Source organism: Ranitomeya imitator, chromosome 2 (genome assembly GCF_032444005.1).
Source record: "Ranitomeya imitator isolate aRanImi1 chromosome 2, aRanImi1.pri, whole genome shotgun sequence".
Classification (NCBI taxonomy): domain Eukaryota; kingdom Metazoa; phylum Chordata; class Amphibia; order Anura; family Dendrobatidae; genus Ranitomeya; species Ranitomeya imitator.
In genome coordinates, this window is record NC_091283.1 from 555751692 (window position 1) to 555895870 (window position 144179).

At 44.8% G+C, this 144179-nt stretch overlaps 1 protein-coding gene across 2 annotated transcripts; it reads right to left on the bottom strand.

Moving 5' to 3' along the window:
• Nucleotides 1-844: 844 nt before the first annotated feature.
• On the bottom strand, nucleotides 845-91409 carry CPNE1 (copine 1). 2 transcript variants are annotated; one of them, XM_069751991.1, is made up of 16 exons: nucleotides 91286-91409; nucleotides 52728-52856; nucleotides 50904-51083; nucleotides 45624-45698; nucleotides 36866-36937; nucleotides 36124-36207; nucleotides 35092-35181; nucleotides 33374-33472; nucleotides 33045-33131; nucleotides 30397-30456; nucleotides 29531-29664; nucleotides 28019-28073; nucleotides 26718-26769; nucleotides 26142-26275; nucleotides 8970-9206; nucleotides 845-3120 (listed from the first exon to the last, which is right to left on the bottom strand). In XM_069751991.1, the coding sequence occupies exons 2-16, from the start codon at nucleotides 52854-52856 to the stop codon at nucleotides 3004-3006; spliced, it is 1605 nt and encodes a 534-aa protein (XP_069608092.1). In that variant the 5' UTR covers nucleotides 91286-91409; the 3' UTR covers nucleotides 845-3003. The 2 variants fall into 2 exon arrangements, with proteins under 2 accessions (XP_069608092.1, XP_069608093.1); XM_069751992.1 differs by lacking the exon at nucleotides 33374-33472 and adding an exon at nucleotides 33517-33612.
• Nucleotides 91410-144179: the final 52770 nt, after the last annotated feature.

Below are 144179 nucleotides of genomic sequence, written 5' to 3' on the forward strand. Positions count from 1 at the left end.
GCGGGCACCCCTTAGAGCCTCAGCAGCTGCTGGAAGCCGCAGTTGTAACTGTGCGCGGCTATAATAGAAATTAATATTCATTGCCAGTGCAGTGAATATTAATTTCTCTTTAGCAGCAGGCACAGGCTTTAGCCGGCTCCTGCTTCTTGGGACCCGCTGCTCCGCCACTCCCGCGCCATAAACTGGGACAATAACTCGTGCATAAGCAGAGGAGTCATTTTCAGCACACAAAAAAAAAGCGCTGAAAAACTGTGTATACACGAGTACATATGGTAAATCCATTTTTTGGAAAACAAGCTGTCTACTTGCGCAGCGTCCAATCCACAACGGTCAGATGTTACAGCGTAGTGGATCCATACAAAGTATTTTTGTGGATATTGTCCACACTGTTGAACAAATGGAAATCCGGATGTATTGATGAAAAAGGAAAGGTTGGTTTTATTCAACACGTTCCGAAGTCTATATTCGACTTCTTCCTCAGGAAATACCACACACATTAGCTGGATTGCATTTTAGAGACTGATGGATGCTTCCTCCCTCTTTATAGTTTCACATTCAAGCCAGAAGATTCATTGCCCTGTGCATGAGCGAGCGACAATGCTTATTGCAACAACAAAAAGTCACGTTTACACAGCTTGGAGTTGGAAAAATTTGCATAAAAATTATATTGTCACTTGCCTAATAACTATGCACAGTGTCATGTTCTCAATGCATTCATTTGCTTGTCAACAGTTGTTTTCTTACATTTATTCTGTATAAGTTGAAGAATCCTTTTGAAGAGCACAAACTTTACATTAGTTTTATTCTTATGACATGGTCTTAAATAAAAAAAACAGACGGTTGATCACATTTAGATATTTTATTAAGCATTTCTATGAAAAATAGAAAAACAAAATAGGATACAACAAAATAAAAACACACCACTTGATTATTCTAGCAGTCTACTTTATAGGTTCAGTGCCCGATCAGAGTATAAAGTGAACTTGCATAATACAAATGCTAAATACAGCTGCACATTACAATAAATGGATATATGAACAAACGGAAAAGGGCAAGAACCATACGGATAGATTTCTAATGACTGCAAGGAATAGTAAGTGCGATTATATTTATTTCTAATGTTAATTTAATAGCAAAAAAAGGCACAAAGCAATTCCAAGGAGAGAGAGAGAGAGAGAGAGAGAGAGAGTGCAGAAAATATGGCATATGCAGAAAATATTCGCCTCATTACCTTGGAGCTCAATAAAAAGGCACATCTTACAAGCCAATGCATACAATAAAGTGTAATCTAACCCTCAGAGCATAGGATTAAGAAAAAGGCACCAGCTAACTACCATATTCAGGTAGGATACAAGTAATTCTATGTTGCTCAGTCCAATAAATTGAGATTTACCAATATCAGTCCAGTTGCTAGATTTTGTGTACCTCTGCATGAAAGTGTTAAACGAAGAAGCTTTTGTGAGCACGTCTCGGATGGGCCAGTCATAGACCAGTCATCTTAGTTTTCAGCCATTTTTTGAGGATATAGTTTCAGTTCACAACCCTGTGGTTCAAGCATGCAGATTTGATTTGGTTTCGGTAGAGTAGTGATGAGCGAATAGCATTGTTGCTCGGGTCTTCCCAAGCACGCTCGGGTGATCTCCGAGTATTTGTTAGTGCTCGGAGATTTAGTTTTCCTCGCCTCAGCTGCATGATTTACGGCTGCTAGCCAGGCTGAATACATGTGGGTGTTGCCTGTTTGTTAGGGAATTCCCACATGTATTCAGGCTGTCCAGCAGCCATAAATCATGTAGCTGAGGCGACAAAAACTAAATATCCGAGCACTACAAAATACTCGGAGATCACCCGAGCATACTCAGGGAGAACAGAGCAACAATGCTATTCGCTCATCACTAGTAAAGAGACAATTTGTAGAGATGTCATGCATGTTTTAGGATAGACTCATAACTAGAAAGTCAATATGTGATCATCAGCCATTACAAAATCTAAAAATGTATGGAATGAAATATGTAAATGGGGTTTTGGTCAATTAAATTGGTGTCATAGATTGTTGGAATACCCCTCCCCATAGATGGAAAACTCTTACTTTCATTTCTGAGTGCATCTGCACAACTACCCCTCTGCCACCACAAATGATGCCCCCTGGATCATATCGGAGGATGAACTTCAATAGATGAGGTTTTTGGTCTTCTGCAGCCAAGGAATGTCGACATGTCTGACCTCTATTATGTAGGAGTAGCTGGAGCATGAGATGCATTTACTAAAACAGCTCTCACAGCACTGTGATGGGCAAAATCCCTCACTGGTTATGTCATATTGTACCATAATTGTTACTTCTAACTAGTGATGGACGAATGTGCTCAGATAACATCTTAGATGAGCATGCTCGGCTAAGATGTTAGCAGAAGATCCTTGGTGTGCCAGTATATTATGGTCGCATCCCTGAAGCTGCATGATTCACAGCTGTTAGACAGCCTCAACACGCGTGGGGATTCTTTAACAAACAGGCAATCCCAGAATGTGTTGGGTCTAACAGCTGTGAATCATGCAGCTCCAGGGACGCGAACATAATATACGCGCACACCCAGATGCTCGGATAACACGTTATCTGGGCATGTTCGCTCATCACTAGTCCTAACCCATGGTGTAGAGTAGGAACGCTGAGAAAAGGTTTTAACCTGTCCAGGATATTTTTCATTGTAGCCATTACTTGATATAAACCATGACATAGCCTCAACTTCCTCTGCGTGGAAATTAACCCAAAGCCACCCAAATGATAACCTTTACCAAAAGAAAAGCAAAATAGGAAGCACCCCGCAGCTTCAGTGTTATTGGAAGTAGGAAAGTCCATTAAATGAAGATTGTCCTGCCACTACAGAACTTGAGTGACAAAATAACAGGCAATACCCTGAAAAAAGTCTTAATACGGATGATGAATGTAAGGAAATTCTATAAACTTCTCCTGGTTGTAGCAGCACATTTCATGTGGGGTCATCCATATTCTTATGCAGTTTTCTGCTGTGGAGGATTCACGGGGGGCATTCCCAAAAACTTGAAATAAGAGACCAGTTGTTTAGGGATCTCGGCAAGTACCGCTTGAGTTAGGGCTTCACGTGGGGCCTGTAAAGCAGGGAAAAAAAGTGACAGGTAGGTATATGAAAGTATCAAAGTAAAAATTAATCCACTGCCCTATAGAGTCTGCATCTCATATCAGAGATGAGATGACTGTGTCCAAGTGCCGGCCACAGAAAGTGGGCTTATAAAAAATGCCATTTCCATTTGGCCACAGGTCACACGTTCAGTATTTTGCATCAGTATTTGTAAGCCAAAACCAGCTACCAGCCAGAGCTCAAATACTGAGGACTACGTAACAGGAACGCATCAAATAGAGGACTATAGCGGAGCTACAGTAAACGCACATAAAACATGTTCAAAACTACAGCAAAAAGCCAGGTAAGAGACACAGGGCTGGAATCCGGGATCTCTATTTTATGCTGCCCTCATATTGTGAAGCATAAACCTGTTAACAGATTGTCTTCAAATTGTGGACGTCACACTTAGAAAACATATTTATAAAATTTATATGCAACGACTTACCGGTATTTAACCTCTCAGTGACCGGGCCACATTTTTTAAAATCTGTCCAATGTCCGTTTGTGGTAACAACTCTGGAATGCTTCAACAAATCCCAGCGATTTCGAGGGTGTTTTTGTGTGTCACATTATAAATTTATGATAATGGTAAATTTAGGTCGACATAGTTTGTGTCGATTTATAAAAAAATATCAGAAATTTGACAAATGTAAAAAAAAATTAAAAAAATAGCAATTTTCATACTCACAGCCCCTACGAGGAAGCCCACGCGAAACGTGCGTTGGGGCTGCGGGCACGGAACCCGGCATAGAGACTATGGCTAAGACCCTGGGCTAATGGCAGCAGCCATACATACTACCTACTATTACCACTTTTCCCTCCTGAGACTCTTCGTATGAGCTTCTGAATTATTATTACTAAGCTGGGACGGTGTGACATTCATTTATCTGTCTCGGGAGGCTCCAAACTAATTGAGATACTGTGAGGGTATAGGAGGAGTTGATAGAAATTGTATGTAGCACTGGCACTTTATTGTTAATGCTGCTATTTCCATGTGGTCCCCATCCACCTTATAACTTATGGATTCGTGTATTTTCTGCACCTTTGTTCCACAATGCACATCTAGTAATTCCTATTGTACTTGTGTTTATGTACTTCTGTTATAAATTATGTGTTTAATAAAATTGGTACTTTTTACTTTGGACTTCCCCTCTCTTTGTTTTTCCTCGCTGTTATACAATTTTCAAACTCTGAATGATTATTCCTTTAATCCAGATAGATGAATGAATGGGTTAATGTGGATATAATCTGCGCTGCTGAACGTATTCGTGTATTATTTCCGGATGAAGAAGTCGCTTAGACTTTGAAACGCGTTGAATAAACCACCACGTGATATACGTCTGGACCTACAATTACTCAGCAACACAGATTATCTCCACATTAACCCGTTCATTCATCTGCAGCAAACTTTATATGCTTTATCAAAAGCTCCATCCGGTGAGTAGAATTTGATTATTTCAATTCGCTTTACGTTAGATAAGACTCCATTTGCCCTGATCTCTCTAAACAGCATTCCTTTACTCCAGATAGTCATACAAGAGAAAAAAAATTAATAACTAACATTTCCCTCATGTCGGCCTTACATCAGCACCATCTGTAAAAATTTAATATATTTTGTTAGCCTTTTAGGAGTTAAATGTAGCAGTAATTTTTCATTTTTTTTCAAGGAAATTTACAAAACTAATTTTTTTTTTGAGGGACCTATCCAGGTTTGAAGTGACTTTGGGAGTCCTATACATTGGAAAAACCCCAAAAGTGATACCATTTTAAAAACAGTGCTTCCCGCGAAATATTGAAAACTGCTGTCAGGTAGTTTATTAACCCTTCAGGTGATTTTCATGAATTAATGCAAAGTGACATGACAGGAATGAAAGTGTATTTTTACCACCTAAATGTCGCTAACTTCTGAGCAGGTCACTATACCCGGCAGACTCTAAGGTCACTATTTGGCTGTGAATTGCCATGGCAAACATCAGGACCACACAATCATGATCTCAGGGTGCTGATGAGGATAAAGAGAGAGCCCCCACACTGTTAACCATTTATTTGAAGTAGTCACTATTGACAGCAACATCTAAGCGGTTAAACGACCAGAGTCGGTGCCAACACTGATCGTGGCTGATGGATCAAGTTGTCCGCCATAGTGTACAGCCGACAGCTACAGGATTGTCATCTGTATGGGGAGGCTATTCTCTAATATCTCAGGTCAGTAAAAAGAAAAGGTGGTCAATAAGGGGTTTTAAAGATTATGTAAATAAATCTTTGCACAATATTTAAAAAAATCCAATAACGCCAGTCCAGGAGACCAGGCATATACTACATTAGGCTATGTGCACACGTCCGGAATTGTCACGGAAATTTCCGCCGCAATTACGCAACTGTGCCGCAGGTAAAACGCATGTGGAATTGGCATGCGTATTCCCGCTAAACACTAGCGTTTTACAAGCGTAATTAGCTTGCAGAATGCTAGAGTTTTCCAAGCGATCTGTAGCATCGCTTGGTAAACTGATTGACAGGTTGGTCACACTTGTCAAACAGTGTTTGACAAGTGTGACCAACTTTTTACTATTGATGCTGCCTATGCCGCATCAATAGTAAAAAGATTTAATGTTAAAAATAATTTTAAAAAAACAAATCGTGATCTCACCTTTCGGCGTCCCTTGCAGCGTTCCCACTCCTCGCGATGCTCCGGTCCCAATAATGCCTAGCGGCAATGACCTCAGATGACATAGCGGTCTCGCGAGACCCACGTCATCACAGGTCATTGCCGCAAAGCATCATTGGAAACGGAAGCATCGCGAGGAGTAGGAACGCTGCGAGGGACGCCGGAAGGTGAGAATATCACGATTTATTATTTTAACTTATTTTTTTTTTGTAACAATTATATGGTTTCCAGGGCCTGGAGGAGAGTCTCCTCTCCTCCACCCTGGGTACCAACCGCACATGATCTGCTTACTTCCCGCATGGTGGGCATAGCCACATGCGGAGAGTAAGCGGATCAATGCATTCCTGTGCGTGCGGAATCGCCCCGATTCTGCACAAAGACTGAACATGCTGCATTTTTCCGGAATGCGATTCCGCCGGGGGAAAAAAACGCAACATGTGCACAAAAATTGCGGATTGCATTCTAACAATGGGATGCTTAATGTATGCGTTTTTATCGCGTTTGTATAGCGAAAAGCCGCCAAAAAAACCCACAAAAAATCCTGAAAGTGTGCCCATAGCCTTACTCTGTAAATCCTATGTGTATTTTGTTTATTCTGATGATAAATATTGAGGATTTTATTTTACAGTTACTCTGTCTTCCTGGTCCCACAATAGAGTATGTGGAGATACTGACCTCTGGTGGTTTTTTCTGCACTTTATTGTTGCTCCATTAGTATTCTATTTTATTATTAATGCAATGCTTGCACATGCACTTTACATATAAATTTTTGATTGGATTTTTGTATTTTGAGCATCATTCTGTAACACGATATTTTTAACACGTGTATGAAGTTTGGGCACCACATGTATTAAAATTGTGTTTATGGATTTCTATTCACATATAATTTTGAATCTGAGGGTATCCCACAAATATATTCATCTGTCTGTTACGGAAATCCTGCATCGCTGATTGGTCGCGCCAGCCACCCATGACCAATCAGCGTCATGCGCAGTCTGGCCGCGAATTGGCGCGGGATTTCAACCACACATTGCTGATTGGTAGCGCCCGGCGCGGGAATTAAATAAACTACATACATATTCTAGAATATCCGATGTGTTAGAATCGGGCCACCATCGCGTGTGTGTATTATATATCTAAAAAAGTAGCAACAAAAGAAAGCAAAGAGTGCAAACAATCGTTCCAGGTATGTACCAAACCTCATGCTATTATTCAGAAAAATGAAGGCAGCACTCCAATAGAAAAAATAACTGTGGTCCATTGGCCCATGCGCGACATTTCAGTCCAGGATGTGGCTTGAGAAAGGTCCACATCCTGGAAAATATATATATATATATATATATATATATATATATATATATATATATATATATATATATATATATATATATATATATATATATATATATATATATATATATATATATATATATATATATATAATTGTTTTTCTAATTTGTTATTTTCATTATAGATATATTTTTGATTGAAATTATTTTTTGAACTTTCTGGTCGGTCTTTTTTCTTCTTTTGGGGTATTGGATTTGGTATTTCGATTGTCCTATTTATTAGATCCAGTTCCCAGTAATACATATGCTTCACAATAGGCGATATAATTTGTGTCTGACTTGTGATTTATATTACTACTAGATGGTGGCCCGATTCTAACGCATCGGGTATTCTAGAATATGCATGTCCACATAGTATATTGCCCAGTCACGTAGTATATTGCCCAGTCACATAGTATATTGCCCAGACACGTAGTATATTGCCCAGACACGTAGTATATTGCCCAGACACGTAGTATATTGCCCAGACACGTAGTATATTGTCCAGCCACGTAGTATACAGCACAGAACATATTGCCCAGCCACGTAGTATATTGCCCAGTGACGTAGTATACGGCACAGAGCCACGTAGTATATCGCACAGCGACGTAGTATACAGCACAGAGCCACGTAGTATATTGCCCAGCTACGTAGTATATTGCCCAGCCACGTAGTATATTGCCCAGTGACGTAGTATACGGCACAGAGCCACGTAGTATATTGCCCAGCTACATAGTATATTGCCCAGCCACGTATGTCACAGGTTAAAAAATAAACACTCACCTTCTGATCTGAGGGCCCCTTGTAATTCTGTCGGCAGCTCCCGGTCCCAGGGTGTGATGACGTCGCGGTCACATGACCGTGATGTCATGGCAGGTCCTTCTCCTATACCATCGTTGGCATCGGAACTTGCCGCTTGCATGGAGCGGTTACCGGAGCGTGGCGAGTAGCGGGAAAGGCGGCGGAAGGTGAGTATATAATGATTTATTTTTTTTTTAACATTAGATCCTTTTACTATTGACGCTGCATAGGCAGCATCAATAGTAAAAACTTGGTCACACAGGGTTAATAGCAGCGGTAATGGAGTGAGTTACCCACGGCATAACGCAGTCCGTTACCGCCGGCATTAACCCTGTGTGAGCGGTGACCGGAGGGGAGTATGCGGGCGCCGATTGCGGGGAGTAAGGAGTGGCCATTTTCTTCTGGACTGTGCCCGTCGCTGATTGGTCTCGGCAAAACAGCCACGACCAATCAGCGATTTAGATTTCAAGGACAGACAGAAGGACAGACAGAAGGACAGACAGAAGGACAGACAGAAGGACAGACAGAAGGACAGACAGAAGGACAGACAGAAGGACAGACAGAAGGACAGACAGAAGGACAGACAGAAGGACAGACAGAAGGACAGACAGAAGGACAGACAGAAGGACAGACAGAAGGACAGACAGAAGGACAGACAGAAGGACAGACAGAAGGACAGACAGAAGGACAGACAGAAGGAAGTGACCCTTAAACAATTATATAGTAGATAGTGATCTCTGGGTTAGTGTCCCTGATTCGTGTTAATTAATGTTTTGAAACAGACAACACAAACTCATGTGCCCAGTTCAAAAAGGGAAAAAAAATACATCCTGTCATATTTTAGTCTGTAATTGCAGATGAGACCATTTAGGACTATGACGGTGATAAAATAACACACATGGAAGATCTCCACTGTGGATACATATGATCATGTGAATGGAGCCAGAGCACTACCACATCCTGAAAATAATAACAGCGAATTCATTCCAAACACTGGAGCTAAGGTAGAAAATCTCAACTTACATTTTGGAATTGTCGGAATGGCACAAACTGGACAATGTCTCTAGCAGCAGGCTCCCCACTGGAAGATTTCAGGACCCCGTTGTCTCCATCAAGAAATTCCATGGCTTTAAAATCTGCACTTCCTACACCAATGATGATGATCGACAAAGGAAGCTTAGAAGCTTGCACGATGGCATTTCTGGTGTCATTAAGATCAGTGATCTCTCCATCAGTGATGATTAAGAGTACAAAGTATTGCTGGAAAGGATAAAATAAAAGCAAATCATAAATTTAATGGGACAATATTAAAAAAATTATATTAAAAAGGGAAAGAAAAAAAAAAAAAAGTATTTTGTACTAATTGACTACATACAGCAGAAGCGGTAAAGATATTGTTTATGTAGAATTTGTCTCCTGCCCCCAGTGATTGTTCATCAGAGTCTGGGGTCTTAATTTAATTTGGAGGTCTGAGTATTGTGTCGAAATTAAGCTTAACCCCTTCATGATCCAGCCTATTTTGACCTTAATGACCTGGCCGTTTTTTGCAATTCTGACCAGTGTCCCTTTATGAGGTAATAACTCAGGAACGCTTCAACGGATCCTAGCGGTTCGGAGACTGTTTTTTCGTGACATATTGGGCTTCATGTTAGTGGTAAATTTAGGTCAATAAATTCTGCGTTTATTTGTGATAAAAACGGAAATTTGGCGAAAATTTCACAATTTTCACATTTTGAATTTTTATTCTGTTAAACCAGAGAGTTATGTGACACAAAATAGTTAATAAAAAACATTTCCCACATGTCTACTTTACATCAGCACAATTTTGGAAACAACATTTTTTTTTGCTAGGAAGTTATAAGGGTTAAAATTTGACCAGCGATTTCTCATTTTTACAACGAAATTTACAAAACCATTTTTTTTTTTTTTTAGGGACCACCTCACATTTGAAGTCAGTTTGAGGGGTCTATATGGCTAAAAATACCCAAAAGTGACACCATTCTAAAAACCTCAAGGTGCACAAAACCACATTCAAGAAGTTTATTAACCCTTCAGGTGCTTCACAGCAGCAGAAGCAACATGGAAGGAAAAAATGAACGTTTAACTTTAGTCACAAAAATGATCTTTTAGCAACAATTTTTTTATTTTCCCAAGGGTAAAAGGAGAAACTGAACCACGAAAGTTGTTGTCCAATTTGTCCTGAGTACACTGATACCTCATATGTGGGGGTAAACCACTGTTTGGGCGCACAGCAGGGATTGGAAGGGAAAGAGCGCCATTTGACTTTTTGAATGAAAAATTGGCTGCACTCTTTAGCGGACACCATGTCACGTTTGGAGAGCCCCCGTGTGCCTAAAAATTAAAGCTCCCCCACAAGTGACCCCATTTTAGAAACTAGATGCCCCAAGGAGCTTACCTAGATGCACAGTGAGCACTTTGAACCCCCAGGTGCTTCACAAATTGATCCGTAAAAATGAAAAAGTCTTTTTTTTTCACAAAAATATTCTTTTCGCCTTAATTTTTTCATTTTCACATGAGCAACAGGATAAAATGGATCCTAAAATTTGTTGGGCAATTTCTCCCGAGTACGCCGATAGCTCATATGTGGGGGTAAACCACTGTTTGGGCACACGGCAGGGCTCGGAAAGGAAGGCGCACCATTTGACTTTTTGAATGGAAAATTAGCTCCAATTGTTAGTGGACACCATGTCGCGTTTGGAGAGCCCCTGTGTGCCTAAACATTGGAGATCCCCCACAAGTGACCCCATTTTGGAAGCTAGACCCCCCAAGGAACTTATCTAGATGCATATTGAGCACTTTAAACCCCCAGGTGCTTCACAGAAGTTTATAACGCAGAGCCATGAAAATTTAAAAAAAAATTATTTTCTCAAAAATGATCTTTTAGCCTGGAATTTCCTATTTTGCCAAGGGTAATAGGAGAAATTGGACCCCAAATGTTGTTGTCCAGTTTGTCCTGAGTACGCTGATACCCCATATGTGGGGGTAAACCACTGTTTGGGCGCACGGCAGGGCTCGGAAGGGAAGGCACGCCATTTGGCTTTTTAAATGGGAAATTAGCTCCAATCATTAGCGGACACCATGTCACGTTTGGAGAGCCCCTGTGTGCCTAAACATTGGAGATCCCCCACAAATAACCCCATTTTGGAAACTAGACCCCCAAAGGAACTAATCTAGTTGTGTGGTGAGGACTTTGAACCCCCAAGTGCTTCACAGAAATTTATAACGCAGAGCCATGAAAATTTAAAAAAAAATTATTTTCTCAAAAATGATCTTTTAGCCTGCAATTTTTTATTTTCCCAAGGGTAACAGGAGAAATTTGACCCCAAAAGTTGTTGTCCAGTTTCTCCTGAGTACGCCGATACCCCATATGTGAGGATAAACCACTGTTTGGGCACATGCCGGGGCTCGGAAGTGAAGTAGTGACGTTTTGAAATGCAGAATAAGATGGAATGCTCTGCGGGCGTCACGTTGCATTTGCAGAGCCCCTAATATACCTAATCAGTAGAAACCCCCCACAAGTGACCCCATTTTGGAAACTAGACCCCGAAAGGAACTTATCTAGATGTGTTGTGAGCACTTTGAACCCCCAAGTGCTTCACAGAAGTTTATAACGCAGAGCCGTGAAAATAATAAATACGTTTTCTTTCCTCAAAAATAATTATTTAGCCCAGAATTTTTTAATTTTCCCAAGGGTAACAGGAGAAATTTGACCCCAAAAGTTGTTGTCCAGTTTCTCCTGAGTACGCTGATACCCCATGTGTGGGGGTAAACCACTGTTTGGGCACATGCCGGGGCTCGGAAGTGAAGTAGTGACGTTTTGAAATGCAGACTGATGGAATGGTCTGCGGGCGTCACGTTGCGTTTGCAGAGCCCCTGGTGTGCCTAAACAGTAGAAACCCCCCACAAGTGACCCCATATTAGAAACTAGACCCCCCCAAGGAACTTATCTAGATATGTGGTGAGCACTTTGAACCCCCAAGTGCTTCACAGACGTTTACAACGCAGAGCCGTGAAAATAAAAAATCATTTTTCTTTCCTCAAAAATGATGTTTTAGCAAGGAATTTTTTATTTTCACAAGGGTAACAGGAGAAATTGGACCCCAGTAATTGTTGCGCAGTTTGTCCTGAGTATGCTGGTACCCCATATGTGGGGGTAAACCACTGTTTGGGCGCACGTCGGGGCTCGGAAGTGAGGGAGCACCATTTGACTTTTTGAATACAAGATTGGCTGGAATCAATGGTGGCGCCATGTTGCGTTTGGAGACCCCTGATGTGCCTAAACAGTGGAAACCCCTCAATTCTACCTCCAACACTAACCCCAACACACCCCTAACCCTAATCCCAACTGTAGCCATAACCCTAACCACAACCCTAATTCCAACCCTAACCCTAAGGCTATGTGCCCACATTGCGGATTCGTGTGAGATTTTTCAGCACCATTTTTGAAAAATCCGCGGGTAAAAGGCACTGCGTTTTACCTGTGGATTTACCGCGAATTTCCAGTGTTTTTTGTGCGGATTTCACCTGTGGATTCCTATTGAGGAACAGGTGTAAAACGCTGCAGAATCCGCACAAAATTGACATGCTGCGGAAAATACAACGCAGCGTTTCCGCACGGTATTTTCCGCACCATGGGCACAGCGGATTTGGTTTTCCATAGGTTTACATGGTACTGTAAACCTGATGGAACACTGCGGCGAATCCGCAGCGGCCAATCCACTGCGGATCCGCAGCCAAATCCGCACCATGTGCACATAGCCTAATTCTAAAGGTATGTGCACACACTGCGGAAAATGCTGCGGATCCGCAGCAGTTTCCCATGAGTTTACAGTTCAATGTAAACCTATGGGAAACAAAAATCGCTGTACACATGCTGCAGAAAAACTGCACGGAAATGCAGCGGTTTACATTCCGCAGCATGTCACTTCTTTCTGCGGATTCCGCAGCGGTTTTACAACTGCTCCAATAGAAAATCGCAGTTGTAAAACTGCAGTGAAATGCGCAGAAAAACCACGGTAAATCCACCATAAATCCGCAGCGGTTTAGCACTGCGGATTTATCAAATCCGCAGCGGAAAAATCTGCAGAGGACCAGAATACATGTGCACATACCAAAACCCTAACCCTAACCCTATTCTAAACTCAGTGAAAAAAAAAAAAAAAATTCTTTATTTTATTATTGTCCATATCTATGGGGGTGACAAAGGGGGGGGGGGGGTTCATTTACTATTTTTTTTTTTTATTTTGATCACTGTGATATAACCTATCACAGTGATCAAAATGCACTTTGGAACGAATCTGCCGGTAGGCAGATTCGGCAGGCGCACTGCACATGCGCCCGCCATTTTGGAAGATGGCGGCGCCTATGGAGAAGACGGACGGGGGGAGCGGAGCACAGGACGGAGCGGTGCATAGGACTGATCGGAGGACTGGGGGGGCGATCGGTGGGGTGGGGGCACATCATTGTTTCAAACCATGGGCGATGATATTGCAGCATCGGCCATGGCTGGATTGTAATATTTCACATTTTTAATAGGTGAAATATTACAAATCGCTCTGATTGGCAGTTTCACTTTCAACAGCCAATCAGAGCGATCATAGCCACGGGGGGGTGAAGCCACCCCCCCTGGGCTGTACTACCACTCCCCCTGTCCCTGCAGATCGGGTGAAATTGGAGTTAACCCTTTCACCCGATCTGCAGGGACGCGATCTTTCCATGACGCCACATAGGCGTCATGGGTCGGATTGGCACCGACTTTCATGACGCCTACGTGGCGTCAAAGGTCGGGAAGGGGTTAAAGGGAACCTGTCATCAGACATAACTTTATTAAACTTTAGATATGGGGTTAATATGCAGGTTAACAGCGCTATGCTGTCAGTGCCCTCATGCAGCCGAATGCAGTGGGGAGAAAATAGGGATTTTTGTGTGTACTCACCGTAAAATCCTTTTCTCCGAGCCATTCATTGGGGGACACAGGACCATGGGTTATGCTGCTGTCACTAGGAGGCTGACACTAAGCTGAGAGAAAAAAAGGTTAGCTCCTCCCCTGCAGTATACACCCTCATGCTGGCTTCCAGAGACCCAGTTCAGTGCAAAAGCAGTAGGATAATATATCAAGTAACATTAGAATATAACATGTCAAACAAACAGTTAAAGACCAAAAAAAGGTAACGAGCCGTAAGGCTACCAGGGTGGGTGCTGTGTCCCCCAATGAATGGCTCTGAGAAAAGGATTTTACGGTGAGTACACACAAAAATCCCTATTTCTCCTTCGCCTCATTGGGGGACACAGGACCATGGCACGTCCCAAAGCAGTCCCTGGGAGGGAAACAATACAACCAAATAACTCCGTGTACCATCTGACTACAAATGCGCAACGGCCGCTTGCAGGATACGCCTGCCAAGGGCCGTGTCCGCAGAGGAGTGAATGTGGACATTGTAATGCTTTGTGAAAGTATGCAGGCTGGACCACGTTGCGGCCTTGCAAACCTGCTCCGCTGTTGACTGGTGCCGGATGGCCCAGGAAGCACCCATCGACCGAGTAGAGTGAGCTCTAATCCCCGCCGGGATAGGACTGCCCCTGACCCGATAGGATTCCTGGATAGCAGATCGGATCCATCTGGCTATCATGGATTTAGACGCAGCCAAACCCTTTCTGTGACCCTCCGAGAGCACAAAAAGGGCGTCCGATTTTCTGAAATGAGCCGTTCTGGAAATGTACCTCCTGAGGGCCCGTACCACGTCCAGAGTATGGAGAGCCTTCTCGACCCTATGTTTGGGCTGCGGGCAAAAGGAGGGAAGAATGATGTCCTCGTTAAGATGAAAAGATGAGACCACCTTCGGAAGAAACGCCGGGGAAGGGCGTAGGACTACTTTGTCCTGATGAAAGGCAAGGAAAGGTGCCCGGCAGGATAAAGCGGCGAGCTCTGAAACCCTTCTGATGGACGTCACCGCTACCAGGAAGGCAACCTTCCATGAGAGGACAGAGAGCGGAACGTCTTGAAGGGGTTCGAACGGAGGTTCCTGAAGAACCCCCAGGACCAAGTTGAGACCCCAGGTCTCTAACGGCATCCTGTAGGGGGGAACCACATGGGAGACTCCCTGAATGAAGGTCTTGACCTGAAAGTTGGCGGCGATCCTACGCTGGAACAGCACGGATAACGCTAAGATCTGGCCTTTGAGGGAACTCAGTGCCAAGCCGGAGTCCAGACCGGACTGAAGGAAACTCAAGATGCAAGGGATGGAGAAAGCGAGCGGAGGGTGCCCTCGGAGCCTGCACCATGAGAAGAATGTTTTCCAGACGTGGTGGTAAATGGAGGCGGAAGACGCCTTGCGAGCACTTAACATGGTGGGATTGACCTGCTGAGAGAAACCGGCACGAGTTAGAATCCAGGTTTCAACAGCCACGCCGTTAAACGTAGGGCCCCTGACCTCTGGTGGTAGATCGGACCTTGGCGAAGCAGGTCTGGGCGGTCTGGCAACCGCCAGGGAACGTCGGCTACGAGCTGAACGAGTTCCGCGTACCAAGCGCGGCGTGGCCAGTCTGGGGCGACCAGAATGACCGGAACTCCCTCCATCTTGATCTTTCGGATCACCTTCGGCAGTAAGGGAAGGGGAGGAAACACGTATGGGAGTTGAAACTGATGCCACGGAGAAATCAGCGCGTCTACTCCTATAGCCTGGGGATCCCGAGAACGTGCAATGAAGTTGTGGACCTTGGCGTTCAATCTGGACGCCATCAGATCCACAACCGGGGTCCCCCAGCGAAGACAGATCTGTCGAAATACCTCTGGGTGGAGTTCCCACTCCCCCGAGGCAAGGCCCTGGCGGCTCAGGAAGTCCGCCGCCCAGTTCTCGACTCCCGGAATGTGCACCGCAGAGATGGTGGAATGGTTGGTTTCGGCCCAACGAAGGATGTGAGAGACTTCCTGCATCGCCGCCCTGCTGCGGGTACCCCCCTGGTGGTTGATGTAAGCCACCGCCGTGACGTTGTCCGATTGGACTCGTATTGGGTGACCCGCGAGCAGGGCGTGAAAGCGACTCAGGGCAAGTCTGATAGCACGAATCTCCAGGATGTTGATGGGGAGTCTGGATTCCCGAACTGTCCAACGGCCCTGGGCAGAGTGGTGAAGAAACACCGCCCCCCAGCCGAGGAGACTGGCGTCGGTAGTTACCACTAACAAGCAGATCGGGAGGAAGGACTTCCCCTGGAGAAGCGATGGGCCCAGGGTCCACCATACGAGAGATTGTCTGACCCGCGGGGACAGGGGGCAAGGGCGGTCGAGAGATGGGAGACTCCTGTCCCAGTTGTCCAGCAAAGCTTGTTGTAAGGGGCGGAGATGGAGTTGAGCGAAAGGGACCGCTTCGATTGCTGCAACCATCTTTCCCAGGATCTTCATGGCGAACCGAATGGTTCGCGGGCGAGGATGACAGAGCGTTCGGGCTCCCTGCTGAAGCGCTTGGGCCTTGGACCGAGGAAGCAAGACCAGCCCCCTTGAAGTGTCCAGGATCATTCCCAGAAAGGAGATCCGACGGGCAGGAACTGGAGAGGACTTGTCCAAGTTGATCAACCAGCCCAGGCGCGAAAGAGAATCCAGGGTAATGTGGACGCTTGACTCGCAGGCCTGAAAAGACGGGCCCTTTATGAGGAGATCGTCTAAGTAAGGTAACACGACGACTCCTCGAGAATGAAGGATGGCCATGACAGCCGCCATGACCTTCGTGAATACCCTGGGCGCCGTGGCAAGACCAAAGGGTAAGGCCGTGAACTGGAAATGGTCCTCCAGAATGGCAAAGCGGAGTAACCTCTGATGAGGCGGGAATATCGGAATGTGAAGATAGGCATCCTTGATGTCTATCGATGCCAAGAATTCCCCTCTTTCCATCGAAGAGATGACCGACCTGAGCGATTCCATCCTGAAGTGCCGTACTCTTACGCACTTGTTCAGGAGCTTCAGATCCAAAATGGGGTACACTTTTCCGTCCTTCTTTGGCACGACGAAGAGGTTTGAGTAGAAACCTTTGAACCTCTCGTGTTCCGGGACCGGAACAATGACCCCGCTCTGGCGGAGGGAGTGAATGGCGCAAAGGAGGGCGCAAGACTGAGCTCCCGAACTGGGGAGACGAGAGGGGAAAAACCGAGTTGGAGGAGGAGCGGAGAACTCTATTTTGTAGCCACACGATACCAGATCCCTGACCCATTCGTCGTGAATGACGGAGAGCCAGGCTTGCTGAAAAAGGAGTAGACGTCCGCCTACTCTGGTGGTATCGACTGGCGCCGTTCCCGAGTCATTGAGACGGGAATCTGGGGGGTCTGGAACCTCTGGTTCTGGGCTGCCTCGGCTTTCCGCGCCAGGAAGGATTCGGCCTGAAGGAGGGACGAGGGTCTCTGTCTGTGCAAGCGGATCGGTCCGATCTGGAAAGACCGGTAGGATTGGACCAGGCTGGGCTGGTACGAAAGGGCCGAAAGCGAAAGTAAGGCTGGCGCTGGAAGGCCGCCTTGGGCATCTGTTGGGGAAGGAACTTGCTCTTTCCCCCTGTGGCGTCGGAAATAAGCTGGTCAAGCTTTTCACCGAAAAGGCGCCCGCTCTGAAAAGGGAGAGAGATCAGAGATTTTTTAGAGGAGGAATCTGCGCGCCACTCTCTGAGCCAAAGTGCCCTTCTGATAGAGATGGCGTTAGAAGTCGCCGATGCTGCGCAATTCGCTGCATCGAGGGATGCGTACATCACGTAATCACTAGCCATGGCTATCTGTTTAGCCAGGTCCGCCATCGCAGATGGGAGATCCTGTTCATGAATGGATTTCGCTAGAGCATCCGCCCAGGAAACCATTGCCTTGGCCACCCAAGCCGTGGCGAAGGAGGGGGATAGGGAAGAGCCTGAGCCTTCGTACACTGAGCGAGCTAGAGAGTCTAGCTGGCGTTCAGTGGGACTCTTAATTGAAGCGCCGTCCGGGACTGAAAGAAGCGTTTTAGAGGCCAGGCGCGAGACCGGAGGATCTACTATAGTGGGATCCGTCCAGTCTTTCACGAGATCTGCTGAAAAGGGATACTTCGATACCAGGTCCTTCTTACCCGTGAAACGCTTATCTGGACGCTCCCTGTGTCGCCTGACTATATCCAGAAAGTCTGGGTGAGGCAAAAGTCTTGTGGGAACGCTTAGTTCTGGTACAAGAAACAGCGTGTTCCGGAGCGGAATTAGTCATCATCCACCTTAAGTGCGTGATTGACTGCTACAATGAGGAAGTCAACCGTAGCTCGTAGCTCTGAACTTCGGAGCCTCCGGGTCCAATGATACTTCGGACTCATGTTCAGAGTCGTGAACGCTGCGAGCCCCCAAAGAGGGTGAGCGAGAGGTGGAGCTGCCAGAGTCTGAGTGGCGAGGTGAGCGCTCAGGAGAGGTAGTGCGGATCCGTTTTCTGGATGACCGTGCCTCTTTATGGAGAGAGCGGCCCCTGCTGGCCGACGATTCCCCTGTTACGGAGGGATCTCTTAGGACCTGTAACGGATTGCCCCGTTCCCCGGGAGGATTTTGAATGGATTTGATGGCGTTGGCTAAAAAATCCACGGACTGCGAAAGTGAAGCGACCCACGGGGGGGGGGACTAGGTACGCCGAAGTCGGTGGCGGGCTCCTGGGCACATGCAGCATCGCAGGCAGAGCAGAGGGGAGAACTTTGAGGCCTAGGAAGTGGGGCCTGGCAGGTGGTACATGCAGAAAAAAAGGTCGTATGCACCTTAGAGGATTTTTTAGACCTTGACTGGGACATTATTCTAATGCAGGGAAGCAGAGGGCGACGCTGCAGAGGAGAGGCTGACGAGGTCTCCTTACCCAGGTCCTGTGTCCCGCTGTCCTGAGGAGACGAACTGTATCGCCTGTGGTTGGAGAAATGGCTGCACGTGGGCGCTGTCACCTAGGAGCTGCGGCAGAGCTGGAGCTGCGGCGTGTAGTGAGGGACCAAGATGGCCGCCGAGATCAGGAGAGAGATCTCGGAGGCTGCGAGAAGCGCCAGGACCGGGGGGCGGCGCCGCCGATGACGCGCAGGGGTGGGCGGGGCCTATCGGCAGCATCCAGCGGCTAGGCCGAAGCCGGGGACTAAATTTGCGGCTTCGGTCCGGCGCGCGGCCGCAAAGTGCCGAAAATTAGGGGAAATTTGCGGCTTCCCAGCCACCGATGTGCCGTTACTTAGAAGGAGCCCTCCGTACCGCAAAACCGGCGACCCCCCCATCCCCCACGAGACACTTACCCCGAGGAGGTGAGAGGTGCCTTGGAATGGCAGGGACGGTGCAGGGGTTGGGAAGCCTCCATCCACCAGCCCCAGACAGGGGGGTGGAGAGGAACCGTCCACCACCTGAATCACGCATAGACAGTGGTGATGCAGTGTGGTCTGCACGGACGCCACGGGAATAGAGCCTCTGTACAGCCGAGGGTGAAACCTGGATGGACAGGGCAGATGTCCGGCAATAAAAAGCCTGGCTGCAGAGGAGGATACTGGAGGTAAAACACCAGTGCTCGTCTGTACAAAGTGGGGAGATCGGCGCCCTTTTAGGGAAAAGACCGTCGCCCAAAAAAAGTCAGCTCAGGCAGTGGCTCCCACGTCGCAGGAGAGGATACGGTGAGGTGAAACTCCCGTGCTCGCCTGTTGCTGGTTCGGGGGAGATCGGACCTTGAAAGAATCCGTCGCCCCCTTCGTCCGGAATAGGAAAGTTAAAAAATCAGTGAGACTAAAAATCAGTGTGCCTCCTACGGACACTAAGCTTGAACTGGGTCTCTGGAAGCCAGCATGAGGGTGTATACTGCAGGGGAGGAGCTAACCTTTTTTTTGTCTCAGCTTAGTGTCAGCCTCCTAGTGACAGCAGCATAACCCATGGTCCTGTGTCCCCCAATGAGGCGAAGGAGAAATGATCTTTATTCTCCCCGCCAGCATTCGGGTTTCAGTCATGGAGGCGGGGTGAAGGCGGTTCAGTGACTGCTCAGAGTACACAGAACGGCCGCTGTAACGGCCCCCCGGCCCTAACTGACACCGGCTGTACATTGGGGCTCAGCTGTCAGTGAGGGCCGGGGGCGCAGTTACAGGGGGCGTTATGTGCACTCAGAGCGGTCACTGAATCGGCGCAGCTCCGCCCCTATGACTGAAACCCGAATGCTGCATGGGAGAATAAAAATCATTTTCTCCCCACTGAATTCGGCTCCATGAAGGCACCGGACAGCATCATAACACTGTTAACCTGTAGACATGGGCTTAATCTGCATGCTATTAGGGTTATTTCTGGAGACAGGTACCATTTAAGGGTTTGGACTCATTTTGAATTACTTCTGTTAGTGTCTGTGTTAAGTCCTTTCACCTTTGCTAAGATGTGAAATATGTCTAATTGTTGCTCCTGAAAGACAACAAACCATCCACTCCCCGTTCATAAAGGAACAGGTGCATTATATTCAGCAATAGGACAACCCACAGCTTTTTCGGAGGACTTGAGTCCATCATATCTCCCACATAAATTCGAATACGTAAAGTTGCATGCAAAGTCAAAACTGCTTTCTTTCTCCTGAAACAGCAGCAATCTTGCCTGGTACAGCAGGTCACCCTTGTTCATGTGCTGTATCTGACATCACCTCTCATCTGAACATTAGTGTTTCAGCTATTGAAAACGATGGGTTCGATTCATTAAGACTGGCGTGGTTCTTCTTAACCCCTTCATGACCCAGCCTATTTTGACCTTAAAGACCTTGCCGTTTTTTGCAATTCTGACCAGTGTCCCTTTATGAGGTAATAACTCAGGAACGCTTCAACGGATCCTAGCGGTTCTGAGATTGTTTTTTCGTGACATATTGGGCTTCATGTTAGTGGTAAATTTAGGCCAATAAATTCTGCGTTTATTTGTGATAAAAACGGAAATTTGGCGAAAATTTTGAAAATTTCGCAATTTTCACATTTTGAATTTTTATTCTGTTAAACCAGAGAGATATGTGACACAAAATAGTTAATAAATAACATTTCCCACATGTTTACTTTACATCAGCACAATTTTGGAAACAAAATTATTTTTTGTTAGGAAGTTATAAGGGTTAAAATTTGACCAGCGATTTGTCATTTTTACAACGAAATTTACAAAACCATTTTTTTTAGGGACCACCTCACATTTGAAGTCAGTTTGAGGGGTCTATATGGCTGAAAATACCCAAAAGTGACACCATTCTAAAAACTGCACCCCTCAAGGTACTCAAAACCACATTCAAGAAGTTTATTAACCCTTCAGGTGCTTCACAGCAGCAGAAGCAACATGGAAGGAAAAAATGAACATTTAACTTTTTAGTCACAAAAATTATCTTTTAGCAACAATTTTTTTATTTTCCCAATGGTAAAAGGAGAAACTGAACCACGAAAGTTGTTGTCCAATTTGTCCTAAGTACGCTGATATCTCATATGTGTGGGTAAACCACTGTTTGGGCGCACGGCAGGGCTTGGAAGGGAAGGAGCGCCATTTGACTTTTTGAATCAAAAATTGGCTCCACTCTTTAGCGGACACCATGTCACGTTTGGAGAGCCCCCGTGTGCCTAAAAATTGGAGCTCCCCCACAAGTGACCCCATTTTGGAAACTAGACGCCCCAAGGAACTTATCTAGATGCATAGTGAGCACTTTGAACCCCCAGGTGCTTCACAAATTAATCCGTAAAAATGAAAAAGTACTTTTTTTTCACAAAAAAATTCTTTTAGCCTCAATTTTTTCATTTTCACATGGGCAACAGGATAAAATGGATCCTAAAATGTGTTGGGCAATTTCTCCTGAGTACACCAATACCTCACATGTGGGGGTAAACCACTGTTTGGGCACATGGTAAGGCTCGGAAGGGAAGGAGTGCCATTTGACTTTTTGAATGAAAAATTATTTCCATCGTTAGCGGACACCATGTCGCGTTTGGAGAGCTCCTGTGTGCCTAAACATTGGCGCTCCCCCACAAGTGACCCCATTTTGGAAACTAGACCCCCCAAGGAACTTATTTAAATGCCTAGTGAGCACTTTCAACCCTCAGGTGCTTCACAAATTGATCTGTAAAAATGAAAAAGTACTTTTTTTTCACAAAAAAATTCTTTTCGCCTCAATTTTTTCATTTTCACATGGGCAGTAGGGTAAAATGGATCATAAAATTTGTTGGGCAATTTCTCCCGAGTACGTCGATACCTCATATGTGGGGGTAAACCACTGTTTGGGCACTCGGCAGGGCTCGGAAGGGAAGGCGCGCCATTTGACTTTTTGAATGGAAAATTAGCTCCAATTGTTAGCGGACACCATGTCGCGTTTGGAGAGCCCCTGTGTGCCTAAACATTGGAGCTCCCCCACAAGTGACCCCATTTTGGAAACTAGACCCCCCAAGGAACTTATCTAGATGCATATTGAGCACTTTAAACCCCCAGGTGCTTCACAGAAGTTTATAACGCAGAGCCATGAAAATAAAAAATAATTTTTCTTTCCTCAAAAATGATTTTTTAGCCTGGAATTTCCTATTTTGCCAAGGATAATAGGAGAAATTGGACCCAAAATATTGTTGTCCTGTTTGTCCTGAGTACGCAGATACCCCATATGTGGGGGTAAACCACTGTTTGGGCGCACGGCAGGGCTCGGAAGGGATGGCACGCCATTTGGCTTTTTAAATGGAAAATTAGCTCCAATCATTAGCGGACACCATGTCACGTTTGGAGAGCCCCTGTGTGCCTAAACATTGGAGACCCCCAGAAATGACACCATTTTGGAAACTAGACCCCCAAAGGAGCTAATCTAGATGTGTGGTGAGGACTTTGAACCCCCAAGTGCTTCACAGAAGTTTATAACGCAGAGCCATGAAAAAAAAAAAAAAAATTATTTTCTCAAAAATGATCTTTTAGCCTGCAATTTTTTATTTTCCCAAGGGTAACAGGAGAAATTTGACCCCAAAAGTTGTTGTCCAGTTTCTCCTGAGTACGATGATACCCCATATGTGGGGGTAAATCACTGTTTGGGCACATGCCGGGGCTCGGAAGTGAAGTAGTGACGTTTTGAAATGCAGACTTTGATGGAATGCTCTGTGGGCGTCACGTTGCGTTTGCAGAGCCCCTGATGTGGCTTAACAGTAGAAACCCCCCACAAGTGACCCCATTTTGGAAACTAGACCCCCAAAGGAACTTATCTAGATGTGTGGTGAGCACTTTGAACCCCCAAGTGCTTCATAGAAGTTTATAATGCAGAGCCGTGAAAATAATAAATACGTTTTCTTTCCTCAAAAATAATTATTTAGCCCAGAATTTTTTATTTTCCCAAGGGTTACAGGAGAAATTGGACTCCAAAAGTTGTTGTCCAGTTTCTCCTGAGTACGCTGATACCCCATGAGTGGGGGTAAACCACTGTTTGGGCACACGTCGGGGCTCAGAAGGGAAGTAGTGACTTTTGAAATGCAGACTTTGATGGAATGGTCTGCGGGTGTCACGTTGCATTTGCAGAGCCCCTGGTGTGCCTAAACAGTAGAAACCCCCACAAGTGACCCCATTTTAGAAATTAGACCCCCCAAGGAACTTATCTAGATATGTGGTGAGCACTTTGAACCCCCAAGTGCTTCACAGACGTTTACAACGCAGAGCCGTGAAAATAAAAAATCATTTTTCTTTCCTCAAAAATTATGTTTTAGCAAGCATTTTTTTTGATTCACAAGGGTAACAGGAGAAATTGGACCCCAGTAATTGTTGCGCAGTTTGTCCTGAGTATGCTGGTACCCCATATGTAGGGGTAAACCACTGTTTGGGCACACGTCAGGGCTCGGAAGTGAGGGAGCACCATTTGACTTTTTGAATTCGAGATTGGCTGGAATCAATGGTGGCGCCATGTTGCGTTTGGAGACCCCTGATGTGCCTAAACAGTGGTAACCCCTCAATTCTACCTCCAACACTAACCCCAACACACCCCTAACCCTAATCCCAACTGTAGCCATAACCCTAATCACAACCCTAACCGCAACACACCCCTAACCACAACCCTAACCCCAACACACCCCTAACCATAACCACAACCCTAATTCCAACCCTAACCCTAAGGCTATGTGCCCACGTTGCGGATTCGTGTGAGATATTTTCGCACCATTTTTGAAAAATCCGCGGGTAAAAGGCACTGCGTTTTACCTGCGGATTTTCCGCGGATTTCCAGTGTTTTTTGTGCGGATTTCACCTGCGGATTCCTATTGAGGAACAGGTGTAAAACGCTGCGGAATCCGCACAAAGAATTGACATGCTGCGGAAAATACAATGCAGCGTTTCCGCGCGGTATTTTCCGCACCATGGGCACAGCGGATTTGGTTTTTCATAGGTTTACATGGTACTGTAAACCTGATTGAACACTGCTGCGGATCCGCAGCCAAATCCGCACCGTGTGCACATAGCCTAATTCTAAAGGTATGTGCACACGCTGCGGAAAACGCTGCGGATCCGCAGCAGTTTCCCATGAGTTTACAGTTCAATGTAAACCTACGGGAAACAAAAATCGCTGTGCCCATGCTGCGGAAAAACTGCACGGAAACGCAGCGGTTTACATTCCGCAGCATGTCACTTCTTTGTGCGGATTCCGCAGCGGTTTTACAACTGCTCAAATAGAAAATCGCTGTTGTAAAACCGCAGTGAAATGCGCAGAAAAACCGCGGTAAATCCGCCATAAATCCGCAGCGGTTTAGCACTGCGGATTTATCAAAACCGCATCGGAAAAATCCGCAGAGGACCAGAATACGTGTGCACATACCGAAACCCTAACCCTAGCCCTAACCCTACCCCTACCCCTAACCCTAGCCCTAACCCTAACCCTACCCCTATTCTAACATTAGTGGAAAAAAAAAAATTTCTTTATTTTTTTATTGTCCCTACCTATGGGGGTGACAAAGGGGGGGGGTCATTTATTATTTTTTTTATTTTGATCACTGAGATATAATCTATCTCAGTGATCAAAATGCACTTTGGAACGAATCTGCCGGCCGGCAGATTCGGCGGGCGCACTGCGCATGCGCCCGCCATTTTGGAAGATGGCGGCGCCCAGGGAGAAGACGGACGGGACCCCGGCTGGATCGTAAGTATGATGGGGTGGGGGGGGACCACGGGGGGGGGGATCGGAGCACGGGGGGGGGAATCGGAGTGCGGGAGGGGTGGAACGGAGCACGGGGGGGCTGGAACGGAGCACGGGGGGGTGGAACGGAGCACCGGGGGGTGGAACGGAGCACCGGGGGGGGTGGATCGGAGTGCAGGGGGGGTGATTGGAGCACGGGGGGGTGATTGGAGCACGGGGGGGTGATTGGAGCACGGGGGGAGCGGACAAGAGGACGGGGGGGAGCGGAGCACTGGACGGAGGGGAGCCGGAGCAGTGTACCGGCCAGATCGGAGGGCTGGGGGGGCGATCGGTGGGGTGGGGTGGGGGCACACTAGTATTTCCAGCCATGGCCGATGATATTTCAGCATCGGCCATGGCTGGATTGTAATATTTCACCCGTTATAATAGGTGAAATATTACAAATCGCTCTGATTGGCAGTTTCACTTTCAACAGCCAATCAGAGCGATCGTAGCCACGAGGGGGTGAAGCCACCCCCCCTGGGCTAAACTACCACTCCCCCTGTCCCTGCAGATCGGGTGAAATGGGAGTTAACCCTTTCACCCGATCTGCAGGGACGCGATCTTTCCATGACGCCGCATAGGCGTCATGGGTCGGAATGGCACCGACTTTCATGACGCCTACGTGGAGTCATGGGTCGGGAAGGGGTTAATGTGGGGCCATTCATGAAGAGGCGATTCATGAAGAGGCGTACGCCAACTCATGAATCAGGAGCAGAGGACAAGTGGAATATACCTCTGTGCGGACCTTTCCACAAGTCCTACTCCAGTCCTTGCCAAAAGAAGATTTGTGGTGTAGTGATCGTGGCCATTCGTCATGAATTTGACGAGTACCGGTCGCCACTGCTCCATCCTGCCCCAGCTCCATGCACTTCGGCAGAGCTGGGAGAAACTGCCAACAGTCACAAAATTTAAGAGTGGTTTCTAAATTTGAGACTTTTCAAAGCTTTTATCCCAGAATTCTGGACCGAAAAGGCTTTGAAGAATCGGGTCCTTTGGGTTTTCTCAGATAATCTATTTAAAAGCACAACAAACATTTTTCTAGCAATGTTATCGTATACTCACAGATGCAGTTTTCTGCTGTGCCCCAGCAGCCGCAAACCTGGTCACATGGTTAATAATTGGAGAGAAGTTTGTTGGGCCGTACAGACGGACCTGCGGCAAAGCTTGGCGGTATGCATCCACAATGCCTTGTATACCTGATGACAAACGCAGTATAAAGCAATGTCCTCAGTGGAAAATATTTCTACACCTTTCACCCGCAAATGTGCAGTTGGAAGAGGTTTATGCTCCTACAGGTGTCTGAAAGTAAAAATACTAAACCTATACTGAACTATTAGCATATTTTTTCATAGTAGCATAGCTGGAAGCCTTTGAGCCCCAGAGGAAGCTTTTTCCAGTCTCCATTTCCCCCAAATGATCAGCCAATTTGACCCCAAGCACAACGCTGGGCGGATATTGCGAATGCAAGCAAGATAAAGCTGCTATTGGCGATGCAGTCATACTCCACGCGACACCCCTGGTCACATAATAGACCATGTCCTTCCTCAGACATTTTTTGTCCTTTAGACAATCAGTAAATTTGCATTTCTAGCCTCAAGTATATATTCAAATAATTGTGGCATAACACTGGCATCTTACCTGCACAATAAGGATTGCTGGGGTTGAAGTTTAGGGCGAACTCATGAGATACCTGAAAGTTAAAACAGTTGTTAGTCAATGTAATAACTCAAAGGACAAAACGAGTATTATTGGTGGGACTTTGTATTACTGCGCACGGAATCCTCTGTAAGGCTAGGTTCACATTGCGTTATTGGGTTAACGCTAGCGGACTCCGTTACATGGCGAAATTGTCGCAATTAACGCCATGCAACGGATCCGTTAGCGCACCCATTGACGGCAATGTGCTAACGGATCTCTAGCGCATCGCTAGTGGATGCCATTTTAGTCATGCGCTAGTGATGTCCCGTTAGTTTCAGACGGACCGCGGACACTGCTCGCCCATTTGGGACATTGTGTTAGTGCAGTCCGTAGCGCTATACGCTAAACGGACTGCCCTAACGCAATGTGAACCTAGCCTAAAAAAAAAAAATAAAAAAAAAACTCAAACGGGGGAGATTTCTCGATTTCATCTTAAATTGTCTAACAATTCTGGCGAGCCCTAAAATATTGCAGTTTTTTTTTGTCCTTGGCTTATGGCTGCTGTACTTTAAACAAACACAAAAAGAAGATATGCAAATTGCCTCTTCTGAGAAAAAGAGGACCTAAACTCTATAGCGCCACCTGTTGGAAGTAGCGATCCTACAAGTCACAATCAACTCTAACGAGTTGTGCAATATGACTTATGATAAAAGACTTTATCCTAAGTCATATTGCACGACTCATTAAAGAGTTGATTGTGACTTGTAGGATCGCTACTTCCAACAGGTGGCGCTATAGAGTTTAGGTCCTCTTTTTATCGGAAGAGGCAATTTGCATATTATATTTCCCAGAGGAGCATTGCACGGCAAATAAGCCTCCTTACATTGACAAGCCAGAGATGGTATGTCACTCTCCATAAGGAGAAACGATACCCCTTAGACCCCAAAAAGAAGATACGCACTAGTAATAAATATGCCACTTTCCATTTTTTTGGTGCAAGATGTTGTAACAACCATTAACATTTAGGACTCATTTGTATACAACACAAGAATAATTATCGGCAGCACCAGAGAATGGGCCAAGGATGTACCGCTCCCGCTATTTAAGCCCATGGGCTTTATGGAAAAATAAAAATACAAGCGCGCCATTATGCTTTCCTTCATCTACAATGTGCATAGACTGTATTAAAGAGCATCGCTCGTTACTCGTCCTACTGTCCCCTTCATCCCGCAGTGAGCTGACTTGCCTCTAATAGCAGGGAATACCGGAAAAATAAAGCAAAATTACTACAACCCTCTTACCTGCCAGTTTGGTGGGACCTGGGCTCCAAATCCAAAAGCTGGAAACTGTTTGTCTCTGTAAGCAGGAATTAATACCGAATGTCTTAATATCACAGATAAGTAGTTGAAGTGCAAAAAAAAAGGGTCAATATATGGAAGAATATAATCCCACGTGGACCCTTCTGTTCTGCAGATGCACAATTACAAAGCTGGGCTTTACATGGTAATCAGTACCTTGGTAATCACAACCAGTTCACTGTTAAATGGCAGTCAGACATAAAAAAAATCTCATTCTTCGGATAATATCACAGCTAGTGGAGAGCCATGTCATAATATTAACCCCTTCACGCCATGGCCATTTTTTTTTTTTTTTTTTTTAGTTTTTTTTGTTTTATTCCTCCTTTCCTTCTATCAATATAGCCATATTAGGGCTTGCCTGTTCTGGGACAAGTTGTACTTTTGAACGACAATTTATTATACCATATAGTGTACTAAAAAAGGGGAAAAAATTCCAAGTACAATGAAATTGCAAAAAATGTGCAATTTCACAATCTTATTTATTTTATTTACCAGGTTTACCATTTGGTAAAATTGAGGTGGCTATATTTTTTCCCAAGTCAGTATGAGTACGCAGATACCAAACAAAGAGTTCATTTTTTATTTAAGTGGTGAAAAAAAAATCCAAAATTTGTATGAAAAAAAAAAAAAAAAGTTTGCTTACTGCCATTTTCCGAGACTCGTAGAGTTTCCGTTCTTCGGACTCTGGGGCTGGGTAACGGCTCATTTTTTTGCGACCTGAGATGACATTTTTATCGATGCCATTTTGAGGTAAATACGATGTTTTGATTGACCCCAAAAAAGTAGCGTTTAATTTTTTTTTTCCGTTACGCTGTTTACAGATGGGATCAATTTATTTTATAGTATGATAGATCAGACATTTCTGAATGTAGCGATACTAAACTTTATTTAATAGCCCCTTTAGGAGACTTGAAGCGGAGATCAATCACTTGCGCTATACATAGCAGTGCTCCAGCCCTGCTATGTTTAGCAGAAATCACAATCTCCTGTGAACGCTGCCTGCAAACCGGCATTCACAGGAGTATCGTAAAGCCAGGCGCAGGGGTCTTCTGCAAACCTCCCCAGCTGTCATGACAACACATCTTTGCCCCATGGTCACACAACAGGGTGGGATTTATGACGCAGTTTGTGCTGTGTTAAAATCAGGCTGTCAGAGATTGACAAAGGGATTTAACTTGTTCACAGCTGCGGGTGGCACTCCAATCCACCCGCAGCTGTTAAAAGCACATGACAACTGATTAAATCAGCTGTCATGTGTGGGGGAAAAAAAAAAATGGGGGCTTGACACGTGAGCCCACATTAAAGGCAGGGACACGACATGACGTAAATATATGCCATGTGTCGTGAAAGGGTTAATATTTTCATTTTCTTCGACATACAAGAGATACATTTTTAGCGAAAATTGCTTTCTTGTGTGGACCTAGAAGAATCATAGGGAATAGGAAAGACTCTTACGTGTCATAGTCCTGGACCACGTTACCCACGCACCATATTGCGGTAAGATATTCATTGACACCATTTGGGCTGATGTAGTGTAAGGAGTCGGGCGATTTGGGATCTCCATTGGAGCCAGTGAAATCAATTCCTACCTGAAAACATTAAAAAAAAAAACATGTAAATGCTGAGAAAATGTTTAAATATCGAAGTTAAAGTTATACAAAGAAAACTATATACCAGGTTGGTATGATTATTCCCATGGACAAGGGTAGGGATGATTCTGGGGCAAATAAAAACTCAGACCCTCTAACCTTGTCCAACTCGTTTCTAGGCCTCATACACACACAAGTGTTTTGTGCAGCATCCGTACTTAATAGGTAAAACCAGGGGTGGATGATACAAAAATAAACCACACAACAGGGATATCTTTCCACTCAACGTGCTATCAGTACGTTTCATTCCTAGTTTTGGCTTTTTTTTTCCCCTTTGTCACTCAAAAATGTTGCCACCACAAGTTAAAGTCTATAGTAAATATACTGTAACTTCACCTACATATAGTAGTTTTGCTGCTGTTTTTTCCCAAAAAAATACTGCTCATGTGGTACAAATACTTAAAAATGCCCTTTGTCAATATCAGGATGAGGGGACAATCAATTCTAAATGTATTTCTTTGTGATAGATTTCCCCAGTTATCTGACAAGTCTGTTTATAATGGCATCTATGATGCAGTGTCCGTTCCTTTGGGCTTCATCCAGCAGTAGGTCGCTTGTTACTTCTGATACGGATATGACCGCAGCCTTAGAGGCAGCCTCCGCCATTAGTTTAATGGAAGTGGTCGCTGCAGCTGAGCTTTCATGCCAATTATAATGTGTGAAATTACTTACTGTAAAGTTGATCTGGCAGCCACCCATCACATAATCCAGGAAGGAATACTCTACATCAATCTAGAAGACAAAATAATAAGAGGCGAAAACAGAATGACACAATAAAACTTTGTACAAGACATCACACTACATCTGTACAACAAGTAACATTATAGCCGATGAATTATTGCTTGCTAACCATGCAATAATTTTTAAAAAGGGAGTCTGTCAGCCCTGGCCGTGTAACCCAAGCACATATATATTTGTGGGGGATATTTAGACCCCCACCCCACCAAGAAAAAGAGAAAACTCACATTAAGTGGTCTGATCGCTGCATTCATCTTGTAGAGACTGAAGTGAAATCAAATATGGAATGGACTCTTCTCTGCACACAGTACTCGCTTCAGGTAAGCCAACATTGCCAATCACCAGTGCGAGAGGCAGTGGCAAGCAAAGATCAGTGGGCTAAACAGGGCGCAGAGTTTCTTGGCCACACCCAGGGTGCATCCAGCACTCTAATTTGCATATGTGATTAACCCCTTAACATCCAATGACGTGTAGTGTCCGTCATTGGATGCCTCCCCCCGTTTGGTGCAAGCCTCTGCGATGAGCACACACCTTTTCCGGCAATGGACAGCTGATCTGATCAGCTGTCAAGTGCCCCTAACTGCCGAAGGTGGAATCGCGATCCACCCGTGGCTGTTAACATGTTAAATGCCGCTGTCAAACTGACAGCAGCATTTGACATGCATGTGGAGGAAGCGCGTCATTAACCTCGCCCATCGGCACCAGTGTCACATGACCACAGGTCGTAGATGGGTTGGCATGACAACCCGGGGTCTGCAGGAGACCCCTGTGGTTGTCATAGCCGGATAGCTATAAGCGCCGCCCAGCTGTCGGCGCTCATAGCAACTGAGCATTTCTGCTACGTAGAGCAGGGCTGCAGCTCTGCTCTATGTAGCACAAGCAATCGGATGATCGCAGGTTCTAGTCTCCCATGGAGGCTATTGAATCAAGTAAAAAATATATATAAGTTTTTAAAAATATTTAAAAAATGTAAAATATAAAATGTTAAAATCACCCCCTCTTTCGCCCCATTCAAAATAAAACAATAAAAAAAAAAACAAATATATACATATTTTGTATTGCAGCGTTCAGAATCGCCCGATCAATCAATATATGAAAAGAATTAATCCGATCGGTAAACAGCATAGCGAGAAAAAAAAAAATGAAAACGTCAAAATGACATTTTTTTGGTCACTGCAACATTCGCAAAAATGCAGGTGGCAGGTCAATTTTAGCATTTAGTGAACATAGTAAAAAAAAATCAAAAAAACAATTGTGGAAATTCACTTTTTTTTGCAGTTTCACTGCACTTGGATTTTTGTTCCCGTTTTCCAGTACACGATATGGTAAAACCAATGGTGCCACGCAAAGTACAACTCATCCCGCAGAAAACAAGCCCTCACATGGCCATATTGGAGGAAAAAAAAAAAAAGTTATGGCTGTGGGAAGAAGGGGAACGAAAAACATGGAAACGCAAAAATGGAATCACCCCTGGTCCTTAAAGGGTTAAAGAACTGCAGTTTCTGCATAATGGAGTCAATGAGTGAATAAGGCTAAGTTCACATTTGCGTTGTGCGGTGCTGCGTCGGCGACGCAACATGCATGCAAAACACAGCTTTTTGTGATGCATGCGTTCATTTTTGCATGATTTTTGGCGCAGAAAAAAAAATGCATAATGCAGCGTCCTCTGCGCCCTGACGCTTGCGCCACAGTGACGCATGCGTCACAAAACGCAAGAGCAATGCATGTCCATGCGCCCCCCCCCCCATGTTAAATATAGGGGCGCATGACGCATGTGTCGCCGCAGCTGCGCCCGACGTAACGCTAATGTGAACGTAGCCTTAAAGGTATGTTCACATGAGGCTTCTTTTGGATGGGTTTGCAGTGGACCGCTCTGAAAGCCACCTGAAAAAGATCTAACAAGACACTCAAAAGAATGAACAAATTCATTTTTATGTAACTACTACTTGACTTCTACTTATATTGTTCATATGTTCAGATCATTTGAGCGTTTTAGCTGCTTCAGGTTTCCGACAAGTGGATGAATGAAGGGAGCGAACCCTTCTACAGGCATTTTCTGCTCTGATGACACTCGATGCTTACTATGCAAGTCAGAGGGAAGGACTTCAGCAATTATGGTGCAAAAAAGGACTAGCAGTGTCTGCATTGTTCTATGGAGCGTAAAGAGCAGAAAAGGGCAAACACACGCCGGCTGTGAAAAACATGTACTCAGAAAGTGACCAAAACATGCATCAGGTTTGCAATACGTCACCAAAAAAGCGATTCTTGAAGCATTTTCCACTTTAAAAATTTATGGTTTTTTTGGCGACAAAAAAATAAAATGAACAAAAAAGGGGCACCTAAAAGGTATGATATTTAGAAGTGACATGTCTCTTATTCTATGTGTTGGCCTACACTGTCCGTTTGGATTGACAAACTCCATACAATTTAATAGACTAGAGTATTGCATTACATTAAAAGTGAGAGGATCTTGTCAAATTTGTTAAAATCAACTTCAGTGTGTGGGGTATCAGATGTTACTCTGCCATCTTTAAGCCCCACCAACTATCCCCTTAGTTTATCAGGCATCAAAAGTAACTTACTTTGCAAGTCTTGACCCGAACAATCCCAGAGTTTTTATAACCCTTCTTCTTCTGCTTCTTCTGGGGATTAATACATTCAAACTCCACCTACACATAAAAAGGACGTTAATGATTAAAAAGACACTGACAACTAGAAGAAGCTCCATAAAGGTAAATTACAACATGCAAAAACAGAAGAGCAGCACCACTATGGAGAACTCATATCTGCATGATTTAGTCAAAGTCTTCGATTAAGAGAAATAGTTTGCTCAGTGGCCCCATAGCAAAAAAATAATAAATAAAGTGAAGTTGTCAGGAAGTTATGAGTAAAAACATTGAAGAGAGCTCACCGGAGAACCTCCTCCTGCTTTCTGCAGCTGAGACATGTTAGTCTCAAATATCCCTATTAAGTCATGAGAGCCATCGCTATCATAATCAGTACAGTGCACCTAGAGGAAGAGAGGTATGCAGTGAGAAAGGTTATCGGGCTCACCGCTTGCTCCTGAGCTCCCAGCAGCTTGGATGTCACGCACTCGAATTCTCCTATGAGATCAGAGCTGGAGCTGTCATCATGATCGCTAACTGAGACCTGACATTAAAACACAGCAGTGAGCCAAGCTACACATTTCATTGTCATTTTGTTTTACCTTCAGAATGTTTTACTTCTGTAGCATAGTATTCAATCTATGAAAATGCTAATTTTTTTTTTAGGGTTCATGCAGAAGGCCATTTTAATGCTTTGCTTTGTATGAAGATAAAGTAAGGCTTCCAAAAATGCTTTTAATTTACTATAGCGCTAAGATTTCTAACAGAAGCATATGGATGTCTTATCTGTTGGATCCCATATGAATCTGGCAAAAATCATTACACCCCGAATATACATAGGTACGGTCCCCGAAAAAATAGAATCTCTCTATTACAGTTGAGCAAATTTTTTAAAATTCGGTTTGGATTACGAACGGCAGCGAATATTGAATTTGCAATATTCACCGAACACAGCCGAACGTCATTGGAGTCAGTGGGAGTTAAAATGACCCAATATGTTTGGACCCGATCTTCAAACAAATTCGGCACAAAAATGGCAAATTCAGATTCGGTGATCATTTCCGAACAAATTCGCTCACCTCAACTGTCACACAAAGCCTGTATGGCAATGCACGGAGAGTGGCTCCATACTAAATGATCATAAGCCCCAACTAGAAATGAACACTGAATAACATATGCAAGTTTCTTCTTTGAGCAGAGCTGTACATTTTCATTAAACCCCCCCAAAAGAAAAATAAAAAAAAGTAACAATACAGCAAAGAAAATTATTCCTCAATGAAAATTTAAACAAAACATTGGCACCAATAAATTTGATCAGCATTTGATAACAGTATTTTAGTACTAAATAAAAGACAAAACTTAAGAAAAAACAAAAAAAAATAAAAATCTATGATTCAGATCATCAAAATGTTTACCCCAGCCTGGCATAAAACACTTTGAAAAGTCACAAAAATGTTTGAGCAGCAATTTTGAAACACATTGCATATTCTCTCTAGTTTTAGGCAGCCCCATCAGAATGGGTGGAGATGGCATGGGGAGTGGCTATTCCTATGCATCAAGTTTTTCAAAAGTAGTGATGCTTCTTACCCCAGAAGTATTACTCCAGTCCCTGACAAGAGGGGCATTTCATGGCAAGGCATAGGGCACGCCGCTGATAAGATGCACCAAATTCATTAAGAATCACATGCCACTTAATACATTCAGCACAACCTTTTCCTGCACGCCCATTATTAAAACTGGCATGTATAAGTCTCAATAAATCACGGCCTATGTTTTTAGTACATTCAAATGAATAAAATCTGAATTCTGATTATTACAGAAAATCAGGTTCATCTGAGAGTTTTGAGGTTGAACATGTTTTCCCAATTAATCCTCATTGCTTGAGAGCTATGGGTCACATTTTTGGATGAATTGTCATTCTGAAACGCTTATGTGACACCCCCTCCTATCAGAATGTTCAGTTCTGAGAATTAATTAATTTTGGTGAAATGCCCAAACACTACTGAGTATTCAGAGTTCTTACTTTGATGGGCTTGTTCAAGTCCCCGCCACATAAGCTCTGCAGGGGGACGCTGAACTTCTTCCAGCAGGGATTGAGGTTGTTCTTGATAACCTGTTGCAAATTGGAGATAAATTATACATGGAACACAATTTTAGCAAGGATAAGATTAGTAAATTTCCCTGCACGAAAGGCAACGTGTGAGGATTTATTTTCTGATCATTGGCATCTCTAGCTGCCATGGGGAAGAGATTATCACTGCAGGAAGGACACCTGGCATCCTCAGAAAACAGAAGAATTTAAAAATGGAAAATCATGGTCAGACAGGCTTTTTCCCCAGACGATGTTTCCTATTTAGTGATGAGCGAGTATACTCGTTACTTGAGTTTCTCCGAGCACGCTCGTATTTGTTAGTGCTCGGAGATTTAGTTTGTGTCCCCGCAGCTGCATTATTTGCAGCTGCTAGGCAGCTTGAATACATGTGGGGGTTGCCTGGTTGCTATTCATAAACAATCTCCGATGCCGAAATACTCGGAGATCACCTGAGCATGATCGGAGAAACTCGAGTAACGAGCATACACGCACATGACTCTTCCTATTGTATGGTGGCCATTCAGATGATTTAAAGTGAATAAGTCACTAGGATAAACCCTCCTAAGTTGTCTATATGAGCATGTAGGTCAGACTCTCTGGGAAATCAGTGTCCGGCCCATAGATCTTAACAGCTCATTTACATATTACAAAAAATGTGGATTTCTCAGGAATAAGATATCAGATCGCAAATATCAAGGTATAATTTTGTTCAAGTTTTTATGACCTGCTTGTCCATATAGATAAATTGGGAAAGTTGATCCGTCTAACAGACTGCCTTAAAATATATGAGAAGGTCAAACACTTGAAACTATGGCTTAAAAAAAGGGGGTATCAGATAGGAGATCTTACCCTCTATGACACCCATATGTCATCTTAATAAGGCCATACCAACCAGGTAACTATCTATTGATATCTGCAAGCAGTAATAACATTGGACGCAAGTAGGCAGACATGTTACTGTACCTCAGATCGGTAAGACAACTGCCAGGAGCCATCATCTCCTTGCCTAAATAATTCCAGAAATGGATCAGATTTGCCAAGAAAATCCTAAAGTGGGTCAAGGTTAAAAAAATAAAAAAATTCAAATATTAAATAAATTAAAAAAAATGGTAGCAAATAATTTCCAAACTATGAATGTATAAAATACACCACACCACCGTGGTGGCAATGTTATTGTAATATGATGAAATAGAAGGAAAGAAGCTGTCCAGGACTAACATACAGACAGCAGATAGCATAGGTCATCAATACGAGATTGCTGGGTCTTACACCTGACACCCCACCCAATCAGCTAATATCTGCTGCGGCAGAAGGCTTTATATAAGCAATGTAGAAGAATGGAATATCACAGCTCCGTACAATATTTAGGACCCGCTACCAAGTACTGCAGTTTACAATGTTCCACTCTGTACATAAATAGACCCGATTGCCCCCAGCACAGATATCAGCTGAGCAATGGTGGTGCCAGTGATCTAATATGGATGACTTATTCTATGGATAGACCATTAACATATTCGTATGGAAGAACGGGGATGGAGATTGAGGGAAAACAAGCAAGTAGGAAGGTATGTATATAAATGATTGGCCCCTCCGTGACGCACCGGGGACCCGTACTTGGTTTCAACAGTCATTCTGGGCTGACAGTCAATTAATAACAATGACTTTACTACTTCCCAGCTTATTATTCTTCATCTCAGATGGATACCTTTTTATCTAGATTTCTAGCTTCCACTTCAAGATTTACAACTCGAGTGTCCTTAATTTCTTCAGCATTGATCTAGTAGAAAAAAGGGAAAAGCTAGAATTTTAGCCCATATGAAAAAAAAAAAAATAAAGACAAGAGAGTGCATACACACAACTAACATACACTGCTCAAAAAAATAAGGGGAACACAAACAGTTATATTACTCCAAGTAAATCAAATTTCTGTGAAATTAAACTGTCCACTTAGGAAGCAACACTGTTTGCCAATCAATTTCACATGCTGTTGTGCAAATGGAATAGACAACAGATGGAAATTATTGGCAATTATCAAGACACGGTTCTGCAAGTGGGGACCACAGTGGTTCTGCAGGTAGGGACCACAGACCACATCTCAGTACCAATGCTTTGTGGCTGATGTTTTGGTCACTTGAATGTTGGTTGTGCTTTCACACTCGTGGTAGCATGAGACGGACTCTACAACCCACACAAGTGGCTCAGGTAGTGCAGCTCATCCAGGATGGCACATCAATGCGAGCTGTGGTGAGGTTTCCTGTGACTGTCAGACTAGTGTCCAGAGGATGGAGGCGCTACCAGGAGACAGGCTAGTACACCAGGAGATGTGGAGGAGGGCAACAACTCAGCAGCTGGACCGCTACCTCAGCCTTTGTGCAAGGAGGAACAGGAGAACTGCCAGAGCCCTGCAAAATGATCTCCAGCAGGCCACAAATGTGCATGTGTCTGCACAAATGGTTAGAAACAGACTCCATAAGGATGGTCTGAGTGCCCGATGTCCACAGTTTGGGGTTGTGCTCACAGCCTAACACCGTGCAGGACACTTGGCATTTGCCACAGAACCCCAGGATTAGCAAATTCACCACTGGTGCCCTAGGCTCTTCACAGATGAAAACAGGTTCACACTGAGCACGTAACAGAGTCTGGAGACGCTGTTGAAAGTGATCTGCTGCCTGCAACTTCCTTCAGCATGACTGATTTGGCAGTGGGTCAGTAATGGTGTGGGGTGGCATTTCTTTGGAGGGCAGTACAGCCCTCCATGTGCTCGCCAAAGGTAGCCTGACTACCATTAGGTAACGAGAGAAGATCCTCAGACCCCTTGTGAGACGATATGCTGGCGCGGTTGGCCCTGGGTTCCTCCTAATGCAGGACAGTGCCAGACCTCATGTGGCTGGAGTGAGTCAGCAGTTCCTGCAAGATGAAAGCATTGAAGCTATGGACTGGCCCGCCCGTGCGCCCCAGACCTGAATCCGATTGAACACATCTGAGACATGTCTCGCCCCATCCACCAATGCTACAGATGGATCTGGATAAGTTGGAAACTTGGGCTGAAAGGTGGCAGATAAGGTTTAACAATGATAAATGTAAGGTTAAACACATAAGAAGAAGGAATCAATATCACCATTATACAGTGAACGGGAAACCACTGGGTAAATCTGACAGGGAGAAGGACTTGGGGATCCTAGTTAATGACAAACTTACCTGGAGCAGCCAGTGCCAGGCAGCAGCTGCCAAGGCAAACAGGATCATGGGGTGCATTAAGAGAGGTCTGGATACACATGATGAGAGCATTATACTGCCTCTGTACAAATCCCTAGTTAGACCGCACATGGAGTACTGTGTCCAGTTTTGGGCACCGGTGCTCAAGAAGGATATAATGGAACTATAGAGTGTACAAAGGAGGGAAACAAAATTAATAAAGGGGATGGGAGAACTACAATACCCAGATAGATTAGCAAAATTAGGATTATTTAGTCTAGAAAAAAGACGACAGAGGCGATCTAATAACCATGTATAAGTATATAAGGGGACAATACAAATATATCGCTGAGGATCTGTTTATACCAAGGAAGGTGACGGGCACAAGTGTTATGACCTGGTGGTCAGGACAATAATGGACCTGGTGGATAAGAGCACACGGAATGACCTGATAGTTACTGATAATATAGGACGAGCTCTGGCACGTGGGAACTCTGCTGACTGCAATCCCTAATCCTATCAACCACACTAGAAATAGCCGTGGATTGCGCCTAACGCTCCCTATGCAACTCGGCACAGCCTAAGAAACTAGCTAGCCCTGAAGATAGAAAAATAAAGCCTACCTTGCCTCAGAGAAATTCCCCAAAGGAAAAGGCAGCCCCCCACATATAATGACTGTGAGTAAAGATGAAAATACAAACACAGAGATGAAATAGATTTAGCAAAGTGAGGCCCGACTTACTGAACAGACCGAGGATAGGAAAGGTTACTTTGCGGTCAGCACAAAAACCTACAAAAAGACCACGCAGAGGGCGCAAAAAGACCCTCCGCACCGACTCACGGTGCGGAGGCGCTCCCTGTGCGTCCCAGAGCTTCCAGCAAGCAAGAACAATCGAAATAGCAAGCTGGACAGAAAAATAGCAAACCAGAGAAAAACAAGCAGTCACTTAGCTTCTGCTGGGAAGACAGGTCACAAGAACGATCCAGGAGTGAACTAGACCAATACTGGAACATTGACAGGTGGCCTGGAGCAAAGATCTAAGTGGAGTTAAATAGAGCAGCCAGCTAACGAATTAACCTCGTCACCTGAGGAAGGAAACTCAGAAACACCCACAGCCACCAGAGAAAGTCCATGGACAGAACCAGCCGAAGTACCATTCATGACCACAGGAGGGAGCCCGACAACAGAGCTCACAACAGTACCCCCCCCTTGAGGAGGGGTCACCGAACCCTCAGAGCCCCCAGGCCGACCAGGACGAGCCAAATGAAAGGCACGAACCAGATCGGCAGCATGAACATCAGAGGCAAAAACCCAAGAATTATCTTCCTGACCATAACCCTTCCACTTGACCAGGTACTGGAGTTTCCGTCTCGAAACACGAGAATCTAAAATCTTCTCCACCACATACTCCAACTCCCCCTCAACCAACACCGGGGCAGGAGGATCAACGGATGGAACCACAGGCGCCACGTATCTCCGCAACAATGACCTATGGAACACATTATGGATGGCAAAAGAAGCAGGAAGGGCCAAACGAAATGACACAGGATTGATAACCTCAGAAATCTTATACGGACCAATGAAACAAGGCTTAAACTTAGGAGAGGAAACCTTCATAGGAACATAACGAGACGACAACCAAACCAAATCCCCAACACGAAGTCGGGGACCCACACAACGCCGGCGGTTAGCGAAACGTTGAGCCTTCTCCTGGGACAATGTCAAATTGTCCACCACATGAGTCCAAATCTGCTGCAACCTATCCACCACAGTATCTACACCAGGACAGTCCGAAGACTCAACCTGCCCTGAAGAGAAACGCGGATGGAAACCAGAATTGCAGAAAAACGGCGAAACCAAAGTAGCCGAGCTGGCCCGATTATTAAGGGCGAACTCAGCCAACGGCAAAAAGGACACCCAATCATCCTGATCAGCAGAAACAAAGCATCTCAGATATGTTTCCAAAGTCTGATTAGTTCGTTCGGTTTGGCCATTTGTCTGAGGATGGAAAGCCGAGGAAAAAGACAAATCAATGCCCATCCTAGCACAAAAAGATCGCCAAAACCTCGAAAAACAAACTGGGAACCTCTGTCAGAAACGATGTTCTCCGGGATACCATGTAAACGAACCACATGCTGGAAAAATAGTGGCACCAAATCAGAGGAGGAAGGCAATTTAGACAAGGGTACCAAATGGACCATCTTAGAAAAGCGATCACAAACCACCCAAATGACCGACATCTTTTGAGAGACGGGGAGATCCAAAATAAAATCCATAGAAATATGCGTCCAGGGCCTCTTCGGGACCGGCAAGGGCAAAAGCAACCCACTGGCACGAGAACAGCAGGGCTTAGCCCGAGCACAAGTCCCACAGGACTGCACAAAAGAACGCACATCCCGTGACAAAGAAGGCCACCAAAAGGATCTAGCCACCAAATCTCTGGCACCAAAGATTCCAGGATGCCCAGCCAACACTGAACAATGAATCTCAGAGATAACTCTACTAGTCCATTTATCAGGGACAAACAGTTTCTCCGCTGGGCAACGGTCAGGTCTATCAGCCTGAAATTTTTGCAGCACCCGCCGCAAATCAGGGGAGATGGCAGACAAAATTACCCCCTCTTTGAGAATACCCGCCGGCTCAGGAACACCCGGAGAGTCAGGCACAAAACTCCTTGACAGGGCATCAGCCTTCACATTCCTAGAGCCCGGAAGGTACGAAACCACAAAATCAAAACGGGAGAAAAATAATGACCATCGAGCCTGTCTCGGATTCAACAGTTTGGCAGACTCAAGATAAGTCAAATTCTTGTGATCTGTCACGATGCTTGGCTCCTTCAAGCCAATGACGCCACTCCTCGAATGCCCACTTCATGGCCAACAACTCTCGATTACCAACATCATAATTGCGCTCAGCAGGCGAAAACTTTCTAGAAAAGAAGGCACATGGTTTCATCACCGAGCCATCAGAACTTCTTTGCGACAAAACAGCCCCAATCTCAGAAGCATCAACCTCAACCTGAAACGGGAGCGAAACATCTGGCTGGCACAGCACAGGGGCAGAAGAAAAACGACGCTTCAACTCCTGAAAAGCCTCTACAGCTGCAGAAGACCAATTGACCACATCAGCACCCTTCTTGGTCAAATCAGTCAACGGTTTAGCAAGACTAGAAAAATTAGCAATGAAGCGCCGATAAAAATTAGCAAAGCCCAGGAACTTTTGCAGGCTCTTCACAGATGTCGGCTGAGTCCAATCATAAATGGCCTGAACTTTAACAGGGTCCATCTCGATAGTAGAAGGGTAAAAAATGAACCCCAAAAATGAAACCTTCTGAACTCCCAAGAGACATTTTGACCCCTTCACAAACAAGGAATTCGCACGAAGGACCTGGAACACCATTCTGACCTGCTTCACATGAGACTCCCAATCATCCGAAAAGACCAAAATGTCATCCAAATATACAATCAGGAATTTATCCAGGTACTCTCGGAAGATGTCATGCATAAAGGACTGAAATACTGATGGAGCATTGGAAAGCCCGAATGGCATAACCAGGTACTCAAAATGGCCCTCGGGCGTATTAAATGCTGTTTTCCATTCATCGCCTTGTTTAATACGCACAAGATTATACGCCCCTCGAAGATCTATCTTGGTGAACCAACTAGCCCCTTTAATACGAGCAAACAAATCAGACAGCAACGGCAAAGGATACTGAAATTTGACTGTAATTTTATTGAGAAGGCGGTAATCAATACAAGGTCTCAAAGAACCATCCTTCTTGGCCACAAAAAAGAACCCTGCTCCCAATGGTGACGACGACAGGCGAATATGACCCTTCTCCAAGGATTCCTTTATATAACTCCACATAGCGGCGTGTTCTGGCACAGATAAATTGAACAATCGGCCCTTAGGAAACTTACTACCAGGAATCAAATTAATTGCACAATCGCAATCCCTATGAGGAGGTAGGGCACTGGCTTTGGGCTCATCAAATACATCCCGATAATCCGACAAAAACTCTGGAACTTCAGAAGGAGTGGAAGACGAAATAGACAAAAATGGAACATCACCATGTACCCCCTGGCAACCCCAGCTGGACACAGACATAGATTTCCAGTCCAATACTGGATTATGAACCTGTAGCCATGGCAACCCCAAAACGACCACATCATGCAGATTATGCAACACCAGAAAGCGGATATCCTCCTGATGTGCAGGAGCCATGCACATGGTCAATTGGGTCCAGTACTGAGGCTTATTCTTGGCCAAAGGCGTAGCATCAATTCCTCTCAATGGAATAGGATACTGCAAGGGCTCCAAGAAAAAACCACAGCGCCTGGCAAACTCCAAGTCCATCAAATTCAGGGCAGCGCCTGAATCCACAAATGCCATAACAGAATAGGATGACAAAGAACAAATCAGAGTAACGGACAATAGAAATTTAGACTGTACAGTACCAATGGTGTCAGACCTAGCGAACCGCTTAGTGCGCTTAGGACAATTGGAGATAGCATGAGTGGCATTACCACAGTAAAAACATAGCCCATTCCGACGTCTGTGTTCTTGCCGTTCAGCTCTGGTCAAAGTCCTATCACATTGCATAGGCTCAGGTCCATGCTCCGATAGTACCGCCAAATGGTGCACAGCTTTACGCTCACGCAAGCGATCGATCGATCTGAATGGCCAAAGACATAGACTCATTCAGACCAGCAGGCATGGGAAATCCCACCATGACATCCTTAAGGGCTTCAGAGAGACCCTTTCTGAAGATTGCTGCCAGGGCACATTCATTCCACTGAGTGAGCACAGACCACTTTCTAAACTTCTGACAATATATCTCCGCTTCATCCTGACCCTGACACAGAGCCAGCAAGATTTTCTCTGCCTGATCCACTGAATTAGGTTCGTCATAAAGCAATCCAAGCGCCAGGAAAAACGCATCAACATCACGCAATGCCGGATCTCCTGGCGCAAGGGAAAATGCCCAGTCTTGAGGATCACCACGTAACAAAGAAATAATGATCTTTACTTGTTGAACAGGGTCACCTGAGGAGCGAGGTTTCAAGGCAAGAAACAATTTACAATTATTTTTGAAATTCAAGAACTTAGATCTATCACCAAAAAAACAAATCAGGAATTGGAATCCTAGGCTCTGACATCGGATTCTGAACCACAAAATCTTGAATGTTTTGTACCCTTGTAGTGAGATTATCCATCAAAGAGGACAGACCTTGAATGTCCATGTCTACACCTGTGTTCTAAACCACCCAGATGTAAAGGGGAAAAGAGAGACAAAACACACTACAAAAAAAAAAAAAAATGGTCTCAGAACTTCTCTTATCCCTCTATTGAGATGCATTAGTACTTTGGGCCACCTGTACTGTTATGACCTGGTGGTCAGGACAATAATGGACCTGGTGGTTAAGAGCACACGGAATGACCTGATAGTTACTGATAATAAAGGACGAGCTCTGGGACGTGGGAACTCTGCTGACCGCAATCCCTAATCGTATCAAACACACTAGAAATAGCCGTGGATTGCGCCTACCGCTCCCTATGCAACTCGGCACAGCCTAAGGAACTAGCTAGCCCTGAAGAAAGAAAAATAAAGCCTACCTTGCCTCAGAGAAATTCCCCAAAGGAAAAGGCAGCCCCCCACATATAATGACTGTGAGTAAAGATGAAAATACAAACACAGAGATGAAATAGATTTAGCAAAGTGAGGCCCGACTTACTGAACAGACCGAGGATAGGAAAGGTTACTTTGCGGTCAGCACAAAAACCTACAAAAAGACCACGCAGAGGGCGCAAAAAGACCCTCCGCACCGACTCACGGTGCGGAGGCGCTCCCTGTGCGTCCCAGAGCTTCCAGCAAGCAAGAACAATCGAAATAGCAAGCTGGACAGAAAAATAGCAAACCAGAGAAAAACAAGCAGTCACTTAGCTTCTGCTGGGAAGACAGGTCACAAGAACGATCCAGGAGTGAACTAGACCAGTACTGGAACATTGACAGGTGGCCTGGAGCAAAGATCTAAGTGGAGTTAAATAGAGCAGCCAGCTAACGAATTAACCTCGTCACCTGAGGAAGGAAACTCAGAAACACCCACAGCCACCAGAGAAAGTCCATGGACAGAACCAGCCGAAGTACCATTCATGACCACAGGAGGGAGCCCGACAACAGAACTCACAACACACAAGGGGGCATTCTTTGCGTCTGGAGGATAGGTTTTTCCACCAACATAGAAGAGGATTCTTTACTGTTAGGGCGGTGAGAATCTGGAATTGCTTGCCTGAGGAGGTGGTGATGGCGAACTCAGTCGAGGGGTTCAAGAAAGGCCTGGATGTCTTCCTGGAGCAGAACAATATTGTATCATACAATGATTAGGTTCTGTAGAAGGACGCAGATCTGGGGATTTATTATGATGAAATATAGGCTGAACTGGATGGACAAATGTCTTTTTTCGGCCTTACTATGTTACTATGTTAACGTCACGTTGCACCACAGACTGTCCAGGAGTTAGCGGATGCTTTAGGCCAGGTCTGGGATGAGATCGCTCAGGAGACCATCCGCCGCCTCATCCGGAGCATGCCCAGGCGGGAGGTCATACAGGCACTTGGTGGCCACACACACTACTGAGCATCATTTCCTTGTCTTGAGGCATTTACACTGAAGTTGATCAGCCTGCAATTTGATTTTCCACTTTGATTTTGAGAATCATTCCAAATTCAGACCTCCATGGGATATTAATTTTGATTTACATTGATCATTTTAGTGTTTTATTCTTCTCAACGCATTCCACTATGTAACGAATAAAAGATTTGCAACTGGACTATTTAATTCAGTGAAATCTAGGATGTGGGATTTTATAGTGCTCCCTTTATTTTTTTGAGCAGTGTATATTACTGGAGGATTTACACATTTTATGCTTTTCCCGCCATTTTGCTCTTATGCGTTAGTCCCACAGCACATTTGCTGAAAGCGGTTTCTCTAACACAAACAAGGACTATATGAAAAATCACTGGTGATGTAAGCCAACTTGCAATTTTCACTTAAAATAGGCCTTTGAGGAAAGTATTTTATTCCCATTTAGTTTTTAACCTCAAAGTTCCTTAAATTATTAAGATGCACTCCAGTGAGAGAACATGAGGAAATTACTGGGACATCAGCCAAAAATAAGGGCTGCAATGAAAGCACATAAAAGACTCAGCCATTATCTGTGGCTACTTAGATTAAAACAGGCTTGAAAGTACATATGTCTAAACTTACAGTTATTGTTCCCTTCCCGGCAGGCTTTCCCTTCTTCAGCTCCAGTGGCCCCTTAAGTTTACGATTGGAAACAATCTAAAAGTACATTACAAAAACAGGCTTCAGGTATGCCTAATAATCACTAGTTTTCACCAAAATTATATTTCTTTATAAAGGGTGATTATATTATGAATTAAGGTATCTAGATTGAAAAGAGTGATTAAATGTGTACATATATGGTAACCTACAGTACTGTGCAAAAGTTTTAAACAGGTGTGTAAAAAATGCTGCAAAGTAAGAATGCTTTTAAAAAAATAGACCTGCTAATAGTTTATTTTTATAAATTAGCAAAATGCTAAATAAATAAAACCACCCAAGTGAAAATAATTGGTGTGACCACCCTTTGTCTTCAAAACAGCATCAATTCTTCTAGTTTCGCTTGTAGACAGTTTAATTAAAATCGGCATGCAGATTGTTTCAAACATCTTGGGATCTTCTGTGGATGTCAGCTTGGGCCACTCTGTCTCAATGTAATACTAGATCGGTGATATTGAGATCAGCGTTCTATGTGACATATTTCCAGGACTCCTTGTTTTGTTTTGCTGAAGATAGTTTTGGACCGTTGTCTAGCTGCTGAATAAACCTGAAGACAATCAGAAACCTTCCTGATGGAGAATAAGCATCTGCCTCTATTTCTCAGCATTGAACATAGAATTATTTTTGACCAAATACCCAATTCCATTTACTAAAATACAGCACCAAACTTACAAAGAACCTTCACCATCCTTCAATGATGACTGTAGGCATTCATTATTGTACCACACTCTGGCCCTTTAGTGAGCAAATTGCCTTCTGTTGTACCATGGCTTTTTTTCCTCCATGAATACCACACCTGGGCAGAATTTTCAGAACAATAGCAGGGTATGGCTGGGTCCCACTTGTTGCTGCCAGTACTAAGTTAATGGCACTGCTTGACATCTTCTAATTTTGAATGGAAGCAAGCATGAAGTGTCTTTCATTAGCTGCATCAAGTTTCCCTTGCCGACTACTGCATCTACGGTCTATAAAGTTGACAATTTCTTGGAGTTTCTTGAAAAGAGCTTGAACATCACATCTTGAAACCTCAGTCTGTTTGGAAATCTTAGCCCAGGAAAGACCAATATGATTCAGCATTGTGCATGACTTATAAAATCAAAATGTCTCATCACAACCTTAACTTTGTATCTGTTCCTCAACCAGTTCAACATACATATGAAAATGATGATCACCATCATCTGCTTACGGTAGTATTAGGCCGGGATCTCACATACGCAAGATACGACCGAGTCTCGCAGGTGAAAACCCAGTTCTGGCGCCGGCACTCCGGAGCGGAGCGTGCAGCTCCATGTATTGCTGTGCGGCTGCATGCTCCGCTCTGGAGTGCCGGCGCCAGAGCTGGGTTTTCACCTGCGAGACTCGGACGCATCTCGCGTATGTGTGATCCCGGCCTAATTGGTTACTCCTACACCTGACTGTAACCCTATACGACTGTACCTTAGGAAATTGATACAGTTTTGAAGAAAAAAAAAAAAGAAAAAAAAAAAAAAAGGTGGTCAAGCCAAATATAGATTTCATATCAATTTCTCTTTTGCTCACTTTTATACTTTGTTAATTGATAAAAATAAATTAACACTGCAATATCTCTAAAGGCATTCTTACGTTGCAGCATTTTTTCTACGCCTGCCTAAAATCTTTGCAGAGTACTATAGCAAATCCATTTCTTGTGTACATCTTGTACACAGATTAAAGTCTTATGTTTGTTCATCATCTTGGACAGGGTCGCCAGCTTGAATTTTATTTTATTCTTGACATCTTAAAAAAACTCACTGTAAAATAATTACAATCAATCTGTACGAACTTCACCTGTGTCACAAATATAATGACTAGTGATGAACGAATATACTCGTTACTAGAGATTTCTCCAGCATGCTCAGGGGTCCTCCGAGTATTTTTTAGTGCTCGGAGATTTAGTTTTTATTGCCGCAGCTGAATGATTTACATCTGTTAGCCAGCATAAGTACATGTGGGGATTCCCTAGCAACCAGGCAACCCCCACATGTACTTATGCTGGCTATCAGATGTAAATCATTCAGCTGCGGCAAGAAAAACAAACTCCGAGCACTAAAAATACTCGGAGGACCCCAAGAGTGCTCGAGAAATCTCGAGTAACGAGTATATTCGCTCATCACTAATAGACATCGATTTATTTATTTATTTATTTATATATAGTAAAGGGAAAAAAAAGTCCTTTATTTTTATGGACATCCAGGACTTTCTGGGACGTTTCTCAACCCCGATATTGGGGCATATAAAAACACAAGCAATTAAAGAGAATCTGTCACTAGATTCTTGCTCCCTGAATCACTAGCAACATGAGATAACCAGGCTGTGCGAGTGTGCACATGTAGGAGTGACTGGTCAGAGACCTAGAGCGGGGCAGCGAGAAGCAGGCAAAGGAGTTCTGCCGCTCTAATCAGGTTGCACACGGTGTTCCCCAGCCGGCTTTTCAAACTAGGTTTTCTCGGAAATTGAAGATCATGGAAATGGAATATAATTTCAGAGAGACAAACCTGTCTGTAATTGCGCCCCATGATTGAGGCAGAATGAATATACTGACAGGTTCCTTTTAAAAGAAGTGTTATAATTATGACAAAGGTTATCCTTAAGATCCGAATAGTTTAGCAATTTTCCAATATACTATGGCCCTGATTCATCAAGACTGATAATTTGGGGGCTGGTCTTGACGAGGGGGTGGTGTGGGGTCAGACACTTCTGACTCATGTAGAAGGGATGGTCTCTACATTAATCAGGACTGTCCGATGAGTAGCGTGCGCCTCCGTGTGGCACGCCAGAAGTCTTACTTCAGACCCTGGCTGGATAAGATTTCTGGCGTCAGGAACATTGTCATCGCCCCCATCCTGCCCATTTTGATTGAGTTGGGAGAAATGGTCATGAAAAGTTAAAGATTTTGATACTTTCCAAAGAAATTTACATCAGAGTTTTGGCAAAACTGCTTTCATAAATTTGAGCTTATGCCTATGTCAAATCTACATGTTTTTTCAAGATTTCTGCTTGTATTTATTCTATATGAAATTTCCTCACTTTCTTCCAGTGAATAAAAATAGTGTCTTCATGTCAGACACAAACGCACAGCCATTAGCATCTATGAGATGTTCAATTGACCAGGGCATTTTAATCCACTGAATAACAGTCTTAAAAGAGATCTTGAAAATAGTGAGCAATTAACACTCAAAGTATAGTGGAAAACTGTACCAATAACCCCTTAACGACCAGAGGTACTTTTGCATTTTTTGCTCCGCTACTTCCCAGAGCCATAACCTTTTTACGTTTTTGGCCATGTGAGGGCTTGTTTATTGCGGGACGAGCTGTACTTTTGAACTACACCATTTGTTTTAACATATCGTATACTGGAAAACACTAAAAAAAATTCAAAGTGCGGTGAAATTGCAAAAAAAGTGCAATGCCACAGTTTTTTGTTTTGCTTTTTTACTATGTTCACTAAATGCCGCCAAAACGGACCAGTAATTTTGATTCTACAGGTCATTACGAGTTCAAAGACACCAAATATGTCCAAGTTTGTTTTTTATCTAAGTGGTGAAAAATTTTTCTCAAAACTTTGTTAAAAAAAAAAAAATTAAAAAATTGCGCCATTTTCCGAGACCCAGAGAATCTCCATTTTTTGTGATCTCAGGTTGGGTGAGGGCTTATTTTTTGTGCGACAAGCTGACTTTTTAATGATACCATTTTGGTGCAGATACGATTTTTCGATCGCCCGTTATTGCATTTTAATTCAATGTCGTGGCGACCCAAAAAAACGCAATTTTGGCTGTTGACTTTTTTTCTCGCTACGCAAGTTTAGCGATCAGGTAAATTTTTTGATATTGATAGATCGGGCGATTCTAAATGCGGCACGTTTGATTTTTTTATTGTATTATTTTGAATGGAGCGAAAGGAGGGTGATTTGAACTTTTAGATTTTTTTTTATATATTTAAAACATTTTTTTTTTTTTTTTAAACTTTTGGCATGCTTCAATAGCCTCCATGGGAAACTAAAAGCTGCCATAATCTGATCGGCTCTGCTACATACAGGCGATGATCAGATCACCTATATGCAGCAGAATTACTCACTTGCTATGAGCGCCGACCACAGGGCAGCACTTATAGCAAGCGGACAGCGCTCACAGCAAGCCTGCAGTGACAACCATAGAGGTCTCCAGGAAACCTCTGGCTGTCATGCTAACCCATCAGTGACCCGCGATCATGTGATGGGGGTCACCAATGGGCAGATTTCCGAAGCGATTGCCAGAAGTGCATGTTAAATGCCGCTGTCAGCGTTTGACAGCGGCATTTAATGGTTTAATAGTCGCAGGTGTATCGCAATTCCACCCACAGCTGTACCCGGCACATGTGCTGGAAAAGATGTGGGCTCACCGCCGGAGCTCACATCATAGGGAGGGTGTCCGACATCGACGTACATTAACCCCTTTCCAACATCGGGCGTCAAAGGGATTTTCCAGATATTGAAAACCCTTTATCAAGTCACAGTTTGAATTATTAAAAAAACAAAACAAAACAAAAAAAAAAATACCTTGCTTTTCTCATTCACCCTGGGTCCAGAGCTGAGGCCGAGTCTCCACCAATGGCTGCTCCCAGTGTCAATTATTGCATACAGCACAGACATCATGTCAACTTCTCTGCAGCCAATCAACAAGCCACACTGGCTCTGAGCGTTTCGTGCCTCCTACTTTGACAGGGCCACTGAGCTCTCTGATTGGCTGCAGCACTGTCGACGAGACATCCGCGCAACAGACAATCACAGATACCAGGAGCAGCGATAAAGACTGCTTGCTGGACCCGGGGAGGGGAATATATATATTTTTCTGTTTAATCTCGATATTTAAAATGAGCATTTTAGGAATCCACCTAAAGAATGAGCTGTGTGAGATCTCAACAGGTAGGAAGGACACTGAGGAGCTGTCAACCAGGCTAGGTGGGTGGAGACAGAGTTAAACTTTTATATATATGATTATAAAGTCATTCTGACTTGGATTTTCAAAGTAAAAACAGCATCTTCTCTAGATCTGAGAGATCTATTTAATAATGTGCACAATTTGTGTTGTGAAATCTGGTGAAAGAACCATTTGAAATCCATTAGAAATACAGCACAAAATGAAAAAGTCCATAAATTGTGCAAGCTACACACCATGAGATTTAATTATACATTTATACACTACTACATACTTGACCAAGAGTACACTCAAAGCCTCCAAGATAATCATCATCATTCAGGTCCACCGACTTGTTGTCAATGTCATACACGCCGAACTTGATGCTCTGCACTTTCTCAAAGTAGTAATCAATGACCGGCTTTGTGGAGAACTCTGGACTCTGACAGTTCTTCACCTTCTCTGTTCGAGCCAACTAGAGTGAAAAGAATAGAATGTGACAATTAAAAATATGAGCCAATCCTCTTGGCTGGCTTAAAATGTAAAACTTGTTGCTAGATTCTCGCAGTGGGAAAACAAATGAATAAAATGAAATTAATAAATTGAAGAAAATTATAGTGACCCCCCCCCCCCCCCCAAACACACACACACACTCAAATGCATAGATTCTTTTGCTAAAGACATTTTACAATAAGTTTCCATTAAACATGGTCCTATTTGGTGAAAGTGTGCACATCGAGAACTGTCAATCACCAACATGGATTATCCCATTTATTACCAAATCCAGAATAAGCAAGCATCTACTATATAAATTGTCTAAGGGTCACTTCCGCCTGTCTGTCTGTCTCAGATATTCATTGGTCGCGGCCTCTGTCTGTCATGGAAATCCAAGTCGCTGTTTGGTCGTGGCAAAACGCGCACGACCAATCAGCGACGGGCACAGTCCGGGGGCAACATGGCCGCTCCTTCCTCCCCTCCAGTCAGCGCTCACACAGGGTTAATGGCAGCGCTAATAGACCGCGCTATGCCGCGGTGTTACGCACTCCATTAACGCTGCTATTAACCCTGTGTGACCAAGTTTTTACTATTGATGCTGCCTATGTAAAAAGATCTAATGTAAAAAATAAAAAAATCGTTATATACTCACCGTCCGTCGGCCCTTCGGATCCACAACAGGCTTTTCCCGCTCCTCTCGATGCGCCGGTGACCGCTCCATCATGCATTGCGATCTCGCGAGATGATGACTTATCGGTCTCGCGAGACCGCTACGTTATCATGTCGCGAGACCGCAAACGCTTCCTGGATCCGGAGGCCAACGGAGGGCGAGTATATAACTTTTTTATTTGCTTTTTTTTTTTTTTTTTTTTAACAGGGATATGATGCCCACATTGCTATATACTGCGTGGCCTGTGCTATACACTACGTGCATGGCCTGTGCTATACACTACATATGTGGCCTGTGCTATACACTACGTGCGTGGCCTGTGCTATACACTACATGTGTGGCCTGTGCTATACACTACGTGCGTGGCCTGTGCTATACACTATGTGCGTGGCCTGTGCTATACACTACGTGCGTGGGCTGTTATACACTACGTCAGCTGTGTTATATGCTATGTGGCTGTGCTATATACTCCGTGGGCTGTGTTATATACTACGTGGCTCTGCTATATCCTCTGTGGGCTGTGCTATATACTACGTGGCTCTGCTATATACTACATGGCTGTGCCATTTACTACGTGGGCTGTTATATACTACGTGGCTGTGCTATATACTAAGTGGCCGGTCGTGAACAATCAGCGACAGGCGCAGTCCGCCCGCGAATTGGCGCGGGAGTTGAACTATGCTTCGCCAATTGGTCGCGGCCGGCCAAATCCTGTATATTCAATGTATTATTCTAAAATCTTCATAAATAAACCACATACATATTCTAGAATACCCGATGCGTTAGAATCGGGCTACCATCTAGTTTAAAATAATAATAATATAAAAGTTACATTGGTGTATAAATTTGAGGGAAATATTCAATATGTTCAGTTCTATTACTTGGTGCTCATAGATTGCACAGCATGTCCAAGCGAACAGGTTCGTTTTATGAAAAATGTAAAATTTACTGTACCTCTGACCATTTTCCATCACCAATGCTTTGCAGAACTACACATAAGGGATCAGATTTGGATCCAATATCCTTATCCAAAAGGTCTGAGCAAGAAATGGACAGCTGGATCTTGGTGACACACTGAGCCATCTGTAACAGAAGGAACAGCAATGTTGTAAATGAGGACTACACAAAATACTCAGCTTACACAGGTAAAGCTGATAAAAGCAGTAAAATACATACATGACTGCAGTGAACTAGAAGAGAGCCCCATCTATTACGATGGCTGGAGAGATGCTGCACATTAACCACATCCATTGTTTGGTTAGACTGATGCGTGCAATCCTCCCTACACCAACTTTCAGCTCTCCGCAAGGAGAAAAGTTTACCCTTTAAACCTGATCCCATAACATTACGTGGTAAGGATATCGCTTCAAAAGAATGACAAAGCCAGCCGTTTCCTAGACTGAAATGGCTGACAGCAGGCAAGACAGACAAGTTTGAGAAGACAGACATGTCAAAGACTGATGTGCCAAGTTCACTTACGCCAATCGAATATCAAAGACGGTAATAGAAAGACAAATTGGCAGACCAATTCAATACAAAGAAAATGAACACTCGCTTTCAAACTGCAGTAATGAGTCAAAGGCCAGACAGGTCACAAAGAAGAAGCTCTCTTACCCTAGAAAGTCAAATGTGCCGTCTACAGGACTGAGAATGGGACAGTTTTATATGAGCAATTGCAGAAGTACCGGTTTCAGTAAAACAAGCTGACAGAAGCTGCATTACAATAGGTTTAGTGTGTAATATAATAGACTACGTGACACCAAATATTTGTATATAAAAACCTGATTATTCATCAAACAGAGAAATATATAATCTACTATCAATTCATCTGCATGATCAAAATGAAAAATTCCAGGGTTTGTTTGTTTTTTTTGCACAGGTCAATCTCCTAGTTTTGGTTCAGGACATAGCCCACCACATCCAATATCTGCATATTTCTACTAGATATTACCAGAAACCATAAAAAAGTGATTTTCACAGAAGGTGTGGAGCAGGACACCACTCTGTACCTGCATGGATGGAGCTCAACATTGTAAGATCTTTAAAATTTGTGTTTTGGGGATCTGAAAATCATTTGAATCTCACCAACCACAAAAAAAAAGGTTTTAGGTTTCAGTTTTTGTGCCTGTAACTCCTTGCACTACAAAGCCTAACCAATTCTAGTTTAATTGCAGTCTGTATTTACTGTGTCTGACAGTGCATTGGTAATTGATTAAGGAGAGTTTCACATGTCTGACATTCATGGCCTGAGTATTTACCACCACGCGTGGGATATCCTGACCTAAACTCAACAGCTTCATAAGCATACATGGAGGTTTTTCAATTTTGATCAGAAGACCCAAGGTCATCTTGATCATATTGGTCCAGTCTCTGACCCTTAATGTTGGACGTGTGAAACCAAACCAAAACCTTCTAAATGTTTCCTGAATATATTCAATTTCATAAAAAGTAGTATAGTAATAGGGGTGCACAAGGGTTATAAAAATCCAAGTGCTTGGTGCTAAAAATCTAATTTGCCTTGACTATGGTATAGAACAGGGAACAATCTTTTCCCGCGTTTAAAAGAAAGCCTAGTTATGACCTTGAGTGGAAATTTTTTATTCATATACCTTTCAAAGGAAAGACGCGTACAAATTATTGGGTGCACTTCCTAATTTAAAAATGTAAAAATGTATTTAGAAACAAAAAATTGAGCAAGAACCTCTTTCCTAAGCCATAAATTGGCACTGGGTTACAATCCATATAGCAGGCATGATAACAAATGTAGCCATGTAAATGTGGTGGATATCAGACACAAGTATCAATGGACACTACTGAATACTATATAAAAGAATATAAGCAAGAGATTTGTGCAGTAAAGTGCCATGTGCATAGTCATCAGGTAAATTGGCCAATAGAAAAAGCATGATATGGGAACGAGGACCACACACGTATCGCCACAGGAGGTGGCTTCCTCTGGGGTGATATCCACCACATTAAATGGCTATTAGTTATCATGCCTGTTATAAGTTGTATTCCAGTGCCAATTTTTGGCCTAAGAAACAGGTACTAACAAAATATGCACAATTTTAAATGATTTTATTTGTCTGGTCTAGGCTTGTTTGTAATCATAGGTCAAAATGTCATGCTCAAAAGGTCAGTACTGTTCACCCCATGGAAACCTAGGAATGTAGTACATCATAGATAAAAATGGAAGGATAGGTTTTGATGGTTTAGAAGCGTTACTAGCCCACTGTAACAGCTCTGCTTGTCCTAAAATATGTGATGATGAGATACAAACCACATGACAGCGAGCTCAGTCCGCTATCTTCTCCCAGCACATTCCCCTACCATGACTCATGTCCACAAACTAAGCCTAACTCCGCTTTTGTATTTGGTTGATGAGAAGAAAAAGAAAAACTGGACAGGATTATGGCAAATATCTATGAGTACAAGGTGAACGGTGATAAAGAGGGGATTCACAATGGAAATCAGTGACATGACCCTAGACAAGGGGTAGGCAATTAATTTTCCTGAGTGACTACATGAGAAACCGTGACTGTTGTGGAGGGCAGAACCAATAGGCTAAAATGAATTAAGGTCAATATTAATTCCAACATATAATATTTATAATTAATATTATCACTCAATATTGAACAGAATTAAGTATGCCGACATTACCCTATATAGCGTTTGAACCTGAATAAAGCCTCTTCTATATATAGTTAGGTCCATATATATTTGGACAGAGACAACATTTTTCTAATTTTGGTTATAGACATTACCACAATGAATTTTAAACAAAACAATTCAGATGCAGTTGAAGTTCAGACTTTCAGCTTTCATTTGAGGGTATCCACGTTAAAATTGGATGAAGGATTAAGGAGTTTCAGCTCCTTAACATGTGCCACACTGTTTTTTAAAAGGGACCAAAAGTAATTGAAGAGATTAAATAATTTTAAATAAAATGTTCATTTCTAGTACTTGGTTGAAAACCCTTTGTTGGCAATGACTGCCTGAAGTCTTGAACTCATGGACATCACCAGACGCTGTGTTTCCTCCTTTTGATGCTCTGCCAGGCCTTCACTGCGGTGGTTTTCAGTTGCTGTTTGTTTGTGGGCCTTTCTGTCTGAAGTTTAGTCTTTAACAAGTGAAATGCATGCTCAATTGGGTTGAGATCAGGTGACTGACTCGGCCATTCAAGAATATTCCATTTCTTTGCTTTAATAATCTCCTGGGTTGCTTTGGCTTTATGTTTTGGGTCATTGTCCATCTGTAGTATGAAACGACGACCAATCAGTTTGGCTGCATTTGGCTGGATCTGAGCACACAGTATGGCTCTGAATACCTCAGAATTCATTTGGCTGCTTCTGTCCTGTGTCACATCATCAATAAACACTAGTGACCCAGTGCCACTGGCAGCCATGCATGCCCAAGCCATCACACTGCCTCCGCCGTGTCTTACAGATGATGTGGTATGCTTTGGATCATGAGCTGTACGCCTTCGCCATACTTTTCTCTTTCCATCATTCTGGCAGAGGTTGAACTTGGTTACATCTGTCTAAAGAATGTCATTCCAGAACTGGGCTGGCTTTTTTAGATGTTTTTTAGCAAAGTCCAGTCTAGCCTTTTTATTCTTGATGCTTATGAGTGGCTTGCACCGTGCAGTGAACCCTCTGTATTTGCTTTCGTGCAGTCTTCTCTTCATGGTAGATTTGGATATTGATACACCTACCTCCTGGAGAGTGTTGTTCACTTTGTTGGCTGTTGTGAAGGGGTTTCTCTTCACCATGGAGATTATTCTGCAATCATCCACCACTGTTGTCTTCCGTGGGCGCCCAGGTCTTTTTGCATTGATGAGTTCACCAGTGCTTTCCGTCTTTCTCAGGATGTACCAAACTGTAGATTTTGCCACTCCTAAACTAATATTGTAGCAATTTCTTGGATGGGTTTTTTCTGGTTTCGCAGCTTAAGGGTGGCTTGTTTCCCGTCCATGGAGAGCTCCTTTGACCACACGTTTACTTCACAGCAAAACCTTCCAAATACAAGCACCACACCTCAAATCAACTCCAGGCCTTTTATCTGCATAATTGAGAATGACATAACGAAGGGATTGCCCACACCTGTCCATGAAATAGCCTTGGAGTCAATTGTCCAATTACTTTTGGTCCCTTTAAAAACAGGGTGGTACATATTAAGGAGCTGAAACTCCTAAACCCTTCATCCAATTTTAATGTGGATACCCTCAAATGAAGGCTGAAAGTCTGAACTTCAACTGCATCTGAATTGTTTTGCTTAAAATTCATTGTGGTAATGTCTATAACCAAAATTAGAAAAACGTTGTCTGTCCAAATATATATGGACCTAACTGTATTTATCATATGAGGCCCACACAGCCTCTCCATGAACCAGAGTATGAGGCCCACACAGCCTCCCCATGTCCAGAGTATGAGGCTCACACAGCCTCCCCATGAACAAGAGTATGAGGCCCACACAGCCTCCCCATGTCCACAGTAAGACCCTCTTAGCCTCCTCATGTGCAGCCAAACATCCCATATACAAAACTAAAAAACAAAACAAATAAAAAACACTCACCTTGCTCCCATTCCCCGACATTCTGCTTCTGCACCTGTCTTGATGTCTCTGGTGCGCTGACTCTCTGCAGTACACAGCTGACGCGATGAAATGACATCGCATCAGCTGTTTCACACGCTGATTGGTGGATTAAGTGGCCTGAGGCTCTTCCTCCACCAATGCAGTCCGCGTGGATACATTGCATTTTTTGGTCTGTAAGACGCACCTAGGTTTTAGAGGAGGAAATTAGGAAAAAAAATATTGAAGCTAAAAAATGTGGTCAATTCTGTACTCAATATCCCCTATACTGGTATATATGGTCACCTCATCGCCATCCTGATACACATGGCTCATCCATCCCTACCCTGGTATGCATGGCCCCATCATCCCTATATTAGTATGCATGAATCCCTCATCCCTATCCTGGTATGAATGGCCCCCTCATCCCTATCCTGGTAGAAATGGTCCCTCTCATCCCTAACCTGGCAGGAATGATCGCTCTCATCCCTACTCTAGTATGCATGGCTCCATCCCTATCCTGGTATGCAGGGCCACCATCTCGTACTAGTATGCATGACCCCATCCCTATCCTGGTATGCAGGGCCCCTATCTTGTCCAAGTATGCATGGCTCCATCCTGGTATGCAGGGGCCCCCATCCTTATCATGGTATGCAGGGCCCCTCCATCGCCTCCTAGTATGCATGGCCCATCCCTATTCTAGTATGAATAGCCCCTATCCCAGTCCTAGTATGCATACCCCCGTTCTTATAATTGGCCCCACCACATCCTGGTATGCATGAAAACATTAAAAAAACCAAACCATTACACTTACTTTCCTTGCGCTCCCTTGCAGTGTCCTGCTCCATTGCCAGCAGCTGCTTCATGCTTGTAAGCAGCCCAAGGCAGGGACGTCATGCGCTGCTCACAAGCAGAGCACAGCTGCCGGAATACTCACTGCTCTGCACGCCAGGACTTTGTGCGCAGAGAGCATTCATTGCTCTTCAGTAGTGCGCACAGTGTCAGCCGAAGACTTTCTGTTACTGCCGGCGGTCATGTATGCCGCTACTTAAGAGCAATGAATACTCACTGCTCTGCACGCACAGTCCCAGCGTGCAGAGCAGTGAGTATTCTGGCAGTTGTGCGCTGCTTGTGAGCAGCACATGACGTCCCTGCCATGTGCAGATTGCAAGCATATAGCAGCTATCGACAAAGGAGAAGAACGCTGCAAGGGAACTCCGGCAAGGTAAGTGTAATTTTATTTGTAATGTTTTCTGATGGGGCCATGCATACCAGGATGAGGGTGGGGGTCAATCATAAGGATGGGGCCATTCAAACCGGGACTGGGGTTGGGGGCCAATTATACCAAAACACTATTAAAGATAAATGAATATTCATTGGCCTACACACCCGTGGGCGTGGAATGCCGTGAATATTCATTTCTCTTTAGCTGCGGGCACAGGAGTTAGCTGCAGCATCGGGTTTCAGCCTCCTGTGACCCGCTGCTCCGCCGATGCCGCTCCCCCTCCTACCCACCACGGTAGACAGCGAGCAGGTACAGTGCGGACCATGTGCCAGGACTGAGACAGCCAGTCTCAGGGCAGGATGTGGCCCGCAGGCCACACTTGGCCCAGGTCTGCCCTAGAGTCATAATGGCTAAAGTCCTTTCCTTGTACAGCCTCATGTATCAATACTAAGAACTTCACCCTTCATTTCTACCAACTTGAAACACATGCTCATTAAATAACTGGAAGCAAGGAAAGATTGAAAAATTTCTCTTCTTGAGTCCTGTGTCCCTGAAAATACACAGTATAAATACTTCAAATTCTTATAACTTATTAAGAATCACTTTTTTTTCCTCATTTTACAGCCACATACATCTATGCTGTAATCTACACACTTTAGAACGTAGGGCCCATGGTCCGTTTTTCCCCCCCATTTTGATACGACAGTTCCTGCATTTGATCCAAATCTCTTTATATACACGGCCCTCTTTCAATATTAAATTACGTTATCCTATAACAATGACAATATTAGATACCACAGGGAATGAAAAACTTATTGTGTATTGTCATGCATTAAAAAAAGTAGGCTCTCGATCACCCAAAAAGTGCAAAGTTAGGTCTTTCATGGCTGTGCCACTGAAAGTAGAGCAGTCTAGTACTTGCTTCTATTTTAAACTAGTAAATTAAAGGACTGGCTACATCATTTATATTTGCAACCACAAGGACACAAAAAAAAAAACGTAATCACATGAATACCCATACTGGCAACTCCAATATTTAGAGTTAGCGAGGCTTTTATTCATTTATTTTTTTACGGTAGATCTGCACAGGCTTTGATTGGCCCACCAAGAAGTCGGTGAATCCTTTTTGGGGCTTTGAACCAACAAGCAAGCATCTCAATTTTAATTCTCTCCATATAGTTTGTCATTAGCTCGCCTTCGAGCAATGCACAACTGTAGCAATGACATCCAGTCTCCCTTCCTATATTACACAGCCCTAGCCACTATTAGGGTACGTGTCCACGTTCAGGATGGCCGGCGGTTTTGACGGAGCGGCAAACTCGCTCCACCCACTTCTGGGGACGCGATGACGCCGGATGTGTTCATTGCACACATCCGGAATCATCGCACCCCACAAATAGGGCCCTGTGTTATACCTTGTGGCGGCGCAGCGGCACCGCAAGGTAAACGGACATGCTGTGATCTAAAAAGACGCGCCGCATGTCCGGAATCGCAGGGCCGCCAAATGCGTGTTCGCACACATAGTGGAGACGGGATTTCGCAGCGTCAAACATGCATCATTTCCTGAACATGGAAACATACCCTTAGAGGAAGTATGTCTGCATTATGCAGCTACTGATCCTGCAGCCCCAAGCAACTTCTATACGCAGTCATTACTGATGGCTGACACATTGGAGGACACATATACTTTGAATGCCTGCTAATAAGTGGAGGAGGCCAGCAACTAGAGGTCCCTGACAAATTTTTTCCATCTATTTGAAGCCATAATACACCCTATTGGAGTCAGCATATGAAATAGGTAAGTATTTTCTATACAAGTGCAAAAAAGTTTCAGGCAGGTGTGGAAAAATTATATTTCAAATGAACATATTTAATGAACATATTACAAGATATTTTCATAAAATGTACTTTATTGGTAACATTTAATTAATCACATGTTCATATGTAGTATATTGTCTGCGTTTTCCTAGAACTCTCCATAGGTTTGCATACACGTTTGTTGAGGCAGTAGACATAACATTTGGTTATGAGGTATTGTTTTATTGTCAAATATGGAAAAATGCTGCAAATGTAAAAATGCTTTAAAAAAAAAAAAATCAAGCTGTTAATAGTTTGTATTTTTAATTATGGTAATAAAAATAAAGTGATTGAAAGAACAAAAGAGAAATCAAAATCAAAATTTGGAGTGACCCCTACTTTGCCTTCAAAACAGCATCAATTCTTCTAGGTCTCTTGCATAAAGTAAGGAATCTTGTAGGATTATAGGCAGGAGAATGAGTTACCAGTTATCCTAAACAAGAGAGCGTGATCATCATTTTCATATTTAGGTTGAAGGATAGTCCATAACTGGAATAGCTGTGCAGAGGGCTTAAAACTGGAACTATGAACAGCCAAACTAATTCAAACGTGAAGTTATAGAAGACAGTTTCAGATCATACACTTTGGCAAAACTAAGCACAGCAACAAGGAGGAGGGTAGTTATAATGCATCAGCAAGGTGTCTCGCAGGTAAAGTTTTAAAGTTTGCTGGCTTTCAAACTGTGTTCAAGCTTTTCTCAAGAAACGCCCACAAAAAACGTGAAACATTGAGGACTCTAGACACAGCATAAACTTTTCTTTGAAATTGGAAGATGTCCAGCAGTGCCATCAGCACAGAGCTGGAAGCAACCAGTGGGACCCAGCTACACACATCTACTGTTCGGAGGAGTCTGACTAGAAGTGGTCTTCATGGAAGAACTGCGACTTATTTTCTTGACAGAGTTTTGCCAGAGTGTCTCAACTGGTCACAAAACATAGGAACTATGGTGCACAAAAATATCAGCAGCTGCTGTAACAGATGGCAGTTTGTTTGCAGAAGTGCTAGAGAAGGGTACAATAATGGAGTTTCTGCAGGAAACAATGAAGCCTTGTTGCAGCTTTTCCCTTTTCCTTGAGCCACACAACAAAAGAAGAAAAAAAACAATGGATTTTCTACTTCCCTTTGGTCAGATTCCAGTTCACAAAAAATAAATAAATGGGTTTTCCACCATTTTTTCCAAATTGAAAAGTACCGGTAACTATGCAAATAGCCTCTTCAGAGAGGTGGAAAAAAGGAACTCCAGTGCCACCTATTGGAAGTAGCAAGAGTGGCTGCCATTTCTCTTCTAGTCCCTTGCCAGTCTCATTGCTTCCTCTTCTGGTGAAAGAACAATCACTGACTACAGAGGTCACTTGCCATCCCTTTTAGAGAAAAATGCTACAGAGACCTAGGCATCTCTTGGAGAGAAACAGTAAGGCTATTATTTTAACACCATGTTGGGTCATATTCTTCAACTTAAAAAATAAAGTAGCTGGCCCTTTTAATGAAGATTAATCAGACAATGATATGTGCCCAAAATGATGGCATTTAAAAACAAACCTTCTAATAACTATTGCCGTGGGAAAGGTTATGGTGGTGGGAATGCCAAGTCCTAAGATGAACAACAATTGCGCCTAACAATAGGGTGGTCCCCCACAGTCACTTCTACTGGTCACCCCTAAACGCCATTCGGGCAGACAAACTACGGATGCAAACTCGGCTTTGGGAAAATGGCCGCCGCGTTCTCTAATGCGCACGCGCGGCATCCCGCGGCCATTTTCCTGAAGCCCCGTGCAGCAGAGCACTCGATCTGCGCACGCGCGGCCCCAGGAAGATGGCCGCCCCCACCGACGAAAGGGATGACAGCGCAGATCGCGCGCCGCTTGTTCACGTGCCCACAGTGGATTAGTCACCTCAACATGCGGACACCACTACGCCACCAACGTAAAGCTGAGGAAGAACCAGCGCTGTGAACACGCCCTCCCGACCTGACCAGCCTGATTGACAGGCGAAAACGGCGACTTTGGTAAGTTATTTCTCAGCATAGGTGGGGAATCGGGGTACACTACATACACTATAGTAACACACAGCGCAGGCCCTATTTAACAGTATTTATATCTCAAAAAACGGGGTGACAGGTTCCCTTTAACTCTGCTGCCCAACTAATTAATCTCTCTCCTCGCTACACAACTGCTTCAGCGCTTTGCAAATCCCTTCACAGGCTCCCAATTTTCCAGCGTATCCAGTTTAAATTACTAACACTGACCTACAAAGCCATCCATAACCTTTCTCCTCCATATATTTCCACACTAATCTCTCAATATCTTCCCTCACGTAATCTCCGGTCCTCCCAAGACCTCCTCCATTCCTCCACGCTTATTCGCTCCTCACTCAAATCGCCTCCAAGACTTCTCCCGAATATCCCCCATCCTCTGGAATTCAGTGCCCCAACACATCCGGTTATCCACTACTTTTGGATTCTTCAAAAGAAACCTGAAAACCCACCTCTTCAAGGAAGCTTACAGCCTGTAAAGACCACACGGCCACCTCAACACCATTGGAGCTACTGCAACCCTCAACCTACTGTTTCCTTCCCCATAATCCTGTAGAATGTAAGCCCACAAGGGCAGGGTCCTCTTCCTTCTGTACCAGTCTGTCATTGTTAGTTTTTTTTTTACTGTAAGGATTTTGTATTTTGATGTAACCCCTTCTCATGTACAGCACCATGGAATTAATGGTGCTATATAAATTATTATTATTATTGTTATTAATAATTAAAAAAGAGAACACCTTTATAACATAGTATAATTTGGCAATTTTCAAACTTTTTATTTTTTATGCCCTTAAATGAAAGAGTCATGTCACACAACATTTCCCATAGGTCTACTTTACATCAGCACAATTTTTTAAACAAATTTTTTTGTTAAGTTAGAAGGGTTAAAAGTTGACCAGCAATTGAATTTTTCCTTACACAATGTATTTATTTTTGTAAAGAACCACCTCGCATTTAAAGTGATAGAAAATACCCAAAAGTTACACGATTCTAAAAACTGCACCCTTCAAGGTGCTCAAAGCCACATCAAGAAGGAGAGGAAGGAAAAAAGAAAAAAAACATTTACTCTTTTTTTCCCCCACAAAATTTTTACTTTAGACCCAATTTTTTTTTATTTTCACAAGATTAACAGGAGAAAATGGACCCCAAAGTTTGTTGATCTCCTGATCACAGCAATACGCCATATGTCATAAAAAAATGTACTGTTTGGGCACACGGCAGGACTCAGAAAGGAAGGAGCACAGTTTTGACATTTTGAACGCAAAGTTGGCTAGAATCGTGAGCGGATGCAATATTGCATTTGGAGAGCCCCAGATGTGCCTAAACATCCCCAAAGAAATTTATACGGATGTGTGGCGAGCACCTTTAGCTCCCAGGTGCTTCACAGAAATTTATAAAGCTGAACCGTAGAAACACACATTTTCTCCCAAAAATGTTTTTTTTTTTAATTTTTTTTTAGCCCCACAATTATTTTATTTTCACAAAGTTAACATGAGAAAATGGACCCCAAAATTTGTTCTGCATCTTCTCCAGAGTACGCTCACACCCTATATGTGGGAGAAAACTACTGTTTGGGCGCATGGCAAAGCTCGGAAAGGAAGGAGTGACGTTTTGGAATGCAGACTTTGATGGAATGGTCTGCGGTCATCATGTCGTGTTTCTAGAACACCAGAAGTGCTTAAACAGAGGAAAACCCCAATAAGTGACCCTATAATGGAATTGATCTGGTGTTTCCTGGTATGTGAATTTTATAATGTTGTGGCATACGTGAGTAGTGTAAAGTGTATCAAGTTGGCATAAGTGAGCAGTGTAGAGTATGCCAGATTGGTATATGTGAGTTCTGCAAGTCAGAAATGAATTTAGTAGTTCATGGATATGTGTTGTAGAGTTTAAAGCATTGTTTCTTGGTTTTTTTTTTTGTTTGTTTTTTTTTTTAACACAGGACAGGTTTGTCGGGGCAGGTGTCGCATAGATAAGTGGCGTTATTGCGTATCCCCCATCTGTAACACTCTCTGCAATACTTTTGTGACCGTCCTTCCTTTTCTCCAGTGAGGTCACTCAAACAACAATGTTGGCCTTGTACAATGCGAGCACCTTCAGTTAGGCCAGTCTCACACGTCCAGATATTTCCGGTACCGGAACTATCCGTGTCCGTGTGTGCACATAGGCCATCCGTGTGTCATCCATGTGCTATCCGTGTGTCCGTGTTTATCGTCCGTATGCGGTCAGTGTGTCTATCTGTATTATGAAACAATTTGTTTCAATTTTAACCCTATGACTTTAAAAAAAAAAAAAAGCACACAGACAGCACACGGACGGCATCCGTGTGCGGTACGTGTTTACATGCACCCATTGAACACTGACATGTCTCCGTGTTTTGCACACAGACACACGGTCCGTGAAAACACGCTGACATCTGCAGAGATATTTATTTTAATGTGTCTACGTGTGTCAGTGTCCCCGGTAAGTGAGGAAACTCATCCCACATACCAGAGCCACTGACGTGTGAAACCGGCCTTAAGGGAAGTACTGGCGCCTGCTCCTTCCTGATCTCCAAAAGGTTAGGGCCTTGATTATTACCTCCTGGAACTGAAGGTACGTAACTTTCTGGCCTGCATGTCATGAAAGCACGCAAGCATTGTACATTATCATCAGTACAATATGCACTGCCAGCTTCTTGTACTACACCTTGGCTTGTCTCTTGGCATTGTATGGCTGGAGGGCTTGATAAGAGATCAAATCCTCCCATGTTCTTGTTGTACCCCTGTACACAGTCTGGTTTGAGGACCTGAGAAGCGGTATCTCGTACAGCAGTGGGGATGCTACCATCACCATGTATAGTGGTCAAGAAAAGGACATCCCGCTTGTCCTTGTACTTTACCACAAGCATGTTGTCACTATATTGGGCTCTGCCCTCACCTTTTCTGAACAGCTGCCCAATTAGTGGAGTGTTATATTAAACATGAACACTCCAATATTGCCGAAGATCTGGCTTCTTCACAGACCCCACGTGCAGGACAAATTCATAAAACGTCATCCTTTCTTCTGTGTCTACAGGGGTCCAGTTAGAAAATGACGAAAGACTGTTTTGTGCCAAAAATTGCTGGGCGTACAAATTTGTCTGGGCCACCATGAGGTTTACAAAATCCTCAGAAAAAATGACTATTTCTATGAGTCTGGTGGTGTCAAACTGGATTCCTGATTGCACCACAAAATCAGGAATCAGTGGCTCTTAATCTACAAGGAAGGAGTCCATAAAGGGTCGGTAATGCTGGGTGCTGGTTCACTTTCTGTTCTGGGGTGTCAAGATGGCAGTTCAGTATCACTTGAGGAAGATGAAAAATAAAAGAATGTGGCATCCTGTCCCTCTCCATCAGTGGCGGGTGCTAGGAAGCTGTAGTATCCCTGCTCTGCTGACTATCGTGATTGAGATGAGTGTGACACACGTGCGTGCGTGCGTACGTACGTGCGTGCGTGCCTAAAATTGATGTAAAAAAAAAAAAAGAATTTATCGAAAGGTAAAAATAAAAAAAAAATAGAAAAATTGTAAAATTAAAAGAAAACATTTTTTTTTTTACTAAAATGGACATTTGTATAAAAAAAAAAAAAATTACTGAGCATTCACAACTGACACTAACCCTAACTAAATAAAAAAAAAATAAAAATACTGTAGTAGTCGCCGATTACTACAATATATGTTTGCTGTCCCTAATCTAGTCACATCAACTGAATTTTTTTTCTTATTTATGTATACATAGTAACATAGTAACATAGTTAGTAAGGCCGAAAAAAGACATTTGTCCATCCAGTTCAGCCTATATTCCATCATAATAAATACCCAGATCTACGTCCTTCTACAGAACCTAATAATTGTATGATACAATATTGTTCTGCTCCAGGAAGACATCCAGGCCTCTCTTGAACCCCTCGACTGAGTTCGCCATCACCACCTCCTCAAGCAAGCAATTCCAGATTCTCACTGCCCTAACAGTAAAGAATCCTCTTCTATGTTGGTGGAAAAACCTTCTCTCCTCCAGACGCAAAGAATGCCCCCTTGTGCCCGTCACCTTCCTTGGTATAAACAGATCCTCAGCGAGATATTTGTATTGTCCCCTTATATACTTATACATGGTTATTAGATCGCCCCTCAGTCGTCTTTTTTCTAGACTAAATAATCCTAATTTCGCTAATCTATCTGGGTATTGTAGTTCTCCCATCCCCTTTATTAATTTTGTTGCCCTCCTTTGTACTCTCTCTAGTTCCATTATATCCTTCCTGAGCACCGGTGCCCAAAACTGGACACAGTACTCCATGTGCGGTCTAACTAGGGATTTGTACAGAGGCAGTATAATGCTCTCATCATGTGTATCCAGACCTCTTTTAATGCACCCCATGATCCTGTTTGCCTTGGCAGCTGCTGCCTGGCACTGGCTGCTCCAGGTAAGTTTATCATTAACTAGGATCCCCAAGTCCTTCTCCCTGTCAGATTTACCCAGTGGTTTCCCATTCAGTGTGTAATGGTGACATTGATTCCTTCTTCCCATGTGTATAACCTTACATTTATCATTGTTAAACCTCATCTGCCACCTTTCAGCCCAAGTTTCCAACTTATCCAGATCCATCTGTAGCAGAATACTATCTTCTCTTGTATTAACTGCTTTACATAGTTTTGTATCATCTGCAAATATCGATATTTTACTGTGTAAACCTTCTACCAGATCATTAATGAATATGTTGAAGAGAACAGGTCCCAATACTGACCCCTGCGGTACCCCACTGGTCACAGCGACCCAGTTAGAGACTATACCATTTATAACCACCCTCTGCTTTCTATCACTAAGCCAGTTACTAACCCATTTACACACATTTTCCCCCAGACCAAGCATTCTCATTTTGTGTACCAACCTCTTGTGCGGCACGGTATCAAACGCTTTGGAAAAATCGAGATATACCACGTCCAATGACTCACCGTGGTCCAGTCTATAGCTTACCTCTTCATAAAAACTGATTAGATTGGTTTGACAGGAGCGATTTCTCATAAACCCATGCTGATATGGAGTTAAACAGTTATTCTCATTGAGATAATCCAGAATAACATCCCTCAGAAACCCTTCAAATATTTTACCAACAATAGAGGTTAGACTTACTGGCCTATAATTTCCAGGTTCACTTTTAGAGCCCTTTTTGAATATTGGCACCACATTTGCTATGCGCCAGTCCTGCGGAACAGACCCTGTCGCTATAGAGTCACTAAAAATAAGAAATAATGGTTTATCTATTACATTACTTAGTTCTCTTAGTACTCGTGGGTGTATGCCATCCGGACCCGGAGATTTATCTATTTTAATCTTATTTAGCCGGTTTCGCACCTCTTCTTGGGTTAGATTGGTGACCCTTAATATAGGGTTTTCATTGTTTCTTGGGATTTCACCTAGCATTTCATTTTCCACCGTGAATACCGTGGAGAAGAAGGTGTTTAATATGTTAGCTTTTTCCTCGTCATCTACAACCATTCTTTCCTCACTATTTTTTAAGGGGCCTACATTTTCAGTTTTTATTCTTTTACTATTGATATAGTTGAAGAACAGTTTGGGATTAGTTTTACTCTCCTTAGCAATGTGCTTCTCTGTTTCCTTTTTGGCAGCTTTAATTAGTTTTTTAGATAAAGTATTTTTCTCCCTATAGTTTTTTAGAGCTTCAATGGTGCCATCCTGCTTTAGTAGTGCAAATGCTTTCTTTTTACTGTTAATTGCCTGTCTTACTTCTTTGTTTAGCCACATTGGGTTTTTCCTATTTCTAGTCCTTTTATTCCCACAAGGTATAAACCGCTTACACTGCCTATTTAGGATGTTCTTAAACATTTCCCATTTATTATCTGTATTCTCATTTCTGAGGATATTGTCCCAGTCTACCAGATTAAGGGCATCTCTAAGCTGTTCAAACTTTGCCTTCCTAAAGTTCAATGTTTTTGTGACTCCCTGACAAGTCCCCCTAGTGAAAGACAGGTGAAACTGCACAATATTGTGGTCGCTATTTCCTAAATGCCCAACCACCTGCAGATTTGTTATTCTGTCAGGTCTATTAGATAGTATTAGGTCTAAAAGTGCTGCTCCTCTGGTTGGATTCTGCACCAATTGTGAAAGATAATTTTTCTTGGTTATTAGCAGAAACCTGTTGCCTTTATGGGTTTCACAGGTTTCTGTTTCCCAGTTAATATCCGGGTAGTTAAAGTCCCCCATAACCAGGACCTCATTATGGGTTGCAGCTTCATCTATCTGCTTTAGAAGTAGACTTTCCATGCTTTCTGTTATATTTGGGGGTTTGTAACAGACCCCAATGAGAATTTTGTTACCATTTTTCCCTCCATGAATTTCAACCCATATGGACTCGACATCCTCATTCCCTTCGCTAATATCCTCCCTTAAAGTGGACTTTAGACAAGACTTTACATAGAGACAAACCCCTCCTCCTCTCCGATTTTTACGATCCTTTCTAAACAGACTGTAACCCTGTAAGTTAACTGCCCAGTCATAGCTTTCATCTAACCATGTCTCGGTTATTCCCACTATGTCAAAGTTACCTGTAGATATTTCTGCTTCTAGTTCTTCCATCTTGTTTGTCAGGCTTCTGGCGTTTGCGAGCATGCAGTTTAGAGGATTTTGTTTTGTTCCAATCTCCTCACTGTGGATTGTTTTAGAAATGTTCTTACCTCCCTTCTGAGTATGTTTTCCTGGGTCATCTTTGTTCGAGTCTAATGTTTTTCTTCCCGTCCCCTCTTCTTCTAGTTTAACGCCCTCCTGATGAGTGTAGCGAGTCTTCTGGCGAATGTGTGTTTCCCAGGTTTGTTGAGGTGTAGTCCGTCTCTGGCGAGGAGTCCATCATACCAGTAATTCACACCGTGGTCCAGGAATCCAAATCCTTGTTGTCTGCACCATCGTCTTAGCCAGTTGTTTGCATCAAGGATCCTGTTCCATCTCCTGGTGCCATGCCCGTCTACTGGAAGGATAGAAGAAAAAACTACCTGTGCATCCAGTTCCTTTACTTTCTTCCCCAACTCTTCAAAGTCCTTGCAGATTGTCGGTAGGTCCTTCCTTGCCGTGTCATTGGTGCCAACATGTATCAGAAGAAATGGGTGGACGTCCTTGGAGCTGAAGAGCTTTGGTATCCTATCGGTCACATCCTTGATCATCGCACCTGGAAGGCAGCATACTTCTCTTGCAGTTATGTCCGGTCTGCAGATGGCTGCTTCGGTGCCTCTCAGTAGTGAGTCTCCCACCACCACCACTCTTCGTTGCTTCTTGGCTGTACTTTTTGCTGTCACTTGTTGCTGTGTGCCCTTTTCTTTTTTGCTTGCTGGTATTGCTTCATTCGTAGGTGTGCCATCTTCATCCTCTACAAAGATTTGATATCGGTTCTTCAGTTGTGTGGTTGGTGATTTCTCCATGGTCTTCTTGCTTCTTTTGGTCACATGCTTCCACTCATCTGCTTTTGGAGGTTCTCTGACACTATTTGCACCTTCTGTGACCAGTAGAGATGCTTCTGTTCTGTCTAGGAAGTCTTCATTCTCTTTGATGAGTTTCAAAGTTGCTATTCTTTCTTCCAGACCCCGCACCTTTTCTTCTAAAAGGGCCACTAGTCTACACTTCTGACAGGTGAAATTGGATTCTTCTTCTGGTCGATCTGTGAACATGTAGCACATGCTGCAGCTCACCATGTAGGTTGTCACATCTGCCATGTTGCTCCTAGATCCTGCTGACTTGCTGTGTTTTTTCCTTCTTGTGTAATCTACTCAGCCAAGCTCTCTTGCAATAATGTCCTACAGGCAAAAATTCTTCTAGCTTAGGGAGACTTCGCTTCTCCCAGAAGGCACCTGGAATATGCAAATTAGCCTCCTGAAGCTTGAATCCCTGGTTTGGTGATGCTTTCGAAGCAGCTGGTCCCGGCTGTACCCAACGATCTTCTAGCTTAGGGAGACTTCGCTTCTCCCAGAAGGCACCTGGAATATGCAAATTAGCCTCCTGAAGCTTGAATCCCTGGTTTGGTGATGCTTTCGAAGCAGCTGGTCCCGGCTGTACCCAACGATCTTCTAGCTTAGGGAGACTTCGCTTCTCCCAGAAGGCACCTGGAATATGCAAATTAGCCTCCTGAAGCTTGAATCCCTGGTTTGGTGATGCTTTCGAAGCAGCTGGTCCCGGCTGTACCCAACGATCTTCTAGCTTAGGGAGACTTCGCTTCTCCCAGAAGGCACCTGGAATATGCAAATTAGCCTCCTGAAGCTTGAATCCCTGGTTTGGTGATGCTTTCGAAGCAGCTGGTCCCGGCTGTACCCAACGATCTTCTAGCTTAGGGAGACTTCGCTTCTCCCAGAAGGCACCTGGAATATGCAAATTAGCCTCCTGAAGCTTGAATCCCTGGTTTAGGGATACCATCAAAAACATACCATCAAAAACAATAACTAAATTCACACTATAAATGCGATCATGCTGCAGAACAGGCGCCACCTCCGGCACTTGCTTGTAGAAAGTGATTTTTTTTTTTTTTTAAATATATACAGTGGGTACCGAAAGTATTCAGACCCCTTTACATTTTTCACCCTTTGTTTCATTGCAGCCATTTGGTAAATTCAAAAAAACATTTTTATTTTTTTTTCTCATTAAAGTACACTCTGCACTGATCAGGTCACTGAGACCCCCTCGCCCCCACATGCCGCCCTGCAGCACGAGCATATCATTAACTGAAAACTACAAATAAAGATTAAACAACAACCACAAGACGGATATCAACAGGTATCATTTTAATCAGTATAACGGCGCCGACCCGACACTGTCTGTAGGTTACTGAGCACAATCCTGCTGACAGGTTCCCTTTAAAGGGAACCTGTCACCCCCAAAATTGAAGGTGAGCTAAGCCCACCGGCATCAGGGGCTTATCTATAGCATTCTGTAATGCTGTAGATAAGCCCCCAATGTATCCTGAAAGATGAGAAAAAGAGGTTAGATTATACTCACCCAGGGGCGGTCCCACTGCAGTCTGGTCCGATGGGCGTCACGGTCCAGTCCGGGGCCTCCCATCTTCTTACAATGACATCTACTTCTTGTCTTCACGCTGCGGCTCCGGTGCAGGCGTACTTTGTGTTCCCTGTTGAGGGCAGAGCAAAGTACTGAAGTGCGCAGGCACCGGGAAAGGTCAGAGGCCCGGCACCTGTGCACTGCAGTACATTGCTTTGCCCTCAACAGGGAAGACAAAGTACGCCTGCGCAGGAGCGTGAAGACAAGAAGAAGAGGACATCATCCTATGAAGATGGGAGGCCCCGGACCTGACCGCGACGCCCATCAGACCGGACCGCCCGCCCAGGTGAGTATAATCTAACCTCTTTTTCTCATCTTTCAGGTTACATCGGGGGCTTATCTACAGCATTACAGAATGCTGTAGATTAGCCCCTGATGCTGGTGGGCTTAGCTCATCTTCGATTTTGGGGGTGACAGGTTCACTTACATGTGTACAAGAATATAGTTGTATATCCACATATGGCACATTTGTGTGAAGGACTTTGAGATAGAGAAATTAATGCAGCAATTTTGTGCACTGTGACAGTTAATCTTTGCATCTCCTAAATATTGAGTGGAGTAAAAAAGAACATCTTTGCTCATAAGTTTAGGTTGGCACAATTCTCATTTGCAAGCTTTTGTTATTCAGGAGGCCGCACAGTGACACCATACGTTGGGTTTCTCTGATAGGATTGGTTTCTCTCTGCAGAGTACACACAGAATCGGAGGCATATACTGGTACAGTAATGTTTCAAACAAGCCTCTGGGTGCCCCATTTAAGGCTTCATACAAGTAGGGCCATGTGCACGATGTAGCAAAAGTAGCAATAGTTAATATGCTTAATGGTAGAAATACTTCAGCTGGCACAAGTGGTAATTAGTATCCACAATAATACTTTGATATGAACAGAAATGCTATATATATCAGTCAAAACTTTTCTGGTCCAATAATTATGGACATCTGAGTGTAGGAAACAATATATCTAATGGATAGCATAGCAACTGGAAGAAGCTGCTGCTTACTCTGTAGATTAACATGAAATTACTTGAAAATCAAAATTAGAATGGAAAAAAAAAAACAAAATACAGAAATGTATGTGCAGCATTAGCCTTATCCAGTATACACAGGCCCATTTGTCGCGGCCCAGACTATTCTTACCCCAACTTTAAAGCCTCAAATATGTCTATGAGGAGGTCAAGCTCAGGTCAGGAGACCTGCAGACAGTCCGTGCTCTAACCATGACACACGGATGTGTGAATACAGCGTAAGGCTGCCGTCACACTAGCAGTATTTGGTCAGTTTTTTACCTCAGTATTTGTAAGCCAAAACCAGGAGTGGGTGATAAATGCAGAAGTGGTGCATATGTTTATATTATACTTTTCCTCTAATTGTTCCTCTCCTGGTTTTGGCTTACAAATACTGCTAGTGTGACGGCAGCCTAAAAATGTATACACACTAAAATAGGCAGCATCCACCTTAGGCCTCCTTCACATATACGCGTCTCCAGGGCAGCGTTACCTGGAACATCTGAAGAGTGGTAACATTACTGGCGTCACTGTTCTTGAGAGTCGCCTGGTCTCGCACAGTTCTGCATGACCCAAAAGTAGTTTTTTGCAAATCCTACGGTGTGTCACAACGAGGCTCCATAGGTTTTATATGGCGAATTCGCTGGATTACTTTGGATCTGAGTGGGATTTTTCTTTTAATAAAGTGGTAAACCAGCAAGTAAGTGAGTGTGTGTGTAGGGGATGGGGGGGGGGGGGGGGGGGGGAGGGGGAGTTTGTTTCAGCAAGCATTTTTTGTGTGTTATTTTACTCCCTGGGTTATTAATCGGAGTGTCTGATAGACCCATCTCCATTACTAATGCTAGGGCTGACTGTCAGCTGTGTTTTTGGTTAATAAACAGCTGACAAACCCCATGAACCATTACCCCGATTGCGAAACTACCATGGCATCAGGAAGAGCCATGGCGAAGCAACAGAATTTGAGCATCTCATGTGATGCTCCACTTCTGGGGAGGCTGCGGGATGGCATTTTTAGGCTGGGAAGTGCCCAAGAGCCATGGATCATCCCAGCCTGATAATATCAGCTTTCAGCTGTCTGCTTTATATTTGCTGGTTACCAAAAATGGTGGGGAACCCCACATCATTTTCTTCATTTATTTGTTTAAAAGATGTACAATAAGCTACACATGCAAGGCGCAAATCATATCTCATGGATATCTATTATCTTTGCACTTATTTAAACAACAAAAATCAGTATTTTATTCAGATACGTGTTACACGGACAGCCAACGGAAAACCACACAAATCGCTTAAAAAAGCATACACGTGAGGCAGTCCATTTTTTACGGACACGTGAAGGGGGCCTAATGTTTTATGGGGCTTCCAGACTCCCAGATGGAGGTGGATTTCTAGCTATAAAAGCCAATATTAGAGGTGCCAAGCAGCACTTCCTCTGCTCTGCTTATACAGGACAAATTAAAATCCTAATGTGGGTGGAGTTGAGAGATAACTGCTTGGCCAGCCAGTATTCAAGATGTATGGGCACCTTAAGAGGTTGTATCTTCTGCCTGATGGTTCTAGTAGACATGGTAAGGGCTCTAATATCCCATGGCATCAGTAGAAATTGGTTTATAATTAAAAGGCGGTTTCTGAGAAAGCATTATGCTACTGTGACAATGTGCAAGATAATCTGCGGAACTGTTGGCCAATCATAATCATTCTGCAAGTGCTTTCTGGCCCTACATTTATTACATTAGCCATTATTACTAGGCATCTCACATGGTCACAACCCTCAGTGAACTTGTACCAAACACATTCACATATTACACACCTGCCTCAGTAAAGAGAGCCTCGGAAAACAGGTTTGACTACTCCGCATTGCTGTTACTTTGCTTATTACAATAGAGAAGAAAAAAAAAAAAAAGGTTGAGTTTTGACAGAAAAACGGTAATTAGACCTACCGGTAATTGTATTTCCAGGAATCCATCCTGACAGCACCAGTGGAGGACGTCCTTCTTACCCTCAGTCGGACAGGAACAACAAGCGGTTAAAAGGACCCTCCCCACTCCACCCACCAGTGATTTTTCAAGTACCACATCTGGATGGATGCAAAAAAGAATTTATTCAACAAATTTACACCAATGTTACATCACATTAGTCTATTAATACAAATTTGCAGTGGGAGGGAACTAGTAGTGCTGTCAGGATGGATTCCTGGAAATACAATTAGCGGTAGGTCTAATTACCGGTTTCCAGTTCACCACCTGACAGCACCATTGGAGGAATACCAAAGAATGGTAATCGAGGGTGGGACTACTGCATGTAATACTTTTCTACCAAAAGCTAACTGCTCTGATGAGACATCTAGTTTATAGTGTCTGGCATAAGTAGAAAGACTGGTCCAAGTCGCAGCCCTACAGATCTGCTCTGCTGAAGCTCCCCCCTCTCTGCCCATGATGTAGCACTAGCTCGGGTTGAGTGGGCTCTAAGGATATCTGGGGGATCCTTCCCCTGGGCTATATACGCTAAGTTTACAGTAGTCTTAATCCACCTAGCAATGGTTGACATTGCTGCCTTACAACCTTTATTTGGTCGCCCGTACTGTATGAACAGGTTCGTGTCTCGTCTCCAACCTTTAGATGCCCCTAGGTATTTCAGAACTGTCTCTCTAACATCAAGGTTATGATAGACCCCTTCCTTCGTGTTTCTAGGGTGTTGGCAGAATGAGGGAAGAATTACTTCTTGGTTTAGGTTTGTAGACGAGACTACCTTTGGGAGAAAGGCTGGATTAAGTCTTAAGACTATTCTGTCGTCAAAGATCCGGAGGTATGGATCCTGTATGGAGAGAGCCTGCATTTCCCCCAATCTCTTAGCTGAAGTGATGGCCACTAGGAAGGCTGTTTTAAAGGAGAGATTGGCTATGTCCATGTCCTCGGATAGTAAATATGGGGATCTGCACAGTGCATTAAGAACCAAATTTAGGTCCCAAGGAGGAGATGATTTCCTCACAAGAGGTCTCATTCTTTGTATGGCTCTAGCAAATCTTGCTGTCCAAGGATGGGAGGCTAACGATGAGTCAAAAAAAACACTAAGGGCCGCAATCTGTACTTTTAAAGTACTAGGCCGGAGGCCTTTTTTTTAAATCCAAGTTGTAAAAAGTCAAGGATTCTAGGAATATCTGGTTTTGAGGTATCTATAGGGACCTCTCCTAGAAAAGAGCAATACCGCTTCCAGATCTTGTTATAGATCGCTGAAGTCACCGGCTTTGCTTGCCTGGAGTGTGGTGATAACCTCTTCTGACAGGCCTGTGGTTCTTAGAGTCAGGCGTTGAGGATCCAGGCAGACAGCTGTAGTGAATCCGGATTGCTGTGTAACACAGGACCTTGGCCTCTTCGGCAGGAAAATAGGTCTTCCTGTTGCCATCCTGGATAGAAGAGAAAACCAGCTCCTCTTGGGCCAAAACGGAACCACCAGGATTACAGTTGCTCTTTCGTCCCGTATCTTCCAGAGTGCTCTCGGGATCAGCGGCAGGGGTGGAAAACCGTACAGAAGACCTTCTCCCCAATGTTGAGACAGCGTGTCAACTCCCGCTGCTCCCTCTAGAGGATTGAGAGAGAAAAATGCTCTGGCCTTTGCATTTGACCTGGTGGCAAAAAGATCCACTAGAGGCGTCCCCCACTGCTGGCACAGATTGCTGAACACTTCTGGATTCAATTCCCATTCTCTGGGATCAACTGTTGTTCTGCTTAGAAAATCTGCTACCTGGTTTTTGGCACCCTCCAGGTGAACTGCCGAGATGGACCTGATGGATTTCTCTGCCCATCTGAAAATCTGGTCTGCCAAGTGCTGTAGAGATGGGTGTCTTGGGCCTTCCTGGTGCCTTGGAAATGCCACCGCTGTCACATTGTCGGACAGAATCCTCACATGTCTGTCTCTGACTTGAGACTGGGCCTGGTAGAGCACTTTCCAAATTGCATAAAGTTCTCTGAAGTTTGATGACTTGGCCGACACTTCTGGACTTCACTTCCCTTAGTAGAATGTCCTTCCTATGTGCCCGCCCCACCCATACTGACTGGCGTCTGAGGTAACAGTGACACAGGGATAGAGGATCCATGGAACTCCCACCTTCAGGTTTTCCGGGACGGTCCACCAGGTTAGGTTTCAGAATTTGCTTCTGTAACCCCCGTGAGTGAAATTGGCTCCATTTCACACAGGGAATACAGGCCGTCATTAAGCCTAAGACCCTCATTGCTTCCCTTATAGTGCTTTTCCTGAACCGGTATATGTTCTCGATTAACGACTTCTGTCTTTCTTCTGGTAGAAAAGATGTTCTGGCGTTGGAATCTAATATGACCCCCAAAAATTTTATTCTGCAATTTGGAACTAGGCATGATTTTTCCCCAATTCACAATCCACCCCAGATCTTGAATAATGGAGAGTGTTAAGTCACGGTCGATCTTGAGAAGCTTCTCTGACATCGCCATTATCAAAAAGTCGTCTAGGTATGGTACTATGGCAATACTTTGATTCATTATATAGGCTACTACCTCTGACATTAGTTTGGTAAATATCCTTGGGGCCGAGGCTAGGCCGAAGGGGAGACACTTGAATTGTAAGTGATAAACTACCCCTCTGTTCATCAGGGCGAATCTCAGGAATTTCTGGTAGCAAGCATGTATTGGGACATGGTAGTATGCACTCTTTAGATCCAAGGTGCACATCACCATGTCCTTGTCTATGAGAGGTATTGTGGACTTTATAGATTCCATCCTGAATCTCCTGTACCTTATCCATCTGTTTAGGGGTTTCAGATTTATAATCGTCCAGGAGTCTCCCGATTGTTTTTTTTATTGAAAATAGGTGTGAATAATGGCCCTTGCCTCCCTCTGAGATGGGTACTGGGACGATAGCTTCTATGTCTAACAACTCCTGGATGTCTGGCCACATAGGAGTTTAAGAGGGAATAAGATCTGGTTACTATGAACCTTTCTGGAGGACTGGTGTATTCTAATTTATAACCTTGAGCAATCACCTGCAGAATCCATGGGTTTTTGGATATTTTCTGCCAACTCCCCAGAAACCTTTGTAGTCGACCCCCCACTCTGATGTCATTTATTCAGTTTTCCTGAACCTGAACCCTGGAAGATGGAGTCTCTACCTTTTCCACCCTTGGGATAGGACCATCTCCCAGTCTTCCCTTTCCCCCTGTAGTCTGTCGTCTGACTAGGCCGGGATCTACGAAAGGGCTGGTATTTTTTAGCATTTTCCTCAGAGAACCCTTTCTTTTTGTTTGAGGCTTTTTCTAATGTGTCGTCTAGAATAGGCCCAAACACTTTACCCCCTGAGACTGGGATCCCACAAAGTTTATTCTTTGACTGAATATCGCCCGACCAAGTCTTTAGCCAGATCGCTCTTCTGGCTGCATTGGATAAGGATTCGCTTCTGGCGGCGAATCGCTCAGATTCTGCCGAAGCGTCCGCCATGAAACCTGTTGCCAGCTTTAGTAACGGTAGGGATTTGAGGACAACATCTCTAGAAGTTTTAGCCTTGAGATGTTCTTCCAGATCGTCCATCCATAAATGCATGGACCGGGCTACCGAGGTTGCCGCTATATTGGCCTGTATTATTGCCGCCGAGGATTCGCAAGTTCTTCTCAGCAGTCCATCTGCTTTGCGATCCATTGGATCCTTCAACACGGAGGATTCATCAAACAGAATCGCCGTCTTCTTTGCCACTTTTGCTAATGGCACATCTATCTTAGGAACTTCATCCCAAACCTTTATATCGTCTGGATTATACGGTAAACGGAGTCTAAAGTCTCTAGGTATCACTAGCCTTTTCTCCGCCTCCTGCCATTCTTCCAATATCATGGAACGGATATGATTATTAACCGGGAAAACCTTTGTGAGTTGAGCATGCAGACCGCCAAACATTTCATCTTGGATTGAGGTTTCCTCTTGAGTGTCCTGCAACTGCATGGTGTTACGTACTGCATGTAGGAGTTCATCCGTATCTGCTGCCAAATGGGACATTTATTCTTCCCAGCCTTTTTCTTTTCAGGTGCAGGGTTGGAAGGCTCTCCCTAAAATATACAGAGACCACCGAATAGGGGGGGTAGGGAATAGGCAGGAAGCATTGTAGCATGGCTTTGAATAGCCTACTCACTTGCCCCTGTGACAGTTCTAGCCCCTCAGAGCAGGCAGATTCCTCCGTTATGAAGGTACACTAGCCGGGTGCTCCTCATCAGGATGGCCGGCGGCACATAGCTCCCCATACCCCGTTTTTATATTGCTCTTTACCAGGTTGATCCTGCCCTCCTTAGTGCATCCCACGTGGTCTGACCGTGCTGGAAGGCCTCTCCTGAGGCCGGCGCTGTCGCTGGCATCCCGCTGTCCAGTGCTCGTCGCGACCGGAAGTGACGCGGCCATCGGCCGGAAGTGACGCGGCCGCTGGTCCTGGAGCTGGAAGCGGCTGCCATGCTGAGAGCAGCTACCGGGAATGGAAGCGGCTGCATGCTGGGATCGGCAGCCATGTTGAAATGGCCCCTGCATACACCCCCCAGCAGACAGGCGCCCGGACAGAGAGCTTCCAGTTTGGAGGAAACGGATCCGACCCCAGGAGCAGCGCTACACTGGGGAGGCTGAGGGACCCCCATGGTAAGTATCAGCAACAGATGTCTTGCAGTGGGGAAGGGAAAGGCTGGGCCCCCCCGATCTCCACCGTCTGTACAGCACCGTCGGAGGATAAGCTTGCCGTTCCTATCCACAGTGGGACAGGAAAAACACTGGTGGGTGGAGTGGGGAAGGTCCTTTTAACTGCTTGTTGTTCCTGTCCCACTGAGGGTAAGAAGGACGTCCTCCAATGGTGCTGTCAGGTGGTGAACTGGAAATTCTGGGTTCTCAGTAGCCGGTTATGTTCAGAAGTCACTTTACAAAATAGCAAAACCGTGTAAATATTAATGGGGTGGTCCGAAACTAGTATTGATTTTCATCCTAAATTTCTATTTATTTTAATATACCGTCATAGTCTATTTAATACAGTTTAATTAAAAAGTCAATACTGATCCCTATCTTACTGACTTGTTTAATTTTTCTGCATTACCATTTTAGTGGCGCTTCATTTGATAAGCCCCAGTGCATGCTGCCAAACAGGGAGTCATCAGGGGAAGGGGCTGAGGTGTAACTGCTGCAGCCAGTGACGTCCCTTTCAGGGGCTGGGCTAGTCCCTACTGTACTGAGCATGCATTGGTTGTCAATTCTGAGATAACGACATACAGGCTCCCTTATACTTCTCACACGGGGACAATGAGAGGATACAAAGAGGGCCCCTCGCTATGGAGGACTTGTCCTACATGATGCCACCGACTCACCGATGTAAATGCTTACTGTGCAATGCCCAAATTCTCCTATGGAGGCAAAACAGGAAAACTATACACTTACTACCAGGTTTCCACACAGATTACATTATACTGAGGCCTACTCCAATGGGGGAAGCTACTGCAACATGACAGGACATGCACTGAAGAAATCATTAGTATTTGGTTACACGTGCTTTCAGAATCTGCTGAATCTTGCCCTTAGGTTCTTCCATCTTGCACCATTTAAAATAAATACATTATTCTGTAGTAGCTGCTTAACATTGGACCGCAATCCCATTGTCCTGTTCCGCAGATTCAGCTAAAAAGAAATACATGCAGCTGCACGCTCCGGTCCTGAGTGCCAGAGGCAGTGCTGGGAATCGATGCGCGAGTTTCTCGCATTGCACTCGCAAGTGTGACCCCGGCCTTAACCTGCAGATGTGTTAATCTGCAGGTAAATAATATTAGTAACCTGTCTGACGCCGGTACTTAGCCAAACATTGCGGGTAGAAAAGGAACTATATCCCCCACCACCACCCTCGGCAGCGTTTGGGTTTAAGTCACAGAGGCGGGTTTAGTGGCGGCTGTAACCGTGCCCTCGGCCCTGTTCAACACTGGCACTCCATTGGGGTCAGTCAGGGACAGGGCGCGGTTCTAGCCGTCACTGAACCCGCATCCGTGACTGAAACCTAAACGCTGCCAAGGGGAATACAGTTCATTTTCTCCCTGCAGTTTCCAGGCAGCTTTATACCACTAGTAGCCTGCAGATTAACCACATAACTGCAGGATAATAGCATCTATTTCAGAAAACAGGTTAAAGAGGAGTCACGGTTATAGGTTTTTGCCTACTAAACATTTGTCCAGCAGTTAAAGTGCACGAAAGGCTTAAAAGATGGCATGAAGCCATACAACACACACAAAAAGCCATACAGAAACAGTCTGGTTTCATGCAATCCAACCTAATTATTAGCAAAGGAAACTGTATTTGAAAGACGAAGAAAAGTCCTTCCATGTGCAATACCCAAGATGAAGTGTAGTGTGAGGTATGCTTCGCTCATCCAAGTACCTCTCATCTATGCATCTATCGTGCCTCCTGATGAACCGTATGGATGGGGAAATGCGTCGAGGCGAGATTCCCTACATAAGATAAGTCCCTTTGCTTTAATTCCTTCCCTTGGTTGTGTATACTTTATTTGTATGCATTTCTAATACTGGGTTACACTTCCTCTTGGGTTTTGCGTTGATTGCATTACGATTTGTTTGTTACCCATGGAAGGAACCTTCTTTACCCCACAAGGACACTGTGCCTGTGGAGTTGTTGTTATAGGGACACAGTGAATCTAAGGACTTATTTTAAATAAGCTTTACATCATCTGTAGTATACCTGAGGGTTTACAAATTTCCTGGTTATAGAAGATTTTCCCTAAATTATCACTGCATTATAATTGTATCAAGCATTCATTGCTTATCTCTGAATCTACACGTTTTCTCACCTGTTTAGTACAGGGAGTATCAAAGAGAGCTGGGGACAGCCACCATGAGTGGGGACGCCAAATGATCGTTCTCTTTAGGGTACCAACCTCCACAGCTAGGTAGTGATTAGTTAGGGTAAAACCAGGGACTTATTAGGTTACCGTAATCATTATGTGCTATCAGTCTGTGTGTCCTATTAGAATTTTTTCATTTAATTGTTGTTCATCTCTGCATTATTTAGGTCTTACACACTGGGGTGGTTTTTTTTGCTTGTTTGTTGCTTTTCTTAATTAAGAATAAATATATATTTTAAGGGATTATACAGATCACAAGTTTATGGTTTTTCCCTAGTCTTTTTGACTTTTTTTTTTTTGCAAATTACTGAGATATGGCCAATGTCTGTACGTCCCGTATGTAAATCTACTATTCTTAAGGTACCTTCACACTAAACAACTTCACAACGATATCGCTAGCGATCCGTGACGTTGCAGCGTCCTGGCTAGCGATATCGTTGTGTTTGACACGCAGCAGCGATCAGGATCCTGCTGTGATGTCGTTGGTCGCTGCAGAAAGTCCAGAACTTTGTTTCGTCGCTGGACTCCCTGCAGACATCACTGAATCGGCGTGTGTGACGCCGATTCAGCGAGGTCTTCACTGGTAACCAGGGTAAACATCGGGTTACTAAGCGCAAGGCCGCGCTTAGTAACCCGATGTTTACCCTGGTTACCATCGTAAAAGTAAAAAAAACAAACACTACATACTTACCTTCAGCTGTCTGTCCCCGGCGCTCTGCTTCTCTGCACTCCTCCTGTATCCTGTGTCAGCGTCGGCCAGCTGGAAAGCACAGCGGTGACGTCACCGCTGTGCTTTCCGGCCGCTGTGCTCAGTCAGTGCAGGAAAGCACAGCGCCGGGGACAGACAGCTGAAGGTAAGTATGTAGTGTTGCGTCGGCGACGCAACGCACACCGCACGAATAAACGCGGCAAAACGCACACAAAAACGCTGCGTTTTGCGACGCGTGCGTCGTTTTTTCCCGAAAATCGGACGCAAGAAAAATGCAACTTGTTGCGTTTTCTCAGTCCGACGCTTGCGGCAAAAAAGACGCATTTGTCGCAAAACGCAACAAACAAAAACGCATGCGTCCCCCATGTTAAACATAGGGGCGCATGACGCGTGCGTCGCCGCTGCATCGCCCGACGCACACTAGCACAACGCTAGTCTGAACGTAGCCTTAGCGCGGCCCTGCGCTTAGTAACCCGATGTTTACCCTGGTTACCGGCATCGTTGGTCGCTGGAGAGCTGTCTGTGTGACAGCTCTCCAGCGACCAAACAGCGACGCTGCAGCGATCGACATCGTTGTCGGTATCGCTGCAGCGTCGCTTAGTGTGAAGGTACCTTTAGCAAGGTGGACCTAAACTCTTCAATAAGATAGTCTTCATGAATAAGCCTAAATTTACATACAAGGGATAAGGGGACTATATCTTAAAAGGGAACCTGTTAGCAGGATTGTGCACAGTAACCTACAGACAGTGTCAGGTCAGCGCCATTATACTGATTACAGTGATACCTGGTGATAAAAATCCATCTTGTGGTTGTTGTTTCATCTTTATTTTCAGGTTTGAGTTAATTATATGCCGGTGCTCTGGGCCGGCCTGTGTGGGGTCTTCATGTGGTGCTCTGCTTAGCTAATCATATGTATGGCTTCTGACAGGTTACTGATCCCTCACTGACCTGCCCCCTAGTTTGCATAATGAATATCTTCTATATAATTGTCTAAGGGTCACTTCTGTCTGTGTCCCGAATATTCATTGGTCGCGGCCTCTGTCTGTCATGGAATCCAAGTCGCTGATTGGTCGTGGCAAACCGCCCACGACCAATCAGCGATGGGCGCAGTCCAACGGCAACATGGCCGCTCCTTCCTCCCTGCAATCAGTGCCCGCTCCATACTTCCCTCCAGTCAGCGCTCACACAGGGTTAATGGCAGCGATAATGGACCACGTTATGCCGTGGTGTAACACACTTCATTAATGCTGCTATTAACCCTGTGTGACCAACTTTTTTTTTTTTTTACTATTGATGCTGCCTATGCAGCATCAATAGTAAAAAGATCTAATGTTAAAAATAATTAAAAAAATAAAAAAATCATCATATACTCACCTTCTGGCACCTTTCCCGCTCCTCGCAATGCTCCGGTAACCGCTCCATGCATTGTGATGTCGCGAGATGATGACGTAGCGTTCTCGCGAGACCGCAATGCACTCTTGAGACCGGAGCGCACGAGGAGCGACGGTAACCGCTTCCTGGATCCAGGGGCCGACGGAAGGCGAGTATATAACTATTTTTTATTTTAAATTCTTTTTTTTTTTTACAGGGATATGATGCCCACATTGCTATATACGTGGGCTGCGCAATGTACTGCGCGGGCTGCGCTATACACTACGTATACATATTCTAGAATACCCTATGCATTAGAATCGGGCTACTATATACACAAACACAAAATATATATATATATATATATATATATATATATATATACACATATTTTATATATATATATATATATATATATATATATATATACATATATATATATATATATATATATATATATATATATATACACACATATACACATACACACAGCAGCACATGTACATGAATCTAGGCCATGTGAAAAAACAGACGAATGTTTGATATGAATCATATTTCTCAAAAATATTTTCATAAAACTTACAGTTATAGATAAAATGAAGATTCTTAGCGCATAAATTGGCCAATTCATGTGTGCCGATCAACCACTGTTTTTCTATATATATCTATCTATCTATCGTGGGAGAAAAAAAAAATTCTGCAGACAGGCGCCGGTCGTGGCCCCTTGCGCTGCAGCATGTTCGTATATGTAATGAATTATATACACATTTCTGTTATCCTGAAGTTCCTCACAAAAAAGAAATCCACAGCTATCAGTGGCGCCATCTTGTAGAAGGAATTTTTTTTTCCTCTAGTGTCTAGTAAGATGGCACCACCGCATGGGTCATCCCGGTTGACTTGCATAGTAACATAGGTATTAAAGTTGAAGGAAGACTTTAAGTCCATCTAGATCTTTTTTATTGCGCCGTCCCCCCCCCCCCCAACATTGTTTTCAGAAATCAATAAAAAGCCAAAACACAGCTATACTGCAATGTACTTTCTAACCCTAAACTGTAAAAAGTGTCTTTAATTATATTGTGCGCAAGTATTAATTTGATCCAGACAAGTAAAAGGTCCTGAGAATTGGGAATTTACCACAACTTTGTCTATTTTCTGAGGCACAGAATATCTTTCCCTCCTGAGCAACCTGCCATACATTCCTGAAATATTTTACTAAACACAAATATTCTGGCATAAAGAAAGTTACACAGTCCTTTTAGACAATGTTCACATGTCAGTTTATTCTTTCGGTTTGTCTGTACCACTTAGATCAGGCCAAAAAAAATCCTAGTTTTAAATGGAGGCAGAGAAGCCCCAGTAAGTTACATGGGGTCCATCTGACTATTAGTTGGCTTCATTTAGACCATTAAATTGCACCCAAAGGCTATGTGCACACGTTCAGGTTTTTTTGCGTTTTTTCGCACTAAAAAGCTATTAAAACTCATTAAAAACGCATACATTATGCACTCTATCATTTAGAATGCATTCTGCATGTTTTGTGCACATGGATGCATTTTTCCTGCGAAAAAAACGCATTGCGGAAAAAAAATGAGTATGTTCATTATTTTTGCGGATTTTCTGCCTTTTTCCCGCAATTCTATGCATTTGGGAAAAAACGCACCAAAAACGCGTCATAAACGCATCATAAATGCGGTAAAATCTTAAGCGGATTTCTGGCAGAAATGTCCGGTTTTTGTCAGGAAAATTTCTGCAAGAAATCCTGACGTGTGCACATACCCAAAAACTGGTGTAAGGCAATAATAAAGTGGGTGCACATTAAGACTATATAATCAAGCAAAGCAAACTATAATTCATACTTCATCAACACTTACCACTGACTAATTGATTAATACAGCCGGGAAAGTGCGAGAAGTCAAATATAACCTTTACTGCTATCAATTAAAAGATTAATATAGGTCAGGCATGTATTTTTACAAGTTTTTTTTATAAAAAAAATAAAAATAAATCGTCACTCTCCATGTAGCAGGTATTCCTGCTTCATTAACGCTATTTGAACAGTTCCCCTGATGAATCTTTACACAAAAATCACCTCAAGACAGATTTGAGGGTGTTTGGAGACATTGCCACATTGCAGACCTGACTTAGGACCCCGACTTAGGTTGCTCAATGATGCCCCCTGATATCATTTGGACCTACATTCCTATAATGAATATGGGCGTTTTTGATATTGCAAATTTCCTGCAGCCATTAAATACTTTGGGTTACTTGCTATTTTTGTTATTGCATTTTAGAGCACATTTGCTTTTTGTTTTTTCGTCTCTTTTTGGGGTGTCATTCTTTCAGTAAAGGTTCCTGGTATTTGGCTTAAAAAAAACTTTGATACAGTCATGTGCAGTTTACATGCGTTTTTAGCGCATTTCTGTAGCTGAAACACTCCAAAAACGCAAATGCATTTCTACAGGGCAAGTCTACGGCTACACATAAAACAGCGTACCCGCAAAGGAAATTGGCGTGTTGTGGATTTCAAACACACACTAAAGAAAAAAAAATACACAATTGCAAATGTAAAAACAGCTTGGGAAGTTGAATTGGTCACTCAGACATTTTCAGGCCATTGAGTTGGTCAGCCATTGTTGTTTGCCTTCACACACTGGTCAGCCATTGTTGTTTGCCTTCACACACTTGCCAGCCATTCTTGTTTGCCTTCACACACTTGCCAGCCATTGTTGTTTGCCTTCACACACTTGCCAGCCATTGTTGTTTGCCTTCACACACTTGCCAGCCATTGTTGTTTGCCTTCACACACTTGCCAGCCATTGTTGTTTGCCTTCACACACTTGCCAGCCATTGTTGTTTGCCTTCACACACTTGCCAGCCATTGTTGTTTGCCTTCACACACTTGCCAGCCATTGTTGTTTGCCTTCACACACTTGCCAGCCATTGTTGTTTGCCTTCACACACTTGCCAGCCATTGTTGTTTGCCTTCACACACTTGCCAGCCATTGTTGTTTGCCTTCACACACTTGCCAGCCATTGTTGTTTGCCTTCACACACTTGCCAGCCATTGTTGTTTGCCTTCACACACTTGCCAGCCATTGTTGTTTGCCTTCACACACTTGCCAGCCATTGTTGTTTGCCTTCACACACTTGCCAGCCATTGTTGTTTGCCTTCACACACTTGCCAGCCATTGTTGTTTGCCTTCACACACTTGCCAGCCATTGTTGTTTGCCTTCACACACTTGCCAGCCATTGTTGTTTGCCTTCACACACTTGCCAGCCATTGTTGTTTGCCTTCACACACTTGCCAGCCATTGTTGTTTGCCTTCACACACTTGCCAGCCATTGTTGTTTGCCTTCACACACTTGCCAGCCATTGTTGTTTGCCTTCACACACTTGCCAGCCATTGTTGTTTGCCTTCACACACTTGCCAGCCATTGTTGTTTGCCTTCACACACTTGCCAGCCATTGTTGTTTGCCTTCACACACTTGCCAGCCATTGTTGTTTGCCTTCACACACTTGCCAGCCATTGTTGTTTGCCTTCACACACTTGCCAGCCATTGTTGTTTGCCTTCACACACTTGCCAGCCATTGTTGTTTGCCTTCACACACTTGCCAGCCATTGTTGTTTGCCTTCACACACTTGCCAGCCATTGTTGTTTGCCTTCACACACTTGCCAGCCATTGTTGTTTGCCTTCACACACTTGCCAGCCATTGTTGTTTGCCTTCACACACTTGCCAGCCATTGTTGTTTGCCTTCACACACTTGCCAGCCATTGTTGTTTGCCTTCACACACTTGCCAGCCATTGTTGTTTGCCTTCACACACTTGCCAGCCATTGTTGTTTGCCTTCACACACTTGCCAGCCATTGTTGTTTGCCTTCACACACTTGCCAGCCATTGTTGTTTGCCTTCACACACTTGCCAGCCATTGTTGTTTGCCTTCACACACTTGCCAGCCATTGTTGTTTGCCTTCACACACTTGCCAGCCATTGTTGTTTGCCTTCACACACTTGCCAGCCATTGTTGTTTGCCTTCACACACTTGCCAGCCATTGTTGTTTGCCTTCACACACTTGCCAGCCATTGTTGTTTGCCTTCACACACTTGCCAGCCATTGTTGTTTGCCTTCACACACTTGCCAGCCATTGTTGTTTGCCTTCACACACTTGCCAGCCATTGTTGTTTGCCTTCACACACTTGCCAGCCATTGTTGTTTGCCTTCACACACTTGCCAGCCATTGTTGTTTGCCTTCACACACTTGCCAGCCATTGTTGTTTGCCTTCACACACTTGCCAGCCATTGTTGTTTGCCTTCACACACTTGCCAGCCATTGTTGTTTGCCTTCACACACTTGCCAGCCATTGTTGTTTGCCTTCACACACTTGCCAGCCATTGTTGTTTGCCTTCACACACTTGCCAGCCATTGTTGTTTGCCTTCACACACTTGCCAGCCATTGTTGTTTGCCTTCACACACTTGCCAGCCATTGTTGTTTGCCTTCACACACTTGCCAGCCATTGTTGTTTGCCTTCACACACTTGCCAGCCATTGTTGTTTGCCTTCACACACTTGCCAGCCATTGTTGTTTGCCTTCACACACTTGCCAGCCATTGTTGTTTGCCTTCACACACTTGCCAGCCATTGTTGTTTGCCTTCACACACTTGCCAGCCATTGTTGTTTGCCTTCACACACTTGCCAGCCATTGTTGTTTGCCTTCACACACTTGCCAGCCATTGTTGTTTGCCTTCACACACTTGCCAGCCATTGTTGTTTGCCTTCACACACTTGCCAGCCATTGTTGTTTGCCTTCACACACTTGCCAGCCATTGTTGTTTGCCTTCACACACTTGCCAGCCATTGTTGTTTGCCTTCACACACTTGCCAGCCATTGTTGTTTGCCTTCACACACTTGCCAGCCATTGTTGTTTGCCTTCACACACTTGCCAGCCATTGTTGTTTGCCTTCACACACTTGCCAGCCATTGTTGTTTGCCTTCACACACTTGCCAGCCATTGTTGTTTGCCTTCACACACTTGCCAGCCATTGTTGTTTGCCTTCACACACTTGCCAGCCATTGTTGTTTGCCTTCACACACTTGCCAGCCATTGTTGTTTGCCTTCACACACTTGCCAGCCATTGTTGTTTGCCTTCACACACTTGCCAGCCATTGTTGTTTGCCTTCACACACTTGCCAGCCATTGTTGTTTGCCTTCACACACTTGCCAGCCATTGTTGTTTGCCTTCACACACTTGCCAGCCATTGTTGTTTGCCTTCACACACTTGCCAGCCATTGTTGTTTGCCTTCACACACTTGCCAGCCATTGTTGTTTGCCTTCACACACTTGCCAGCCATTGTTGTTTGCCTTCACACACTTGCCAGCCATTGTTGTTTGCCTTCACACACTTGCCAGCCATTGTTGTTTGCCTTCACACACTTGCCAGCCATTGTTGTTTGCCTTCACACACTTGCCAGCCATTGTTGTTTGCCTTCACACACTTGCCAGCCATTGTTGTTTGCCTTCACACACTTGCCAGCCATTGTTGTTTGCCTTCACACACTTGCCAGCCATTGTTGTTTGCCTTCACACACTTGCCAGCCATTGTTGTTTGCCTTCACACACTTGCCAGCCATTGTTGTTTGCCTTCACACACTTGCCAGCCATTGTTGTTTGCCTTCACACACTTGCCAGCCATTGTTGTTTGCCTTCACACACTTGCCAGCCATTGTTGTTTGCCTTCACACACTTGCCAGCCATTGTTGTTTGCCTTCACACACTTGCCAGCCATTGTTGTTTGCCTTCACACACTTGCCAGCCATTGTTGTTTGCCTTCACACACTTGCCAGCCATTGTTGTTTGCCTTCACACACTTGCCAGCCATTGTTGTTTGCCTTCACACACTTGCCAGCCATTGTTGTTTGCCTTCACACACTTGCCAGCCATTGTTGTTTGCCTTCACACACTTGCCAGCCATTGTTGTTTGCCTTCACACACTTGCCAGCCATTGTTGTTTGCCTTCACACACTTGCCAGCCATTGTTGTTTGCCTTCACACACTTGCCAGCCATTGTTGTTTGCCTTCACACACTTGCCAGCCATTGTTGTTTGCCTTCACACACTTGCCAGCCATTGTTGTTTGCCTTCACACACTTGCCAGCCATTGTTGTTTGCCTTCACACACTTGCCAGCCATTGTTGTTTGCCTTCACACACTTGCCAGCCATTGTTGTTTGCCTTCACACACTTGCCAGCCATTGTTGTTTGCCTTCACACACTTGCCAGCCATTGTTGTTTGCCTTCACACACTTGCCAGCCATTGTTGTTTGCCTTCACACACTTGCCAGCCATTGTTGTTTGCCTTCACACACTTGCCAGCCATTGTTGTTTGCCTTCACACACTTGCCAGCCATTGTTGTTTGCCTTCACACACTTGCCAGCCATTGTTGTTTGCTTTCACACACTTGCCAGCCATTGTTGTTTGCTTTCACACACTTGCCAGCCATTGTTGTTTGCTTTCACACACTTGCCAGCCATTGTTGTTTGCTTTCACACACTTGCCAGCCATTGTTGTTTGCTTTCACACACTGGTCAGCCATTGTTGTTTGCTTTCACACACTGGCCAGCCATTGTTGTTTGCTTTCACACACTGGTCAGCCATTGAGATGCTCAGGCTTTGTTTACTTTATCTCAACTTTTACAGGATATCCGTAAATGTAATTAAACTCTACTAATACTAACAGCCATGCTCATGTAAGGACACAAGACATTTTGGTATAAACTTGGGGGGTGGGGGGATAGTCACAAAAATTGGTTTTACATCCTGGTGTACCTGTTTTTTATTTTTTTTCACTGATGGCAATGTTTTTTTGCTGCTTTTATGCTCTCCAATTACTTTCTATGGGTGAAAAAAATAATAACTGAAGTGACATGCTGCAGTAAGAAAAAAAAAAAAAAAAAAGTGTGTGTGCATGAAATTTCTGAAATCTCAGGTTTTTGCTGCTAGTGTACAAAGCAGCTTTCCTTCTGCATAAAAATTAAATAAAAACTCCACGTGAACATAGCTTAGGATGCTACATATTTGGCACAGCGAAATGGAACGTAACCTAAAGCGACCATTGGGGAACTCCTGATGCCCTTATACCTTTGTACTATGGATGGGAGTGGTGGAGGCGACTCCTTTTTTGAATTCCTGTACTATATTACACGTGTCGGATTCACGCTTTTGCTAATGAGTCATTATATATATTCAGTTTGCTGCTGCCGTAATAGATGACTTGGTGCGACATAATAGGAGCTATTTTGCAACTTTTAGCAGTGACTGAAATATTTTAATGGACAGTAGTAAATGTTATACCTTACTTCTCATATTCTGCTGGCTAGAAGCATTTTACGTCTCTCGACACCCCCTTTCTAGACACTTTGGGGGAAGTGTCTGGTGTGGATCGCTCATCTCTTCTTGGTACAAATAAGAAATCTGACTAAAGTGACTTGCTCCAAATAAGTGCAACCGACACCAGAATTCTGCAGCACCAATAGTAATAGTGAACGAGGCCCAAGGTTCTTAGGGAACTGCGCTAACTAACAATTGAAGCACAGCACAATGCAGACCAGCTGGAAGTTAAAAGCAAGAATGTCACAAAACTCCATTTATCAGACTAGCAAACAAAGCAGAGCATGAAACCAGTGCAAAAAGAGGAGGATTAGATGGAAGTCAGGCTGGGGGGCTGCAGGCCTATGAAAGCAAACACCATGTAGAACAATGCAGAGATCATTACACTAAGAATCTTACCTTACAGCCAGAGATTGCACAAATCTACCACTCTGCTGCTTGTGTGCAAGGGGTGAGGCACCTTCCTCTCTGGAAGAGGCGGATTCTGGTGGCCAGACAGTAATGGGTGCTTGCACTGTCAGTCACACCCTGGCTACACCCTCCTGCAGGCCTGAAGCACAGCACTGACTGTATGGCAGTTACTGCTCAGCCCTACCACACAGGCTGATGTTAGGGTCACACTGCAAAACTAATCTCTGCAACTATTTTAGAGTTGTCATTTTGCAATAATAAAACAAAAATGCATCTTGCAACCAGCGACAGAAAATCCGAGACATTTGGAAATGTTTGCGAGTCGCAGTCACAATGCAAAACTATAGGAACTCATTCGTTGCAAACCCAATATCGCCATGTAGCCCCAGCCTAAGGCTACGTGCCCACGTTGCAGAATATCTGCAGAATTTTCCTGAGCAAAACCGGACTCCCTGCGCAGAAAATCCACTCGCATTTTTTTTTTTTTGCATTTTTCTTTCTCTTTTTTTTTGCCTTTTTTGCTTTTTTTTCCCCAGAGCTTCCCAATGCATTAACCCCTTCATGACCCAGCCTATTTTGACCTTAAAGACCTTGCCGTTTTTTGCAATTCTTTCCAGTGTCCCTTTATGAGGTAATAACTCAGGAACGCTTCAATGGATCATAGCGGTTCTGAGATTGTTTTTTCGTGACATATTGGGCTTCATGTTAGTGGTAAATTTAGGTCAATAAATTCTGTGTTTATTTGTGATAAAAACGGAAATTTGGCGAAAATTTTGAAAATTTCGCAATTTTCACATTTTGAATTTTTATTCTGTTAACCCAGAGAGGTATGTGACACAAAATAGTTAATAAATAACATTTCCCACACGTCTACTTTACATCAGCACAATTTTGGAAACAAAATTTTTTTTTGCTAGGAAGTTATAAGGGTTAAAATTTGACCAGCGATTTCTCAATTTTACAACGAAATTTACAAAACCATTTTTTTTAGGGACCACCTCACATTTGAAGTCAGTTTGAGGGGTCTATATGGCTGAAAATACCCAAAAGTGACACCATTCTAAAAACTGCACTCCTCAAGGTGCACAAAACCACATTCCAGAAGTTTATTAACCCTTCAGGTGCTTCACAGCAACAGAAGCAACATGGAAGGAAAAAATGAACATTTAAAGGGAACCTGTCACCCCGTTTTTTGAGATTGAGATATAAATACTGTTAAATAGGGCCTGCGCTGTGCGTTACTATGGTGTATGTAGTGTACCCTGATTCCCCATGTATGCCGAGAAATACATTACCAAAGTCGGCGTTTTCGCCTGTCAATCAGGCTGGTCTGGTCAGGTGGGCGTGTTCACAGCGTTCTTTTCTTCCCCAGGTTTCCGTTGGTGGCGTAGTGGTGTGCGCATGTCCAAGGTCCGGATTCCCTGTGCCCACGTGAAGACACAGCGCGCGATCTGCGCTGTCATTCCTTTCATCGGTGCGGGCGGCCATCTTCCTGGGGCCACGCGTGCGCAGATGTAGTGCTCTGCTGCACGGGGCTTCAGGAAAATGGCCACGGGATGCCGCGCGTGCGCAGAAGAGATCGCGGTGGCCATTTTCCCAAAGCCGAGATGCAAACCACTATGTGATACCCTAAATCACTGTTTAGGCACATGCTGGGGCTCGGAAGTGAAGTAGTGACGTTTTGAAATGCAGACTTTGATGGAATGCTCTGCGGGCGTCACGTTGCGTTTGCAGAGCCCCTGATGTGGCTAAACAGTAGAAACCCCCCACAAGTGACCCCATTTTGGAAACTAGACCCCGAAAGGAACTTATCTAGATATGAAGTGAGCACTTTGAACCCCCAAGTGCTTCACAGAAGTTCATAACACAGAGCAGTGAAAATAATAAATACGTTTTCTTTCCTCAAAAATAATTTTTTAGCCCAGAATTTTTTATTTTCCCAAGGGTTACAGGAGAAATTGGACCACAAAAGTTGTTGTCCAGTTTCTCCTGAGTAAGCTGATACCTCATATGTGGGGGTAAACCACTGTTTGGGCACACGTGGGGGCTCAGAAGGGAAGTAGTGACTTTTGAAATGCAGACTTTGATGGAATGGTCTGCGGGCGTCACGTTGCGTTTGCAGAGCCCCTGGTGTGCCTAAACAGTAGAAACCCCACACAAGTGACCCCATTTTGGAAACTAGACCCCCAAAGGAACTTATCTAGATATGTGGTGAGCACTTTCAACCCTCAAGTGCTTTACAGAAGTTTATAACACAGAGCCGGGAAAATAATAAATACGTTTTCTTTCCTCAAAAATAATTTTTTAGCCCAGAATTTTTTATTTTCCCCAGGGTTACAGGAGAAATTGGACCCCAAAAGTTGTTGTCCAATTTCTCCTGAGTACGCTGATACCCCATGTGTGGGGGTAAACCACTGTTTGGGCACACGTCGGGGCTCAGAAGGGAAGTAGTGACTTTTGAAATGCAGACTTTGATTGAATGGTCTGCGGACGTCATGTTGCGTTTGCAGAGCCCCTGGTGTGCCTAAACAGTAGAAACCCCCCACAAGTGACCCCATTTTGGAAACTAGACCCCCCAAGGAACTTATCTAGATATGTGGTGAGCACTTTGAACCCCCAAGTGCTTCACAGACGTTTACAACGCAGAGCCGTGAAAATAAAAAATCATTTTTCTTTCCTCAAAAATGATGTTTTAGCAAGCAATTTTTTATTTTCTCAAGGGTAACAGGAGAAATTGGACCGCAGTAATTGTTGCGCAGTTTGTCCTGAGTATGCTGGTACCCCATATGTGGGGGTAAACCACCGTTTGGGCACACGTCGGGGCTCGGAAGTGAGGGAGCACCATTTGACTTTTTGAATACAAGATTGGCTGGAATCAATGGTGGCGCCATGTTGTGTTTGGAGACCCCCTGATGTGCCTAAACAGTGGAAACCCCTCAATTCTAACTCCAACACACCCCTAAACCTTATACCAACTGTAGCCGTAACCCTAATCACAACCCTAACCCCAACACACCCGTAACCCCAACACACCCCTAACCCTAACCACAACCCTAATTCCAACCCAACCCTAGCCCTAAGGCTATGTGCCAACGTTGCGGATTCGTATGAGATTTTTCAGCACCATTTTTGAAAAATCCGCGGGTAAAAGGCACTGCCTTTACCTGCGGATTTACCGCGGATTTCCAGTGTTTTTTGTCCGGATTTCACCTGCGGATTCCTATTGAGGAACAGGTGTAAAACGCTGCGGAATCCGCACAAAGAATTCACATGCTGCGGAAAATACAACGCAGCGTTGCCGCGCGGTATTTTCCGCACCATGGGCACAGCGGATTTGGCTTTCCATATGTTTACATGGTACTGTAAACCTGATGGAACACTGCTGCGAATCCGCAGCGGCCAATCCGCACCGTGTGCACATAGCCTAATTCTAAAGGTATGTGCACACGCTGCGGATCCGCAGCAGTTTCCCATGAGCTTACAGTTCAATGTAAACCTATGGGAAACAAAAATCGCTGTACACATGCTGCGGAAAAACTGCACGGAAACGCAACGGTTTACATTCCGCAGCATGTCACTTCTTTCTGCGGATTCCGCAGCGGTTTTACAACTGCTCCAATAGAAAATCGCAGTTGTAAAACCGCATTGAAATGCGCAGAAAAAACATGGTAAATCCGCCATAAATCCGCAGCGGTTTAGCACTGCGGATTTATCAAATCCTCTGCGGAAAAATCCGCATAGGACCAGAATACGTGTGCACATCCCGAACCCTACCCCTACCCCTAACCCTACCCCTAACCCTAGCCCTAACCCTAGCCCTAACCCTACCCCTAACCCTACCCCTAACCCTACCCCTACCCCTAACCCTACCCCTAAGCCTACCCCTAACCCTACACCTAACCCTAACCCTGGTTCTTACCCCAACCTTAGTGGAAAAAAAAAATATTTATTTTTTTTATTGTCCCTACCTATGGGGGTGACAAAGGGGGGGGGGTCATTTACTTTTTTTTTTTTTTTGATCACTGAGATATAACCTATCTCATGAAAATATATATATAAGGGGTGCACCTCTGCACAGATCAGAAAATAGGGTGCAAAACCTGGTCTGTAAAGTAACATGAACAAAACATAGAAAAAAGACAAGACCAAAAGAACGGTATGCACTCCCAATCATAAAGATCAATATAAATATAAACTTTAATGACACCTCGAAAAACAACAAACACACAAATATAAAACCATTTAAAAAGGGCCTAAATATAGAACCAGTAGGCCCCACCCCTATACAATAATACAAAATATGGCATAGTGAAACAAAATCCCAAAGACAATATCATGAATGGCAAAATATGGCTACATAAAGTGTCCCTAATGCATAAAGTATAATGCAGTACTGATCTAACAAAACATGTGGCACAGAATTCTAACTGACCCGAAGGCACGGCTAAGAAAAATCACAGTATACAATATATTTCAAATATGCCAAAATATCAGAGAATATTTGCCAAAAAATGCACACATAATTATTGCCTGTAACAAATAAAAGGCATGTGCATACATTAATGGTACCATTTCAATGTGGATCCTGGCGCACCCATAATAAGGTGCAGCCTACAGACAAAAGGAACCCAAAATAAGGTCAGTACCATAAAACAACTGATACTACCAGGTACCTGATGGTACCAGGTAGTATCAGTTGTTTTATGGTACTGACCTTATTTTGGGTTCCTTTTGTCTGTAGGCTGCACCTTATTATGGGTGCGCCAGGATCCACATTGAAATGGTACCATTAATGTATGCACATGCCTTTTATTTGTTACAGGCAATAATTATGTGTGCATTTTTTGGCAAATATTCTCTGATATTTTGGCATATTTGAAATATATTGTATACTGTGATTTTTCTTAGCCGTGCCTTCGGGTCAGTTAGAATTCTGTGCCACATGTTTTGTTAGATCAGTACTGCATTATACTTTATGCATTAGGGACACTTTATGTAGCCATATTTTGCCATTCATGATATTGTCTTTGGGATTTTGTTTCACTATGCCATATTTTGTATTATTGTATAGGGGTGGGGCCTACTGGTTCTATATTTAGGCCCTTTTTAAATGGTTTTATATTTGTGTGTTTGTTGTTTTTCGAGGTGTCATTAAAGTTTATATTTATATTGATCTTTATGATTGGGAGTGCATACCGTTCTTTTGGTCTTGTCTTTTTTCTATGTTTTGTTCATATAACCTATCTCAGTGATCAAAATTCACTCTGGAACGAATCTGCCGGCCGGCAGATTCGGCGGGGGCACTGCACATGCGCCTGCCATTTTGGAAGATGGCGGCGCCCAGGAAAGAAGACAGACGGTCCCCGGGAGGCCAGGTAAGTATAAGGGGGGGTGGATCGGAGCACGGGGGGGTGGATCGGAACACGGGGGGGTGGAACGGAGCACGGAGTGGGGGATCGCTGTGCAGGCGGGTGGATCGGAGCACGGGGGGATCGCTGTGCGGGGGGGGAGGATCGCTGTGCGGGGGGGGATCGGAGTGCGGGGGGGTTTGATTGGAGCACGGGGGGTGTGATTGGAGCACGGGGGCAGCAGGCAGGAAGACGGGGGAGCGGAGCACAGGACCGGGGGGGCCGACCACAGATCAGGGGGCTGGGGGGGCGATCGGAGGGGTGGGGTGGGTGCACATTAGTGTTTCCAGCCATGGCCGATGATATTGCAGCATCGGCCATGGCTGGATTGTAATATTTCACCATTTTTTTAGGTGAAATATTACAAATCGCTCTGATTGGCAGTTTCACTTTCAACAGCCAATCAGAGCGATCGTAGCCACGGGGGGGTGAAGCCACCCCCCCCTGGGCTAAACTACCACTCCCCCTGTCCCTGCAGATCGGGTGAAATGGGAGTTAACCCTTTCACCCGATCTGCAGGGACGCGATCTTTCCATGACGCATATGCTGCGTCATGGGTCGGAATGGCACCGACTTTCATGACGCAGCGTATGCGTCAAAGGTCGGGAAGGGGTTAATATAGCGGCAAAACCGAGAAAAATCCGCAAAATTAATGAACTTGCTGCATTTTTTTCCACGAAAGAAACGCAGCATGGGCACAAAAATTGTGGAATGCATTAAAATGATGGAATGCTTAATGTACTGTAAGTGTTTTTTAAGAGTTTTTTCAGCCAAAAACAACCGCAAAAAAACGTTAAAAATCCTGAACGTGGGCACATATCCTTAATGTTACAACGCGCGCTAGAGTTTTTACCTGTTAGACCCTAAGGTTACATCTGCACAATGAGCTTTTATCATACTTTGATGGTGCATGTTTTTCCCGGAGACAAAAACGCAGCATCTTACAGTTCTAGCAAATTGGGATGTATAGAAATCTCATGCACCATGTGCCTATTTTTAACGCACCATAAACTGACCTGCAGTGCGTGTTTCAAATCCGCAACATGTCAATTTCTATTGCGAATACGCTGAATTTCCTGTGCAGATTTTCCCCATAGACTTACATTAGATGCGGAAAATTCACAACAAAAAAAGACACATGCGGTTTTAGTGTGTTTTCGCTTCAGTAACACATACAAAAAAACATGTAATCCACACCTACATATAGCAAAGTTTTGTCAAAGCAAAAAAAAAACAAGGAGTATCAAAAACAAAGCAGTTTTATTAACCCCTATAGCACTGTTCCCAAACTCCAGTCCTCAAGAGCCACCAACAGGTCATGTTTTCAGGATTTCCTTAGTATTTCACATGTGACGGAATTATTGCCTGTGAAGGTGATGCAATTATCACCTGTGCAATACTAAGGAAATCCTGAAATCATGACCTATTAGTGGCTCTTGAAGACTGTAGTTGGGGAACACTGCCCTATAGGTATGTAAGGCTACTTTCACACTAGCGTCGTACTGCGTTGTTTTGGTGAAAAAACGCATCCTGCAAAGTTGGCTGCAGGATGCGTTTTTTCCCCATGTAGCGTTTTTTGCTTGTGCGTCGTGTCCGCCATTTCCGACCGCGCATGCGTGGCTGGAACTGCGCCCCCCTCCTCCCCGCAACTCACAATGGGGTAGCGGATGCATTGTAATAATGCATCCGATGCCCCCGTTGTGCTGAATTGTCACAGGATGTGTCGACACGTCGGCCCGACGCACTGCGACGGGCCGATGCTGGTGTGAAAGTAGCCTAATCGGTCACCTCTCCCTGTTTGATTGCCGCTCTGGCACTGAGCCTGCATGTTTTCCGGCACAGAAGATCGCAGCTTCAAGTCTCCTATGGAGACTATTGAAGCACGTAAAAAGTAGAAAAAAGTCTTTAAAAATCTAAAAAAAAGTGAAAAAAATATAAAAGTTAGAATAACCGCCCTTTTGCCTCATTCAAAATAAAACAATAATAAAAAAATACACATATTTGGTGTCACCACTTTCAGAAACACCCGATCTATCAAAATACAAAAATAATTAATCCAATCGGTTAACGAGAAAACAAAGTCAGAATTGTTTTTTTTGGTCCCCGCTACATGCAATAAAATGCAATTACATGCGATCAAAAGATTGTATTTACCCCAAAATGGTATCATTACAAATGTCAGCTCGGCGAGCAAAAAAATAAGCTATCGCCCAGCCCCAGATCCCGAAAAATGGAGACACTACAAGTTTCGGAAAATGGAGAATTACAATGGCAGATTAGTTTTAGCCTCGTAAAAAAAAATATATATTGTGGAATTGCCCTTTTTTTGCAATTTCACCGCACTTGGAATTTTCCCGTTTTCCACTATATGGTAAAATCAATGGTGTCGTTCAAAAGTACAACTCATCCCGCAAAAAACAAGCCTCACATGGCGATATTGACGGAAAAATAAAAAAAATATGGCTCTGGGAAGAAGAGGAGCAAAAAAAAACAAAAATGCAAAAACGGAAAATCCCAAGGTGGTCAAGAGGTTAAAGCCCAACATATCGAACACAGTGAAAATGAAAAAACGCAAGTAACATAATTTAGAAAATAGATGCAGAAATGGTGCAGAAATTCTGCAACATCAAAAACATACTAAAAGCTCATTGTGGGAACTTAGCCTAGTTCAGTAATGCATGTTATTAAATCACACAAAATTCCTTATATTTAATTTATTATTAATTGCAGAATTTCAGCGTGGATTTTCCCGAAGGAGACTGTTGCTTAAATATAGGTTTATACTAGACAGTGTGCCCACGATGGGCGAGTCAAAAACACAGTGTCTTAGGTTACGTATGTGTCCTACGATGAGCTTTTGGTGAGTTTTTGATGTTGCAGAATTTCTGCAGCATTTCCTCACCTATTATTTAAATTAAGTAACTTTCAATTTTTCTTTGCATTTTTGTATGCATTTTTTTACATGCGTTTTTATTGCCTTTTCAACGCTGGGTTTTGTCTCTTTTTGGTGTGTCATGCTTTAAATAAAGCTATTTTGTTTTTGATACTTCCTGGTTTTTTGCTTTGACAAAGCTTTATTGATTTGTTTAGGTGTGGATTACATGTGTTTTTGATAAGCTTAAAATTCACAACATGTCAATTACTGGAGAGGGATCTCAAAATGCATGAATACAAGCACACGATGGTAGAAGAACTACTAACGGATTTCCCACCTGAGAGTGAAGGCTCAGTGGAACAACAAGGTGGAGGAGGAAGTCGCCAACACAGCTGGGGCACAACCAGCACCTCAGAAGGCAGGGATAGCATTGCCGAAATGTGGAAAAGATTTATAAGCACTCTACAACATCCGGCACCACCATCTGATACGGTCCGTATTAGCAGGAGGCAGCGTTACAACAACGTGGTGGAAGACTGGAGCGCCCCCAGACACAGGGCCACGAGTTCTCGGTACCGGGCCTCTCTGGTTCGGTTCTGAGGCTGTCACGGTGGCTAGATCCGGTCCGCGACCCTGCTAAGGGGCGTCCAATAAAGGTGGTACAGTCTGTCAGGGATTCGTGACGCCACCTGTGGTGTTTGGTCAGGGTGACCGACGCTGCTGTGGGGTCCGCTGGGGTGATGGAATGGCAGCTGGATGGCATACCTTCCCACAGGTGAAGTTTGTCCCCAGGGCTTCCCAGTAAGGTAGATGGTGATGGTGTGAGGTGCAGTCAATAACGAGGACACAGGGTTGCAGTCTCTTTACCTCTTTACTGAAGACTTCAGGATCCTCAATCCAGAGCACGCTTAACAGGGCTTTCTGAGACCGGCCGGTCCGATGGGCACGTCCAGAGTTCCCTTTGCAGGTGGAAATCAGTGCCTACCACTAGCGCCTGTGTGTTGTAGTGCTACCCTGCTGAGCATTCGGAATAGTCCTCACAACTGCTGTTCTCGTTCGTTCTAATTCTCTCTTGCTTGTTCCAGATGTTACTAGTTTCTCGTCCCCCAGGTATGTTATGGCTAGGACGCACCCGTATGACAATCTTGCCTTGCGCAGGCGTGTACTATGGAGGACAGAGAATGAACTTCAATCCAATATTGCAGCCAGCATGCAGCCAGCGGGTAAGGAAAGGGTGAATCAAAAACCCCAAAACCCCGCCTCCATGGCTGAAGATTGTTCCCTCCAAATTCAGGTGACAGTGTCCCTTTAAGTAATTTCCCTATTCACATTTTTTTGCAGGGTAATTGTCCTGCTCTTACACTATTTTGCAGCCAATTAGCCCTCACTATGACAATTTTACAGCCATTTTAACCCCTTTCTGCCATCTGACGTACCAGCCCGTCGAGGTGACCTGGGACTTAATTCCGGGATAGTACGTCATAGGCGATCAGCCGTGCTCACGGGGGGAGCGCGGCTGATCGCGGCCAGGTGTCAGCTGATTATTTCAGCTGACATCCGGCACTATGTGCCAGGAGCGGTCACGGACCCTCTCCCGGCACTTTAACCCCCGGAACACTAAGATCAAACATGATTGCAGCGTTCCGGTGGCATAGGGTAGCATCACGCAGGGAAGGGGCTCCCTCTGTGCTTCCCTGAGGCCCTCGGAACAACGCGATATGATCTTGTTGCTCCAAGGGCCTCCTCCATCCTCCTCCCTGCAGCAAGCCCGGATCTAAAATGGGGGTGGGGGTCTTCCAGGTCCTTGCAAGCGCCTGCTGAGAGCAGGTGCCGGCAAGCCTCCAGCACTGCCTGTCAGATCGCTGATCTGACACAGTGCTTTGCAAAATGTCAGATCAGCGATCTGACACTATGCAATGATGTCCCACCCTGGGACAAAGTAAAAATAGTAAAAAAAAAAAAAAATCCTAAATAAAGAAAAACATTATATATTGTTCGAATAAATACATTTCTTTATGTAAATAAAAAAAAATAAAAGTACACATATTTAGTATTGCCGCATCCGTAACAACCCGACCTATAAAACTGTCCCACTAGTTACTGTGGATGATAGCCCGACGAAAATGACAAATGAACCTTAAGTCTGTCACAAAAGGCACACCAAAAGCGAGCCACAAACTGTGGTTCCCTATCAGAGACAATGTCCGTGGGAACACCATGGAGTCTGACAATCTCTTTCACAAATGCCCTGGCAAGTGTCTTAGCGCAGGGTAATTTATTGAATGGGACCAGATGACACATCTTACTAAACCGGTCCACAACAACCCAGATAACTGAAAAACCCTCAGAGACCAGTAGGTCGGTCATAAAATCCATTGCAAGATGTGTCCATGGAGAACTAGGAACCTCTAAGGCCAGGTTCACATTGCGTTAACAGCAGTCCGTTCAACACATGCGTTAACAGGCTGCTGTTAACGCAAGTGCCGGTATGTCAGTGCACTAGCGCAGATCGAGCTAGCAGATGCTCTATCTGCGCTAGCAGTGACGGACCCGGAAACGCTGCAGCCCGCGTCTCAAGGTCCGTCACTCAATGACGGCACATCGCTAGCGAACGCCCACAATGGGCGTGCGCTAGCGATGTGTCCGACATTGAACTAAATGGCGGCATTAACAGACTATGTTACACCGCGTTATGCTGCTGTGTAAAGTAGTCCATCTAACGGACGCCAAAAATGTAATGTGAACCTGGCTTAACGGGCAAAGCAACCCTGCCGCCGGAGCATGAGAAGCCTTAGACCTACCGCACACGGTACACTGACGCACCCACTTGACAATTTGTCTTAGCCACCCCGGCCACCAGAAACTCCGACCGATTGACTTTCTTGTTTCGGCAATCCCTGGATGACCCGCCAAACAAGACTCACGACATTCTGTAAACAAAGCTCTCCTCATGGCTTTAGGCACAAATGATTTCCCATACAGAGTGTTACTTGGTGCCGCATCCTGGGCTTTAAGAATGCTATTTTCCAACTCAGAACCTAATGCTGCCACCACCACCCGTCTCTGCAGAATAGATTCTTCCTTTTCAGTATTAACCGCTGGGGAGGAACTTCGAGACAAAGCATCAGCTTTAACATTTTTTGTCGCAGGGATAAATGTCACAGAGAAATGGAACCGGGCAAAAAACAATGCCCACCTAGCTTGACGGGCATTCAAACGTTGAGCAGCATCCAGATAGATCAGGTTCTTATGATCAGTAAAGACTTGTATAGGATGTCTAGCGCCCTCCAAAAAATGTCGCCAATGCTCAAACGCAAGCTTCACAGCCAGCAATTCTTGGTTCCCAACATCATAGTTGAGCTCTGCCTCAGAAAATTTCTTAGAAAAGAAAGCACAGGGATGCACTCCATCCTCTCCCTCCTGGGACAGAACAGCCCCCATTCCTACTGATTAGGCGTCTACCAGAAAGGGCTTAGGCCGGCGTCACACTTGCGAGTTTTACGGACGTAAGAGCGCAGAAACTACGTCCGTAAAACTCGCAAAAAATACGGCACAATTATTCTCTATGCCCCTGCTCCTATCTGCCGTATTAAACTGATCAGTATTATACGGCTTTCTACGGCCGTAGAAAATCGCAACATGCTGCGTTTGTCACCGTATTGCGCAAATAAAACGTCAATGAAAGTCTATGGAAGCCCCAAAAATACGGATCACACACGGACCAGCAGTGTGACTTGCGAGGAATACGCAGCGCTGTTAGAGAGAAAAGCCGGTAATTCAATTACCGTCTTTTGCTTTCTCCTTCCTAAAACCCGACGTGATTTGGGACCTGGCTTACATACAGTAAACCATCTCATATCACCATTTTTTTTGCATATTCCACACTACTAATGTTAGTAGTGTGTATGTGCAAAATTTGGCCGTTCTAGCTATTAAATTAAAGGGTTAAATGGCGGAAAAAATTGGCGTGGGCTCCCGCGCAATTTTCTCCGCCAGAGTAGTAAAGCCAGTGACTAAGGGCAGATATTAATAGCCTGGAGAGGGTCCATGGTTATTGGCCCCCCCTGGCTAAAAACATCTGCCCCCAGCCACCCCAGAAAAGGCACATCTGGAAGATGCGCCTATTCTGGCACTTGGCCACTCTCTTCCCATTCCCGTGTAGCGGTGGGATATGGGGTAATGAAGGGTTAATGCCACCTTGCTATTGTAAGGTGACATTAAGCCAAATTAATAATGGAGAGGCGTCAATTATGACACCTATCCATTATTAATCCAATACTAGTAAAGGGTTAAAAAAAACACACACACATTATTAAAAATTAATTTATTGAAAAAATCACAAAGGTTGTTGTATTAATTTATTCTACTCTCAATCCACTCACTGAAGACTTTCGATCTGTAAATTAAAAAAAAATAAACCAACAATATACTTACCTTCCGAGGATCTGTAAGGTCCAACGATGTAGATCCATCTGAAGGGGTTAAAATATTTTGCAGACACGAGCTTTGCTAATGCAGGCTGCTCATGTCTGCAAAACCCCAGCGAATGAAGGTAAAGTAGGTCATTGACCTATATTTACCTTCATTTGCGGTGAGGCGCCCTCTGCTGGCTGTTCCTAGATCGTGGGAACTTTCCTAGAAAGCTCCCAGGCTCGAGTTCATATGAGGACAACCAGCAGAGAGCGCCCTCTTATGATCTCGAGCAAGATCTAGATAATTTCCCTGGGGGGTCTAGTTTCCAATATGGGGTCACTTGTGGGGGGTTTCTACTGTTTAGGTAAATTATGGGCTCTGCAAACACAATGTGACGCCTGCAGACCAATCCATCTAAGTCTGCATTCCAAATGATGCTCCTTCCCTTCCGAGCTCTGCCATGCGCTCAAACGGTGGTTATCCCCCACATATCAGGTATCACCGTACTCAGGACAAATTGGACAACAACATTTAGGGTCCAATTTCTCCTGTTACGCTTGGAAAAATACAAAACTGCGGGCTAAAAAATAATTTTTTGGGGAAAAATTGTTTGTTTTATTTTCACGGCTCTGCGTTATAAACTGTAGTGAAACACTTGGGGGTTCAAAGTTCTCACAACACATCTAGATAAGTTCCTTGGGGGGTCTACTTTCCAAAATGGTGTCACTTGTGGAGGGTTTCTATTGTTTAGCTACATTAGGGGCTCTGCAAACGCAATGTGACGCCTGCAGACCATTCCATCTAAGTCTGCATTCCAAATGGCGCTCCTTCCCTTCCGAGCCCTCCCATGCACCCAAACGGTGGTCCCCCCCACATATGGGGTATCAGCGTACTCAGGACAAATTGGACAACAACTTTTGGGGTCCAATTTCTCCTGTTACCCTCGGGAAAATACAAAACTGGGGGCTAAAAAATAATTTTTGTGGGAAAAAATTTTTGTTTTATTTTTACGGCTCTGCATTATAAACTCCTGTGAAGCACTTGGTGCATCAAAGTGCTCAACACACCTCTAGATAAGTTCCTAAGGGGGTCTACTTTCCAAAATGGTGTCACTTGTGGGGGGTTTCAATGTTTAGGCACATCAGTGGCTCTCCAAACGCAACATGGCGTCCCATTTCAATTCCTGTCAATTTTGCATTGAAAAGTCAAATTGCCCATCTTCGCTTCCGAGCTCTGTCATGCGCCCAAACAGTGGTTTACGCCCACATATGGGGTATCGGCGTACTCAGGACAAATTGTGCAACAACTTTTGGGGTCCATTTTCTCATGTTACCCTTGGTAAAATAAAACAAATTGGAGCTGAAGTAAATTTTTTGTGAAAAAAAGTTAAATGTTCATTTTTATTTAAACATTCCAAAAATTCCTGTGAAACACCTGAAGGGTTAATAAACTTCTTGAATGTGGTTTTGAGCACCTTGAGGGGTGCAGTTTTTAGAATGGTGTCACACTTGGATGTTTTCTATCATATAGACCCCTCAAAATGACTTCAAATGAGATGTGGTCCCCCCAAAAAAAATGGTGTGGTAAAAATGAGAAATTGCTGGTCAACTTTTAACCCTTATAACTCCCCAACAACAAAAAAAAAATGTTGGTTCCAAAATTGTGCTGATGTAAAGTAGACATGTGGGAAATGTTACTTATTAAGTATTTTGTGTGACATATCACTGTGATTTAATTGCATAAAAATTCAAAGTTGGAAAATTGCAAAATTTTCACCAAATTTCCGGGTTTTTTTTCCACAAATAAACGCAGGTAATATCAAAGAAATTTTACCACTATCATGAATGTCAGAATCACTGTGATCCGTTGAAGCATTCCAGAGTTATAACCTCATAAAGGGACAGTAGTCAGAATTGTAAAAATTGGCCTGGTCATTGACGTGCAAACCACCCTTGGGGGTGAAGGGGTTAAAGGCTGTCTTCCATTTATCGCCTTCTTTAACCCACAGCAAATTATATGCCCCACGGAGATCGATCTTAGAGAACCACTTGGCTCCAACTAATTGATTAAACAAATCCGGAATTAGCGGCAAGGGCTAATCCAGGGCTGAAATCCAGACATGGCCTAAGACCCCCATCTTTTTTTTTTACAAAAAAGAACCCCAGCAAGGCTAGTCTGTAGGTATTCCTTTAAGGCCTCCCTCTCGGGAATCGTCAGATTAAGCAAATTACTCTTAGGAAGAGTAGCACCTGGGACGAACTCAATAGCGCAATCATAATTTCTATAAGGTGGTAGAACTTGTGTCTCCAGTTCTGAAAATACTCTCCAGAATTCCTGAATGGCTTCAGGGAGCTCTTTTTTTTCACAACAGCAGCAATGTGTACATCACATTTCCCATAACACTCCTGACCTCAGGATCTTATCGTACTTGACGACCAGTCTAGTACAGGATTGTGCATTTTTAACCAGGGTAACCCCAGGATAACTGGAAAAGGCAATTTAACAAGTACAAACAAATCTAAAGATTCCTGGTGTTCCATATTCACAGTGAGTGGAAACCCGGTGACCTTTCGAGAAACGCACCCATGCTCTAGAGGAATGTTGTCAATCGCCACTACAGGAAAAGGGCATTATAAAGGTACAGAATCAATCTTATACTTGTCAAGAAATTGTTGATCAATCAAATTAAGTGCAGAACCACAGTCCACCATCACTTGAATATCAATCGAATGACCACGACAGGTAGAACTACCAGAAAAAGAAACTCCTGCCGACCGTAAAAATGCTATGCAAAAGGGTTATGCTGATTGACCTTTTTTTTCTCTTTTCCTTGGCTATGCATCCTGTTATGAGCTGGTGGTTAAGAGGCCACACTGAAATGACCTGGTGGCTAAAACGCAACATGGAACGAGCTCTGAGAAGGTGGTATCTCTACTGACCGCAGTCCCTAATCCTAACAACACAACTAGAAATAGCCGTGGGATGTTCCTGACACTCCCTAGACACCTCGTCACAGCCTCAGATATAACTACCCCTAAAGAAGGAAATAGAAAGCTATCTTGCCTCAGAGAAACCCCCAAAAGGAAAGATAGCCCCCCACAAATATTGACTGTGAAAGGAGAGGGAAATGACGAACACAGAAATGAAATTAGATTTCAGCAAAGGGAGGCCAAAACTAAACTAGATAGACAGAGAGCAAAGGATACTGTGCGGTCAGTATAAAAAACTACAAAATCCACGCAGAGTTTACAAAAATGAACTCCACACCGACTCACGGTGTGGAGGGGCAAATCTGCTTTCCCAGAGCTTCCAGCTAGCCTGAATACGACATAGTGACAAGCTGGACAAAAGAGACAAAATGCAAAGCAATAGAGTCCACACAAATGGACAAACAAAAGTAGCAAAACTTATCTTTTGCAGACAAGGAATGGCCATATAAGAAATCCAAGGGAAGAATCAAATCCAACCAAGAACATTGACAGCATGCAAGGACTAACGCCCAGAGCAGGTATAAATAACAAACCCAGGCAAGGCGATTAGTGAAGACAGCTGCCACAGCTACCCAACGGAGCAGCAGTTCCACTCGAAACCACCAGAGGGAGCCCAAGGGCAGAACTCGCAAAAATACCATTAGCAACCACAGGAGGGAGCTCCAGAACGGAACTCACAACAGTACCCCCCCTTGAGGAGGGGTCACCGAAACCTCACCAGAGCTCCCAGGCCGATCAGGACGAGCCAAATGGAAAGCATGAACCAAATCGGGAGCATGAACATCGGAGGCAACAACCCAAGAATTATCCTCCTGGCCATAACCCTTCCACTTGACCAGATACTGAAGCTTCCGCCTCGAAAAACGAGAATCCAAAATCTTCTCTACCACATATTCCAATTCCCCCTCAACCAACACCGGAGCAGGAGGATCAACGGAGGGAACCATAGGTACCACATATCTCCGCAACAAGGATCTATGGAACACATTATGAATGGAAAAGGAAGCTGGAAGGGCCAAACGAAAAGACACTGGATTGATAATTTCAGAAATCTTATAAGGCCCAATAAAGCGAGGCTTGAACTTAGGGGAAGAAACCTTCATAGGAACATGACGAGAAGACAACCAGACCAAATCCCCAACACAAAGCCGGGGACCAACACACCGACGACGGTTAGCAAAACGCTGAGCCTTCTCCTGAGACAACGTCAAATTGTCCACCACATGAGTCCAACCACGGAATCCACACCAGGACAGTCAGAAGGCTCAAGCTGCCCTGAAGAAAAACGAGGATGAAAACCAAAGTTACAAAAAAAAGGCGAAACCAAGGTAGCCGAACATGCCCGATTATTAAGGGCAAACTCGGCCAATGGCAAAAAGGTCACCCAATCATCCTGATCAGCAGACACAAAGCATCTCAAATAGGTTTCCAAGGTCTGATTGGTTCGCTCCGTTTGGCCATTTGTCTGAGGATGGAATGCAGAAGAAAAAGACAAATCAATGCCCATTCTAGCACAAAAGGACCGCCAAAACCTAGAAATGAACTGGGAACCTCTGTCAGACACAATATTCTCCGGAATATCATGCAAACGAACCACATGCTGAAAAAACAATGGAACCAAATCAGAAGAGGTAGGCAACGGCACCAAATGGACCATCTTAGAAAACCGGTCACAAACCACCCAGATGACAGACATCTTTTGAGAAACAGGAAGATCAGAAATAAAATCCATGGAAATATACGTCCAGGGCCTCTCAGGAATAGGCAAAGGCAAAAGCAACCCGCTGGCACGGGAACAGCAAGGCTTAGCCCGAGCACAGGTCCCACAGGACTGCACAAACGAACGCACATTACGTGACAAGGAAGGCCACCAAAAGGACCTAGCCACCAAATCTCTGGTACCGAAAATCCCAGGGTGACCAGCCAACCAGCCAACACCGAACAATGAACCTCAGAAATTACCCTACTAGTCCATCTATCAGGAACAAACAATTTCCCCACAGGACAGCGGTCAGGTTTATCAGCCTGAAATTCCCGAAGCACCCGCCGCAAATCAGGGGAGATGGCAGAAAGAATCACCCCCTCCTTGAGGATCCCAGCCGGCTCACGAAGTCCCGGAGCATCAGGCAAAAAACTCCTAGAAAGGGCATCAGCCTTCAAATTCTTAGATCCAGGAATATACGAGACCACAAAATCAAAACGTGAGAAAAACAAAGACCACCGAGCCTGTCTAGGATTCAACCGCTTAGCAGACTCGAGGTAAATCAGATTCTTGTGATCAGTCAAGACCACCACGCGATGCTTGGCTCCCTCAAGCCAATGTCGCCACTCCTCAAATGCCCACTTCATAGCCAACAACTCCCGATTGCCGACATCATAATTACGCTCAGAAGACGAAAATTTTCTGGAGAAGAAGGCACAAGGTTTCATCAAAGAGCCATCAGAATTTCTCTGAGACAAAACGGCCTCTGCCCCAATCTCAGAAGCATCAACCTCAACCTGAAAAGGGAGAGAAACATCTGGCTGACGCAACACAGGGGCAGAAGTAAAACAACCTTTAAGCTCCTGAAAGGCCTCAACAGCCGCAGAGGACCAATTCACCACATCAGCGCCCTTCCTCGTCAAATCGGTCAGAGGCTTCACCACACTAGAAAAATTAGCAATAAAGCGACGATAAAAATTGGCAAAGCCCAAAAATTTCTGAAGGCTCTTTACAGATGTAGGTTGAGTCCAATCATGAATGGCCTGGACTTTAACAGGGTCCATTTCAATAGCCGAGGGAGAAAAAATGAAACCCAAAAAAGAAACCCTCTGAACTCCAAAGAGGCACTTAGACCCCTTCACAAACAACGCATTAGTACGAAGGACCTGAAACACCATCCTAACCTGCTTCACATGAGACTCCCAATCATCGGAGAAAACCAAAATATCATCCAAATACACAATCATAAATTTATCCAGATAATTCCGGAAGATATCATGCATAAAGGACTGAAATACCGATGGAGCATTAGAGAGCCCGAATGGCATTACAAGATATTCAAAATGGCCTTCAGGCGTATTAAATGCTGTTTTCCATTCATCACCTTGTTTAATACGCACAAGATTATACGCCCCTCGGAGGTCGATTTTAGTAAACCAACTAGCACCCTTAATCCGAGCAAACAAATCAGAAAGCAAAGGTAACGGATACTGGAATTTGACAGTGATCTTATTGAGAAGGCGATAATCTATACAGGGTCTCAAGGAGCCATCCTTCTTGGCAACAAAAAAGAATCCCGCTCCCAACGGTGACGAAGACGGGCGAATATGCCCTTTCTCCAAGGACTCCTTTACATAAATCCGCATAGCGGCATGCTCTGGCACAGACAGATTGAAATGTCGGCCCTTAGGGAACTTACAGCCAGGAATCAAATTAATGGCACAATCGCAGTCCCTATGAGGAGGCAGGGAACTGGACTTGGGCTCATCAAATACATCCTGGAAATCCGACAAAAACTCAGGAACTTCAGAAGAAGGGGACGAGGAAATAGACATCAAAGGAATATCACTATGTATCCCCTGACAAACCCAACCAGTCACAGACATAGATCTCCAATCCAGCACTGGATTATGTACCTGTAACCATGGAAAACCCAGCACAACAACATCATGCAAATTATGCAACACCAAAAAACGAATATTTTCCTGATGTGCTGGAGCCATGCACATGGTTAACTGTGTCCAATACTGAGGTTTATTCTTGGCCAATGGCGTAGCATCAATTCCCCTTAAGGGAATAGGACTCTGCAAAGGTTCCAAGGAAAAACCACAGCGCTTGGCAAATTCTAAGTCCATTAAGTTCAGGGCAGCGCCAGAATCCACAAATGCCATAACAGAAATGGACGACAATGAGGAAATCAGGGTAACAGACAAGAGAAATTTAGGCTGCATAGTACTGATGGTAACAGACCTAGGGACCCTCCTAGTACGCTTAGGGCAGTCAGAAATAGCATGAACTGAATCACCACAGTAAAAACACAGGCCATTCTGACGTCTGAATTTCTGCCTTTCTGCTCTAGTCAAAATCCTATCACATTGCATAGGCTCAGGACTTTGCTCAGAGGACACTGCCATATGGTGCACCGCCTTGCGCTCACGCAAGCGCCGATCAATCTGAATAGCTAGAGACGTAGATTCACTCAAACCGGTAGGCGTAGGAAAGCCCACCATAACATCTTTAAGGGTTTCTGAAAGACCTTTTCTGAAAATAGCAGCCAGCGCCTCTTCATTACATTTAGTGAGCACAGACCATTTTCTAAATTTCTGGCAATATAACTCTGCCGCTTCCTGACCCTGACACAGGGCCAACAGTGTTTTCTCAGCATGCTCTACAGAGTTAGGTTCGTCACACAACAATCCGAGCGCCTGAAAGAATGCATCTACATTCAATAATGCCGGATTCCCTGTTTCAAGAGCAAATGCCCAGTCTTGAGGATCACCACGCAGTAAGGATATGATGATTTTCACTTGCTGAATGGGATCACCAGAAGAATGGGGTTTCAAAGCAAAAAACAATTTGCAGCTATTTTTAAAGTTCAAAAACTTGGATCTGTCCCCAAAAAACAAATCAGGAGTAGGAATTCTTGGCTCTAGAGCCGGAGTCTGAACAATATAATCTTGGATACTCTGGACTCTTGCAGCAAGTTGATCCACACGAGAAAACAAACCCTGAACCTCCATACCAGAGCATATATCCAGCACCACCCAGATATCAAGAGGAAAAAGAAGACAGAACAGAGCACAGAAAAAAAAATGGTTCAGAACTCTTCTTTTTTCCTTCTTTTGAGATGCATTCAATTCATTCTTGGCCTGCTGTACTGTTATGACCTGGTGGTTAAGAGGCCACACTGAAATGACCTGGTGGCTAAAACGCAACATGGAACGAGCTCTGAGAAGGTGGTATCTCTACTGACCGCAGTTCCTAATCCTAACAACACAACTAGAAATAGCCGTGGGATGTTCCTGACACTCCCTAGACACCTCGTCACAGCCTCAGATATAACTACCCCTAAAGAAGGAAATAGAAAGCTATCTTGCCTCAGAGAAACCCCCAAAAGGAAAGATAGCCCCCCCACAAATATTGACTGTGAAAGGAGAGGGAAATGACGAACACAGAAATGAAATTAGATTTCAGCAAAGGGAGGCCAAAACTAAACTAGATAGACAGAGAGCAAAGGATATTGTGCGGTCAGTATATAAAAACTACAAAATCCACGCAGAGTTTACAAAAATGAACTCCACACCGACTCACGGTGTGGAGGGGCAAATCTGCTTTCCCAGAGCTTCCAGCTAGCCTGAATACGACATAGTGACAAGCTGGACAAAAGAGACAAAATGCAAAGCAATAGAGTCCACACAAATGGACAAACAAAAGTAGCAAAACTTATCTTTTGCAGACAAGGACTGGCCATATAAGAAATCCAAGGGAAGAATCAAATCCAACCAAGAACATTGACAGCAGGCAACGACTAACGCCCAGAGCAGGTTTAAATAACAAACCCAGGCAAGGCGATTAGTGAAGACAGCTGCCACAGCTACCCAACGGAGCAGCAGTTCCACTTGAAACCACCAGAGGGAGCCCAAGGGCAGAACTCGCAAAAATACCATTAGCAACCACAGGAGGGAGCTCCAGAACGGAACTCACAACAGCATCCTTTACATTGCTTAATAAAATGGTCAGCCTTACCACAATAAAGACATAGCCCCTCAGAGAATCTTTTCTGCCTTTCCTGGGAACGAGAGGACATCGCCCCAAGTTGCATTGGCTCCCCACAGTCAACGGGGCTCTCCAGCAAAATTGAAACCTTCTCCTCATTCTGTCTACTTCTTAATCTTGTATCCACTCGGATAGCTAATTGCATAGCAGTCTCAAGTGTAGCAGGTGCAGGATATGCAATGAGCAAATCTTTAACCCTGTCATTCAAACCTGCTAAAAACTGACTCTTGAGTGCTGGATCATTCCAGCTGACCTCTGCAGACCATCGTCTGAACTGGGTACAATATCTACAACCGATCAAAAGTGGTGCACTCTATCAGGTAGGTGGTGCTCAAAGGAATAAAGTAGAATATTTTTTAATGGTAACCTTTGGCACTCAATCAGTCAACAATAAATTCAATTTTCAGATAATTTATGGATTTACTAATGAATAGCCGACTGTTGTGAATTCTGTGGCTGAATTCACTCCTGTGGTCACAAGTGGTACTGCAGCTTCTGAGCTTCCTCCCTCAGGTGTTCTGGTGAGCTCGTTAACTGCTTCATTACTTAACTCCGCCTGATGCTGCTATCCTTGCTCCTTGTCAATGTTTCAGTGTTGGATCTGAGCTTCTCCTGATTGTTCCTGTGACCTGCTGCTCTGTATAGCTAAGTGCCTTTTGCTTTTTTGTTGCTTTTTTTCTGTCCAGCTTGTCTTTTGTTTTGCTGGAAGCTCTGAGACGCAAAGGGTGTACCGCCGTGCCGTTAGTTCGGCACGGTGGGTTTTTTTTTGCCCCCTTTGCGTGGTTTTGCTTTAGGGTTTTTTGTAGACTGCAAAGTTCGCTTTACTGTCCTCGCTCTGTCCTAGAATATCGGGCCCCACTTTGCTGAATCTATTTCATCCCTACGTTTTGTCTTTTCATCTTACTCACAGTCATTATATGTGGGGGGCTGCCTTTTCCTTTGGGGAATTTCTCTGGGGCAAGTCAGGCCTATTTTTCTATCTTCAGGCTAGCTAGTTTCTTAGGCTGTGCCGAGTTGCCTAGGTAGTTGTTAGGCGCAATCCACAGCCGCTTTTAGTTGTGTTTAGGATAGGATCAGGTGTGCAGTCTACAGAGTTTCCACGTCTCAGAGCTCGTTCTTGTATTTTTGGGTATTTGTCAGATCACTGTGTGCGCTCTGATCGCTAAGCACACTGTGTTTCTGGATTGCCTTCATAACACCTGTCATTAGCAAACATAACAGTACAAGGAGCCAAACTAATGATTCTCAATAGAGGGAAAGAAAAAGTTCTGACATCATTTTTTTTTTTTTTCTGCTCTGTGTTCACTTTTTTTTTTTCCCCTAGACATTTGGGTGATTCTGGACACAGGTGTGGACATGGATATTCAGGGTCTGTGCTCTTCAATGGATAATCTCGTTATAAATGTACAAAAAATTCAAGATACTATTGATCAGAAATCTATGTTAGAACCAAGAATTCCTATTCCTGATTTGTTTTTTGGAGATAGAACTAAGTTTCTAAGTTTCAAAAATAATTGTAAGCTATTTCTGGCCTTGAAACCTCATTCTTCTGGTAATCCTATTCAACAGGTTTTGATTATTATTTATTTTTTGCGCGGCGACCCTCAAGACTGGGCATTTTCTCTTGCGCCAGGAGACCCTGCATTGAGTAGTGTCGATGCGTTTTTCCTGGCGCTCGGATTGCTGTACGATGAGCCTAATTCAGTGGATCAGGCTGAGAAAAATTTGCTGGCTTTGTGCCAGGGTCAGGATGATATAGAAGTATATTGTCAGAAATTTAGGAAATGGTCAGTACTCACTCAGTGGAATGAATCTGCGCTGGCAGCTTTGTTCAGAAAGGGTCTCTCTGAGGCTCTTAAGGATGTCATGGTGGGATTTCCTATGCCTGCTGGTTTGAATGAGTCTTTGTCTTTGGCCATTCAGATCGGTCGACGCTTGCGCGAGCGTAAATCTGTGCACCATTTGGCGGTACTGCCTGAGGTTAAACCTGAGTCTATGCAGTGCGATAGGACTATGACTAGAGTTGAACGGCAGGAATACAGACGTCTGAATGGTCTGTGTTTCTACTGTGGTGATTCCACTCATGCTATTTCTGATTGTCCTAAGCGCACTAAGCGGTCCGCTAGGTCTGCCGTCATTGGTACTGTACAGTCCAAATTCCTTCTGTCCATTACCTTGATATGCTCTTTGTCGTCGTTTTCTGTCATGGCGTTTGTGGATTCGGGCGCTGCCCTGAATCTGATGGATTTGGATTATGCTAAACGTTGTGGGTTTTTCTTGGAGCCTTTGCGGTGTCCTATTCCATTGAGAGGAATTGATGCTACACCTTTGGCCAAGAATAAACCTCAATACTGGGCCCAGCTGACCATGTGCATGGCTCCTGCACATCAGGAAGTTATTCGCTTTCTGGTGTTGCATAATCTGCATGATGTGGTCGTGTTGGGGTTGCCATGGCTACAAACCCATAATCCAGTATTGGATTGGAATTCCATGTCGGTATCCAGCTGGGGTTGTCAGGGGGTACATGGTGATGTTCCATTTTTGTCGATTTCGTCATCCACCCCTTCTGAGGTCCCAGAGTTCTTGTCTGATTATCAGGATGTATTTGAAGAGCCCAAGTCCGATGCTCTACCTCCGCATAGGGATTGTGATTGTGCTATCAATTTGATTCCTGGTAGTAAATTCCCTAAAGGTCGATTATTTAATTTATCCGTGCCCGAACACGCCGCTATGCGCAGTTATGTGAAGGAATCACTGGAGAAGGGACATATTCGCCCATCGTCATCACCACTGGGAGCAGGGTTCTTCTTTGTAGCCAAGAAGGATGGTTCGCTGAGACCGTGTATTGATTACCGCCTTCTTAATAAGATCACTGTTAAATTTCAGTATCCCTTGCCATTGTTATCTGACTTGTTTGCTCGGATTAAGGGGGCTAGTTGGTTCACTAAGATAGATCTTCGTGGTGCGTATAATCTGGTGAGAATCAGGCAAGGAGATGAATGGAAAACTGCATTCAATACGCCCGAGGGTCATTTTGAGGATCTAGTGATGCCGTTCGGACTTGCCAATGCTCCATCTGTGTTTCAGTCTTTTATGCATGACATCTTCCGTGAGTATCTGGATAAATTCCTGATTGTTTACTTGGATGACATTTTGATCTTCTCAGATGATTGGGAGTCTCATGTGAAGCAGGTCAGAATGGTTTTTCAGGTCCTGCGTGCTAACTCTTTGTTTGTGAAGGGATCAAAGTGTCTCTTCGGTGTGCAGAAAGTTTCATTTTTGGGGTTCATCTTTACCCCTTCTACTATCGAGATGGATCCAGTTAAGGTCCAAGCCATCCAGGATTGGATTCAGCCGACATCTCTGAAAAGTCTGCAAAAGTTCCTGGGCTTTGCTAATTTTTATCGTCGCTTCATCTGTAATTTTTCTAGCATTGCCAAACCATTGACCGATTTGACCAAGAAGGGTGCTGATTTGGTTAATTGGTCTTCTGCTGCTGTGGAAGCTTTTCAGGAGTTGAAGCGTCGTTTTTGTTCTGCCCCTGTGTTGTGTCAGCCAGATGTTTCTCTTCCGTTCCAGGTCGAGGTTGATGCTTCTGAGATTGGAGCAGGGGCGGTTTTGTCACAGAGAGGTTCTGATTGCTCAGTGATGAAACCATGTGCTTTCTTTTCCAGGAAGTTTTCGCCCGCTGAGCGTAATTATGATGTGGGCAATCGAGAGTTGCTGGCCATAAAGTGGGCATTCGAGGAGTGGCGTCATTGACTTGAAGGAGCTAAGCATCGCGTGGTGGTATTGACTGATCATAAGAACTTGACTTATCTCGAGTCTGCCAAGCGCTTGAATCCTAGACAGGCCCGTTGGTCGTTATTTTTTGCCCGCTTCGACTTTGTGATTTCGTACCTTCCGGGCTCTAAAAATGTGAAGGCGGATGCTCTGTCTAGGAGTTTTGTGCCCGACTCTCCGGGTTTATCTGAGCCAGCGGGTATCCTCAAGGAAGGAGTCATTGTGTCTGCCATCTCCCCTGATTTGCGGCGGGTGCTGCAAAAATTTCAGGCGAATAAACCTGATCGTTGTCCAGCAGAGAAACTGTTCGTCCCTGATAGGTGGACTAATAAACTTATCTCTGAACTTCATTGTTCAGTGTTGGCTGGTCATCCTGGAATCTTTGGTACCAGAGAGTTAGTGGCTAGATCCTTCTGGTGGCCATCTCTGTCACGGGATGTACGTACTTTTGTGCAGTCCTGTGGGATTTGTGCTAGGGCTAAGCCCTGCTGTTCTCGTGCCAGTGGGTTGCTTTTGCCCTTGCCGGTCCCAAAGAGGCCTTGGACACATATTTAGATGGATTTCATTTCTGACCTTCCCGTTTCTCAAAAGATGTCAGTCATTTGGGTGGTCTGTGATCGCTTTTCTAAAATGGTCCATCTGGTGCCCTTGGCTAAATTGCCTTCCTCCTCTGATTTGGTACCTTTGTTCTTTCAGCATGTGGTTCAGTTGCATGGCATTCCTGAGAATATTGTTTCTGACAGAGGTTCCCAGTTTGTTTCAAGGTTCTGGCGAGCCTTTTGTGGTAGGATGGGCATTGACCTATCCTTTTCCTCGGCTTTCCATCCTCAGACTAATGGCCAGACCGAACGAACCAATCAGACCTTGGAAACATATCTGAGATGTTTTGTTTCTGCAGACCAGGATGATTGGGTGTCCTTTTTGCCGTTGGCTGAGTTCGCCCTTAATAATCGGGCCAGCTCGGCTACCTTGGTTTCTCCATTTTTTTGCAATTCTGGGTTCCATCCTCGTTTCTCTTCAGGATAGGTTGAGTCTTCGGACTGTCCTGGTGTGGATTCTGTGGTGGATAGGTTGCAGCAGATCTGGACTCAGGTAGTGGACAATTTGATCTTGTCCCAGGAGAAAGCTCAACTTTTCGCTAATCGCAGACGCCGTGTGGGTCACCGACTTCGTGTTGGGGATCTGGTTTGGTTATCTTCTCGTCATATTACTATGAAGGTTTCCTCTCCTAAATTTAAACCTCGTTTTATTGGTCCGTATAGGATTTCTGAGGTTCTCAATCCTGTGTCTTTTCGTTTGACCCTCCCAGACTCCTTTTCCATACATAATGTATTCCATAGGTCGTTGTTGCGGAGATACATGGCACCTATGGTTCCATCTGTTGAGCCTCCTGCCCCGGTTTTGGTGGAGGGGGAATTGGAGTATATTGTGGAGAAGATTTTGGATTCTCGTGTTTCTAGACGGAAACTCCAGTATCTGGTTAAATGGAAGGGTTATGCTCAGGAAGATAATTCCTGGGTTTTTGCCTCTGATGTTCATGCTTCCGATCTTGTTCGTGCCTTTCATGCGGCTCATCCTGGTCGGCCTGGGGGCTCTGGTGAGGGTTCGGTGACCCCTCCTCAAGGGGGGGGTACTGTTGTGAATTCTGTGGCTGAATTCACTCCTGTGGTCACAAGTGGTACTGCAGCTTCTGAGCTTCCTCCCTCAGGTGTTCTGGTGAGCTCGTTAACTGCTTCATTACTTAACTCCGCCTGATGCTGCTATCCTTGCTCCTTGTCAATGTTTCAGTGTTGGATCTGAGCTTCTCCTGATTGTTCCTGTGACCTGCTGCTCTGTATAGCTAAGTGCCTTTTGCTTTTTTGTTGCTTTTTTTCTGTCCAGCTTGTCTTTTGTTTTGCTGGAAGCTCTGAGACGCAAAGGGTGTACCGCCGTGCCGTTAGTTCGGCACGGTGGGTTTTTTTTTGCCCCCTTTGCGTGGTTTTGCTTTAGGGTTTTTTGTAGACTGCAAAGTTCGCTTTACTGTCCTCGCTCTGTCCTAGAATATCGGGCCCCACTTTGCTGAATCTATTTCATCCCTACGTTTTGTCTTTTCATCTTACTCACAGTCATTATATGTGGGGGGCTGCCTTTTCCTTTGGGGAATTTCTCTGGGGCAAGTCAGGCCTATTTTTCTATCTTCAGGCTAGCTAGTTTCTTAGGCTGTGCCGAGTTGCCTAGGTAGTTGTTAGGCGCAATCCACAGCCGCTTTTAGTTGTGTTTAGGATAGGATCAGGTGTGCAGTCTACAGAGTTTCCACGTCTCAGAGCTCGTTCTTGTATTTTTGGGTATTTGTCAGATCACTGTGTGCGCTCTGATCGCTAAGCACACTGTGTTTCTGGATTGCCTTCATAACACCTGTCATTAGCAAACATAACAGCCGACATCATAGGCGTGATGCATATCATGCCATAAGGCATAAAGTAGAAACAGCCCATATGCTGTGACAAGGAAATGCCGGTGTGTGTACGGTGATAACAAGCAGTGAGGTCTGAGACTACTGCTTGTTATCCCCGGAGACACGCTGGCATTTCCTCGTCACAGCATATGGACTGTTTCTACTTTGTGCCTTATGGCATGATATGCTTCATGCTGCATTGAACTTAATCTATACAGACTTCCTCGACAAAGGCAAATGTTGCTGAAACGTTGGATGGAATGATGTCTGTTATCCTATGATGTCTGCTGTTCATTAATAAATCCATAAATTATCTGAAAATTTAATTTATTGTTGACTGATTGAGTGCCAAAGGGTACCATTTATAAAAATGGGTACAATATCTCTCAGCAACACCAGAACCCTGTTTCAACCGCCTGAGTTCTGCCCCCATAGCAGAAAAAACGTTTCTACAGACATCAAACAAGGGTCATCCGGATGCAATGAAAATGGCCAAACTTGGGGCTCACCTCGCAATAACGACATAATAATCCCCACATGCTGTAATTCAGCCCCTGAAGACCTGGGTCTAAGCCGAAAATAAAGTAAACATGCATTTTTAAACGAAAAAAATTCCTGCCGTTTAACAGAAAAACATTCAGGCAAACCCACCTTAGGTGCTTCAGAGCGGATTCCAGGGCAATTATTCACGTGCTGCTGTAAACTGGCAACTTCCAACATTAACCCTTGCAGACGCTGATCAAGATCTTGAACGCTGTTCAAGTTGCAGAAATCCGGGAGGGTTTTTTTTTAGACTTCTTTCTGGCTGGACAAACTGTTACGGATCTGCAACACAGGACTAAGGTAGAAGTGGGAAAACTGACCCTGCACTGTGACTAGGCTTAAACCCTACGATGGAGTGGGCGACCCATTCCTTGCGAATAGACCCACCGATGATCCTAGGTTAATCTCAAGCGAAGACCTATAGATAAGGGAAGGGGTTCCCTAAAAGAACTAAGGACTGGGTACAAAAACAGGTGACCTCCTAGAAGAAAACACAGAGAAGACTGCAGAAACCAATAGAAAACAGAAACTAAGGCTAGCTAAACCAGAGGTACCAGCACTGCACAAATAACACACACAGAACACAAAGCAAAGCACCTAGCTAGAGCTCAAGCAGATTAACACTGTTGTCCAGCAAGGAATGGGAGGCAGGTGCTGGTTAATAAAGAGTGATACAAACACCTGACCCAAGACAAACCCAGCACCAGAGGGAAAAGACTAACAGCCAGAACTCCACAAGAAAATGGCAGATAGTCACAAACTAAACAGATTCTAACAAATATTTTCATCCATATAGTATTATGGGCACCACATAGCACGCCATACAGAATAATGAGCCCCATATATTACTCCATATAGTATTATGGGCACCACATACTGCTCCATTCAAAATAATGAGCCCATATATTGTTCCATAAAGTATTATGGGCACTATATAGTGTTCAATGCAGAATAATGAGCCCCATATATTTTTTTATACAGTATTTTGGGCACCAGATAGTGCTCCATACAGAATAATAAGCCCCATTTATTGCTCCATACTGAATAATGGGCTCCATATATTGCTCCATACAGAATGTGCCCCATATGCTTCATATAGTATATGATGAGCCCCACATATCGCACCAAACAGAATGGGCACCATACAATGCTCCATATATAATTGGCTTCATAGGATGCTCCATATATAATGGGCTCCATATACTACTCTATATGTACTTGGCCCCATAAGATGCTCCTTGTATAATAGGCCTCATAAGATGCTCCATATGTAATTGGCTGCATAAGATGCTCTATACATAATTGGCCCCATAAGATGCTTCAAACATTTAAAAAAAAATTAAATATTCACCTCCGCTGCTCTGCTCCAGACTCCTCAGTGTCTGCGTCTTCTGGCTGTCTACACTGTGATTGCTCAGGCAGAGGGTGCACAGACGTGATGTCATCGCATCCTCTGACCTGAACGTCACAGTCAGAGGATGTGGGGAATGGGGAGAGGCTCAGAGAAAGCAGGGGGGCCCACTTGCAGGTGGCGGCACTGGCACAAGGCACCTGCCTTGGTGCGCCAGGTGCTGACACCGGCCCTGACCAGAGGAAACCATCTAACCTGAAGGAGCTGGAGCAGTTTTGCCTTGAGGAATGGGCAAAAATCACAGTGGCAACATGTGGAAAGCTCGTAGAGACTTATCCACACCGACTTGTAGCTGTAATTGTCGCAAAAAGAGGCTCTACAAAGTACTGTGTGGAGACAGCATTGTTTTTTCACAAACCAACAAGAATATGCTGTTATCGACTTTTGAATTTATATGTTGGTCAAGAAAACAGACTTTTGTTTGTGTAAGCCTGGAATATTGACTTGTAAGCTGATATTTGATATAACATAGTGTGCTCTTATCCTTGATGACTAGTGGGACTTACTGATATGCTAAATTTGCATTGTGTAAGCCAGATAGTTTGTTGACTTCTAGAACAGAGAAGGAACAACTATGCAAATAGATTAAATAATCAAGTAATGCTACTTGATCTCTTCTCCATTCTTGTCCCTTATGTACATACTGAATGGACACTTGTTAAGTATAAAAATAGATTGCATGCCTCTGTACAAAGATACAGAGACAGCCAGAGATTCTGTCAAGATATCCAAACATCCAGGGGACCCTACAGGAATGCTGCCAATACATCATGGCTCCATCACAAGGGACATGGATCTACTATTCTACAGGAAACAACCTAGGGGACCACGGCCCCGGTTGGAAGAATACAGATTTGCTCCATTGACCATCGCTGAGCCGGTCGCCTGGCTCCATGGAGATGTTCAGAGAAGCCAGGTTGTGAGCCTCGGGTCAACTGGTCATGTACCTCAGTGGACTGCCATCTTCCTGAGCTTGTCATTACCTCCTCTCTGTGTGAGGGCCACAGGTGGGTTAGTCGACCCTGGGAGCTCTGAAGTAATAACTGCCATTATCCTGACGAGTCAGCAGAAGGGTGAGACTCTAATGTGCACCATCTTGGGAATATGCTGGGACTGTTATGTATGCTATTGTGTTTTGGTGGTTCAATAAATTATTGTCATACTGTTTTTCCTTCACCCTGTGTTGTCTGAGTAGCATTATCCCCACATTAAAAGAAGTGTGGTTTTGGCTAGTAGATCTGGCTACCGCCAACCTCTGTCTCTCCACATACTGACTTTACGAGAGTAAATAGTAAGGCACACTGAAGATTTCAGATATTTTGCCCTATTTGCTGTTTTCTTCACAAGAAAAATAAAAACAAATGCTCACAGCTGTAATCATATTGTTTACATGAACTGATGCACACGCTAAAAAAACTGTGAAATTCCAGTTTGTGAGATAGCAAAACACAAAAAATGCCAAAGAGGGGAATACTTTGGCAAGCCACTGTATTACCACCATTTAGCGACTGAACAGTAACACATACAAGGAAAAAATACCTCCACACTATGACCAGATCATGTATTACCACCACATAGTGAAAGAATAATGCCATGTGCAAGGGACAAATACTGTTACACCATGACAAGACCACATACTACTACCACACCACATAGTGACCAAATACTACAATACAGGGGACAATGGGTAGGCACCTGCCTAGGCCGCTACATGATGTATTGCTGAATGCTAATAGATGGTATGAAGCAGCAGAGCTACATCATTTAGGAAGCACTGAACGATATGTGAACAAATCAGGAAGTGATTTTTATGTGTACAAGATGGGAAAAGGTGTTAAGCCATCAGCGCCTCCCCATACGGGGATGGGAAATATTGGATGTGTGCAGTCTGCTTTCAGCAGAATCCATTGTATAGGGAGACTTGCCCACTATGTGACCCGCCCCGCCCATCCCTACAGGGAGAAGGCATCATTGTTCTAACCATGCCTCTCAGGTTGCACAAAAGGGAGAGGAACTCTCTCCTCCTTCCCCTCCTCTGTCACTCCCCTCTCCTCCTTTTTCATTTCTATCTCCTCCTTCTCTCTCTCCCACACTCCTCCTCTGCCACACCTCTTATCTCCTCCTTCTCTTTCTTCACCACATCCCTCTCCTCCACCTCCTCTTTCTTCTCCGCACCCTTCATCTCCTACTCCCTCTTCATCTCTTTCTTCATCATCTCTCTCTCCTCCTCCTTCTTTCCTCACCACACCTCTCTTTCCTCCTCCTTCTCTTTCCTCTCCACCTTCTCTTTCTCTGCCACACCTATCTCCTGTTCTTTCTTCTCCACACCCTTCACCCCCCTCATCTCCTCCTCCTCTTTCTTTTCTGCATCACCTATCTCCTCCTTTTTCACACCCTTCTTCTTCTTCTTCTTTGCTGCCAGCTGGACAACTGCCCAATTCAAACAGTGTGGTGTCTCTGTATCCAGTGCTTACAGCACAAGGCACCTTCTATGTCCCAAGTACAGTCTAGCCTTTGCCAGTCTGTTGTGAATTCTGTTGTCAAGCTCCCTCCTGTGGTCATGAATGGTACTTCGGCTGGTTCTGTCCATGGGCTTCCTCTAGTGGTTGTGAGTGGAGCTGCGGCTTATGAGTTTCCTTCCACAGATGACGAGGTTAATTCGTTAGCTGGCTGCTCTATTTAACTCCACTTAGATCATTGCTCCATGCCACCTGTCAATGTTCCAGTATTGGTCTAGTTCTCTCCTGGATCGTTCTTGTGACCTGTCTTCTCAGCAGAAGCTAAGTTCCTGCTTGTTTTTCTCTGGTTTGCTATTTTTCTGTCCAGCTTGCTATTTTGATTTTTGTCTTGCTTGCTGGAAGCTCTGGGACGCAGAGGGAGCGCCTCCGCACCGTGAGTCGGTGCGGAGGGTCTTTTTGCGCCCTCTGCGTGGTCTTTTTGTAGTTTTTTGTGCTGACCGCAAAGTTACCTTTCCTATCCTCTGTCTCTTCAGTAAGTCAGGCCTCACTTTGCTAAATCTATTTCATCTCTGTGTTTGTAATTTTCATCTTTACTCACAGTCATTATATGTGGGGGGCTGCCTTTTCCTTTGGGGAATTTCTCTGAGGCAAGGTAGGCTTTATTTTTCTATCTCTAGGGCTAGCTAGTTTCTTAGGCTGTGTCGAGTTGCATAGGGAGCGTTAGGAGCAATCCACGGCTATTTCTAGTGTGTGTGATAGGATTAGGGATTGCGGTCAGCAGAGTTCCCACGTCTCAGAGCTCGTCCTATATTATTAGTAACTATCAGGTCATTCCGTGTGCTCTTAACCATCAGGTCCATTATTGTCCTTACCATCAGGTCATAACAGTACAGGTGGCCCAAAGTATTAATGCATCTCAATAGAGGGATGAGAGAAGTTCTGAGACCATTTTTTTTTCTTTGCAGTGTGTTTTATCTCTCTTTTCCCCTTTACCTCTGGGTGGTTCAGGATACAGGTGTAGATATGGACATTCAAGGTCTGTCCTCTTGTATGGATAATCTCACTGCAAGGGTACAAAACATTCAAGATTTTGTGGTTCAGAATCCGATGTTAGAGCCTAGGATTCCAATTCCTGATTTGTTTTTTGGGGATAGATCTAAGTTTCTGAATTTCAAAAATAATTGTTTCTTGCTTTGAAACCTCGCTCCTCAGGTGACCCTGTTCAACAAGTGAAAATCATTATTTCTTTGTTACGTAGCGACCCTCAAGACTGGGCATTTTCCCTTGCGCCAGGAGATCCGGCATTGCGTGATGTTGATGCGTTTTTTCTGGCGCTCGGATTGCTTTATGATGAACCTAATTCAGTGGATCAGGCAGAGAAAATCTTGCTGGCTCTGTGTCAGGGTCAGGATGAGGTAGAAATATATTGTCAGAAGTTTAGGAAGTGGTCTGTACTCACTCAGTGGAATGAATGTGCCCTGGCAGCAATTTTCAGAAAGGGTCTCTCTGAAGCCCTTAAGGATGTCATGGTGGGATTTCCCATGCCTGCTGGTCTGAATGAGTCTATGTCTTTGGCCATTCAGATCGATCGACGCTTGCGTGAGCGTAAAGCTGTGCACCATTTGGCGGTATTATCTGAGCATAGACCTGAGCCAATCTATGTGATAGGACTTTGACCAGAGCTGAACGGCAAGAACACAGACATCGGAATGGGCTGTGTTTTTACTGTGGTGATTCCACTCATGCTATCTCCGATTGTCCTAAGCGCACTAAGCGTTTCGCTAGGTCTGCTACCATTGGTATGGTACAGTCGAAATTTCTTTTGTCCGTTACTCTGATTTGCTCTTTGTTATCCTATTCTGTTATGGCATTTGTGGATTCAGGCGCTGCCCTGAATTTGATGGACTTGGAGTTTGCTAGGCGCTGTGGTTTTTTCTTGGAGCCCTTGCAGTATCCTATTCCATTGAGAGGAATTGATGCTACGCCTTTGGCCAAGAATAAGCCTCAGTACTGGACCCAATTGACCATGTGCATGGCTCCTGCACATCAGGAGGATATTCGCTTTTTGGTGTTGCATAATCTGCATGATGTGGTCGTTTTGGGGTTGCCATGGCTACAGGTCCATAATCCAGTATTGGATTGGAAATCTATGTCTGTGTCCAGCTGGGGTTGTCAGGGGGTACATGGTGATGTTCCATTTTTGTCTATTTCGTCATTCACCCCTTCTGAAGTCCCAGAGTTTTTGTCGGATTACCGGGATGTATTTGATGAGCCCAACTCCAGTGCCCTACCTCCTCATAGGGATTGCGATTGTGCTATCGATTTGATTCCTGGTAGTAAGTTTCCTAAGGGCCGACTGTTCAATTTATCTGTGCCAGAGCACGCCGCTATGCGGAGTTATGTAAAGGAATCCTTGGAGAAGGGTCATATTCGCCCGTCGTCGTCACCGTTGGGAGCAGGGTTCTTTTTTGTGGCCAAGAAGGATGGTTCTTTGAGACCTTGTATTGATTACCGCCTTCTTAATAAGATCACAGTCAAATTTCAGTACCCTTTGCCGCTGCTGTCAGATTTATTTGCTCGGATTAAGGGGGCTAGTTGGTTCACCAAGATAGATCTTCGTGGTGCGTATAATCTTGTGCGTATTAAACAGGGCGATGAATGGAAAACAGCATTTAATACGCCCGAGGGCCATTTTGAGTACCTGGTTATGCCATTCGGGCTTTCCAATGCTCCATCAGTATTTCAGTCCTTTATGCATGACATCTTCCGAGAGTACCTGGATAAATTCCTGATTGTATATTTGGATGATATTTTGGTCTTCTCGGATGATTGGGAGTCTCACGTGAAGCAGGTCAGATTGGTGTTCCAGGTCCTTCGTGCGAATTCTGTGTTTGTGAAGGGGTCAAAGTGTCTCTTTGGAGTTCAGAAGGTTTCATTTTTGGGTTTCATTTTTTCCCCTTCTACTATCGAGATGGACCCTGTTAAAGTCCAGGCCATTTATGATTGGACTCAGCCGACATCTGTGAAGAGTCTGCAAAAGTTCCTGGGCTTTGCTAATTTTTATCGTCGCTTCATCAGTAATTTTTCTAGTGTTGCTAAACCGTTGACTGATTTGACCAAGAAGGGTGCTGATGTGGTCAATTGGTCTTCTGCGGCTGTGGAAGCTTTTCAGGAGTTGAAGCGTCGTTTTTCTTCTGCCCCTGTGTTGTGCCAGCCAGATGTTTCGCTTCCGTTTCAGGTCGAGGTTGATGCTTCTGAGATTGGAGCAGGGGCTGTTTTGTCGCAAAGAAGTTCTGATGGCTCGGTGATGAAACCATGTGCCTTCTTTTCTAGAAAGTTTTCGCCTGCTGAGCGCAATTATGATGTTGGCAATCGAGAGTTGTTGGCCATGAAGTGGGCATTCGAGGAGTGGCATCATTGGCTTGAAGGAGCCAAGCATCGCGTGGTGTTCTTGACGGATCACAAGAATTTGACTTATCTCGAGTCTGCCAAACGGTTGAATCCTAGACAGGCTCGTTGGTCGCTATTTTTCTCCCGTTTTGATTTTGTGGTTTCGTACCTTCCAGTCTCTAAGAATGTGAAGGCTGATGCCCTGTCATGGAGTTTTGTGCCCGACTCTCCGGGTGTTCCTGAGCCGGCGGGTATTCTCAAAGAGGGGGTAATTTTGTCTGCCATCTCCCCTGATTTGCGGCGGGTGCTGCAAAGATTTCAGGCTGATAGACCTGACCGTTGCCCAGCGGAGAAACTGTTTGTCCCTGATAAATGGACTAGTAGAGTTATCTCTGAGGTTCATTGTTCGGTGTTGGCCGGTCATCCTGGAATCTTTGGTACCAGAGATTTGGTGGCTAGATCCTTTTGGTGGCCGTCTTTGTCGCGGGATGTGCGTTCTTTTGTGCAGTCCTGTGGGACTTGTGCTCGGGCTAAGCCCTGCTGTTCTCGTGCCAGTGGGTTGCTTTTGCCCTTGCCGGTCCCGAAGAGGCCCTGGACGCATATCTCTATGGATTTTATTTCGGATCTCCCTGTCTCTCAAAAGATGTCGGTCATTTGGGTGGTTTGTGATCGCTTCTCTAAGATGGTCCATTTGGTACCCTTGTCTAAATTGCCTTCCTCCTCTGATTTGGTGCCATTGTTTTTCCAGCATGTGGTTCGTTTACATGGCATTCCGGAGAACATCGTTTTGGACAGAGGTTCCCAGTTTGTTTCGAGGTTTTGGCGAGCCTTTTGTGCTAGGATGGGCATTGATTTGTCTTTTTCCTCGGCTTTCCATCCTCAGACAAATGGCCAAACCGAACGAACTAATCAGACTTTGGAAACATATCTGAGATGCTTTGTTTCTGCTGATCAGGATGATTGGGTGTCCTTTTTGCCTTTGGCTGAGTTCGCCCTTAATAATCGGGCCAGCTTGGCTACTTTGGTTTCGCCGTTTTTCTGCAATTCTGGTTTCCATCCTCGTTTCTCTTCAGGGCAGGTTGAGTCTTCGGACTGTCCTGGTGTAGATACTGTGGTGGATAGGTTGCAGCAGATTTGGACTCATGTGGTGGACAATTTGACATTGTCCCAGGAGAAGGCTCAACGTTTCGCTAACCGCCGGTGCTGTGTGGGTCCCCGACTTCGTGTTGGGGATTTGGTTTGGTTGTCGTCTCGTTATGTTCCTATGAAGGTTTCCTCTCCTAAGTTTAAGCCTCGTTTCATTGGTCCGTATAAGATTTCTGAGGTTCTCAATCCTGTGTCGTTTCGTTTGACCCTTCCAGCTTCTTTTGCCATCCATAATGTATTCCATAGGTCATTGCTGCGGAGATATGTGGCGCATGTGGTTCCATCCGTTGATCCTCCTGCCCCGGTGTTGGTTGAGGGGGAGTTGGAGTATGTGGTGGAGAAGATTTTGGATTATCGTATTTCGAGATGGAAACTCCAGTACCTGGTCAAGTGGAAGGGTTATGGTCAGGAAGATAATTCCTGGGTCTTTGCCTCCGATGTTCATGCTGCCGATCTGGTTCGTGCCTTTCATTTGGCTCGTCCTGATCGGCCTGGGGGCTCTGGTGAGGGTTCGGTGACCCCTCCTCAAGGGAGGGTACTGTTGTGAATTCTGTTGTCAAGCTCCCTCCTGTGGTCATGAATGGTACTTTGGCTGGTTCTGTCCATGGGCTTCCTCTGGTGGTTGTGAGTGGAGCTGCGGCTTCTGAGTTTCCTTCCACAGGTGACGAGGTTAATTCGTTAGCTGGCTGCTCTATTTAACTCCACTTAGATCATTCCTCCATGCCACCTGTCAATGTTCCAGTATTGGTCTAGTTCTCTCCTGGATCGTTCTTGTGACCTGTCTTCCCAGCAGAAGCTAAGTTCCAGCTTGTTTTTCTCTGGTTTGCTATTTTTCTGTCCAGCTTGCTATTTTGATTTTTGTCTTGCTTGCTGGAAGCTCTGGGATGCAGAGGGAGCGCCTCCACACCGTGAGTCGGTGCGGAGGGTCTTTTTGCACCCTCTGCGTGGTCTTTTTGTAGTTTTTTGTGCTGACCGCAAAGTTACCTTTCCTATCCTCTGTCTGTTCAGTAAGTCGGGCCTCACTTTGCTAAATCTATTTCATCTCTGTGTTTGTAATTTTCATCTTTACTCACAGTCATTATATGTGGGGGGCTGCCTTTTCCTTTGGGGAATTTCTCTGAGGCAAGGTAGGCTTTATTTTTCTATCTCTAGGGCTAGCTAGTTTCTTAGGCTGTGTCGAGTTGCATAGGGAGCGTTAGGAGCAATCCACGGCTATTTCTAGTGTGTGTGATAGGATTAGGGATTGCGGTCAGCAGAGGTCCCACGTCTCAGAGCTCGTCCTATATTATTAGTAACTATCAGGTCATTCCGTGTGCTCTTAACCATCAGGTCCATTATTGTCCTTACCACCAGGTCATAACACCAGTCATGATATCGGGGGAAGAAGGTGACAATGCCCACAGTACAGTAGGCAACCCCCAGACCTATCAGGCAGGGGTGCAGCTCAAGCCCGGATGCAGAGGGGGGAGGGTCAGACATCCTCACCTGCTGACAACATACAAACTCTGTATCGGTCAGAGCTGTCCACATTTACACCATCATGGAACTATAAGCCTAATCCACAATTCCAGCAGGGGGAGGGGACATCCTCACACAAAAAGGCAACTTCTAAGACCAAATATCAGCCGGTCCTTGATCCCAGTATGCGCTATCACAACTATTCCTCTGATGAGGAAGGAGACAGAACATCATACATTCAGCCTAGTACTAGAAAAAGAAACCCACAGGCACCAAGAATGCAGGGGCAAATAGAAGCACCACCATTACACTATGTGCACTTCACCCCAAGTCAGGTGACCAGCATTCTGAACAATCTTCCAGACCCAGAGATGTACCCCATGCAATTCTACAGAAGAATGCAGCAGAACCAGCAGAGATATGCAGCCACCTGGAATGATCTCTGGGCTGTAATGGAAATGAAAGCAGGTGATGCATTCTGGCCAATCATGAAGGAACACTTCCAGCAGAATTAGATGTACACGCTTGGGAGTCAGGGCCGAAGCTGATTGAACAACTCAGAGAGTGGGCCAAAGGCAGATTGGCAGGACAAGCCCTCAGCTTACATGACATGAGCCAAGACAAGACAGAGTCTGTAGAGAAGTTTCATGGCAGAGTAATGCAAGTTTTCCAAGACTTGGGCTTCACCATTCATGACCAGATACACAGGCAAATGTTGGCACAGGCCTTTGTGCATGGACTAAGAGAGCCAATAAGGATACCACTGATAGTAGCCAGGCCAGAGTACAGGTCCATAGCAATGGACACCCTGCTCACAGTAGCCAAGAGGATCGAGTCCCAACCAGGAGTACGGAAGACGGCCCCTCCCATGGTGACCGCAGACCCTGATGAGCCACCACAATATAAGGACAGAAGAAGTGTCAAGTGTTACAACTGTGGCAAGTTTGGCCATTTCCGGAACCACGGAACCAGTGCAGAGCACCGACGCAAAGCAAGAGATGGCCCAGAGAAACAGGTCAAGGAAGAAGTACAGAAATCAGTGAAGAGCTCCGCCCATAGGACAGGGGCAAGCCAGGTCCACAAGACACCACGCTCCTGACATGCAAAACGCCACTCGTGGGACAAATGCCTCAAATTACCCTGAAAGTAGATGGGGTTGTAAGATCTTTTCTTGTGGACATGGGTGCTGCCAGAAGTGTGATGAGACATGTGGAACTCCCCGATCCCACCTGCCTATCAGAATCCTCTGTGTCTTGAGTGGGCATTGATGGTCAAGTCAGACATTCTCAGCTTACAAAGCCTCTGAGCGTGTGCACTCAGCCAGGACACTCTATCCTGTCCCAGTTTGTGGTGTCAAGGACCTGCCCACTCAACCTACTGGGGGCAGACCTACTACAGAAGCTGAAGGCGACCATAGTGTTCCAGGAAGATAGCACCGTGACACTTTCCTCACCCTTGACCCAAGAGTCAGTCATGCTGGCGGCCTTACAGGAACCTCATACGACCGATGCAAGCCTACCTCAGGAGGTACTGGACATAGTACTCGAAAGTCTATGGTCCAAGGGACCCCAGGACGTGGGAAAACTTCAAGTTGCCCCAGTATGGGTGTCATTCAAGCCAGGTACCCCGTACCCTTGTAAGGCCCAGTATCCCCTGTCCATCACTCAGAGTTAAGCTGTCTCTGACCAACTGAAAGTCTTCCTGGAAATAGGGGTCATTATTCCTTGCACATCGCCTTGCAACACCCCACTTTTCCCAGTCAAGAAGAAGACTGTAAAAGGAGAGCCAGCCAAGTACAAAATGGTGCATGACCTGAGGGCTGTGAATGAGGCTACGGTATTTGAAACCCCAGTTGTGCCAAATCAGCACACTCTGCTCTCAACAGTGTTCACAGTGATAGACCTGGCTAATGCTTTCTTCAGTGTCCCCCTTCACCTGGATGACCAGTTCCTGTTTGCCTTCACGCATCAGTGGGCACAGTACACATGGGCGGTGATGCCCCAGGGGGCTCTGAACAGCCCCTCACAATTCACCAAAGCACTGTCCACAGTCCTCGCCAACTGGATCACAGAACATGCAGAAGTTACCCCAGCAGCAGGCGCGCTGTCTGGGTGTTATGTTTGACTCCGATCTCTCCTTCATCTCTCATATACAATCTCTTGCCCGCTCGTGCCGCTTACACCTAAAGAACATCTCTAGAATACACCCTTTCTCACCATGGAAACAATAAAAACCCACACTGTCGCCTTGATCCACTCCCATCTGGACTACTGTAATGCTCTATTAATTGGCCTCCCCCTCATGCGACTTTCCCCTCTCCAGTCCATCCTTAAAGGGCCACTGTCACCCCCCCTCTAGCCGTTATAAACTAAAAGAGCCACCTTGTGCAGCAGTAATGCTGCATTCTAACAAGGTGGCTCTTTTAGTTTTTGGTTCATGTATTCCGAAAATAAAGCATTTTGAAAATTATCCAAAATACCTATCTTTGTCCATGGAGGCGGGTCCTCAATCCCCAGCTTGAACCGGTACTCTGCCGTCACTCCAAGCTTCAGGGGCTTTCGGCGCCGCCCCCTCTTCGCTGTTTTGACTTCAAAACAGGTGCCTGCGCTGTGTACAACTTTGTGGGGTAGGCGCAGTAAGCTCTGGCGGTCTGACGTCCCAGCCAGGCTTGCAGACTGCGCCTGTGCTGGCAGTGCAGCCACCCGCCTTGGGAATCCCTGCCCCGCACTGTGCTATGCATTATGCACAGTGCGGGCTAGGATTCCTGGGCATGCGCACTGCGTGTGTCAGCCTGTCACCCAGGTCCTCCGCCTTACAGCGACTGTATATTCAGCTGATCGTGCAGGAATTTTGCAAGGTTGGTTCTTTCCCAACGATTGCTAGGAGGAGGCACGATCAGCTGAATATACAGACGCTGTAAGGCGGGGATCTGGGTGACAGGCTGACACACGCAGCCTATTTTCGAAATACATGAACCAAAAACTAAAAGAGCCACCTTGTTAGAATGCAGCATTACTGCTGCACAAGGTGGCTCTTTTAGTTTATAACGGCTGGAGGGGGGTGACAGTGGCCCTTTAATGCAGCAGCCAGGGTTGTCCATCTGGCTAATCGTTACTCGGACGCGTCCACTCTTCGCCAGTCATTACACTGGCTGCCCATTCATTATAGGATACAATTCAAAGTACTTGTTCTCACCCATAAAGCTCTCCACAGTGCGGAACCCCCTTACATCTCCTCCCTCATTTATGTCTATCGGCCTAACCGACCGATGCGCTCTGCAAATGATTTTCGACTAACCTCTGCACTTAGCCGTACCTCCCACTCCCGACTCCAAGATATTAGGGCCATCCACAATTTGCATAGTTTTAGGCGCTCGCTCAAAACACATTTGTTCAGAGCGGCCTACCACGTTCACTAATCAAACTCATTTTATGTTTGTGTGTGTGTGTAGCCCATTCACTATCCCCATCTATCCCCCACCTTCTGAAGATGGCTGGACCATCATTGCAATACATCATTGTAAATACACACCTGTGCTTTGTATCTCCCCCACCTCATTGTAGATTGTAAGCTCTCACGAGCAGGGTCGTTTTATTTTGCTTTAATTATTATATTGTTAATGTTGTTACTTATGTCTGTTGTGTTTGATACTGTTAAACTGTAAAGCGCTGCAGAATATGTTGGCGCTATATAAGTAAAGATTATTATTATTATTACAATACGTGGACAATCTACTCCTTTGTGCAGTTGACTTTGACACGTGTAAAGCCCATTCTGTGTCTCTCTTACTCTACCTGGCGGAGCAGCACTGCAAGGTCTCAAAGAACAAGGTCCAGTGGTGTCTGAAGCGAGTTACGTTCCTGGGACACTGTATTGCTCACCAGACGAAACACTTGACAGATGACTGGAAGACTACAGTGGAGAAGATGGCTCCCCCAACAACTCCAAAGGCGCTACAGGCCATGCTTGGTCTAGTTTCGTATTGAAGGACCTGGATCCCTGATGCCTCAGTCCTAATGCAGCCTCTGTACGATTGTGTCAATGCAACCCCATTCCTCCTGTCAAATGCAACCTTCAGCTCGTTCAAGAAGTTGAAAGACTTAGTAGTCTCAGCACCAGCACTAGGCCTACCTGACTACGAGAAGCCATTCCGTCTCTACTAGTGTTGAGCATTCCGATACTGCAAATATCGGGTATCGGCTGATATTCGCTGTATCGGAATTCTGATACTGAGTTCCGATATTTTTGCGATATCAGAAATCGGAAGTTCCTATAGTGCAATTATGCAGTATAAAGAAGTATGGGCGGTGCGTAGGCGGAGACTGTGTGTGTGGGCGGTGTCTGTGTGTGACTGTGAGGCTCTCTGCGTGTGTGCCGGGGCTCTTTGCAGTGGGCGGGGTCTCTGTGCAGCGTGCGGGGGTCTCTGCCGGCTGTGCGGGGTGTGCGCGGGTCTCTGCGGCAGGCGGGGGTCTGTGCGGCAGGGGGAGGTCTGTGCAGTGGGCGGGTTCTGTTGTGAATTCTGCTCTTGGGTTCCCTCCAGTGGTTGTAGGTGGGAATGCAGTTGTCTCTGACTCGCAGTCCTGGCCAGGTGTATCGGATGATTACAATTCTGACTGGGATATTTAGGTGTGCAGGATCCTTTAGCCCTTGCCAGTTGCCAATGTTCCTTGTGAAGTGTTGGATCACTTTCTGGCTTCTCCTGCTTGCTGCCAAATTCAGCAAAGATAAGTGTTTGGTTTTTGTATCTGTGGCACACTGCTGTGTGCTTGTTTCAGTTTTATTCCTGCTCTGATTGTAGGATTCACTGGAGTTGCAGATTTACGCTCCTACATCTTTTAGTTAGATGTAGGAAGTTTTTTGTATATTCTGCTGTGGATGTTTTGAAGGGTTTTAATACTGACCGTACAGAACTCTGTCCTATACTGTCCTATCTAGCTAGAGTGGCCTCCTGTGCTAAATCCTGTTTTTCTGCCTGTGCATGTTTTTTCCTCTCCGACTCACTGCCAATATTTGTGGGGGGCTGTCTATCCTTTGGGGATTTTCTCTGAGGCAAGATAGTATTCCAATTTCCATCTTTAGGGGTATTTAGTTTTCCGGCTGTGACGAGGTGTCTAAGTGTGTTAGGTACACTTCACGGCTACTTCTAGTTGCGGTGTTTAGTTCAGGATTGCGGTCAGTATAGTGGCCACTTTCTCCAGTGAAAGTTCTCATGCAGCTCCAAGGTCACCGGATCATAACAGAGTTCTCTGTGCGGCAGTCTCTGCCGGCCGTGCAGGGGTCTGTGCGGGGCGTACAGGGGTCTCTGTGCGGCGTGCGGGGGTCTCTGCCGGCCATGTGTGGGTCTGTGCGAGGGTCTCTGCCGGCCATGCGGGGGTCTGTGCAGGGCATGCGGGGGTCTCTGCGGCCATGCGGGGGTCTGTGCGGGGGTCTGTGCGGCGGGCAGGGTCTCTGTGCGGCATGCGGGGGTCTCTGCTGGCCGTGCAGGGGTCTGTGCGTGACGTGTGCGGGTCTCTGCAGCATGCGGAGGTCTGTGTGGCAGGCGAAGTCTCTGTGCGGCGTGCGGGGGTCTCTGGCCATGCGGGGGTCTGTGCGGTGGGCGGGGGTCTCTGTGCAGCATGTGGGGGTCTCTGCCGGCCGTGCGGGGGTCTGTGCGTGGGTCTCTGCCGGCCGTGCGGTGGTGTGTGCAGAGCGTGCGGGGGTCTGTGTGGCGGGCGGGGTCTCTGCCGGCCGTGCGGGGGTCTGTGCGGCAGGCGGGGGTCTTTGCCAGCCATGCGGGGGTCTCTGCCGGCCGTGCAGGGGTCTGTGCGGGGGTCTCTGCAGGCCGTGCAGGGGTCTGCGCGGGGCGTGCAGTGGTTTCTGCCGGGCATGCAGAGGTCTCTGCCTGCCGTGCGGGGGTCTGTGCGGGACGTGTGGGGGTCTCTGCCAGCCGTGCGGGGGTCTCTGCGGGGCATGCGCGGTGTCTGTGTGGGGTCTCTGCGGCATGTCTCTGTGTGGGGTGTCTCAGTGCGGGCATCGTCCGATGGGACTACAAGCCGCAGAGACCCCGCCCGCCACAGAGACCATGCACACTCCGCAGACCCCCGCACAGCTGGCAGAGACCCCCGCACGCCGCAGAGACCCCGCCCGCTGCACAGACCCCCGCACACCACACAGACCCCCACACGGCCGGCAGAGACCCCCGCACGCCGTGCACAGACCCCCGCACAGCCGGCAGAGACCCCCGCATGCCGCAGAGACCCCGCCCACCGCAGAGACCCCCGCATGGCTGGCAGAGACCCCCGCATGCCCCGCAGAGACCCCGCCCACCGCAGAGACCCCGCCCACCACACAGGCCCCAGAGAGCCCCGGTAGGCAGGTACACATCCCTGGCAGGCCCGCACAGACCCTCACAGTGTCCGCCCATGCACCGCCCACACTCTTCCCCCCTCAAATACAGGATGTTTAAGGAGTCAGAAAGGGCTTATTTACATTCCGATATTTTTGTCCCATTGACTTGCATTGGTATCGGGTATCGGCGAGATCCGATATTTTTGGGATATTGGCCAATCCAATCCGATACTTCTGGGTATCGGAAGGTATCGCTCAACACTAGTCTCTACCTGATGGAGAAAGAAGGCCATGCTACCGGAGTCCTGACGCAGGTTTACAGGGGGGGGGGGGAGGCAGAGACCTCTAGGCTACTGTTTAGCTCGCCTGGATCCAGTTGCAAGGGGAGCCCCCTCCTGCATGAGAGCAGTATTTGAAGCACAAGCCCTCCTGTACAAGACTGCTGACATCATTCTTGGACATCCACTGGAAATCCTGGCACCGCATGACATCTCAGCAATCCTCAACCAAACCCAGCCGAAACATCTCTCCACCACCAGACATCTTCATCTCCAGTGCTCTCTGCTCTTGTCTGACAATGTCACCATCTCCAGATGCACAGTCCTCAACCCGGACACTCTACTCCCACTCCCAAGGGGAATGCGGATATGGACTTTTCAGATCAAAATCTACCAAGGGGGATGCGGATATGAACTCTTCAGATCAAAATCTGCATGATACCTTTCACAAGGGTCTGGATTTGCTCCGGACTGATGACCATGATTGCTTCAGCATCATGCAACAGGAAACAGCAGGACTACCCAATGTGGCAGATGAGCCACTGACCAACCCAGAGTTGATCCTCTACGTAGATGGCTCCAGATTTGCAGATGAAGGAAGATTCCACACGGGATGTGCATTGACCAGCAATCAAGAAATCCTGTGGTCCAGAAGTCTGCCGCCTAGCCTGTCAACCCGGGAAGCTGAACTGATAGTGCTGACGAAGGCCTGCCAGATTGCAGGCAAAACTGCGAACATATATACCGATTCAAGGTACTCGCATGGCATAGCACATGACTTTGGACCCATCTGGGCTGCAAGAGACTTCATCACAGCAAGCGGAACTGTAAAGCATCATGGAGCCATCAGGGACCTGCTGGACGCACTCCAACTTCCAAAAATGGTGGCAGTACTAAAAATCAAAGCGCATAGAAAACTGAACACAGTAGGGGCACAGGGCAACAACATGGCGGATATGGCAGCCAAAGGAAGACAATATGGAGAAGTGGGAGAGGTCATAGAGCCGGACGGCTACTACATGGCAACTGAGGACAAGACACCAGACAAGATGACGTCCTGGGACCTGTTTATTAAGTTGCAGGAGCAAGCTTCAAAGGAGAAGGAACACTGGATGCGGAAGGGGCAACACATCAAGAAGGAAGGGTATACTCAATGGACTACAAACCCTGTTTACCCCGAAGCATGTATCCTATGGTGGTTCAATGGGCACATGGGCCCACACATAAATCAAAGACACAGATAAATGATCTGATAGGTGCATACTGGTTTGCTCCAGGGATCTCCACCCTAACAGCCAAATTCACTAGCAGCTGTTTGACCTGCGGCAAATGCAACCCTGGAAGAATGGAGAAAGTTCCCACACATCATCTTGCCAGACCATTGTACCTCTTTCAGAGAATCCAGATCGACCACATCCAGATGCCGCCAAGTGGAGGTTTTGAATATGCCCTTGTGGTCGTGTTCTCAGGGTGGTCAAAAGCTTTCCCAGCAAGAAACCAGTCGGCGAAGACTACTTCAAAGAAGCTACTCTCAGAGATATGGGGTTCCAGAAGTGATAGAGAGTGACCAGGGACCCGCATTCACAGCAAACCTCACACGAGAGATCTGGTCAGCAGTAGGGTCAGACTTAGGCCTACACACTCCCTACCACCCTCAGAGTAGCGGGAAAGTGGAAAGACTAAACGGTACACTTAAGAACAGGATGTTGAAAGTTGCCCAAGAGACAAACAAACCATGGCATGAGACACTCCCAATCACACTATTTAGTGTAAGGCACACTCCCAGAGGCCCAGAAAAGCTGTCACCGTATGAAATTTTGTTTGGGTCTAGTCCCAGGTTAGGGGTATTCTTCCCTCAGCAGCTGACTATGCAATATGATTCTTTGACTGCTTATGTAATTGAACTCACCAAGAAACTTGCTAATATCCATTCTCGAGATTTTTATTCATTGCCAGATCCAGAATCCGATACGCACTCCTTGAAGCCAGGAGACTGGGTGTTGGTGAAAAAGTTTGTAAGGAGAACACCACTCGATCCCAGATTTGATGGCCCTTGCCAAGTGCTGCTGATGACACCAACCTCTGTGAAACTGGAGGGAAGACCCACTTGGATCCACGCATCACACTGCAAGAAAGCTCCCATACCAGAAGGTACACCCAAGCCAGAATGATGTTGTGGATGCCCTGCCTGACCGGATAGATGACCTACCTGATAAAGAATACACACCGCTGACTACACATGCTGTTGACTAAGAGACCGTACAGATAAGCGAGGGGGTGGGGTGTGTCTATATGTCCTTAAAACCCATCCTGCGTGATAATATAGGTGAATTTAATGAAAATGTGGAATCCCTGTGGGTGGAGATAAGGAGAGGGGGAAAAATAATAAATTGCTGATAGGGGTTTGTTATAAATCTCCAAAAATAATGGAAGCAATGGAGAATATCCTCGTAAAGCAAATAGATGAAGCTGTGACTCAAGGAGAAGTCATTATTATGGGGGACTTCAACTACCCTGAAATAGATTGGGGAACAGAAACCTGCAGTTCCAGCAAAGGTAATCGGTTTTTGACAACTATGAGAGACAATTACCTTTCACAACTGGTTCAGGACCCAACAAGAATGGGGGGCACTGCTAGACCTAATATTAACCAACAGGCCAGACCGCATAGCAAATATAAGGGTTGGGGGTCACTTGGGAAATAGCGATCACAAAATAATAAATTTTCATGTATCCTTTAAAAAGATGTGTAATAGAGGGGTTACAAGGACACTAAACTTCAGGAGGGCAAATTTCCAACAGATGAGAGAGGATCTTGGTGCAATTAACTGGGACGATATCCTGAGACACAAAAATACACAAAGAAAATGGGAGACATTTATTAGCATCCTGGATAGGACCTGTGCACAGTATATACCGTATGGGAATAAACATATTAGAAATAGGAAAAAGCAAATCAAGGCAGCAAAGATTGAGACAGAGAGACTCATTGCCAGAGAGAGTAAAAATAATCCTAAAATATTCTATAACTACATAAATAGTAAGAAACTAAAAAATGATAGTGTTGGCCCCCTTAACCCCTTTACCCCCAAGGGTGGTTTGCACGTTAATGACCGGGCCAATTTTTACAATTCTGACCACTGTCCCTTTATGAGGTTATAACTCTGGAACGCTTCAACGGATCCTGGTGATTCTGACACTGTTTTCTCGTGACATATTGTACTTCATGACAATGGTAAAAATTCTTTGATATTACCTGCGTTTATTTGTGAAAAAAACAGAAATTTGGCGAAAATTATGAAAATTTCGCAATTTTCCAACTTTGAATTTTTATGCAATTAAATCACAGAGATATGTCACACAAAATACTTAATAAGTAACATTTCCCACATGTCTACTTTACATCAGCACAATTTTGGAACCAAAATTTTTTTTGTTAGGGAGTTATAAGGGTTAAAAGTTGACCAGCAATTTCTCATTTCTACAACACCATTTTTTTTTAGGGATCACATCTCATTTGAAGTCATTTTGAGGGGTCTAAATGATAGAAAATACCCAAGTGTGACACCATTCTAAAAACTACACCCCTCAAGGTGCTCAAAATAATATTCAAGAAGTTTATTAACCCTTCTGGTGCTTCTCAGGAATTTTTTGAATGTTTAAATAAAAATGAACATTTAACTTTTTTTCACACAAAATTAATTTCAGCCCCAATTTGTTTTATTTTACCAAGGGTAACAGGAGAAAATGGACCCCAAACATTGTTGTACAATTTGTCCTGAGTACGCCAATACTCCACATGTGGGGGTAAACCACTGTTTGGGCGCATGGTAGAGCTCGGAAGCGAAGGAGCGCCATTTGACTTTTCAATGCAAAATTGACTGGAATTGAGATGGGACGCCATGTTGCGTTTGGAGAGCCCCTGATGTGTCTAAACATTGAAACCCCCCACAAGTGACACCATTTTGGAAAGTAGACCCCCTAAGGAATTTATCTAGAGGTGTGGTGAGCACTTTGACCCACCAAGGGCTTCACAGAAGTTTATAATGGAGAGCCGTAAAAATAAAACAAAATTTTTTCCCCACAAAAATTATTTTTTAGCCCCCAATTTTTTATTTTCCCAAGGGTAAGAGAAGAAATTGGATCCCAAAAGTTGTTGTACAATTTGTCCTGAGTACGCTGATACCTCATATGTGGAAGTAAACCACTGTTTGTGCGGATGGGAGAGCTCGGAAGGGAAGGAGCGCCGTTTGACTTTTCAATGCAAAATTGAGAGGAATTGAGATGGGACGCCATGTTGCGTTTGGAGAGCCACTGATGTGCCATATGTGGGGGGAACCACTGTTTGGGCGCATGGGAGGGCTCGGAAGGGAAGGAGTGCCATTTGAATGCAGACTTAGATGGAATGGTCTGCAGGTGTCACATTGCGTTTGCAGAGCCCCTAATGTACCTAAACAGTAGAAACCCCCCACAAGTGACCCCATATTGGAAACTAGACCCCCCAAGGAACTTATCTAGATGTGTTGTGAGAACTTTGAACCCCCAAGTGTTTCACTGCAGTTTATAACGCAGAGCCGTGAAAATAAAAACCCCCCACAAGTGACACCATTTTGGAAAGTAGACCCCTTAAGGAGCTTATCTAGATGTGTGGTGAGCGCTTTGACCCACCAAGGGCTTCACAGAAGTTTATAATGGAGAGCCGTAAAAATAAGACAAAATTTTTTTCCCCACAAAAATTATTTTTTAGCCCCCAGTTTTGTATTTTCCCGAGGGTAACAGGAGAAATTGGACCCCAAAATTTGTTGTCCAATTTGTCCTGAGTGCACTGATACCCCATATGTGGGGGGGGAACCACTGTTTGGGTGCATGGGAGGGCTCAGAAGAGAAGGAGCTCCATTTGGAAAGCAGACTTAGATGGAATGGTATGCAGGTGTCACATTGCATTTGCAGAGCCCCTAATGTACCTAAACAGTAGAAACCCCCTACAAGTGACACCATATTGGAAACTAGACCCCCTAAGGAACTCATCTAGATGTGTTGTGAGAGCTTTGAACCCCCAAGTGTTTCACTACAGTTTGTAACGCAGAGCCGTGAAAATTAAAAAAAAAAAACTTTCCCCCAAAAATTATTTTTTATCCCCCAGTTTTGTATTTTCCCGAGGGTAAGAGGAGAAATTCGACCCCAAAAGTTGCTGTCCAATTTGTCCTGAGTACGCTAATACCCCATATGTTGGGGGGAACCACCATTTGGGCGCATGGGAGGGCTCGGAAGGGAAGGAGTGCCATTTGGAATGCAGACTTAGATGGAATGGTCTGCAGGCGTCACATTGCGTTTGCAGAACCCCTAATGTACCTAAACAGTAGAAACCCCCCACAAGTAACCCCATATTGGAAACTAGACCCCCCAAGGAACTTATCTAGATGTGTTGTGAGAACTTTGAACCCCCAAGTGTTTCACTACAGTTTATAACGCAGAGCCGTGAAAATAAAAAATCGTTTTTTTCCCCACAAAAATAATTTTTTAGCCCCCAGTTTTGTATTTTCCCAAGGGTAACAGGAGAAATTGGACCCCAAATGTTGTTGTCCTATTTGTCCTGAGTACGCTGATACCCCATATGTTGGGGTAAACCCCTGTTTGGGCACACGGGAGAGCTCGGAAGGGAAGAAGCACTGTTTTACTTTTTCAAAGCAGAATTGGCTGGAATTGAGATCGGACGCCATGTCGCGTTTGGAGAGCCCCTGATGTGCCTAAACAGTGGAAACCCCCCAATTATAACTGAAACCCTAATCCAAACACACCCCTAACCCTAATCCCAACAGTAACCCTAACCACACCTCTAACCCTGACACACCCCTAACCCTAATCCCAACCCTATTCCCAACTGTAAATGTAATCTAAACCCTAACTGTAACTTTAGCCCCAACCCTAACCCTAACTTTAGCCCCAACCCAAACTGTAGCCCTAACCCTAGCCCTAATCCTAGCCCTAACCCTAACCCTAGCCCTAACCCTAATGGAAAAATGGAAATAAATACATTTTTTTAATTTTTCCCTAACTAAGGGGGTGATGAAGGGGGGTTTGATTTACTTTTATAGCGGGTTTTTTAGCGGATTTTTATGATTGGCAGCCGTCACACACTGAAAGACGCTTTTTATTGCAAAAAATATTTTTTGCGTTACCACATTTTGAGAGCTATAATTTTTCCATATTTTGGTCCACAGAGTCATGTGAGGTCTTGTTTTTTGCGGGACGAGTTGACGTTTTTATTGGTAACATTTTCGGGCACGTGACTTTTTTGATCGCTTTTTATTCCGATTTTTGTGAGGCAGAATGACCAAAAACCAGCTATTCATGAATTTCTTTTGGGGGAGGCGTTTATACCGTTCCGCGTTTGGTAAAATGGATAAAGCAGTTTTATTCTTCGGGTCAGTACGATTACAGCGACACCTCATTGATATCATTTTTTTATGTTTTAGCGCTTTTATACGATAAAAACTATTTTATAGAAAAAATAATTATTTTTGCATCGCTTTATTCTCAGGACTATAACTTTTTTATTTTTTTGCTGATGATGCTGTATTGTGGCTCGTTTTTTGCGGGACAAGATGACGTTTTCAGCGGTACCATGGTTATTTATATCTGTCTTTTTGATCGCGTCTTATTCCACTTTTTGTTCGGCGGTATGATAATAAAGCGTTGTTTTTTGCCTCTTTTTTTTTTTTCTTACGGTGTTTACTGAAGGGGTTAACTAGTGGGCCAGTTTTATAGGTCGGGCCGTTACGGACACGGCGATGCTAAATATGTGTACTTTTATTGTTTTTTTTTTATTTAGATAAAGAAATGTATTTATGGGAATAATATATACCGTATATACTCGAGTATAAGCCGAGATTTTCAGCCCACTTTTTTGGGCTGAAAGTCCCCCTCTCGGCTTATACTCGAGTCATATACCCGGGTGTCGGCAGGGGAGGGGGAGCGGGGGCTGTGTAGTCATACTTACCTGCTGCGGCGCGGTCCCTGCAGTCCCTGGCTTCCCCGGCGCTGCAGATTCTTCCTGTACTGAGCGGTCACATGGCACCGCTCATTACAGAAATGAATAGGCGGCTCCACCCCCATAGGGGAGGAGCCGCATATTCATTGCTGTAAATGATCGGTGCCATGTGACCGCTCAATTACAGGAAGAAGCCGCAGCACCGGAGAAGCCAGGGACTGCAGGGACCGCGCCGCAGCAGGTAAGGGGTGCGCAGCGCTATAATTACCTGCTCCTCGCTCCGGTGCGGCTCCGTCTGCAGCGTCCTCTAGCAGTGACGCTCAGGTTAGAGGGCGCTGTGACGTAGTCAGTGTGCGCCCTCTGCTGAGCGTCAGTGCTGGAGACGGAGCCGCAGAGGAGCAGGTAATTATTGAAAGCGCTGGCGTCCTGAGAAGAGAGGTGAGTATGTGATTTTTTTTTTATTGCAGCCGCATTCTATATGGCACAGCATTATAAGGAGCACCTATGGGGCCATAATCAAAGGTGCAGAGCATATATGGCACAGCATTATAAGGAGCACCTATGGGGCCATAATCAAAGGTGCAGAGCATATATGGCACAGCATTATAAGGAGCATCTATGGGGCCATAATCAACGGTGCAGAGCATATATGGCACAGCATTATAAGGGGCATCTATGGGGCCATAATCAAAGGTGCAGAGCATATATGGCACAGCATTATAAGGAGCATCTATGGGGCCATAATCAAAGGTGCAGAGCATATATGGCACAGCTTTATAAGGAGCATCTATGGGGCCATAATCAAAGGTGCAGAGCATATATGGCACAGCATCATAAGGAGCATCTATGGGGCCATAATCAAAGGTGCAGAGCATTATATATGGCACAGCATTATAAGGAGCATCTATGGGGCCATAATCAACGGTGCAGAGCATTCTATATGGCACAGCTTTATAAGGAGCATCTATGGGGCAATAATGAACGGTGCAGAGCATTCTATATAGCACAGTTGTATATGGAGCATCTATGGGGCAATAATGAATGGTATGGAGCATCTATTTTTATTTTTGAAATTCACCGGTAGCTGCTGCATTTTCTACCCTAGGCTTATACTCGAGTCAATAAGTTTTCCCAGTTTTTTGTGGCAAAATTAGGGGGGTCGGCTTATACTCGAGTATATACGGTGTTAGGAGTCGAGTTTCCTCTGCTGCACAGGGG

Excerpts from the sequence above, each read along its gene's own strand:
- CPNE1 (XM_069751991.1), bottom strand. The coding sequence starts at position 52,856 with ATGGCTCAGTGTGTCACCAAGATCCAGCTGTCCATTTCTTGCTCAGAC. Across the intron at positions 51,084-52,727 it reads GTGATGGAAAATGGTCAGAG|TTGGCTCGAACAGAGAAGGT; the intron begins GTACAGTAAATT and ends TTTTCACTCTAG. Across the intron at positions 36,208-36,865 it reads CTAGAAATCTAGATAAAAAG|GATTTTCTTGGCAAATCTGA; the intron begins GTATCCATCTGA and ends GACCCACTTTAG.